Genomic DNA, 130,033 nt, shown 5'->3' with positions numbered 1-130,033 from the left:
CAGGGCTCCAGCCCCATGGTGGGACCATCGCCTGCCCAGGACACCCGCACATCCACTCAAAAATTAACTTTTTTTCCCTTTTTTGTCCACGCGGTGGTGCTAAAACAACACCAGCCCTTTTCTGGCATTTTCTCACTGCCGTGTGTCAGGCAGAGTGTCTGCACTCCTGGGGATGTTCAAGTCACCGCTTAAAAAAACTACCTCTGCAAATCCAATAGCCAGGAAACCTAATTAGCTCCCTGGTTCACTGCTTGATACCCTTCATTTCCAATGGAATAGAGATATGCAACACAAAAGACTCATCATGCCTAATTACATAAGAAGAGGTTATCAAACCCATGGTCTTGATCTTCACTGTTGATTATAATTTAACTAATTTTTGATTCTGTGTTGTTTTGAGAGAAAAAGTGAATGGGGTAACTACCAAAACTGTTTTCAAAAATACTTGACAGAGAAGAATTGATGCTGCTAGGCAAATTTTGTTGGGAAAATATTTTTTTCTGTCAATCAACTGATACAAGAAAGATGGCGAAAAACTCGAAAGTTTAATCTGCAATACACAACTCTCTTCAGGTTCAATTACTTTTAAACTAGTGAGGGAGTGAGCCCAAGCCTCAGCATCCAGCAATCCTCAGCTCATCCCACGTGGAGCGGCACGCAGTGAGAAAGATCAGCATTTGAACAGCCAGAAATGTTTCCTAACCCTAATTCTCAGAGTCAACACTCACAAAATGGCAAGTGGCTCAGTATGGCTGAAGGGGAGGATTCTCTGAAGTTAAAATCAGCGAGAAAAACCTATATATAATGTGATGTGATTGCATTTATTGTATTAATTCTTGTAATGTAACTCTGTGTGGACAATTGCAATAGTATCTCTGAACTCTGGTTTCATGAAAAAACTCCAGGCATCCCCAGCACTCGCCAGCACACAGGCGGTTAAATCCTTACAGACAATGCTGTGCTTTGTTCTCCCTCTTCATACCAGTTTTTACCTTATTAACTTCCTGTGACCAGAAGCAGTGTTGGGGGTTAATGGCCTAATTTATAGCTTATGACCTGCTGATGTGCACGGACCTCTTAACCTTTAAATTCTGTGTGACGAGCCCAGGAACCAGCTCATGCTCCAGGAGTGTGGCCACATGCCAGGGACATAAGAGGGTTGTCCTCTGCACTGGGTGCCATGCCAGATGCGTGTGGGTGACACTGGGTCAGGCAGTGCCTGTGTTCTGCCAGGGCTGGACCTCTTCCAGTTCACGGGCTGCCCAGGAAACACGGATTTACCTGAATCCTGGCTTCTCCTGTGCTGCAAGTCAACAAGACCTTCCAATTTCTCCTTCAGGGACAGAGATGGCTGTTCGTGGCTCCCTTTCAGGGCACAGATGGGGAAAGCATGGCTTTGTGGGCTCTGCAGTGACTGGGTGCAGGAGGTGATGGGGTGAGGGCTTTGGGGGTAAGGGGAAGGCAAAGAAGTGAGTGTCTGGCTGTGTCACTGCCCTCTCTTCACAACAGCCTTCTGTAGAGATGTGTGGTCTGTAGTGCTTATGATGACTGCAGCTACCTTGAGGAACCCCAGGGATGGACTTTCCCTGCCAAATACACTTCTGCTGAAAAAGCAGATGTTCACCACAGAAACACTCTGGCTCTGCAGCAGTGGTGTGCCTCTCTCCTCTGAGTCCTTGGCTCCATGGGCTGGGGAGATCCATCTTCAGTCTGTGAACTCTCACATCCCTTCAGCGTTAAAGATGATTCCCACAAACTTTGACTGTAATCCTGCCAAATTTCCTGCTCCCCCGGAAAGCTAGTTCCCCAGAAACCAATCTGAAACCTCACTGAGGATTCCACTGAAGCCTCTTTGGCAAAAAATCCCACTGTCATGCCGCACGATAGATCATACTCTGGAAAACGCAGCCCTTGGTGGGAACAGCCAGATCATTTTGATTAGCTTGACTACTTGTCTCGTGAAATTTGGCACCACACCACACTTCGTAAGTGTGTCAAAAGTTAAAAGTTTCTGTGAGTCTGAACCTGCCCATAGACTGTTCAGCTTTCTAAAATCCTGATATGTGAAATACATTGTTGTGCTCTTCTGCAGGACCACCCTCCCGATGAGCAGTTTATCACTATGCCCTCTCTTCCCATCTGGCCGTCCAGACGGCAGTCACCTACTGCATTTTACTTGTTGGACATACAGAATGAGGACGAGATGGCAGAAGTGCTGCTAAGGCGTGAGATGTAGCTGCTGTGACTGGTAGGTACCTGGATTTTCACACTCAGAAGTGGCAGTGGGAACAGTGATGCCCTGAGCCACAGAGGGGAGCAGCCCAATCCAAGAAAAGGTGCTCACTGCTTAGAAGAGGCTCTTTGGGACCAGCCTGGGCCTTCTGGGCTGGTGTTTTATGAGCTCAGGCCTGACAAATGGACATCTACAGATAGTTTTTAGTGTCCTGCTAGGAATATGTTATTGTCATAGCTCATTCTGTGTAATTATTTCAGTAAAACAATGACCCTTTCCTGATTATCTTCAAAAAAACCCAAAAAAACCCCCAAGGCAGTGCATTTAAAAAGAACCAAACTAGCTCATAGGTTCTGTTCTCCTGCCCCAGAAGGGAACATTTCAGTTTCATTTCTTCACAGTTCTATCAAATCCTGTCCTTGATGAAACCAAAGTGAAAATGGGCAAAACCAAAAAGACAAAGGTATTTGAAGATCTGCTGTGTTTACCCATAATTTCCTGCTGTAGAATTTCTTGTACCTTCTGCTGCTTCTAGAAACGGCAGCAGAGTGCCCCAGACAGATCACAGGTCTGGTTCGTGGGAACAACTGTTGGATTCCTGCCTTTGATGCATAAACCACACACTGAAAAGCATATAGATCTGGAGCAACCATTGACTCATTTATCATTTTCCCTCGTCCACTGATGTTAGTTACGTTAGCCTCCTATGATGTTACAAAAACCTGAGATTAAAAACAGATTTGTTTTTTGTTATCTGCCCTAACAGCCTTGGAACAGGCTTGCTAGTGATTTTGCACTCTCACCTCCTTAGCAATTAACAGAGGAAAAGCACTTCAGGGTGGTGCATGTAATGTGTTTTAAATGTCTATTTCAGGATTTAATAAAAAACACATCCTAAAAGCACCTCCTTCTTTTCATTTGACTATAAAGACTGACCAGCTCAGATATATATATCTATCCTACAGCTCTTCATTTTACTAGATGACTCTCTCTTGCTAATTGCGTCATTGTAACCTTTGTTCTTCTCTTGCCTGACACTCAAATTCTGCAGCCTTTTTTGGTGGTTCCTAAGAGTTTTGTTGGTCAGCAGCTCTTTTTGTCTTCAGAGCTGCTGTAGCCTGCCTGCCTTCTATAGCTTTCCGTAGTGCCTGTCATAGTGTTATATCACAGAAGACAAACACGTATTGCTTTGCAGAGGCTTGTCTTTTGTTCTATTTATTGAACAGGAGAAAATTATTTACAATTAATTTTGTACCTTATATTTGTCTATGAAAAAGGCATAGTCTTTCTTGCTGGGGCTGGGCAACTGTACTGTAATGTGGGAGGCCTGACAACCTGCAAATGATGTAGCTGACAACTTGTCAACTGAAGAGTACTTGTGTGTATTAACTAAAGGGACAAAACTACATTTGAAAAACAGGATATTGTAGAAATGTGCTCATTTTCTGGGTGCAGAAAGGCTAGAAAGGACCTGACTGGAGGGGGAAAGAAAGATTTGAAAGGACAGAAACAAAAGACCAGCATTCACAATGTATATGTATTTCAATCTACAAAGCCTTGGCCTGTAGGTCTACATCTCTGGATGCAGGACTGAGCAGTGTCATAGGCACATGCAATGTTTCACTTCAAAACAAATTCATTTTTTAAGTACTCTATAGGAGCCAGCAGAAGGGAAATCACTGTGGTAACAGTGAGCGTGCTAAGGTCTGAAGTATGCTGCATCTTTTATAGCGATTGCTGCATATTGGGAAACGCAGCTTCAGAAGTGGTAACCTCATGAACTGCCTAGGCATGAATACCACTATTGTTTCCAAGTAAGAAAAACAGACCCGCAGAAAACAGAGAAACTTCTACAGTGCTGGGCCGATGCCAAACTGTTGTATATTCTTGCAGAGGAAGATAACCTGCTTAATTTTGGATATGTTCTCACGGTAGCTTATTTTATGCTTATAACTGAGTGGCCAAGTGAAGGAGGCAGCGTTCTGGAGACCTATAGCATATGTTTGAAAAAGCTCAGACATAAACCAGGTTCATAGTTAGATATCCATTCAAAACTGTATTAGGAAGAGCTTCGAGATAGGATAAAAGTTAACTGTCTCTAAAATAAAACCAAGGAAGTCATAAGGAAGTGGCAAGAAGGCCAGTATCAAACACCAAGGTGTTGGTACTTTATTCAGGCTCTTGCATTTGTACTTCTCAGTGTGCAGGTAGTGCTAGAAATGATGCTGGGTGCTTAGGGCTTTGAAACATTTGATATTGAGACATGTGGACTTCTTCTGTGCCAGCTCTTACACGATAATTTAATCTCTACTATTACCAGAGCCTGAAGAGAGCACAACACCTCTAATTTCAGAACTGGTGGTTTTGTCTTTTTTTTAAATGTGTGCCTTACCCTCAGAGCAGGATAAAATCCATCTCATGTCTACTTATGACATTAATGTTTTCTAAAGTAATGACTTCTTAAAGCCCCAGAGGCTGGGGCTTCATTTTCCAGATGCTGCACAAGCATATTTTACCAGGTTTTAATTTTTGTTGAAAACACGCTCTCATTGCTTTTGTGTGTTAGCAATGGGGTATTTTGTTTCTTTAATCTCACACAATGGCAGGACAGGAGAATCTTACTTTCTTTTCATGTCCCTTCTCTTCATGTTCTTTGATCCCATCGATCTTTAGGACAGTGCTTTTCCAGCTGAAAATGGTCTCTCTCTGCTGAAATTACTCAACACAGTAAACAAAGGACCCTTTACTCCTCCAAGGCTGCTGTATGCTCTGTCTTGGCAGCACTGTGGGGTAATGAACTCAGCATCTAGCTCCCGCTCCCCCAGCCAGCTGCACTTGCTGGCACTCTGAATTTCTGGCCCAAGAATGTTTCTATTTGGATGCAAACTTCCCTCCCCCCCCCCCCAAAAAAAAAAGCTTTGTTCATAAAATAAGGATTTGAGTGACCTTTTGGATTGTCACAATTAGTAACACTGAACTTCAGAAAATAGGCCCAGATTATTGTATGAGAGGCCCAGGTAGCTTCCATAGCATAAACAGATTCTCTGCTACCTGGGATGTCTGGTACTGACTGGTGCTGGGATAGATGGATTTTAGGTCAATGCAGCCACTGGTTGATGCTAAATTAAGCCCTGTCAGGATGTTCTTTGTTTTCTGAGTCTGAGGTGGTCCTTCTGAATGAGTGCACCAGGAACAGAGCAGTTTTCCTTCCTACTCCACAAAAAGATAAGAAGTGAGTATTCAACATGACATTTAGTGTGTGTGTTTTTAGCCTGATTTTGGCAACTTGTTATGCAGTCATTTTTTGTATAAGAATGTATGTGTCTGTCCACTCTACCCCAATAACTTTTCAATTGTTTGACCAATTTAACAGCAAGTTTGTCAAAATTTGACAGCAAACTCCAGCCTCTGGAAACCCAGTCTTCTAACCTTTTCACTAAACAGCTATTTATATTCACTTAATTAGCACTTGTCTCTGGCTCCCCGCCCCCCTGCCACTGTTACGCGTATCCAATGGGTATTGGTATGTGGGTTAATATTAAATTTGTAGCTGCTAGCCAAAAAACCCTATCTTAACCCCTTATCAAAGGCTCATCACCATTCTTTCTGTTTTCTCTATGTTTTTCCTTCTAATATACTCTCATGAAAATATTAGAAATTTAACATAAAGTCTAAAGGAAACTTTTTTTTTTTTTCCAGCAGTGCCATTAGATTACTTTTCATTTATTTACTCCCATAAGTGCCAAAAAGACAAAGGGTTTTCAATACAACTATGATTCCTCTGATTTCTCAAAATATTCTTAAGAAACACAGTATTGCACAGCAGAACACAAAAAGGAAAAGCCCAGCTTCTCTCAGGCTGCAGTTTTACTACCATTTGGCAGCAGGATTAACCGAAGCAGCCCCTGCTCCTGTCATTGAATCCTGTGTCTGCTCCAAATGTTTGTGCCATCATTGTTCAAGTAGAGCTTATTTATGGTTTGTTCAGTTTGTGCACAGGGTTTTTATTTTTCTTTTTTTTTTTTTTTTTTTGGTTTTGCTATAAACCACAGATCAGCTCCCCATTAGCTACATTGGGAACTCAGGCACACAGCTCAGATTCCTGGTTTTGCTTCCAGAATTAGGGCCTTACTTCGCATGTGGCAACATAAGACTTAAGCATCTTTTTGCACACAGGTTTTTGAAAGTTAGTGAATTCCCATGTGCTTATGTGCCATTTGAAACTGTGACACAGATACTTTGGAAAACTTCACCTTGTATCTGTAACCTCTAAATGGATGATATCTGAGGTAGATGGCCTTTTAAACAGAATATTTCATCACAGCAATGACCCAGTTCCTGGGTGAAGTGTGATGCAGTCACATTTAGTGTGATTCAACAACCACTTGTATCTTCCTGAACCTAATAGTAGTCTTAGAAGTAAACCTCCAGTGTAATCCTCAGGAAATCAAAGTGCCACATCCGATTTTCTTTCAATTGAAGGAGTACTGACATAAAAGATTCCTAAAGAACGTCATTAGCAACAGCTAGTTCAACTAAAGCAAATTAAACACCTTAGGAAGGATCTAAAATTTGCAGAGAGATGATGGGGAATGATCTGTTTCTAGAGAAATTTTCTTAATATGACAGCAGGAAGTAAGGAGTCAAAGTAGACAACCTGCTGTTTAGAAAGACAACTCCTCTGGAAGAACCACAAATGTGGAGCTCTGAATTTACACAAATTGGTGCTGTTGAAGAGCAGCCTTTTGATTTCCTTGATGTATATAGGTGGTCATCTTCCCACCTAAATGTGGCTTATTTTAGTCTAATCGTCTCTGTTTTGGCATTCTTCAAGTTCCTATCTCTTGCTGAATGTAATATTTATTATACTATCAGGAGAACAAAATTATCTTTCTAGAAGGAGAGAGTAAAACTTAGAAAAGTGAGCAGATTCTCAAATCTAAAAAGGGAATTGTGCTCAACATTCAACAAGATTTTCCTGCAATTCATTCCAACTCTTTTTTATCCTCCGAGTGAATAACAACAAAAGAGAGTTTCTGATTGAAAAGCCTCAACTTATTCAGTGTGGCTTTAATATGTTCTTGAGACTGTTTATGGCTTATGGGAGAATTTATCTGAGCATTAAATGTGAGAAAAGAAAACCCACAACTGATTTAGGTAAACTTTAACATTTGTACTTGTGATCCTTTGTGTAGGAGGATGTGCAACACAAAACTGTCTGGGTGCAAAGGGAATGGAAACTTTCCAGATTGTGAGTGTACTGACCTTCAGTAGGGGAGTAGCAAGATGTAGCTCTGGGTTTTGGGGCTTTTTTTCTTGAACATGTGAGGTTATAACAATGAGTCATGGATGCCCTTAATGCCTAAATATGATATTTGTCCCTTGCGAGGTTTTTACCCATTTTTTTGCTAAATACCCAAATGCAACTAAAAAAGTCTCATTTTAAAAAAAATAAAGTAATGGTTAGTGCTGGTCTAGATGTACTGCTGGTCTAAACTGCCCTGTTGCTGTGTTTAGTCAAAACAAAGTGGGCAGTTTGCACCCACCTAGATTATCAAAACAGTTTGTCTGATCTCATGTTTATAGGATGTCAGAACTACTCTGCTCTTGGATTATTTGTAAATAAAATAGATTGTGAAACTTTATCTACAGTTAGTATTTTCTGTCTCAGACTGGCTTTTCCTGAGTTTTCCTTAATATCTATTTTTTTCCGATTTCTCTCATCATTATCCTCCTCTTATGTCCTGAAGGAGTTGATGAGCCACATCTTCCAAAGCAAATTTGGTCAGTAGTGTTTTGTGGAATGTTAGCTGCCATCTTAGATCAGTTTAACAGACAAAACCTACCTCTTTACTGCCAGAAAGGGGTTGGTGCTCACAATGAAGCTAACCTTCCAAAGTTCAAAATAAGTAGATCATGTTCCATGGAAGCATTTAGTACCTTTGGGAAGCTGAAAAATGCAGGCACTAGCTAGTAATAACTGTGTTTATTTTTTAATACTGATTTTATAGATTTGTGGAAGAGTGGGTACAGGAGTTTCCTTCCATCTCTCACTTCACTAGCTGAGTTGCATGGCTCCTTGATGAAGCCTTGTGAGGAGTTGGAGAAATGCCTTGTTTCTCACTCCTAAAAGCATCTTGGAATTAAGATAATTTCTGTTATTTCTATATATCAACAGTCAGACAGGATATAGATACAGTTGAAGTAATACATTTAATGTTTGAGGGAGTACTTTTTCTTCACCTAACTGAATGCTTGTCCCTAAGACAAAGAAGCAACTACAGGTTACATTCTTGGCTAGGATTAAAGATCAGAGCAGTATTACTGAAACTGCAGATTATGCAGTATTTTATCCTCAGTAGTGCTGACATGATGAATTTGCTAATTTGAGCTGGTTGTATCTCCAGAAAACATCTAAGATAAAAATCACGGTTAGTATTTGTGCATGTCAGGTTGTTAAGGTTGTGCGTGTGTAATTGGTAAGGTTGAAATCCTAGAGAGATGGTCTGGCAGTCACTTATGGTGGGGAGAAACTGGGTAACAGTATTCTTCCTGTAATTTATGGGAGAGAAGAGCAGTAGCAATGGAAAGGCAAGTTAACAGTGCCTTTTCTCCCTCTCTCCCCTTCATAGATGTTAGGGGTATGTTACAGAGGCGCCATTAAAGCCAGATGTTTTAATGCTGTGGAAGATGGTAAACTGGAAAAGGCATCAGAGAAGGATGACAGCATGGGGAGACTGTCATGCATGAGGCTTCTCAGAGAAAACTTCTGGACGTACGGTTACATCAGGTACTTCAAGTGCCATCTGTGCTCCTTGATGTTGGCATCGATAATGCACTCATGCAGAAGGGTCACTGCATTCCACCTCCAGAGATTTGCTGTATCACCTTTGCTGTTTCAGTTAACATTGCCATTAGGTTGATTTTCATAAACACTGGTAATGTGGCAGCCGTGCTTTTATTAGCGCTTTAACCTCTGTGATTAGCTGGGACTCCTTAAGAAAGCAGTTTCCTTTGGTTGAGGACAGCTTTATCTGAAAGCAGCCTACTTCCCCCCTCTCCAGAGCTAAGAGTCTGCAAAGCAGAGCGCCTTGGTTCAGTTTATCAGTCCTACTATTTTTAGGTCAAGACTGTGATCTTGGAAGCTTGCTGCAGCAGGGAAAAGGGCTGGAATAAGGATCAGTCCCACAGCCTGAGAACCAAAGCCAAAGCCTGCATTTAGCTTGGGTAGGACTTAAGCACCACTGCTGTCCTCTCTCTGCCTCTGGAGAGTTACCTCGGTCCCAGGTTCAAGCCAGACTGAGGATGCTGATGATAACGCACTGTTCCTCAGGAATTTCAGTCCTAAGAAAAAGCATTTAGTTATGTTACTCATTCATGTATCTGGGGAAAGGACTATCAATCATTGCAGCTAAGTAGGTGGGGAAATTTCCCTCATCTCTTTCTCTGAATAGCAAAGGAATTGCTGGGAATGGAGAACTGGGGGAACTGCTACTATACTCGAAGAGACAAAGCAAGCAGAAAGAGCCTGGTAGCTCAGGGCAGCTACACCTATTTTTCTGCTAATACAAGCATTTTAGCCTGCTTTTTTGTTCCTCCCCCTCCCTTCCTCCTCGTTGCGACATGAGGCTTGCCAAGCAGAAAGGGAGGGCCTGAAACTGCTCGCCTTGAGGCCTGGGAGGGGAGGAAAGAGCAGTTTATATTGCCAGATTGGAAGGAGGCCGAAGGGTACAGAGGGGCAAAGGGCAGATATGTGGCTGGGGGTGGTGTGGCACAAGGGAGGGAGGGATGCAGGCTGCAGAGAGTTAAGGAGGAACACTGGATTAATTAGCCTTGGGAGAATATATGGTAAAAAATCAAGAATCTGTTACAATAGATTCAGTGTAACTTCATTCGGGGAGTCCTGCTTGAAGTCCCCAAACTGGGAGCATCCCCAGCTTCCTCTGTGAAAGTAAATCAGTTGCAATAAAAGCCACACACATGTACATACACAGAGCTCAGTTCCTTATGTGACATTAAACAGTTCCCTATGTGCAATAAAACTCTAAATCCAACATCCCCATCACTCCTCAGGTATGGTATTTGGAGAGCTGACTCAGTTTTTGAACCTGTAGCCTTATCTTCTCCACGTCAGCAGCTTCCTTAAAATGACACATCAGTAACCTGACAACCATTTTAAACTTCTAAAAGGAGTTTTTAACCTGTTTTTTTTGTGCAGCTGCTGAAACAGCAAACGTTTCTGTAATTATGTGAAGTTAAATGGTGTTTCAGTAGTAGCTATACTACACTAGCTGTCACTGCAGCTAGATGTTTGAAATTTGACAGATAGTATTGTTATGTATGATAAATGTCATCACATATGACAGGAAATTTGAAACAGTTTTAGAAAATATATGAATGAGTCTATTGCAAATTCATCTTACTGGAACTGTTACAGAAAATTACCCGCTAGTGTCATAATGCTCTGTTCAGTTACACTTCCTTGATTTTTACTCTTCAGTTCTCAGTTGTGTAGACACCCCACTACAGTTCTGTCATCACAAAATGGGGCTTTTTAAAATCTTGTATCTGCTGTTTCTTTGTAGGAAATGACAGACCATGACTGTGCTGGGAGATTTTGAGCTTCGGTCAGTGTTCTGGTACCTGCTGTGGAAGTTTTTCAGATTTCTGTATGTTACTGTCTTAAACCCCCCCAGTGGAAATTTATATTCTGTCTTCCTCCCGTTCTTCCCCTGTGACTTTCAGTGACTGAAGTCTTTCATCGGTCATGTTTCCCGTCTTGCCGCCTGCAGAGCTGCCTCGAGTAGGAAATGCCGCTAAGCGAATGTTTTAGGCTGGTGCCGAGGCGCAAGGGTAAAGCTGCGGGGTCTGCAGCAAGTCCCGTCCTTGCCACCCCTTGAGACCGCAAAACCGTACGAGGGGGCTGTGCCTGCAGCCGGCGGCTGTGGGGGGAGCGCTGCTCCGGCAGAGCCCGGCTGCGGGCCGAGGCCCCCGGCGAGGCCGGCCTGTCCCCGGGCGCTGCCCTTCCCGGCGGCGGGGCGCACAGGCCGCCCGCGGGAAATCCCCGCGCTGGGCCTCGCCGGGCCGCACCGGCCGCGGGGGAAGCACGCTCTGCTGGCGGGTTTCCCCGGCCGAGAGGAAAGTACCTAACGTCCCTGCTGGCGCCGCGGGGCCGCGGCCGCCCTCCCCCGCTCCCGGCGGCTACGCGAACGGGCGAGAGGGCGGCGAAGCCGAACAGAGAGGCGGGCGGGCCGGCGCCCCCACGGCTGAAGGGCGCGCACAGCCCAGCGGGCCCTGCCCCGCCGGCGGCCGCCACGCCGCGGCGCTCGCCAGGGAAGGGGCCGGCACCGACAACGCGGCGGCTGCCCGGGCGGGGAAGGGCGGGCGGGGCAGGCGGGGCACGTCAGCCCACGCAGGCGCCCGGGGGCCGCCGGAGTTTTCCCGGCGCGGTGCCTCCCCTCGGAGCGTCTCGGCGGAGGCGGTGCCGGCCGGGGGCGCCTCTCCCCCCGCGGCCCCCCGCCAGGCACCGTATATAGGCTGGGGCGCGCACCAGGCCCGCCCGCTGCGGGGGGCCCGGCCGAAGACCGTGAGTACCGGGAGGGGCGGGGTGCGGCGGCGGTTCGGCCTGGGGCCTGCTCTGCCCCAGGCCGCGGTCTGTGGCGCGGCAGCGCTCCCGGGGGCAGCCCAGCCTCAGGGAGCGGGGCCTGGGCTCTGCGGGAGGCCCGGGGCGGTGCCCAGCAGCCCGCGGTCGCGGTGGTAGCGTGAGGGTGGAGGAACGGCGAGCGAGGCCCCCGGGGAGGGCCGGCGGCGGGGGGGGGAAATCTGACAGGGTCCCGCGGGGGGTGTCGCGGAGGGTGTGCGGCCGCGCACAGACCCCGCCGGGTGGGTTCCGGCGCTCAAGGTCTGTAGACTTAGCGAAGGGTCTTAGAAGGTAAACTTGTTTTGCCTGGTTTATGACACAAGAGCAGAAGAATATTAAACTGAGTTTTGAGGTTACTGTACTTTCAATATCACTGCTCTGGACTTAAATAACTTCTCAAGTGTCGCTGCAGGATAATGGAAGGAAAAAAACAGTGCGAATCAGAGCAGTTGGGTGACTGGAAATGAAGGATGCTCAGGGCTATAGTGGAGGATAATATTAGGAGAGCATTCGGTAGAAAATGTCCACAGGATCTCAGGTTTAAGTGATCTGAAATGTTTTAGGATTATCAGGGTTTCAGTTAGCTCTGATATTTCTAGCATTCACTCTGGGTTATCTTGACTTTCTTCAGTACGGAAACTGGCTTAACCTTGGAGTAGTGTCGTTCGTGTATGTTGATAGCTTGGTCCTACCGTCTGTGTTGAAGGAGTGGATTGACGTAAGGCATTTGTAACTCATTTCCTCAGTGATTATTAAGAAGATAGTAATAGTAATAGTGTGACCATATTAAGAACAAATCTACTAAGAGCTATTGAGATGAGTAGGAAATGCTTTGCTGTTTTCCAGTAGGTGATTTTTCTAGGGCTGTGTCATCATGACAAGCGGTTCTGTTTTGACTCTTCCCTGGAAGAACTTTTTAGGAACTGATACTGTAAAACAGACTTCTACATGTGTATACATGAATAAATATAAAATGATACACTAAAAAGCTTATGAACTTTGTCTCTTACCTGAAATTTTTGGTGAAGTTCAGTTTTACTGATGTGCTGTGCTTCAACTATCGTTAGATTTACCTAAATAAGAAATTCCAGTACTCCTAATTTAAGTCACTGTAATAAAACTGGTTCTTCATTGTTTGAAAATCTGCAGGCTTAAACCAGTTTAAATGGGTGCAACTTCTTTAGTACAAGATCTTACCTTTAGTTATACAGTTTGTGATCAAGCAGCCTGATTAATCCGTCTGCCAAAAAAGTTATGCTTGTGGATTAAAGTTTTGCAAATGTGTCAGTAACAAGGAAGTGTGTAAAATACACTCCATATGACAGTATATGAAGTTGACTCCCTGCAACTTTCTAGCTAACATTACAGAAAAGCTTACATTGAGATTTCAGTGTTTCTATTTGTGTAGTTTCTGTTTGTACAGACATTACATGCACCTCATTTTGTATATTCTGAAACACTTCTCTCTTTCTTCCTTACAGGTTTTGTTCTGCCCGAAAGAATTAAATGGCTGAAACTATAGATACTTCCAATTTCTTCTTGCGAACAGTCAATATCAATATGGAGGCGTAGGCACCTTAGAAGGGACTTCAGTCTGAACTCTGGGAGGTAGTTCTGTGCACAAATAAAGAAACTAAGGCTTCAAAATTTTTTTTTTTAATCTGAGGATTCTGTTTGTTTCTGTATGCCATAAACATGGCATACAGAAAAAACTTAAGTCAACAGTATAAAGCATTAGAATGTCCTGACACAAGCCAAATAATTTATGTTAAATGTGATAACTCTATACTTGTAACTAAGGCACCAGGTTAAAACTGAAATGCTCTGTTCAGTCTGTGCTGACAATGTTATAGACAGAAAAGCCTGGGGCTATTCCAGGCTTGTTAATTAAGACAGTTCATCCTTGTTAGGGACAGTGTATAAGACTTGTTTATCTCATAGCTGAATATTCAATATATGTGAAGTTGAGTACAAACTAACTTCTTTGGTCTTAACAATTACTACAACAATATGCAGAAGTTGAGGGGTTTTTTGGAAGTCTAGTAGTAGCAAATGTACCAGATGAGTTCAGGGGCTCTTTTTTTGTATGCCTTTTCAGCTTGATAAACCATTATTTTCAGCCTCCCAATGAGGTTTAAAACCTAAAATCTTTACATGTGTATAAGCTCCATATTTATCAGCTGTCTAGGGTGAAATAGTTCTTAAATCACTTAACATATGTTCTGGTTAAAAATTATGTCATTTTAGTTGCCCCCCATTTTAGTTTCTTTATTGACAAAGGATTTTGATAAACCCGTTTGAGGTTGTTCCCCCTGCCCCTGCCTGGATCCCACCTCCACTAGCCTGACAGATTGATACTGCTCTCCCAGATACACATTACAAGGAAAGCATGTGATGCCTATATGATTCAAGGGAAGGTCCTTTTTGATGTGCTTGCTTTAATTGTCAAAATGGGGTGGGGCAGCTTTTGCACTGAAAGCAGTTGTGTAAACTGAAGTACAAGAGCTTCCCTAGTGTTTTAAGGCTGTTAATCATGAGGTTAATTCTATTCACATATGCATTCAAAATTGCACATTGAAGTATTTCATTTTCAGGTTCCTACCTTTGTACAGGCAGGGGTTATTCCAAATTGCCTTTAATGCACACAACTACCTCCCAGAGGAAGACTTGTCCCATTCTTCCAAAAGTAGTCCATTATGAACATAATGGAAAATAGCCCTTTCTTGGCTAGCGTCATGAAGCAGAGTGCTTTGTGTGGTGAACTGAAGTATGACTTATCCTGTGAACTCTACCGAATGTCGACGTTTTCTACTTTCCCCATGAACGTGCCGGTGTCGGAACGGAGTCTTGCCCGGGCTGGGTTTTATTACACTGGCGTGCAAGATAAAGTTAAGTGCTTCAGTTGTGGCTTAACACTGGACAGCTGGCAGCCAGGAGATAATGCTATGGAAAAACATAAACAGCAGTATCCTAGCTGCAGTTTTGTTCAAAACATGCTTTCAGCTAACAACCTCGGACTGTGTTCTCGTTCTGCCTTTTCACCTCTGGTTGCAAACAGTCTCTCACCATCTCTACATTCCATAACACTTTCTCCAAGTTTAGAACAAGTTGGATATTTCAGTGGCTCTTTTTCCAGTTTTCCTCAAGACCCAATAACTACTAGAGCAGTTGAAGACCTTTCATTCTTGAGACCTAAACTTCACAATCCGTCTATGAGTACAGAAGATGCTAGACTACGCACTTTTCACTCATGGCCACTGACGTTTCTCTCACCCACTGATCTGGCAAAGGCTGGACTTTATTACTTGGGGACAGCAGACAAAGTTGCTTGTTTCACCTGTGGTGGTCAGCTGAGTAACTGGGAACCAAAAGATAATGCTATGTCAGAGCATCGGAGACACTTTCCTAACTGCCCTTTTGTGGAGAACCTTACCCGAGACCTGCCAAGTTTCAATGTGTCAAATGTGAGCATGCAAACTCATGAGGCACGTGTTAAAACATTCATAAATTGGCCAACTAGAATTCCGGTTCAGCCTGAACAGCTTGCGGATGCTGGCTTTTACTACGTAGGTAAGAAAAAATGATGTCTCCAATTTTATTTGTATTGCTATGTCAGCACTTACTTCAAATTGTGTGAATGTTTGCTAGATATTTTGCCTTGTTTTTTTAAAGGCCGCAATGATGATGTCAAGTGTTTTTGCTGTGATGGTGGGTTAAGGTGCTGGGAATCTGGAGATGATCCATGGATTGAGCATGCAAAGTGGTTTCCAAGGTAACTGGCAAAGTCTTTTACCATAATTTGTTCACATCCTTAGATATTTTTTGGCAGATATATGCTGCACTTAATAGTTTTGTTTAACTTTACCATATGATGTGCAGACTCACTCTTTCATTTGGATGTATTTCATGTACCTCTATTTAAAAGCTCTGAAGTGCTATGGTAGCCTTAAATAAAACATTTCTTCATTAAGCATGATATTCGATGCTTTCCACTTCATAATTAAAAGCTGTGTGTATCCCTAAATCACTATTGGCAAGTGAGGCTGCATTGTAAATGAGCATACTTGGCTAAAAGGGAAGTAGTCAGAAAGCAGACTGAGGAGAGCACAAGTAGAGAAATGAATCAGAAGGAACATCCAGCTCCCTTGGTCTAGTTCCGTGCCCATGACGAATGCTCTTGAACCAGTTTTTCAGCTCACGTGGTTTAGTTTCTTAGGTGTGGAAAGGCTTGTGAAAAAGGTTTCAGCGGCTGTTTAATATGTCACTATTGGAAAAATGACAGAAACAACTTTTTAATGTCTGCCATAATTAAGTGGCAATTGCATACCTGATTGATACCTGTGGAAATCTCTACCTACATTAGTGACAGAAAAGCTGCACTTAGTTTCAGGAAGGCTAATAATAATTCTTCACATCTTAGATCTCCAACTAGCCTTTCATGGGCAATTTACCAGTTACTGTTGGACTAAATGATGTACGTAGAATTAGCTGACACCTTTCTTTCCTTCAGTGTTATGCCTGTCAGTAAATGTACTTAAGAGATACAACTCGGCAGTAGTGAAGCAGATCTGGCTTTGATAGTGGTGTTAAATTTTGTGAACTTGAGTGATTTGAGTAGGAGAGAAGAATGGTGAGATGTGAGATAGAAACAGTTTATCACTGCACTTTGTAGTGACGCTGACACAGTATCATTTCTCATGACATGCCATTTTGATTAGAAGTGGTAGCAGAATGTAAAGCTGCTGCGTATATATATACATAAGCCTACTGACTGCTGAACATCATGGAAAAGCTTTATCAAAGTGTCACCGGGCTTCCAAGTAAGAGAACTCTTTCCCTTCTGAGGAAAAGAAACATGTATTTAAGTTATGCTGTGTTACTGTAAACTCTTTCATTCTTCTGTATTTTTTTTTTCCTTTGGCAAGTAGAAAGTATAATTCAGTACACTTTTGTCAATGTTTCAGGTGTGAGTATCTGCTTCGTGTAAAAGGAGGAGAGTTTGTAAGTCAAATTCAGGCCAGGTTCCCCCATCTTCTTGAACAGGTAAATTTTACTGTTCTGTAACTTTGGTTTTCCCTTGTTGAAGAGTGCTATGGGTTTTGTGGGAGTCTGGTCCATCCTTCTGCCTTATTTCTGCATATATTTCTACTTGGTTTCTAACATGATAAATGCTCTTCATGACCACAAAGATGAAACCAGTGCTGAACCATGGCTAATGGGCTTGGACAGGTAGAGTTTAACCTGTACAAATTACTTATGGAAAATGTTATGAGGCAGTGAGCTCCTTTGTGTCAGGAGAGGGAAATTCTGGTGATGTAAGTTTCAGTGAATAATGCAGATCAGTAGTTGTTGTTTCAGAAATCAGGCATGGACAGCCTGAATTATTTCTGTGCATAACTCTTCTGGCAAGGGTAAGCCAAACTTCCCTTCACGGAAGTCGTCAGCACTAACTTTATATTGATTATATAGCTGCAAAGATTTGCAGACTTGTGTAACCAAGTACTTAACAGGTACCATTTAGATAAAAAGCTTATCATAGTTAATGAGAGATGAATGTGTTAGGAAGGTGTGTAGGGGAAAAAGCAATGCTTTGGTACTAATGTGGTTCTGTTGTGTTCCACAGCTCTTGTCAACCTCTGATACGCCTGTAGATGAAAACATTGATCCCCCAAGTATGTATATTAAAGCATGTTTTTAAATTTCCTTATAATTTTGTGAACTTAATAATTGGCTATCCAAAGCTAACTTGCTTAACAATTCTTAGATTTTCTTGGAAACAATTTTGTAAGGATTTTCTAACTAATGATGAAAGGTAGCTTCAATGGTATATGGACAAACTTCAAGGAAGAACCTTTAAGAGACTTTAATTTTCCTTATTTTTATACTAGCAGCTCATATTAAGATTTTTGGTTTTGAATGCTTGGCATCTGCTATATTTGTGGTTTTTAGTTTCAGTGGTTTGGTTAAACAGAACAAAACAATTTGACATTTGTTAAATTGACCCATGGTATTGAACTTGGTGGAACAGTTGCTGGAGGGAGTCATGACTGTGCAGTTATGCAACTCCATTTTTAGGCACATAGCTAGGTAAATGCTTTGAATTGAGCAGTGGTGGTCAAGGAGAAGGTAGGACAAGCTGATAAAGTGAAGTCTTTCTGTGCTGGACTCTAGTTACGGTGGAAATAAACCCCTCCCAGAGGGCGAGTGGGTTATGCTATCATAGCCCCTGCTGGTTGAGGACAATGAGTCAGAATCCCACATGTCTGGTGCTTAGTAAGTTGAATGGAAAATTCTGATCAAGAGCTGGAACAGAGCAATTGTTTGTACTATAAACTTGAAATTTTCATTTCTTTCCTGCCCCCCAAGATATTTTTCAAGGCTGAACTTAGAAATGACTTAGTGTAAAAAAGCTGCTGACACACAATGGAATTATCTCTGCGGTTTCTCTGGATTATCCTAGACTTCAGTGTAGGCCTGACACGGGTTGAAGTTTATCACAGATTCAAGCCAATTGCATCTAAGTAACTGGCTTCCACTTTTAACTACTTAAGAAGAGATTGTTTAAGCATCAAAACTTTTTAATGCTAGGTATTCATGTATATAAGCATGTGTGTAGGCAATGTTGATGTGTCTGACTTCTGGGTTGTATAGGTATTTTATTCTTTATATTATACATGGTGATCTTCCTCTTTGATCAGTTATTCATTTTGAACCTGGAGAGAGTCATTCAGAAGATGCAATCATGATGAACACGCCTGTGGTTAAAGCTGCCTTGGAGATGGGATTCAGTAGAAGGCTCATAAAGCAAACAGTGCAAAGTAAAATCTTGGCCACTGGAGAAAACTACAAGACTGTTAATGATCTTGTGTCTGATCTGCTGACTGCTGAAGATGAGAAGAGGGAAGAAGAGAAAGAGAGACGATTTGAAGAAGTGGCATCAGGTATGCATAAGTTGAGTAAAAGTGAAAGCAGAAGTGGTTTGTATTGCATATTGTTTTTATTCACTAAGTGATTTAGTTTAATTGCTATTAGGATCAGCTTCTGTAAAAGCATTGTCAGGATATCTGTATGGAACTAGCAGTCTGGAAATTGTTTCATTCCTTTTCAGGAGGGTGGTTCATACAGGTGCCAAGGGTTCAGAATCACATGATTCTCTGCATAGGAACAAAGCCATACCTTTTAAAATTTGTGTGCCTTTATTTTGCTGTTATTAAAATAAATGGAACCAAAACACTTTACTTGGCACCCTCTAGTAATTTTTTCCAAATTTGCCTACTCTTTAAGCTATGTGAATCAGTGAGCCATCATATCCACCTCCTAGAAGAGGCCATGAACGTTTACAAATTTAGATGCTGTAAGGTGGCCAAAGGTCTGTTTTTCTATGTCTGACTAAACCATGTAGGTCAGCTATTTAACAGTGTTTATTTGACGTGTCTTTACCATTTCTTGTTGTTTTAACAGTGTGTAAGTTTTGAAGCCTAAAAAAATCCTACTCTTTTTGAGTCAGTGAAGCAGTAATGAAACTTCTCAATTATAAATTAAGACTGCTTCTTTCCTACTTGCGTGTTCTATCAAAAAAATATAGACAGATTCAGCCGTTAAATCTTAATGGAAATTATTATTTTGTTGTTGTTTGTGATAGACTATCTTTAAAAAAATAATCTCCTGAGTCTGGTTGTGCTGTACTTCTGGTTTTCTTGCACATAATTTTGTTGGACACCTCTTAGAAAAGCTTGATTCTATGTACATCTCAGACGTGATTTTGCCGCTGATTAGAATTAACCTGTTGGTTGACGGTGAGTTAGCGCTGGTGTTATGCAGAGGTGCTGTTTTTTCTTCACGATTCTGCAGAGAATGTTAAGTTTTACCAGTGTAAAGTTAGACAAGATCCCCTCAGATAGTTTAACCTGGAAATGGGAGCAGGAGATTTCATTGGTGAAAAGTCTTCAGCTCGGAAGCTGCTTGCGTGTGGTTTTCTTAAGTCTGTTCTTTATGTGAATATCACAAAAATTCACTGAGGTATCTATTAATGATGTGTAGTAAGCGAACATTTCAAGTAGAGTTTAAAGAATGTATTAATTCTTGTTAAGCAGAAATGCAACTTGGAATGGTGTATTCCTAACAAACACCTGATCCCCTTTGCATTCCAGATGATTTGTCCTTAATCCGGAAGAATCGAATGGCTTTATTCCAACGTTTAACATGTGTACTTCCAATCCTCGGGAGTTTACTATCAGCCAAAGTGATAACGGAACTTGAACATGATGTTATTAAGCAAAAGACTCAGACACCATTGCAAGCAAGGGAACTGATAGATACAGTTTTAGTGAAAGGAAATGAAGCAGCCAGCATATTCAGAAACTGTCTACGAGACTGTGACCCTGTACTGTACAAAGATTTATTTGGTATGTCTGTCTCTTTTTTTTTTTTTTTTTTCCCTAAGTATATAAGTTTAGAGAAGTAACGAGTGCTGTCATAGCAACCTAAAGATTAAAAAAAAAAAAATCAGATGCTTTGCATGTAGATTAGTCAAATGATTAGGATTTTTTTTTCCTCTTATTTTAGTGGAGAAGAACATGAAGTATGTTCCCACAGAAGATGTTTCAGGTACCTTAAACTCTACCTTCTTACTTTAAAGGGTACTGTGGGACAAATAGTTAACATCATGAAAAAGAAAATGACCTTGGTTAAGAAATAGGTTCTGTGGTTTGCCCTCTCTGTAATTCTGCTTTGGTAAGATGCATTCACCTGAAAAGTTAAGCACATGCACAGACTTTTGCAAACAAGTCTCAAGTCTGTCTGCTACAAGCTATATCCTGTGCCTTACATGTGCTTTTGCACTGTAGGAGGTAGTTTCTGGAGCTCAACAATTCAAGCATGTGCTGGATTTGATCCTGGTACAAGCTGTCATTCAGGCATTTAGTAAAGACTGGACAGTGAATAGTAGGTTAGCACTTCACAGCAGGTATCATCATTTCTGCTTTTTCAGGGTGGGTTATAGGTGTCCTAAGATCTAGCTTGACCAACAGCTGGGTAGATAAAAACTTGTCAGACATGAGATTGAGTTTGCTCTGGCTCTTAGTCCTGTAGTTTAATATGTTAATAGACTGCAGAGAAGTATACAAGCCTTAATATAACTCACTTCCACCAGCCAGGCTGTGCTCTGTGCTTCTAATATCCAAGCAAGAAAAGTACAGCATTTGCTAAAATGTAAACATTGGTTGGTTTGAAGAACTACAGTTGGCCACCAATTCCCAAGCTGTTTGTTGTCTCACAGAAGTGGAAAGTACAAACTAGTTCTTTGCATACCACTTTCTGAGCTCTGGAAAATGTACTTATTTTCTCACTGCCATCTATATTTAGTGAATACAAGTAGGGACATAAAGGGTGAAATGGAACATGGCTCTATTCTAATTAGAATGCACATATATATTCAGGCTTCTTAAAAAATTAATATTTTTTTCCAGGTTTACCTATGGAAGAACAATTAAGACGACTGCAGGAGGAAAGAACATGTAAAGTTTGCATGGACAAAGAAGTTTCTATTGTTTTTATTCCATGTGGTCACTTAGTGGTGTGCAAAGAATGTGCACCGTCCCTTAGAAAATGCCCTATTTGCAGGGGGACAATAAAGGGTACAGTTCGTACATTTCTTTCATAAAGAGGGAAACTTGCAAAATGTCTTTGCTCCTGTCATCCTCCAGCTGCTGAAGCAGGGGTGTCTTAAGAATGGAAAATTGTGGTACAGAAGATGATTAAGCAACTACCTAACACCGTTGTGTAATAGTAAACTGTATCCTCATTATGAGTGTACTACGTCTTCCTTGCCAAAGCCTATTTCTGTTCATAAAACTAATTCAATACTAAGGTGAGGTTTCTGTAGCTTTCCTCTCTGAGTAAGGAAAGCAGTTTCACTAGTATGCCCTGTGTCACTTTGAATAAAAAAAATTTCTGGTTGAGTTCCTAAAATGGAACTTGGCATAACTCTTGTCATGAGTTTCCTCCATGTGGCTGTGAGGAAATACATTAGGATTGCTGTTAACTTCAGCTACTGTTTTGGTTATGTTTTGGCTTTCTTATGGACTTGAGGAGAAAAGAGGCTAACTGTTGCAGGAACAGCAGGACATTTTTTTTAAGTTCTGTTCATGTGTAGATACTTGTGTAATGTGTATTATTAATAGTTTATACAAAGACTGAATTAAAATACTTCTGCTTCTCAAATGAGTGCTTGTTTACTCTGTTCCCATTGTTGGCTTTTCTCTGTAGACTGTAGTGACTAGAAGGCTGTCTTTTCCTGACAAAAGTTTGGGGTTGTTTGCCTGCAATAGTACAATAAAAGTTAATTCTGTATGTCTTTCATTTTTGAACAGGGAAGTGAGCTTCTATGCTGCTTGGTGATTGCCTCTGGTAAAGTAGGGGGTTCAGATTTTTATCCTTGTTTAAAAAACAACCCCCCCAAAAAAACCCTAACAGCATCTGGTACTTCCTTTTGTCTGATTTTTCAAAGGATAGAAATCCTGGCCGGGAGTGGTCCTCATGACCTTAGAGATGAGACAGAGGGTAGCTGTACAGTAAGATAGCCTTTATGCTAGGGATTAAAATGTAAAAGCTACTTCTCTGTGTTTGGAACTTTATAGTGATTGTGCTATTAAATAGTAGGATCTTCCAGCCCCTTCTGAAGTCTTGGGTCTTGGTTTGTAAGCTGGTAGTTTAGGTAGTCCTGTTTCCTTACTTGTTGACTCTTACCCTTTTCAGCTTTGCATCCCCAGACTTGCCTTGTAGATACCTACAGAGGGAAAGTGTTGATAGGTATTTCACAAGGATTTCATGTCAAACAGTGGAAGAACAGTGCCACCATAACAGCATCAGATCCTGCAGTGGTGGTGTCAGTTTGGCTCTAATTAAGTCAGTCATTTTCAGTCATGTCTTAATGCCTAAGTGTGGACCTCTTAATGTTCAGACCTGCCAGCAATAAGATGTTTTTAACAGTACTTCGGTGTCTTACGCTCTGTAGTGTGAGGTGAAAATACAATTTCTTGAAGTTTCAGGATGCCAGGGTTTGCAAGTTGTGTGCATGTAACTGGCTTCCATCACTTCATATGTGGCTTAAGCTATACATGTGTTATCTCTTCTGGAGGGAGCACCCTGTATGTATGAAAGTAGTAAAGTGTATACATTAAAAAGAACTTGTGTGGGCTGTGTAACCTGTGACTCAGTGACTTACCCTGGGTAATGGTTGCCTAGTGTTTAGAGCAAGGCTTGTATTAAGTGGGGGAGATGTTTGCCACTAGCAAATAAATTTCTATTCATACTTAACAGATGCTGTATGTTTAGCATTTGTATGTATCTTTCCTGTTGTACATCAGAGTTGTAAGTTAATCAAAGTCCCCCTCCAAGTCTGTGAAAGAAACCTCTGGGTCTCCCGCTATAATCACCTGCCATCTTGGGAAATCTGTGCACTGAGTTTGGAATTTAGACTGTGCCTGGAGTTAACAGTATGTTATATTTCTAGCATAATTGCAGCCACAGCGTTGACTCAAAGTTTTGGCTAGCTAAAAAGGGCCAAAACAAGTACTTTTGTTTGTTAATTATGTGATTGAGACTGATTTGTTAGCAGAATCAGGATGTTTCCATCAGTAGTACTGATCTCTAAATTTAGCAAGGACAATTGTGCAAAGGAAGATACAAATACATTCTAGTTACCATCGGTTTGTTTTTGCCCTGTATCTCCAAGAGGTACCTCGTGGGCTGGAGTCCCTTTCAAAATAATGCTGGAGTTACTAATCTTGAAGAAGTCTTGCTTTGCTGTCTAGGGGATTAAGGGAGAGGTGTAAGAATCTGGACTGGTTTGTCTTTAAACATTGATGTTTCAGTCTTCTTCCATAATCCATTCTTCCATAATTTCTGCAGCAGAGTTTAATGCTGTGCACTAGCTGGTACCATCATTGTTTTAATGCTTTGGTACACATTCCTTGCACTACATAGGATTCTTCAGCTGTAGACTGGCTTCCTGTAATTCTTTTAAATACAGACTTTTGTCTAACTTTATTATATGTATATATCTTCCCTTTAATTTTGATGTTAAAAATGTAAATGTTTCAAACACAGCATGTAGTTTTAAACAGCTTTGATACTTCTGACATACTTCTGCTTTTCTGGTTTTGAAATGTTTCTAAAGGCTCTTTTGTGTAGCAACTTAAAAAGTTGTCAAAGATTATGAAAGCTTGTTAAGGAATAAAGTGCATGACTTGAAATTTGATGTTCAGACCCAGAAATTAGGAATATTAGAACCAAGTATACTTTCTACAGATGAGTCTGCAGGGGGAGCTGGAGAGGTCAGTCTCACCTGAAGAATGTGGAATTGTTAATATGTAAGCCTTGTTTCTAAACCGGGAAGAGGATAGGGAAAAACATAGTAGCAGGCAGACATTTTAAGCAATGCATTTTTCTTTAGAACCATATGGGGTTAGAATTTTTCAAATGTTGCAGTTACTATGTATAGTTCCGATGACAGGGTATACAGGGCTTTAAAAACTGAGTGTTTTGGGTGTTCAGTGTCATTTGTGATGCCTGAGGGTATCTTGAGACTTGCAACATACCTGCTCTTGTTCCTGAGTGTTTTGAATGTCCTGGGCAACTTCAAACAGCATTGGCTGCCTGCGTCTAAGCCCCAACCACTTTCTGAGAAGTGGAAGAACTTGATCTAGAAACTACTGGGTAAAATTCTTTGACCTAGTTTTGGCAGGAAGACTAATCTAGGTTATGGCTTTCCACTACTCCCCACTATAGTGACTGTTGTCCCGATCTATAGTGCTGTACATGTGAGCAGTTACACTCCTCTCAGTACTATTCCAAGAAAGCTATAATGAAACTAGTTGTCTGTAGCACACTGCAAACAGAAACCTAGCAAAATGTTAAACCATGGAGAAGACTGTCTGCATAGGGTTATGTTTGGAGAGGATCAAGTGACTTCTGTTCCTTGTGAAGCAGCTGACCATGTTCACACTTTGTTCTGTGTCCACTTCCTTCTTTGAAAGCATTTTCCAGAGTTGTGACTGGGTTAAACATGCCCCCCAGCTTCCTGTGCAGCTCTGCTGATCAAGCAGGCCGAGTTCTTGGAAGTCAGCATTGCAGGTCCATAGCTTGTCTTGAGCTGGCAGTGTGTTGGTGTGGCTTAGGGGGTGTAGAGGGTGGGAACTTCAGTATCATTGGAGCTCAGTGGTGAGACTTGAAGTAAGATGAAGATAGAAGGCAAAATTCACAGCTTGTATAAATGAGCAATTTCTTTATTTGAACGAAGCTTATCATATGTACAAAGGACCTAGCCTGGAGCAGTTGCAGTTTCTGATACTGTTTTGAGATACTGCAAGATACAGTGGTTTCCCAAGTAGCAGCTTTATGTTTTGTGAAGCAAGTGCCATGAAGCTTTATTGTAATTATTTAGCAGTTTCCTGCATGGGGTTTTTTTGTGTGTGTGTGTTCTTTTTTAACTGAATGTGTATCTTCCTCTTCTGTTTGCTTTTGAGCATTGACCAGGAAGCCCAGTGCTCTTCAAATTGAAGACAGCATGCAGTCCTAGTATCCACAAGTGAACCGACCAGTCATTATAACAGAACACTGCTCTTATATGCTGAAATGAGTGACCACATATGAAATATCTAGGAACTCCATTAGCATATTAAAGAAAAATCTTTATATTGCTGTTTTTTTGTGACCGAGTTAGTAGTGGTTGTTTAGTAACTCCCCAGCCCCATGCTTTCAGAACTTGGTTCTTTGCTATATTCCTCGCAAGACATCAGAAAAAGAGAAGCACCTGAAATTGCAAACAGTGTATACATCTGCCTTTAATTCTGCGTTGTGGCAATGGTAGCGTAGTGAGCCTGGTTGATCATGGTTGATGTTGCAGATGGACTGAACTTGCAAATCCAGTTTTCTTTGCTGTTAAGCAGCCCACCTCAGGTATGTGAATCCAGGCAGGAGATGTATTCTGGACACGAAGAGGTATGCTCTGTTCTGTTGAACTACTTAATCTGCAGTTCGTCACTCTTGCTCCGGAGGTTACTAGTGCAGGGAGTAAACTTCCTGAGACAATACTAAATCACCAGTCCTTTGTTTCTGTTTTTAATTGAGCATGTGATCACAACAGTTACTGATGCTCCAGCCCAGCTTCCTCACTGACGGCTGCTGGCATGGGGCCCTGCAAGCCCGAGTCTGGGGTATTGCATGTATCCTGCGCAAGGAAGAGCAGGACTCCAAACAGCAGATCCTGCTGTGCTGTTTTCAAAAAAGAAAGAGGTGGTTTTTTTTTTTTTTCTCTTTGAAGAGATCAAAATATGCTGGAACATAGCAGGAAATTGTTTGCACAATAAGCAATGTCCTAGCAGTAGCCTTCACATTTAGTTTTGGCCTGGTGAAATTCTTTTAGGGAAAAGCTGGAGAACTTGCCAAAGGTTTCTAAGCTTGTGTGTTAGATCCGTACAGCTTAACTTTCTGCTGCTCTGTTCTTTTGGCAGTTGGAGACATGAAATACCCGGTACTTATGAAGTAAAAGGATAGGAGTTAGGGTTGTGATTTGCCCAATGGAAGATAGCTTCAATTCTAAGGGACGAATAAAGTTTTTAGAAAAGACCAAGTCATATATGCAACAGTAAAAAGAAAGCACCCTGTTTGTACAGACAGTCGCTGCTTTTCTTCATGGACCCTGTCAAGGAAACTGAGTTACATATAGTCTTTTGTCTAACACTTTAGAATCACCCTACACCTCAGCACTGGCCAGGTGCAACACCCTGGTTTCCAAACTGCTTTAAATTTGATGTGGAGAAGGTCAGAACAAACAACAGATAAACTCAAAATTTTGAGTTTATCAGAGTGAGAATATATTTCCTCTTGGTATTCTAAAAGGACACGTAAGAGCCTCCAGAACTGGGGAGTCCCTTTTATTCTTTCAATTTTCAGAGTTCCTGAATTGGATGTTTTGAAGTATAGGGGTGACCTGACACTGAAGGGTAAAATTAATCATTGATCCAGTCCTCAAAGTAGTGTTTTCATAGTGAAGCAAACATTACATTCTAATGCAAGCTAAAGCTTAGACACTGCAGGATCAATACCAGGAATTGGCAGTCCATGTGTCTGTGCTGTTTGTGAGAACTGTCAAATGCAGATTCCTAAATTCATTTAACTTTTCTGGTTTTTAAGATTGCTATCTCCGTCATACACCAACTGGGACTTCTTCAGTGTTGTCTAGAGAACATGTTTACATCTGCACAGGTCCATTCTCATTCTGTCTGCTTCCATATCACAGCTAAATTCTTAACCTCTTATCCAGGCAATTCTCAGTCTTTCCACTTTGCTTTTGGCGATATTGTCATTTTGTTGCTTATATCTTTTTCAATAAAGCATGTTAAGAATGCTATGTATGTCTTCAGGGCAAAACCAGAGTGGCATGAGTATGCAAGAGCTTTAACAGTCTCTGAACAAAAAGGAAAGGCATGAAAGTAGATATACAAAGGGATAATATTCAAGTTACTGACTATTATCACAGTAACATGATCTTGCTTTAATAGATTTTTTTTAAAATAAACAAAGACAGCACTGCAGAATTTCTGGACTGCTTTGAAGCCTTTGATGCAGGGTGCCATCAAAACAGGTAAGCTGGAAAGGCTATGATTTGGTACTAGAAAACAGGCTAAAGGAGAGTTGCATAAAAAGGAAAGACCTGTGGGAGGAAGGCAGAATGCTGCAGTCCCCAGATGTGCTCATAGGGTTGCTCTTGATATGTTTGAAGGGCAAAAGTAACACTCATGCTATCTGACCTAAGGGGGCTATGTCTATAGCCACTGGATGACTTCCCAAGCCTGTAGTATTAAGTGAAATAAATTTTAATATGAAGCACAGAAACATGGATTTTAAGGATTAAAAATGAGTATAGGGGTTGTGTGAAAGAGCTGCTGTAATCAACTGAATGCTGGTGGTGGGCTTAAAACATGATACTGTAAATGCAGTTCTGTGATGTGTCACTAGAGGGGTTCCTAATCAAGACAGAACTATGAACTGCATTGCTCAGCCATCAGTACTAGTAAGAAAACAAGCAGTCCTGCTGAGAGGACGAACTATAAACTGTTGAATCATCTTTACAATATTAATAAACTCAGTTAAGGAACAGCTGAAGGACTGACTGTAGCATAAGTATACCTAGAATAGGGGAGGAGCTATTTATGCTAAAAATCCGTTGCATACAATTAATATAAATGGATCATAAACTTATGATTGAATTTAGGATAACTAATCACCAGAGAAGTAAGTGGGAAGAGACTTCCATGAGAAAAGGATTATATTTAGGAAGCATTTCTTTACCAAGAGGGTGGTTGAACACTGGAACAGGCTTCCTAGAGAGGTGGTCAATGCCCCAGGCCTGTCAGTGTTTAAGAGGCATTTGGACAGTGCCCTTAACAACTTGCTTTAACTTGGTCAGCCCTCAATTGGTCAGGCAGTACGACTAGCTGATCATTGTAGGTCCCTTCCAACTATTCTATACTCTATTCCCATTGCCTGGGATAGTACTAGACTTAAGTCTATGAGACAAAAGTCCTTTTTCTGTCTTTTGCTCCTACTTCAGCTTTATACCTCATACTGGTCTAAAATTTGGTAGACTCCTGTGGCAAACCCTTTCAAATACTCCTTCCTTACAGAAACTGTGCCAATCTTTAGTTAACATAATCAGGATTTTTGAATGCTGAATTAGTTTTTCAGTTAATAGAGGCAACCCTCTACACATGTAGAGTACAGCTAAATTCAGGTCTGCTGCTCATTCCAATGCTGCAGGGCAACCTCCAGGACTGAGGCCTAAATGTGTACTTAGTGGTGGTATGATAGAAAAGTTGTCCTCTTCATCCCACTTTATACATGTGTAACTTAATACTGGTGGAAAGCAAATCTAAAGTTAAAGGTAAGATTTATCAATTGCACCTTACTTTGGATGCTAGACAAACACCTGAAAGGAGGTCAAGCTTTTTATTTGTACTGACACCTCTGAAATCTTAAGCATGTAATTTTGCTTTATTGTAGTAAAGAGATAAAAAATACATTACAAATTATTGAGCTGGGCAGAAATGCACTAGGTCTGGTATTTAGCATGTAAAAGTATATATAGTGAACACTTTCTTATTTGGTAGTTATGACTGTGGAAAGGGTTGAGGGAATTATGAAACAATCTAATAAGAATCCCACTGAAATTGATATAGTAGCTCCAAAGATTTCATTTTATTCATCTGTACAACAGAGATGAGACAATCCCAGTAACTGAGTTGCACTTGTCTTAATTTCAACAAAGTAAGGAAGTACAGTTCTATGGAAGAATTGTTTCCAAACTCTTCAAGTTAAAACCAGAAGTTTTCCACCAAACAATGCAGTTAAAAAAATCTCACAAATCTTACTTCAAATCCCTCTTCCCCCTGTACCTCAATCTCAGTTAAAAAATGAAACAGCCTTGCAACTCCCATTTCAGGTGCATGGCTGGTGCTATTAAGACTACTCATTAGCCATGGTTTGCTGCAGTCAGCTGTGCCTTGGACACAACATGTGAAAAAGGTAAAAAAAGCATTCATACAGCCACTTTTAACATTGCATGTCAGAATAAACTATTGCTCAACAAAAGAATTAACCTGTGCCAGAACTGTAGTCTTACTTCCCCTGATGCATCGTACCCCAGCCCCCTGACAGACCGACATCCCGTTCCTGTTGTGACCTTCCTTAGCTGTCACCCCCTCTGTGCCCTAGTGATAGACTAGTGCCAGCAGTAACCAGGATGGGTCAAGCCCCCCCCATCAATCCTCTTCACCAGCGAGAGAGCTACAAGTGGAGCCTGAGCAGGACCGAACAATTATTCAGTGACATAAGCAGATGCAGGCCCGTGTTTCTTGATCCTTGCTCTAGTCTTCCTTACACCAGTGTAAATCAGGAGCCCATCTACTGAAGTCAGCAGGTTTACCTCAGTGGGATACGTAAGCAGCATCAGCCACCCTGCACAGGATCTCCAGTGTATTTGGGCCTTAATCGAAAGGCCTTCTGAAAGATGCCCTGTTGCCTTCAGTGAGCTTTGACCAGACCTCTGTACATGTGTGCAGCAGTACCAAGTTCTAAAAATAGTTGTAAAAATGCAGATTATATTCTTCTAAAACACTATCTTACAGATAGATTCTCTGTGTAACTTGCAATGCTTATCAAATGCTGCTGAAACATTGCATACAGCTTCATAGTAATAAAGCCAGAGTGAAGTGATTGCTACATTCAACTTAAAAGCCGATTTTTAGAAGCAATTTTCATATCATATTTATAAAGATACTTTTTCCCATTTTTATTTTATCTGTAATTGCACATGCTTCATTAGGACATGCTAGAAAAAAGCAGCTATGGATTGCATAGCCTGTTTTCTTATAAGGACCCATTCAGAGAAAAGGGTTGTGGATGGCTATCTCCAGTCTGTCCATGTTTCCTGCTGGCAGTCTCATTGTACAGCCTGTTAAGGAAAGTCTCTGCAGGTCACTGAAGTTTAAAGTACTCATTATCACCTTCTATACAGTTAGCAAACCATGTCCCTTTATAGCCTAATAAAAATTATCTGAATTGTTCAAAATCCCAAATTTCTAAACTAAAGTTCACATCAAACTTCAAAATAAATACAATTTAATACAAAATATTAGGAAAAGAACCATTTTACTTGCAAAAACCTATGCTTTGTCTCAAAGGTATCCTATTTAACCTACTATATCCATTATGGAACACACTGGATTTACGCAATATGTGAGAATTAATTGAACTCAGAATTGCAATGATGCAATCCACTGTGCTAGTAATTAGCTGTTTTAGAGACATGTGTGTACCTTAAAATGACTCAATATGTGTGTTTCTTTAAATTTGGTTACAAATACTGGAAAAAGAAAATACTGTCTCTACAAAGTGTAGAGTTCCTCTTCTTATGAAAGCCAATGTAAAAAGTATCAGCATGTTCAAAGAGCTTCTCAACATTTTGCAGGATCACACCCAGGACAGGTTTAGAGACTGTGATCATCTTTATGAAAGGAACTCTTTCAGAAGTAAGTTACAACAGCTGTGATTGATAGGATGGATTTCCACCACTGTCTTCCCTGAAGTCTCTTTAAATGATGGCATCATGTTCATCACTGTAATAGAAACACAGTAATTAATGTTCCGCAGTACAAGCAACAGTTGACACAAGAAGCAGCCATCCTTCTAGGTTATTTTGTGAACAGAGGCCATGTTGCTGGGAAGGGCTAAGGGCACATTCATCTGGGAGTTATAGTCCTCTCCGAGCCAAACCTGAATTTAACAGAACAATTTCATTTTGTCAACAGTTGTCCAGCTTCATTAGCCTTTTTAATGTTTTGGCTTTCACATTTCACACAAGTACATATTTCTAGATTAGCTGTTGTTCAGGCATTTTTAGCCTATCTATCTTACCTATATCCAATAGTAACAACTAATCAAAGCCAGTTTACAAGCTCAGTAACAGGTTTCCTTTGTTTTAAAAATACTGCTGATCTGAATTCTACAATACCCATTCAAACACTACTGTGGGTAAACATGGGCAGCAGGCACTGGTTGAATTTCATGACCAGCAAGCAGGAGTCAAGATGGAAAGAAAACACAAGGCCTAAACACTAGCATCCCAACAAGTCTAATGACATCACCTCACTTAAAACAAGCTTCTTAACTGAGATGGATGATACTGAGTAGGAAGAAGAAAAGCAACCTGGTTTTAAGAATCCTGTGCTGGGTTTGTGTGGCAGGGTTTTGGTAGCAGGGGAGGGGGCTACAGCAGTAGCACCTGTGAGAACCTTCCTGAAAGCTCCCCTGGCTCCAAGTCAGACCCGCCTCTGCACCAGGGCCGAGCCAGTTAGTGATGGTGGCTGCACCTCTGCGATAAGTATTTAAGAAAGGGAACCTGAAAGGGGGTTGAGGGGGACTTTGAGGAGGAATTATGAGGATGCCTCTTCGAACACTGAGGTCAGTGGAAGGAAGAAGTTGCCTGGAAGAAGTTGGTGGCAGAGAATCTGTTTAAATCAGTGTTTTTCAACTTGTCTGCAGACTGAAGCCCACAGATGACTTCTAAATGGTCTTGAAAAGATAACAGAAAAACAAGCTTACTCTCAATAGGCTTCTGTTTGCTGTGCAGCATCTACACTCCACAGCAGCAGCCTGCAGCTCAAAGGTTGAAAATCACTGGTGTACATAAGTGACTTTAGGTGGGATCCAGCCCATACCTTTCAATATCCATAGCACAGAGTTCCTTATCTAAGACTCTTAGCTGCCCTCACAGTAAGTGAATACAAAAACGCATGGATAGGCTGATTCATCTGACAGATTTACCCCACTCCAGGGTAATACAAATGGTATGAAATGAGTAGTTCAGATGCCAATGCCTATATTCAGTCAAATGAATTCTACCTCTCATTTCATGGACTTGTGGAAAGTACTTAAAGCAGGTTCAGGGCATACAATTTTATGGACAGGTTTCTGAAGTTAAGAACAAGATAACACAGAAAACTAAATATTAGAAATCAACCAGTAGGCCTGCCTATATTGCAAGCTGGGACAAAAGTTTGAGTTCACATATTGACAATAATCAAATACTGTGCTTTTAAAAATGTGAATAATGGCCATATTGCCTTTGAATGTTTTCTGTGACAATAAATAAATTAATCAATTCAACAGCGGTGGCTTAAGAATGTGGAATATAAGATGTCTGGCTTTAAAACTGGCTGCTCAAACTAGACTTGGAGGTACATAAAAGGTGATACAAAACAGAGATGGTAACAGAGTTCCAACAAGACATCATATAGGTAATAGAAAATAGAGCTACTACAAAGAAATTAATGGCAAGGGGGAAGAAAATGTCAGAGTGAATAGACAAATAGAGTCTAGGAGAATGTGTCAGGAAGAACCAGAAGTCTTGCAAATTGCAGCAAACATTTCAAGGAAACGTAATCAAGGAAATGTTAGCTATTCATGGAAGAGCTAAAAAACCAAGATGATTTTATGTAATAGACCAGAGAATAAACCCACACAGAAGAGAGGCATAATGAGGAATAGCTGAAGTGGTGAAAGAATATCGCAGTTAAATCTCTTATTAATATAATGTACATTAAACAAATGTGTGTATCAGAGTTTATACTCCTTGTTTTGTTTGTCTTTGTTCCCCTCAAGAAAGTAGTAAATTGACAAGGGACAATCCCTTGGGAACTTACATGGTTCTGTACTGAATGCCTCTTCTAGCATGATAGGTTTTGCATCCGATGTAGAGAATGACAAGGACTCCAAGTGTCAGCACAATGCCACCTACAAAACTGCCCACATCAAATCTGGAGGTTTTGGCTACGACAGCCTCAGATGTTGATGCAGCTGAAAAGAAGAAAACAAAAGGCACTTTTTACTGAGCTTGCAAAATTCTGTTTTGAGGGACTCCTCAATAATGTGTCCTCCCCACTGACATATAAAGACCCAATTAGAAAAATTAACATAGATCAGCTGGCAAGATACCAGCTAAGCACACTCAAAACATAGAGCTCTGTTTTTAAGTGCCAGATTCTGGTGATGCAGGAGCAGCTGATCCAACTGCTTGCTGTCTCACTGACTACTCCTTCTCCTCTCCACCTCCCTTGCCCCTGCCTTTTTTCACCCTGCTCTCCCCTCCTTCCACACATGCAGCTCCTGCCCTTCTCAGGCCAGTTCTAGTGTTTTTCATATTGTCCATGAGCCAATTTAATTCACTAAGCTGGCCTGAAATGAACCTAAGCAGAAAAGGAAGTTGCTTTTAGTCAGATGAGCATATTGAGTAAAGCCTGCAGAGGGGTCCAACAACCACCAAGTCAGCGTAGTTACGTGGTTGGAGTAAAATGCTTTTGGTGGCAATGAGCTGTTGGATTGCTTTACCTTGTCTCACGGAATTGTACCTTCACTCTTCAGGCGAGATCAGCTCTGCAGCCCAACACAAATATTGACATACATAACATGACCTCAGATAAGCTGTAGCAGTTTCCACGTGAAAACTGGTTTTATCTACTACAAACTCCCACCAAAAGACCCAGTCTGTGCCCATCACTATTTGTACTTGCCACAGGGAGTGTTAACGTGGCCAACTAGAAGTTTTGCTGGTGACAGCTTCATCTACCCGATAACGCTTCACTGATACGTGAGCAGCACCGATCTGTAAGGATGAAGTGGTGTGAACAAGCAGCTAACTGCAAGGAAATACTGAATTCTACACTTACTGTTTTTGTATTAAAGGCTGCTGTCAAATACAGCTTGACAACTTCTACATAAAGTATGACTCATTCATAGCCACACTCTCTCCTCCATTAGGGATAAAATTCATTACATTGCTACAGATGTCACTAACAGAACTCTCTGTTTCTACCAGCAGACATATTTTGAGCCACAGGTCAGCTGTGAAAAAGGAAGTATTAGAGATGAATTCAAGTAAGCTGTAGAAGGGAGCGCTGAACAAATACAGAAGTTGTATTCAAAAGCCAGGCTTTCTCCTAACATTGCTCATCTCCTCGCTGGGTGCCTCCTGGTTCAGACCACTCGCATTTTATTTTTTTTTCCCCTAAATATGTCAGGTCTCTCAGGTTAAGTGAAGCCTTATTTAGGAAAGCGTAGTGCTCAGAGCAACACTATTGTAGCCAACTTAATAATAAAACCCCACCTTACTCTTGTTTTTCAGCATTCAAATACCTTCTTTGTTATACTACTGTACAATTGTAGAATGGTTATTTTTACAACACAGGTCAACATGTATACAAGCCTTCATGAATTTTTGAAATGTGAACTCACCTGTTACAGAAGTGAAAGAAATCTTGGAAGTGGTCATCACTGTAATATTGAGTTGTGATGATGTCACTGATGGAGCTGTGGTGGATCTTGTTGTCTGGCTGGTTTTGGTGGGCTGAGTCATCAAGGTGACAGACATAGTAGCATTGATGGGCTGACTGGTGGTGGTCAGATGAGTAGTACTGGTGGACGTACCTGGGAAATTTTTATTTGTGATATCATGCAGAAAAATACATAAAAATAATAAATGCTGTCTTAATCAGTGAGTATACAGTTTATCATGCCCAAATAGAATGACAGAGTAACAATGAAAGTGCCACTGCATGGATACCCAAGCTTGCATACAGACTCTTCCCCTATGCATTTCCTTTGGAAAGACCTAATTCCTGATTTCTGAGGCTCAAGGTCAGGAATGGTTTAAAGGAAAGGCTGTAAAGAAAATCTGGATAATATCTGGTAACTTTTAGAAGGGTCAATGTTTTTTGGCTAACACTATCCAATTCCATAGCATAGAATCACACCTAACTTACAGTATTTTAAAATGTGATAAAATTCTGGATCAAGAGTAACTTTCCATTTGAAGTGCTCAACTTTTCAGATAAATAACTTTTCTGATAAGAATGGATTTTGCATGAAAACACGCCCCCCCCCCCCCCATTTTAGTAATAATTTAATCTTTAATTTGCTTTTGAATGAAACACTGGCTTTACTAAGGCTGCATGTATATTAAACTTAGCAGAGAGAATTCTGTATGTATGTTAAACTTAAGGTTCAAAAGGTTCTCCACACATGGTAAAAGTTTGACTACAGTCAATCTGCTAGCTTGTATCATTTATTTAGTGGTGAACTGTCTTGCCAAGGTTAAAACAAAGACTGGAATGCTGTTTTGCAAGTTTAATTGACACCTAACATCTTTAACTTTTACTCTGCTTTTACCTAACGCTTCTCCTTCCCTCCTCAGAAAGCACTAACGAACTGTTCAGAATAAAAATATCATGAAGCAAAATTCAAGAATAGATTGACATTTATAGCAAAATTCTTAGAACCTCAGTGAAAGGCAGACAGCTAGAATGATCTTAAGAATAAGTACTTATTTTTCTAAGAAGGAACTAAAAAGAGACATGAGCCTGTTATGCAACTAACATTTCTCTAAGCAGACAATATGAGGCAAATAGCTTTTATGTATGAAGGAATTTTAAGGAGAAAAAGCTCCCTTTGCAGCTGTTTATTTCTGTATTATTTCTATAACCTCACACAAGCTGGGTTCATTTCAAAGACCACAAAAGCTTTTCATTATGAACATTCAAATGTGTAATTATACCCATGTTTTCTTGAAATTGTCTAAAACTAAAACAACTGAAGAACAGGTAGTTTCATCTCAATTCCACAGTAAACTTGATACGGAATTTCTGCTTTTTTTATACAGGATCTAAAATGCTTCTATAGAATAATCTTCCTGTAAATGTGGTTTAAAATGTGATTAGCTACACAGAGAACGGCATCTTTAAGCAGACTTAAGTATTGCTGCTTCCAGTACAGATGTGAACATCAAAAACTTAAGAAAACCAAACAATACGACAATGTAAGCATTCAGAAAGGAACTGGCCTGCACAACACTTTTCTGAGACATTTAACATTAAAACTACTGAAACAGCCCAGTACAGTCCCCATAGTAAATGTTATTTATTTTCCTCTTTGATGTTCTAATTGTATTGTGCCATAACCCTAGAAAACACTTTGAAATGAGCATTCATTGAGATGGAACAGTTGGAGTACTATATTCATGTGCTTACCTTGTTACAATTAGGAAAGTCAGTTCCTCTATGAAGCATGTGTGAAATACATCAGATAAAATTCAGGGCACATTTTAATACTGACAGGTAAACTCCCCAAAGGCACAATGATCTATAAATATCAAATGGTTGCTCATTGTAGGAAATAAGCAAGGAAATGTCTATATGGAAACCATCTACAGTTACATGATATGAAACCACACCTGGTAACTGCATTCCTAATATAAAAGATACCAAAAGGCAAATCTGAATGCACGTGTCAACCAGTCGGTTTTCTCTTTTTTTTTTTTGAGCCATGATTTCTAAGTGTCAAACTGGCTTGTGTTTCTGAGCAATATAATGGCTAATTGTTCCATGTGTAACATTATTAAATGATGTTACTCAAAGATGGTACTTATTCCATAGGCGTTAAAAAATCTGAGCCAGCACAAAAAATATCCAAGGAGATATCATGAGGAATGTCAGCAAATTTGCACGTTATTTTTTCCCCCTCTCTTTCCTGCTAGTAATCCTTTTTTCTTACTTTATCAAGATTACAGCACTTGGTAATGTGACATTAAGAGTAAAATCTGGTTAATCTCCTACAGACTTATCTTTCATGATGCATTTAGCGTCAGTCATTTCAAAACATCAGTGGGAGGCTATCTGAGAATTTGGGAAACTGTCATGAATTGGGCACCAATCTCGTCTTCTGTGTCTTTGAAAAATCCTACCCATACTATTTTGCCAACGGAGTTAAGATTAAAGAACATTCGCTAGCAACATCTGTCCTTTTATCTTTTATTTCCCTAATTACTTTTCCCCCAAGAGACCAGCTGGGCTTCACTGAACATCACACTAAACAAACCTAGACTGCCTTGAGTTAATTTCTATTATTTAAAAAGGATGCATGCCAGTAATATACTTAAGGTTTATGATGCTTTATTTTTAAAAGAGGCAAGTATTTTACTTTGTATGCTACCTGTGTTTAAACATTGAATAGCTACGCTATATCCATCAATCAAACTATATATATAGTGTAAAGACAAGAATTCTTAGCAGCATGCACTACTCCCTTAGTGTTCTAACTCAACAAGAATAAACACAGTAACTCAAACTGCACAAGCACTGTGCTAACATACAAAATAATTATTATTGAAGGTGCTTCCTAAAATACTCTCCTTTGCATGAAAAATGATTGAATGAAACAGACTTTTGCTTCTGTCATGAAAAGCTTCAAAAAAAAAAAAAAAGGCAGAGACTTTAAGCAAAATTAAGTACATATACCCAGCAGTCTTTGTTCTGAAGCGGTCAAGACAGATAATAAAAATGGATGAACACTGTCTTAAAATCTATGAAGTTTCTAACAAAAAAATAAAAGGAAGAAAAAGAGAAGGATGTGAATCATAAAGCATGTGAAGCAAGGCACAGCTGTCTTTTAAGTTTGTACTATGCCTAACAGCAAAGGGCTCAGGTGTCTTTTTACTATTACTATCCAGACAGTAAAGCTGAGGCCTCTGCAATAAACCCATAGTCAGGGTTGAAGCAGAGGGCGGAAGGGTTGGAGCACAGGGCGGGTTAAACACCTGTGGTTAACAATGGCTTTACACAGGGGAAGGCCCTAAGGCGACAAGGGGATTACAAAAATCTCTCCATCTTCCAAATTAGACATGCTTAAACTGGTACACTGCCCACAATGGAATGAGACGCTGCACCGCTTCCTTGCTGTCAAAAGGAAGGTCTTTGCAGAGATTTTTTTTTTTTTTTCCCTAGTGAGTATTTTATTCTTAAATGACTAACAAGCAACTTCAGAGTGTGGTGGCTCAGAGGTTATCTGAAGACTACAGAGATATAAAGCGAGAGTTGTACTGGAAATGGAATGACATAACTGGGACCTTATGATCAGCATAAAACTCCACAAATACACAAAGTATCTTAGGGTAAGCACAGTATTTCTGCCCTGCTTTCACATGGTTTAGCACAAAGGGGACCCACAGAAGATAATTTTTTTAATTTCCTTTTTAATAATCTCACATTAACACAGCCAGCAGTTGGAACACTGCAAATACAAGTGGATGAACTGTTTGTCTCCCAGGTTAAATACCCGCTTTCAAACTCTACTAATTGATCTAATACAGCTATTTCTTCTTTCTACAAAGATGTGTTTTGTAAACACATTCCTTATGTTGGAGCATCATGACTGCAACACTGCTGCCTTGGGAAATCATTCTTACCTACAGTTCTTCTGCCAAGCTGTGAAGGAAAGATGGTAGTGCTAGAACAATGCAAAAGTACCCATGACAGATTGTCCCAGATTTGCCACTTGTGTCCGACTTGAACTCCACTGTTTTGTGCTATGAGCTCTATAAGGACTATTTTCCATGGTATAAGGTACCATTTCCTTTTAGGTAAGACTCATGGGAGTCTTACTCATGAAACTCAAGACCCCAGGACTTTGTTATACCCAAAGCTGTATACCCAAAGTGAAATAACATTAAACAGATATGCACTGTTTGCACAACCACCCACTCATCTTTACTCCATGAAAAATGGAAGATGTTTGCTTAGAGACAAAGAATGAGCATTAAAAAGATCAACTTCTTTCAGTTCTTCCTTGCAGTTTTATTTTAGTTCCTGTTTTTTAATGGCACCGCAGATGTCATTGCTTCTACCGATGAAGCATGCTACCTAAACTTGAGAAACAGTATAGCTTCATGTCAGAGTTGGTTTACACATTACCTCTCAGCCCTAAAATGATAATGCCTCTCTCAAATACCCACTTTTGATTGATATTTCTTTAGAATTTGGTATGATCTGGGGTAGCCCTGGAGCTGGCTTCTAGGTTCATAGTAATGAACAGAAGAACAGATACATACCTACTGCAGATGTTGCTGTAGATTGTGTGGATGATGTAACAGTGAGATTGGATGAACTGTTATTGTCTTCAAGGAAAAAACAAAACAAGAAAAGAAGTATTATTAATTTTCATTTTAACATACTATAATTAAAGCACCCACAACACAATACTCTCCTCACGGTATCTGTGTTTCCAGGCTACAAGTGGGAATAGTGCAGCGCATATTCCATCCCAAAGCAGATGGTTTTATCCTTCTGTAAAATGCTTTGAGATCTCAGTGACACAGCAGTGTCCAAATAGTCTGCATGTGAATTCTCTACATCTCCTCTTTTTGCTCTCTTCAACTTGTGTCATGCTGACTTTCTTGACCTACTTAACCACTGTGGGATTTTTTTTTCTAGTTTTTATTCCTCTAATTCAGTTCCATTTCCTGTCCCTGAATCTTTTTTGCTGCATCTCTGTTACAAACTGGGCTCATGCTAGGAACATACTGTAGTGGTGTCAAGTAGGGACAGACAGATACCCTGTAAAACATCTTTCTGTGAGCTTACGCTCTCTCTGGTCCTAAGAATGTACCTGTTTCCAAAGACTTAAAATATAAACCATGTTTCAGTCTTAATGGTTTCATCCTTCCCTCCCTTCTTTCAATTCTACTTTTCCAGTTCTCTTTTTGTTCCTCGTCCTACTCATGTAACTTCTAGGTTCTCAGGCACCCTCCCACTCTCACTTCTGTCCTCATTGCTGCATCCCTCTTCCATGTTTCTTACAGGTTAATGGTCTCTTCCTTCTGGCAAAGATCTACTGGGCTGTTCGGTAGCTCCTATTCCTGGAAGCATCTCTGCCTATACTTCCCTCCCTTCATTCTGCACTGTTGTCTATACCCATTCTGTGACTATTCTTTTCTCTGAAGTAAACGATCTTTTACAGCATCCTCCCACGTTGCTAGTGCTATGCACCTTCCAGCAGCTCTATCGCTTTTCAGCACGGCTGGAAAACAAAGCGCATAACCTCAGAGATGACAAGAACAGCAACACAGCTACCAGAATCAAGAAGCAGGTCTGTTTCCTTTGAATGGATCCGCTATTCTTACCACTGGGAAAGTCCAGTGTCAGCCAGCTAGCCCCACCATGGCCTACTGTACACACAACCCTTATACTGACATACCTGGGATATTAAGTTGCAGATTTGATTGCCTTTAAGAAACAGTCTATGACTGTACTATTACAAACACATTCCTTCTTGGATATGTTGACTTTTATACCAGTGTAAGCCATGGATATGCCTGGGGCTAAACCTTTCCCACACTGGCCCAATACTGTAACCAGAACACAGCTTTGGGTTTCCCCCAAGTTCTGAGTGCTTACTTCTGCAACCCTGGGAACATGCCTGGATGTAGACTGCATGCTCATACAGGTGAAAAGCAGACACGTACACTGCCTGGAATTTGGGTGTGAGTCAGTGATACAATCAACACAAGATAGAGTGAGTCAATGAGCAGAGTATTGGCTATACATCCCACCTGGCTAACAGCAAATGAGATGAGCAAAAGTAGTACAGGGTAAAAATGACTCAAGGAATATGCCTTTTGCATGGCACGTGCTTAAAGGTGTACAGCTTAACGCAGTCAAAATGAGATTACACTATGAAATAAACGTGTACTTTATCAATGAGCTCAAGCACAATGGACCTAAAATCCATTCTGGCATTAAAAAAATCAAATGAAAGAGTGCCTTGCCTTTTCTCAAGAGCACTGAATTCTAGCCTAGCAGACTTCTTGAGCTGGTGGTTCTCCTTTTAACTGTAAATTAATGTTGGCAGGTACTTCTAGTGCCATACATAAATTTTTCCCATTTTATTTCTCCCCTCTCTGTTGCTCTGGGATACATAAGGATATGAGGATTGAGTTGTGTTCTACTGTTCCTCTTTTATATAACTTTAGTTGTCCCGGAACAGATACGACAATCGGGAGTACCTCCTTCCTGCCCTACAGCTGTTCACAATTCAAGAAAATAAAGGGCAAACTATTACAGGACAGTTTAAGACATACAATAATACATATTGCTTTTCTCAATGCTGCCGAGGAACAGCAACAGAAATGCGAAGAGTATCACATTGCAACTTACGGTATGGAGTCATAGTAAAGGCTGTAGTATTGCTGGAGTTGTTGATCTCTTCATTTCCTACATAAAAACCAAGAATAATATAGTTTTAGGTGCTTTACTACTAAGAAACGAAAAAAAAAGTTAGTACAGCATCTGTCATTTGCTCTGGGCATATAAATGACTAAACTACCATGGACAGGAGTTAGGTATAATGATGATATAAAAGCATGGTACCACAACAGCCTGCTCTTAGCACATTAAAAATGACAACATGTGCACTACCCAACCATCAAATGAACTGGAACTCCTTCCCATCCTCAGTTTTATCTTCCCCATCATCATCATCCCAAGTTCTCTTCTTCCTTGAGATGAAAGGAGACTGAAAGAAGTAAGAGATAGAAAATCAGGCACCTTCCTTCAGTAATAACATACGACCTGTATCACCTACAGCAGAAGGAAAACAACTTCTTGCATAAATCTTCTCTTACAAAGTCTGCAAGGCCTTTGCAGGCAGATGGGCACTTGGAAAGCATGGTAAGACAATAAGCTCCACTACAAAGTTGCATTGCTTAGTTTGGGACTAACAGCATGTTAATGCATCTACTGTGCGTTTGGCAGGTGGGAAGTGGAATAGAGAAGGACCACGCCTCAGGTGAAATATCATCATACCCTAAAGACTAATTGAGGCCTGATTACTCTGTCCTCAGGCCTGGTCTACAAACACATGGTTAAATTTAAAGATAAACCACACAGAATGAAAGTCTGGCATTCGCATGCAAGAGGATCAGTTGTGGATTCTGCCTTTGCCAAGCAGAGCTTAGTTTTGATCACTTATAACAATATTGTGCTAAAGGCAAGCAAATAACCTGAACAAAGTATCACAGAGATAGGGCATTTTCTTAGTAGTTACAAAACTTTAGTGAATATCTCAGAATGGTAAGGTTTGCAAATATAAATGGCAAACCACTCATCTTACCCTTTACAATATCAAGATTGAGGGCAGCACTGAAAGACATGTTAGCCTGTTTAATTAGGGAACTTAGGGAGAACAAATAAAAACAGTACAATGGGACACAGCTAAACTACGCTTTCCCAGGAAGGACTCAATCCTGCATAAAGTGGTCTACATCAGAGCTAGTCCTCCCGCATTTAACAATGATCTGATTGAGGAAGTTAAGCCAACAGAAAACTGACATTAACTCCCTCCCCAACAGCGCACAATGTTTTTTGCTGCCTCAACCAGCAGAATGGACTCCCTGTAGGATTAGATGAGAGAGGGGCAGGAACCAGAGATGGAAGGGAAGACAGAACTGTATTAGTCCTAGTTCAGATCAGCTTGGACTGCACACCTTGAAATACATCAAGGACCTTAACCAGTTTAAAAGATACAACTTTTTTTTTTCCTCCTCAAAAAAAAAAGCCCAAACATTGATAAGTTTCTTAATTTGGATCAGAAGCAGTTGCTCCAGAATAGAAATACATCTTGATATGGGGTACTGTATAAGCATAGGCCACATCGGAACACGTGGCAGTGAATGGGACAGGTGAGAAAATCTTAAAAATGACACTTCCCAAACTGTCCTCTATCCTCAGACTGTGGTTTTGTATTTGAAGCCGTTTGTATCACTGCAGGGACAGCAGAAGACTCCAACCAGGGAGGCAGGAATGACTCCCGGGTTAAGGCAAAGGGAAAAGCAGCACACACTTGTACACAGTGACGGCTCTAACAACAACAGGAGACTCTAATTCAAGACCACAGATTGCAAAGTGCAACAGACCCAAACGAAACAGTGAGGGTTTCCAGCGTTCTCCAGGGAGCAGAAGTGCAAGGGTTAGAAGTCTGCACTGGCCCAGGTGTACATGTGCAGGTGTGAGTACAGGAAGGAAGTGGGGAAAAAGCTGGCAGCCAGCTGCAGCGTGGCAGGTCCTGCACACCAGCAGAGGTAAAGCTCTTTGGGCCACAGGATTAGTTGCAATACTGGGCCTACAAATCTTGAGTAGAGAAACTCTGTGCTGATGCTTGTTCCCACCATGATCCAGAGGAGAGACGGGGGGGAAAAAGAAAAAAACAAACCAGAAGGATCTCCATGTTCATTTTTCATGATGAAACAGAACTGAACCAAGGAAATACCCAACTGAAAACAATGCACCAAAGCACCACATACTGGAAACGGACAGGGAAAGGGGATCAACAACATTTTTGTCAGACAACTTTGTTTTCCTCTGTTTAAGGTCAGACGCAGATGCAGCTAAAAACGTAACTGCTCGTGGCTGTGCAGGGTGCATCTGAAGGCAAGCGTGCTTCCTGTGAAACGCTACAGCACAGTCTGTATGCCGAGCGCTTCCAGGGCCTCTTGTGGTTTTGTTGCCCTAGTTCATACGAAGTCATGAATTGGAGACAATCTGGATAGCAAACTTTCAAAAGTGCAAAATGAGGCCAGTTCTTTCAGCTTTATAGCTGGAATTCAGCTTCCAGAAGTGGCATTCAGATGCAGGAGGTGATGATCTGTGCTTGTGCTAAACACATAGGTAGATGCAGGGTAAGTGATAGGGATGGCTCCAATACTTGTTGAAAACGAACAGGACAAGATTTTTAATGGATGTGATTTTGCCAGATCCTGCAAAAATCAACACCGTGGATAACACCCATGAACCTTTAACATTAAGAATCCGTACTCTCCAGCTCAGGCATGTACCAAATTACTATTCTCTGTAGATGTCAATTTGCCCACTCCCGCATTCATATTTAAGACAAACACATTTCTAAGGACTCGCAGACTTTATGTCTAGTCTAACTAAACCTCATGCTGCAGAAAGATGTAGGTATATAAACTGACATTTGTACTAAGCACAATTTTACACATTCATTTTGGGGACACTTCAACAGTCATGTAAGTTCTGTCTGGGCATCTTTGCTTTTCAAGTTTGATGCATAGCAGGTAAGTAGGAGAGTTTTATGTCCAAGCCATTCCACTTTTGTTGGTTTAGAAAGCAAAAAGTACAGTGGCACTGACAATGCACAGTAACCTCTAAGCAATCCAAATGAGTAACAGTTGAGGTGCTAGAATGGTTAAAGCAGCAACATGAATATAACCATCCCGTAGATAGTCTCCACCATCAGGATACTCATTCTTCTCAGTTGAAATGGATGAAACTCAAATTCTGGAGATTAAAACAAAAACAACCCCCTGACCCCAAATCTATTGTAACATCTGCAAGGAAATTTTGACAAACTGTAAGTGCAAATCCCTGCTATCTGGAAACTTTGTATTTCTTTCCCCTTTGACTCAACAAGGTCTTTTGGTACCTATTTTTGAAGTGGCATTCTTGACCTACCAAGAAGGTAGGTCATCCCGAGACAGAGGTCAGGCAGGATTATCTCAGCAACCTTTTGGACAGGTCCTCATGCCTTAACATTGTGAAATTACCTCAGTCTTGCAAAGGAAAGCGTTACACCATTGCATAGACGCTTAAGGAAACAACACAGACCTAAGTAACTGGTTCTCAACCCTGCTCAATTTGAGACCGAAAAACTACACCTTTTGTTGTCGCCCAAGAATCTATGAGAAGGAGGGACACTGAAATGAAAATGCCATGCCTGTTTTCAGGTCTGGAGGCTGCTGCTCACTTTCTGTACTGCGAGTAGTTTTGTATACAGGTAAGCTCTTGGAAGATGCTGCTATCTTTTCTGAACAGAGCAGGAAGGAGGTGGGGACGCCTTCCTGCCACAGCGTGTGGATTCTCCTTACTTACTCAGATATCAGGAAGCCAGCTGGATTTTACATAAGAGCGAGAAGGATTTTTCCTAACCCATAAGATTTTGGTGATGTTTCTTCCACTGACTTGACTGACACACAGAAATAAACTTTCCAGCAGAGTAAAAGAACAGCATTATATTGAAATAATCAATCTGCCCAAAAATCTTAACTGTAGTGAGGACAAATCTACTGCCACTTTCACTTTTTGCAAATCATAGCATCTGACAGGTTTCACGTGTTCTCTGGTAATGTCCATTAGTGAATCACAAACTTTTGCTGAAACCAACACAAATGTCAGGAGTAGCTTCTGGAAGTTTCTGAGTAAGTGAGCAGAAAAAAAAGACACTTCAATAGATACATTAGACTGCGCTTTAAAAGGGCAGAACTTCTCTCAGCATATTGTAAATGGGAGTCTAGACAACAGATTCACATATAGAGGAAGGACATTTGACTGGCAAAAGTTAGATGAGATCATCCCTGCCCCAGGAGACAGCACTGACTGTACACTGAGTTAAACCAGCATATGCACTCAGGAAGCAGCATGATAAAAGACAGATCAAGCCAATCTTACATCAAATAAAATGATCTATCAGTGTAAAATGGAAGCCCTAAGATCTTAGCAAAGCAATAATTAGGTTATTGGTAACCTCTTCAAAAAAACTTGCTTTTTTTGGAAGGGGATTTAAAAAGCTGTTTATGTTCCTCATTTTACTTTTTTGGTATAAATTTATATTATAGCTTTACCAGATTAAACAACAGCATATTAACACTGCTGGATTGACTGATATTCCTCAACATTATTTGCCAGGTTAATTTTGGTACCTATCTTTTGGCTTCTTTGGAAAATTGTGGGGCACTGCGTGGGGCATTTCAGTCTTCTAAAAAGGCAACTCTGGCAGCTCAGACTTTTGTACCTCTCATTTTATTTGAGTGTATGTCGACAAATAACTCCTGAATCTGGTCTTCTACCACCTGAGTTAAAAAGCACGAGAAAGAAAACAGGATGCTGTGTATTTATTAGAATCGGCCATTAAAAAGCTGCATTGCTGCAGGCGCCTGACAAAACACAGCAAAACACCACCTCTGTCCTAACAGCAAAGCCACGATGACCCCAAAGCTATGAAAAGCCACTCGCCAGAGTTACAGCACGCCGCAGAGACCAGCAGCGGGAAGGGTAAGGAAGGCGTCCCCTTCCAGCCCAGCCCTGCCCGGGGCACCGCGGCCTCCCTGGCTCCTCCGTGACCCGCTCGTCCGGGCACCTACCCCGGGCAGGTCCCTGCTCCGCGCCCGGGAGCGCCTCGGGCCCTGGGGCACATCCTCCGCCGCGCCTCACGCCGCCTCCCCGGCTCCTGCCCGCAGGCCGGCGGCGGAGGGGAGCCGCGGGCGAGCAGCGCCGGGCGCTTGTGCAGCCCTCGGGTGTGTGCGAACCTTCATACGCACGCCCCAAAACCCAAAACGCTCCCGGTTTGTCTTTTTTTAAACATTATTGTTTCTACTTCAAAACCACCCTGGGTATTAAGCCTCTCGCCCCGTTTCTGCTGCCAGTCCGCTCTCGAGAAACCGGCCCTGCGCACGGCGCAACTTCGGCTCTTGTTCGAGACGGTGCAAAGCGGCGGGTCCCGGCGGGCCACCCTCCTCCCCGCACCCCCGAGCGGAGGGGCACTCGGCGGGGCGGCAGCCCGCACTCCCGGCCCCGCTCCCGACCACCAGCGACACGGCGCGGCCCGGGTCCGCCCGGCGGGGGCGTCGCAGCGGCCACCATGCGGACCGGCTGCCACCTCCGCGCCGCCGCCCGATGCGCCCGTTCCCCCGCGGCCGGTACTCACGGGAGCCGGGGGCGAGCAGCAGTAGCGCTGCCGCCTGCAACGCGCAGGAAGCGCCGGTGAGGAGCCGCATGGCCGCCGCGGAACCGCCGGCCCCGGCGCACGCGAGGCCCAGCGCTGCCGGGCGGGGCGGGGCGGGGCGGGGCGGGGCGGGGCCGCCGCGCGCGAGGGGGCGGAGGGCCGGGCCGGGGGTGCGGCCTGCGCGGCGCGGCCCCGCCTCAGCCCGCTACCGCGCGGGGGGGTCTCACTCTCCCGCCGCCCGCCCCACTCTCCGGTCCCGCTCTCCCGGCCCGCTCTCTCTCCCGCCGGCCTTGCAGCGGGCCGGGCGGCAGAGCCCGGCGGCGGCGTCCGCGCTGCACAGCGTGCGGCCGCGGGTGCACCCAGCGAGCAGCGCCGGCGGGTCCGCGAGCACCCGCGGCAAGGGGCCGGGCGCTGGGAGCGCCGCCTGCGAACGGCGCCCGCCATGGCTGATGTGAGCCCGTCCCTTCTCTCAGTACATGTTGATACCTCCCACCGCAGCCTCGGCAGTGAGGATTCCTCCTCCTGGCTGATAACGCCGCTCCGAGCAGCGCCGGGCGGTCAGCATTCTCCGTTTGCAGCTCACCGTGCGCATCTCCGCGAGGTGATGCCGGAGGCGGCCGCTGCCGTTCTGCTCACAGGCTGCTGAAATGGGGCTGCTTTGGGCTGTTAAGTCACCGCGGAGGTGACGGTCACCGGAGCTAATGCCGCGGAGGTATTCCGAAATTTCCCTATGTACTTAGAAAATTGTGAAACCAACTATAAAGGTGACAGGGAAAAGTGAAAGGTAACCAGGTTCAATTCTTTCAACTTTTTCTTCTGTACTCCTAACATACACTTGATGTTAGAAATTTATTTTTCAAAGGGAATTTATGATTATCTTCTTAAGAGTGAAAACAACTTGAAAATTATTTATCAAAGGAAACGACATGCTGCTACAAATTGCTTTCTGATAAGTTAGAGAAAAATACCTTTAATGTGGATAATTGTAGGATCATCACAGGTAGAATATTGAACACATCTGAGTACCTTTATGTTCGCTGCAGCGCAATGATGTTTCCATGTCAAGCGATACATTTGAGGGACCTGGGGGTGTTGATTGACAGCCGGCTGAACATGAGCCAGCAGTGTGCCCAGGTGGCCAAGAAGGCCAATGGCATCCTGGCCTGTATCAGAAATAGCATGGCCAGCAGGGACAGGGAAGTGATCTTGCCCCTGTACTCGGCACTGGTGAGGCCACACCTCGATTACTGTGTTCAGTTTTGGGCCCCTCACTACAAAAAGGACATTGAATTACTTGAGCGTGTCCAGAGAAGGGCAACGAAGCTGGTGCAGGGTCTGGAGCACATGTCGTACGAGGAGCGGCTGAGGGAACTGGGGGTGTTTAGTCTGGAGAAGAGGAGGCTGAGGGGAGACCTCATTGCCCTCTACAACTACCTGAAAGGAGGTTGCAGAGAGCTGGGGATGAGCCTCTTTAACCAAGTAATAAGCGACAGGACAAGAGGGAATGGCCTCAAGTTGCGCCAGGGAAGGTTTAGACTGGATATTAGGAAGCATTTCTTTACAGAACAGGTTGTTAGGTGTTGGAATGGGCTGCCCAGGGACGTGGTGGAGTCCCCATCCCTGAAGGTGTTTAAGAGTCGGGTTGACATAGTGCTGAGGGATATGATGTAGTTGGGAACTGTCAGTGCTAGGTTAATGATTGGACTAGATGATCTTCAAGGTCCTTTCCAACCTAGATGATTCTGTGATTCTGTGATTTGGGCCAGAGAGGGAAAGTGAGTGGCCTGAGAGCGCACTGGCAGGCTGAGAAACTGTACTCAGGTACTGTGTGAAACCTAGTTCCCTTCCCTAATTAACCTTTTACATGCATTTGCTCTGTAAGTCTCAGCAAGTGAGTGGTAAACTAAAATGCTGAGTAAAAACTTTATTTTTTTTTTATACTAGCCTAATTTATTCTAGGCCCCATAGTTTGCATTCAGTGAAAACAGGTGCGTGCGTTATACTTCCAGCATTTTCTTGCGCCTTTGTTCTGCATTGCTTCCTGGGTGGTTCCCATGACTAAGATACCTGAAGACCAATGTGCGTCTTTTTCCTGTGAATTTTCTGAGATGATCCTCCAAAGCTTTTCTTTATGATGGCAGTAGGAGTAATATCTGCAGCTAGCCTAATACCAGCAAAGCTTAGAAATACTAATAATCCATATGTTGCTAAGTATAAGGGCCTCTGTTTGGTTATAGAGGCAAAGCTTCTAGTGAGAAATATTTTTTTTTAATTAAACTAACGTATATTTAGAGGATAATGATATTAATCATGTAAGTCCTTCAACTCTTGCAAAACTCCAGTGAAGATCAGGCTTAGAACAGACTGGAAGCAATTTATTTTGAAACAGCCTAATTGACATTGCTCAACTTGTGTATCTGCAGCAAAAGAGTTAAGATACATGGAACAAGAAGTCATAGGTTTGTGGGAGATAGCTACGTAACTTCTGTAGAAGTGATGAGGTAGCAGGAACTGAGATCTGTTGCAAAATAGTACAGGCTCTTTACTGTGTAAAGGCAGAGGTGTTGGAAGGTCTTGTGTTGATTGCTTTGGCATGATCTTGTTTCATTTGGTGTTTCTTGTTCTGTGGGAGGCAAATTTCTGGCAATCTGGAGGTGGCTAGGAGTTGTTTGAATGCTGAGAAGGAAACATTCTGGGAAAATTTAGTGGAAGTTATCATCTCCTTTTGGTACATAGTGTATTTAATGATATCCCATATAGATTCCCACATAAAGATAGGATTGGTGAGGTTTTTTTTTCTTTTTTTCCTAGTTTTGCACACATTGTTCAGTGTCAGAGAGCATCAAGAATGGAGCTACCCCACAGTGCAGATGAGCTGGGTGCTGAGGGTGACTACCTGAGCTCACCAACTGGGGTGCAGTCCCACAGGACCTGGGCAGGGCAGGGCAGTGATAGTGGCAGGGTCCACCAGCAGCTGTGGAGAAGTCAAGGTGATGAGCCTGATGCAGAGTCCAGCTGGGAGGGAACAGCAGGAGATGGCTCAGAAACAAGGCTATGGCATAGTGCCAATGTCAGTCCAGGGGACCAGGATTAAGGCTACCACCTTTGTCAGTCTGGAGTCCCTCCAGGAAAACCAGTCACTAAATCAGGGAAGCTGGAGACAGGCACAGCTATGATGCAGCTCAGGCAGGGACTGAAGGCTCAAGCTAGAGTTGAAACAGAGCTGCTGGATGAATGAGCAGAGGGCGTGTGGATGGAGGTCCCAGGTGAGGTTGCTCAGGGCTTATTATTACCAGTTAAGGCTTACTAGCGCACTCATGGCCCTGACATTCAGGCAGTTCAGAGGTCTAGTCTGACCTCTTAGAGGAATGTACTTGATTGGTGAAAGTTGTTTTTATGTTGTTGAGGTAGATGTATAATTACTAGGACATTCACATGAGTATTACAAATGAAAGTCCCACATCAGAATCATCAAAATCCATGGATCTTAAACATAAGCATCTCAGATCCATTTTGTCCATGAGCTGTTAAAATGGCTTTGTGGAGATGGTGCAGGTGAAACCAAACAACAGCTCTAGAGCAGGGTTAACTCACAAAGATAATCAATAAAAACCAGAAACACCCAGCTGGAACAAGGAAGACTTTATTCACCTCTGAAATCTGATCCTCAGGAAAGACCTACAAGGGCAAACCTGGGAATGAGAAGTACAAATTCCACTCAGTGTTGAAAACTGTGGACTTGGTATTTGCTCAGTAAAAGTTTTATGACCACTATAGTTTTCCGTTCATCTCAACAACTATTAACCCATTGTTGTTCCACAGAAGTTCACTTCTATAGGCTGTCATCTCTCCTAGTAGAGATACTTGATCAGCTGTCTTTCTCTCTTAAGGTGTTTGAGGAATATTAATTTAGGTTACACCCAGAACAGTCATTCCCAGCCTCTACACTTGGCTTGCTGTTTGCTGTGTATGGATCCAACTTGTAAATGAGTTTTTATTCCCCACCCCAGAATGTCTTATTCCACACATAACAGATGACACCTCACTTTACAAATCATGTAATTTTAGTGTTCTTAGACATGAGAGTTAGAGCAAGACTGCTAGCAAACAGCAAAGTATTTCTAATGAGGAAAAGACAGGAACACGCAACAAGTTTTGCTGAAATACTGGCAAGGGTAGCTTTAATTCACGCTTCTTGACAATGCAAAGTTAACACTTGAACTCAATGGAAGAAGAGATAAGAACCAAGGTTGACCTAACTGGCATTCTCTGTAATTGGGGGTGTTAGCAAATCTGCATTTGTTTGGGTTAATTCATGAATACTTTTTAAAGAGTAAGGAATCAAGTCCTAAATTATATTTGCACTATCAGGATTAGCCATGTTTTGTTAAGCAGCAGTGCCCACATGAAGCATCGGCACACTGTGAATGAATACTGACATTTCCTTGAGCTCAGTGTTGGCCCAGAAGTGAGCAACTGTAATGAAAATCAACTATAATTCAACTATATTTCAGTCAGAAAGATCTATATACACGGTTGTTTGAAAAGCCCTTAACTCTATGAACTTTTTATTCCCGGACAGTTTTAAATTTTCCAATCCATATACCAGATTTTTTACCACTATATTGTACTTGGTGTAAGTTTGAACCTCGTGATGGCTTTTCTGTTCTGCAAACTCTATGATGCCAGCTCCTATAGCAAATTCCGTACTAAAACCGTGTAGTGTTGTATTTCTGTGGATGCTGTGCCTGGCGCATAGTTTTGCCTGCAGGCCCTGAGGCATGCACCCTTTAACCAGGGAGCTGGTAAAGCCTGGAGCCTGCTAGGGAGGGTGCCTGGGCGTCTGCAGTAGGTATATGGTCAGGAATGTGGGAAACCATACCTGCTGAGTCCTTAGCTGCTTTTTCCTGTTTTCTTATCTCTGATGAGTAAGAAACTGACTGCAACAACTGGCTGCTTCTCATATACTGTAGTGGCTACCAGAAGGAGAAAACTTCCAGTCACAATAGACCTGATTTGAATGGGTAATTTAAATGGTAAAAATAGAGTGCCTTCCTCTTATACAACAGTTTTCCACATGGATCAAAACACTTTATGAAAATTAAGTGTAGTGGACTTTTTGACTATTCAGTTTCCAGTGAAAGTGCACAGATACTTTAGCGATGAGTGGGAATTTAAGATGCTCGGCAAGAGAGCTAACTTATTTCTGTTGTGCTGTGACAGAAAGAGGAGGTTGTTGACTGAGTGCAATGCAGCCGCCTTACAGAGGTGACACCACAAATATTCATAATTGTGTCAACCAGGAAATAGTAAAAAAACCCCAACAGACCAACCAACAAAAAACCCCTAATTGGAACTGCAGGAATTTCAGTGATCCAGAAGTGAGTAGTTGATTTTGGAGCCTGGCCAGTTTGATGGGATGAAAAAACAACTGTTCTGACAAAATCCATTACAGGACCTTAAAGGCGCAGCCCTTGGTGCAGCTGGCTACTGGTTTCACACTGACCTGGACAGGGAGATTTATGTATTTGGCATGGACCATGTTGCTTCCTTCAGCATTTGGCAGGTACCACTTGAGTATGAGATTCTGCGTCTGTCCTAGTGCTGATTAAGGCTAAGCCCAACTGGCTTCTGCGATGTGATTCAGACTTGGGTACAGATGTATGTTTAAGCAGACAGAAAGAGAGGGAGCTCATAGTAATAGATATGAACACAGCTGCAGTCTGCTGTATTAAATCAGATCTTGATCTTCAGAAGTAATTCTGAGTACTGGAGAAAACTCTCCCTATTACAGAACATTCTCTGAGATGAGCCTGGAAATAGACTTTTTTAAAAGATGAAAATGCATATTTTCATGCAAATATAATTGCATCAGAGGAATGATTTTCTCACTTACACAACCATACCAGCCAGGGTATTTGGCTCTAGTGGTTGCTTGAGATAATGTTCTGCAATGCATGACATTCCTTAATATTAAAATCTAGAAGTCTTGTCTTCATGAAATCTTGTGTTTAGGAACTCTTCTGTAATTAAAAGAGATTGTTAATAGCGTCCTCATTTTTTAAAGAAGAAAAACCTGAAAAAATAAACACAGTTCTAGAAAGTCACATCTTTATGCCTAATTAGCCGAAGCAATGGAGTTTGTAAAAAACACTCTGTTATCATAAGAGTAGCATTTTAAAATGGAATGTCTAAAATCCAGTCTGAGTTTTGGAGACTTAGGTTAGAGTGCTTTCTATGAAAAAAAGTAAAGAAAAAGACCTTAATCATCGTTAAGTAACTCTCCCTAAGTTGAACCAGAAGGCTAAATGCTGACCACATCTGAAAATCAATGCTTTAGTGAACGAACTGAAAATCAGTCAAAGTTGCTCTTTGCTGAATGGGTTTTATAACTTGAGAAATTCTATTAAGTCCCATTTTCCTGCTCACATGGAAGAGAAAGATCTGTGTGGAAGTTCTCTTTTTTCCTCCCTGAGGTAGAGTCATTTACAATATATTAATCTTTGAAAAAATGGGAAGGATAGGGCAATGTGACACATTTGATTGTACTGAGATATGTTTGCATGGACAGAAAAATTTCCATGTAAACACTTTAAAAAATATGGAATAAAAACCTCAAGAAATGTTACTTTTTTATTTCCAGTAGGTTGGGGTAAATTTTACTCTGTGTTATCTGGATTAAATCCAGGATGACTTTTATAGATGTCATTGGAGGCTTTCTGGATTTATACTGATGTGAATGGGAGATTAATTTGTCTGTCTCTGTTTTGTTCAGATGGTTTCTACTTGGTACTCCCATGAAATAGAATTATTTTCTTTTCTCATTGTAGACTAAGCTCCTGATACAGATATCATAGAATAATGGTTTGGGTTGGAAGGGAGCTTTGAAGGTCATTTAGTGCAACTCCCCTGCCATGTCCGGGGACATCTTCCACTAGACCAGGTTGCTCAGAGTACACTGCTAAATAAACCTTTAAAAACTGTATTTCCAAGCACATCTTCTGAGAACTTTGCCTTATGCCCTCGCAGGTTTACTTTTGTATGATATTTGACAAGGGACTAATATATCCAAAGGCTTTTCCTTCTAATTCCTGGAAGTGGAATTCTGGACCAGAAGTATTTTTGTGTTGAATATTAAGGGATTTTATCCTGCCTTTGGAAGGGATGTATGAAAGAGATGTATGGAAGTAGAGAGATCCCACAAAACAACTTTAAAAATCACATTGGTTTGATGCAATTCAGACAGATGCCAAGAGGAATCCTTTGATAAAGGAGGGCCTGTAGCAGGGAAGCAAATAGTCAAGTGGAGTGACTCTGGAAACAATGGGTGTCTATTGCTAGAAGTGTCCTGATTTTCTTATCAACCTGACAGTTTGCCTTTGCATTATTACAGCATCATCAGATCAAAAGCGCCTGAGCCCTAATTCTGGCTTTGCAGGTTGTGTGACTGCTGCTGTTGCAAGGAGTATTTTGCTCTCTCGTACTGTGGCTGTGGCTGCGGCTGTCAGCACTCAGGGGAGCCTGCTTGTGCTCACCGACTGATTTTTGGCTTCTTCTCTTGTGTTCAAGAAGGAGGAGGATCCTAGTGCTCTCCTTGTTTCTCTTACATGTTCATCCAGGCCCATTATGAACACGCTGTTGTTGCTGTGTTAATTTTTGTGAAACAAATGTTCCAGAAAGTTAAGTATAGAACTGAACATCTGAAGAGATGCTGGTTCCAGAGACACTAATCTGACCTTATAGCAAACCTCCTAGAAAATGAATGCCATCGAGGACATTTACTGAGTAGAAATGACAGGATTAAAACTGAAACAGAAAATAGTTTGAAGTAGAGACAGGAAGAGAGTGCAGAAGACACGTCAATAAAAATGAAGATTTATTTACATTTCTGTATGTGGCATATTCTGGAAAACAAGACTTGTCCTTTTTTCCCCCAGCTGAATATTGTGTTGGTCGTGGTGAGGTTTTCTGCTTTTTTTTTTTTTTGAGCAATCAGACACACAAGTTGAGGAAATAGTAAATATAAGAAGAAAACATTATAATAAATAATAATAAAGTAATACTAAATGATGATGATTATGTTGTTTAATAAGAAGAGTTGAGGCAAGCAGCTTTTGCTGTTGTCAGGGTCCAAAGGAGCTGGATAGTGCAAATGGGTGCCCAAGGCAACTATTTGCTTTGGGATGCTTTTCATTGAATATGGTGAAGTCTCCCTGCTCTGCTTCTGGCCTCTTTTTGTACTGATCCTAATGACATAAATCCTGACCCCAGGCTGATTAGGTCCGGTGCACTTGTTAGCTCAAGCTTAGTAGGAGCTGTAGTATGTGTCATCTCACAAGGTGGCTTGCCCTTCCAATTAAAAAAGGTAAAAAAGAATTTCAGAGTACAATTTGGAAACATGACTAATATTTATCATGACAGATCTTTTTGTAACACTCCTCCTATGTTAAACCAATGTCTTTTCTCAACACTTTGAGTAACATGAGGATGTCACACGGCTTAGCAAAACGTGACTTTTATGCGCTTCCTTTCCATGCATTAACATTTCTGGGAGAGGTGTGGCTTGAAAAATCAGAGCAGAGGGCAAAGAAAGAACATCGTAGATATTAAGTTGCCAGTGAAGGTAAGGCTCTGAGTCTCCTCTAGACAGTGTTCTCTTCCTGTACATTAGTTGCATCATATTACCTGATGAGAAATCTCGATTCAAATAAAAATAAAAAGAATCCTAGAAAGATGGCAAATGAGGTTCCACTACACAGGAATTAAAAGAGCACTTTGCCAGCTCTTGTGACGTAGTCTACCCCAGAGACATCTGAATAAAAAATTGGCTTAAATACTTTGGCAAAACTTAGATTCTGTCATGACTTGGGGAAGTTACCAAGATATTCTTAGGATACCAGTATTATCTTATCTTCATTTGACTCAGATTTATGATTTTCTGAGAATCTGAGAGTTTTAAAAATCTGTAATGAAATGTTGGGGAAAAAATCTTTAGTAGTAAAGTCTGCCCTGGATTTGATGCACTATATGTTAATATTACAATCAATAAATTCAGAATATCAGCCATATGCATCTTTATGTGAATCTGTAGAGAATTCCATGACTAATGGATGTTTTCTAGGAGAAAACAGGTAAGACAGTGAAATGTTTCCCTTTGATGGCCTGAGGTGAAACTTCCCAGAGACAGATCACAGAACATCCCAGCTGTGCACTTGACAACAAATGACCTTGTGGTGAGGTCTGCGTGGAGCCCATGTACCACAGGCTGACCTCTGCCTCCTGCCTCATCCCACTGACCCAAGGACATGGCTTTTGCCTCACACCCCACGTGCATTCACACTGCTCTGGGATTGGCTGTTTTCCATGTTTTGAAAGTGTCATACCCACATGATCTCTGAGCAGCCTCTGACTGGCACTTCACTTCCTTCCCATAAGGAAGGTACAGGTACACTTTCCATATGACTGTATATAAACAAGTCTATATTTTTATCTATAGACATATATAAAGATCTAGACATTCAGTGTAGTAAGGACAATAAGGAAAAGGCTGAGGAGATTTCCCCCAAAAGACCACACAAAGCAGAAGAACCAGCTAATGGTTCATGAAACAAAACATTTTATTTCAAGGTGAGTTTCAGACAGAGAGGGCGGGTGGCCCAGAGCTCCCCTTGTCCATGGCTGTGGGGAGCCTCCAGCTGCCTGTGGGACCATGGCGTGATGCAGACTGGGGCTGTGTGTGCTTCCTTGTCCTTAGGTCAGTGTCCTGTGCCAAGGTCTTTGTTGAAAGCTGAAGAAATCTCTGGCTGAGTGGCTGTGGAGGGAGGGGGCAGGAACACACCATGGTCTCATCCTGTCCCTGTCTGATCCTGTGGCTGCAAAAGGCAGGATAATATCAACAAACAAAGGAAACAGCCGCCCTGGCTCACCATGGGCAACCCCTGCCCAGGGCTCTGCCAGCTTCAGGCCAAGGCTGTCAGTCCTACATCTCCCTGGCAGCCAGAAGACACCCATCCCATGGTGGCGTGGGCCACCACCGGTCAACCACCCACTCTGACAGTGCCACTGCATCACTAGGTGTGTGCCAAGAGCTGGTGTCATTTTTGATTCCTTAACTTTTTTTGGTGTGCTTGTAGAAGGTAGCAAATATCTCCAGCTGTGTTGCTGAGGACTGGAGAGCACCAAGGTCTGGTCCTGTCCCTGTCTGAGCCTGCAGCTGCAAAAGGCAGGATAATATCAACCAACAAAGGGAGCAGCCACCCTGGCTCATAATGGGCAACCCCTGCCCAGGGCTCTGCCAGAGTCTTGATTCCTTAACTTTGTCTCAGCATCCTTGTAGAAGTTAGCAAATCTCTCTGGGTGTGTGGCTGAGATCATGTTCTGGTCCTGTCCTTGTGCCAGGTGCCACGGTCTGGCCCAGTCCTTGTGTGAGCCTCTGGCTCTGGAAGACAAAGGAGGAGCAGCCACTGTCCATCATGCCACAGGCACCCCCTGCCTCCCTGCCCTCTCACCTCAGCCCTTGCTCACCTGCCTGCTCGTCTCCAGTCTGGGCTGTCTCACCGCACAGCCCTTTCTAGATGTTTTCTGGGTGGCCATGTCACCAACCCCCTGCAACAAGGCCACCACCAACATTCTGTCTGTTGTGACATCACTGGGAGGAGCCAGGGCTGATGGAAAGCCCAGCACAGTACAACATTTCTTTTGAAAAACAACTACATGAAAAAACCCACACTTAAAGCACTCAAAAATTCCAAAAGTGAGGAATAAGCCTGTCTTGTTCCACTTTATCTTCAGTCCCATCCTTGTCTCTACCATTCAGGCTTCTCATTTCACTCCCAAACACCTCCCAAACTTAGTAGTCCTTCTGCCAACTCCTCATCTGATCTGCCTCATCTGATCTGAGCTTCCATTTACCTGGTAGCTGCCAGGCATTATCCTCAACTAGCTACCAGCTGATTCTGGTCTTCCCTGGACCAGTCTTTCTCTAAATTTTGTGTATGCTGGCCCAGCTGATATTATTTTGCCTTTGTCCATTGCCAACATCCTTTATTTCAGAACAGCCTATGTACATCAGTCTATCTCCCTGCTTTTCACAGGCCTTGTTCTTCTCCTTTCTGTATTTAAATCAGGTTTCTTCATTTCTTGGGCCCAGAAGAACAAATGCTGAAATAATGGAGAAGAAATGTTCCTTGCTCTCATGCAGTGCAGACTCAGCTCTATGAACTCTAAGGTCATCTGGGCCCAAGGCTTTAATGATAAAACATGAACTGAAACTTTGATTATCACAAGCACTGTTGATAGTTTTGCAAAAAAAGGTCACAATTTTAATTCAGCGAGGGTAAAATTATGATTATGCTTTCTTCTCAGAGGCCAAAGATCTGTCTTGAGTTGCTTTTTTCAGCAAAGCTTAGCCTTTGTCAGGCATGCCTTGTGGAACATTTCCACCCAAAGCTTTGCCAAAGTAATGGGTTCCTGCAGAGGGCATCTTTGAGTAGCTGTCCACCTTAGTAACAGCCAGGGCTGTCAGGTTCTGTATACTAAGCTTGGTGCCTTCCTTTGGCCATAAATGTTGAATTCCCTTTTTTCCTAAGATGGCTTTGAAATGGAACTGAAATCAACACTGAAAGTGATTATCGATACAGTTTCATGGGAGGAGGTTTGATCATCAGCCACCACATTTCACGTGAAGGATTCTGGACAGTGTCAGTGTTTAACCATCAACATGTTTGACAGTTATGTTAGACAGAGAAGCTGTTCTTCAGTGTTGTTTTTCTTGCATGTGAATAACAACATTCATATACACTTCTAAATTTGTGACAAAGAAGCCTTGAACATATGACCGTAACCTGTGTACATATATGGCCCTGAGGAAAATACTTACCTAAAAGAGACTAGAAAAAGAAGAGACACTTGAAAAACTATCCAGACTGAAAACCTCCAACTGATTTAAACGAACTTTATATCAGACATGAAGAGAAACATGTTTTACAAAGACCTGTTAGAAAGACATCAAACTAGTATATAAATTTATCCCAAAATTATTTGGGAGCAATTTTAACTATTTCAAAGTGGTAGAGATTTAAGGCATATATAAAATTTATTCAGATTTGAAGGGAAAGGGATGGAATTCAAATGTTTACTTTTATAGCATCACAGTTGCCTTATCTGATTTAAATAAAATGTTTGCTGAAATAAATTTAAATAAAAACTGCATCAACTGAGGTAATAAGAATAATGAAAATTGCTTGTTTTAAAGACATAATACCATTCATTTTCAAAGCAGCTGTGTATATGATCTTCTGATGTAACATTTAGAGTTTGTTTACAGAAATTACATGGTATACAGAGAAAGATGGAGAGACCCCTAACAGACAGATTATTTGTTGGAGACTACATGTGTTTTTCTATGTAATGCATTTAGAAACATGAGTGACTAAAATTTCTCATCTTTTTAGGAGACATTCTATTTGAAAAGAATAACAAATCCTCAGGTTTTTTGTGCATCCAATAAGTTGTTTGCAGCCCTAATAAGCTTGCTTTGCGGTACTTTTGCTTCTTTTAAAAACATTTGCAAATTAATTAAATATGTAATTGTTTTTATTTTTAAATAGACAAGTTTCTATATCAGTTACAAAGAATTCTTGTCTTCAGACTTCACTAATTTAGAGCCTAGCACTCTGTGACTGTGTTGTAATGAAGATAGTGCTCAGCAGTCTACTTCAGTGAGTCAGGACTGCCAAGTTTTATTCTTTTTTTTTATTTATTTTAATGTTATTGAGTGTCCTGAAATATGATGAGTTTTCTAGTACGATGCATATATGTTCTTGTTTATTCTTATCTCTGTTGATGAAAAACAGTCAAGGCAAGTGAATCAGTCACTGATGTAAAAAACCCAAACCCAACCCTTTCTAAAAGCAAGAAATACTGTTTGTGATTTAGCAGCTGAAAGATCTGTAAATGATGTCTGTTGTATAGCTCCATGCTTTCACTATTAATGGACTTAAAATGCTTTTACCGACTTTAACTGCTACTGTTCCCAGGTAGTAATTATGATTCATACCTTTTAAACAAAGACTAATGAAATGTCTGTAGTTGCTATGAAAATGCAAGAAAACTGGGTCAGTGCTGCAATATGCAGGAAGGTAAGTCTTCATTTTGTAAATGTTTTAGATTCCAAAGGATTCTGCTTCTCTTTCTACTAAAATCTACCTTAATAGTAAGATGAAATATTTATGCTGGAGTTAGTTAGATCAGGTGGTCATTTTGGCGGATTGGGTCACTTTTTGGGTTTGTGAGCTGCAAACTCAGGTGAGGTTTTGATATACTGCTAATTGTGAGCATCACGATACTGGTGCACATGAGCCAACGCTATAACAATGTCGTAATGTAGCTGGAAAGCACATTCTCATAAATCAGTGAAGGTAAAATTGTAGTATCAGACTTTGATCCTGAACTGAAAAAATGTGCTGCAGGACTCAAGAAGGCAAAAACTGGTATCACATAACTGTTTTCTGTTGGTAACTCTTGGTACTTTGAGAAGGCTTTTACAGATATCTGGACTTCTCTCACTGTGGTTGCCTGTACATCCATCTTCTCTTAATTTGATGTTTTTTGTTTAAGTCATTTGCTGACAAAAATTCCTGGGAATCCTCTGGGGTTAAACCACAACAGTCCTTTTTGGCACCCAATGTGGGACTCGAACAATTTGATTGGAATGTGCTAGATCAAATTTATAGCTGTTATTGCTGTTTAGCTGTTAATTGGCAGGCTCCTGCACTTGCCATGGGGCTTGCTTGCCTTGCTGTATGTTAGAGTCTAGCGGTCGTTAGTGGCTGCTTTTTGCTTTCGCTGCTTCGCTGTGCTGCTGTGCTGCTTATCATCTGACTCTGCTGTGCCTGGGAACAGTTTGATAACAGCCATGGCAATGTGCCTGGGCTGGCAGATGGCCAGGGCATCGCTGCTGTCTCTGTGCTGCTGCACTGGACAGCCTGGAACTGCAGCGTGAACTCGAGTTGAGGGGACTGTGGCCTGTGGGAGTCCATGCGGGAGCAGGACACCCCAAAGCATCTGATGCTGTGAATGAGTCCACAGCAGAGCAGGTACACCTCGAAGCATCTGTGGCTGTGGTTATGTCTGTGCTGCAGCACATATGCCTCTGAAGGGATTGTGGCCCAAGGATAAGTCCACACTGGAGAAGGTATGTCTCCAAGCATCTGGGGCTGTGCATGAGTGCACATCACCTTGTGAATTCACACTCAGGTGTAAAAGATTTAGGGATATCTAATTTATACCACATGATACCTGAAATTAAATTTGAAGTAATTACAAAAATGGTATTTTTTCTGTTTTATAGACATAGCCTAGAAGTAAAGTACTGACAGGGAATAACGTTACATTCACTGTTTGTACCTCTCTGATAGCACAGATTAGCAGAAGTAGAAATACCTTTTCTTACATTAAGCATAGGAATTTTGAAAATGGGCTATAATAAAAGGTTTACAGGTTTCAGTGTTTGAATTATAATGGCTGCAAAGACGATGTTTCTCCTTCAACTCTTAAAATTACTGCTTGAAATAAAAATGCATTTAAGCACTTAAAGTTTGGTTTATAAAACTGCTATTTACTTTTATGCAGGTTCTTTGCATAGTTAGGAAAAGGAAACTTTGATCTCAAGAGTGCATAATATGACAAATGGGACTGAAGGTGTGAAAGAACTGTGGTATTCTCAGTATAAATAAGTAGATTGTACTGCAATATATTTTATTTAAAGAAAGATAGTGGCAACATTTTACAAGTGAAGTGCAGAAGTAGAGCTGCCTGGAGGAGTATCAGATTGGCAAAAATGCTCCAGACACAGGATCCTCTTTGAACAGAAACAGTGTGTTTGGTCTGACTTGACAGTTCCAGGATATTCACACAACTTCCTGCTAGGTGACTTTTTAGGTTGTTAAATAAACTAGTGCCAGGGACAGCTTCTGACTGTCATCTAGCTGACCTAGCTGACCTAGGACAGCTTCTTGACTGTCATCTAGATTGCTAGTGATTGTTACACATCAGAACTTTGGTTAAGACGTCTAAGATTTGTCACATTTGTAACTGAGATATAAACAGAAATCTGATTACCACTTATGTAAGCGTTCCCAAATTCTAGCATGTAATTAATTTGGGGAAGAGAGGAGAATATTATTTTATACTGCTACCTCTTCTGTAATAACAAAGAGGCCAAACCATAACTGAGAGCCAATTATTTGAGATACTGTATAAATGTGATGAAAACACAGTTAACAACTGAAAGATTTACAACACAAATTAAAGCTAAGAGGTAACAGAGCAATAAAAATCTCAGGAAGACAGCATGCAAAGGTTAAGATTAGTGCTTTAAGTGGTAGGTATGCTGGATCCCTAAGCACTGTAGCGTGTTTTTGTCAAAACCCAATGTTAAGCCAAAATATGAAGAAAGTGTCCCACATTCAAAGTGTTTCTATGCTGTAGACATTGTACTGTGGCAGCAAATAGCTCAGTGAAAAGTACTGACCATTATTTATCTATCATCTTGAACATGATTTGCAATGTTTGTGAACTCTGAGCTGTTTGAACTAGCCTGCTAGTGATACGATAACAGTATTCTGCTTTATAGCTGTAGCAAACAGAAGTAAGAGAAGTGATTTCTCCCTTGATCATTCTGGCTTCTTATAAAACTAATATTTTCCTTATTATCATAAGATATTCTACTCACTGATGAATAAAAATTGGATCTTTTTACATCAGGACTGGGTAAACATCTAATGGTTTGGAAAATTATCTCAAGGAGAACTCTAAATGGTTGAGTTTTGTTTGCTAAGCTAAGGTACATTTCAAAGAGTATTGTGCTGATATTAGTGCTGTCCCAGCATTTTGACTTTTGCTCAAATCATTACCTAACTTCTCATTCCTGAGAGGTAACAGCTTAAATGTTTTTATGCAAAGAATCAATCCTCATTCCTATTTCTGGCACTGAAGGTAGGAATGAAGAAAATAATATGACTAGAGAGGAAAAGTTATACCACTTCTTCACCACATTATGATTCTTTCCCACTTCTACCACTCTTTCCTTGAAAGGAAATGTGAACATTCAGAACCACTGGAAAATATTAAAGGAAGTTTGAGGCAAAAATATTTCTGGTAAGCTCAAGTACCAACAAAAGCACCATTCCTGTATACTCTTCTAGTGTTAATGTTTTAAAGCAATGTCAGTTCATACTGCATTTTTCCCCAAGTACTAAAAAAATAGAGCAGCATTGGGAGCATTAAAGTAACACTAGGCAGTCTCTTAATGTATTTTGCAGTAATTTTCCCTTTCATCCTTAACTGCTATGAGTTGTTGTTTACATCATGAGAAAGAAAGACTGATTATAATGAAAAAACTGTGAATGTATGTTTTCAGCAGCAGCTTATTTTCTTTTTTTCTGTCTAGCTGTAGGATTTCCAATCTGACACTTAGCAGGGTCAGGATTTCTGAGCTTCCTTGTCTAATACAATGAACGAGATTTTGTATTACCAGCACTCATTAGCTCTAGGATGTGGTACAAAGGCAGGTGTTCAGCCATCCCCAAGAAAGCAGGGCTCCATCACGTGTTAATGGTTACTTGGGAAGATAAATGCCATCACTCTGAATGTCCCCCCCTTCCTTCTTCACCCCCCAGTTTTTGTTGCTGAGCATGACGTCATATGGTGTGGGCTGTCCCTTTGGTCAGTTGGGGTCAGCTGTCCCAGCTATGTCCCCTCCCAACTTCTTGTACACCTGCAGCCTCCTCGCTGGTGGGGTGGAGTGAGAAGCAGAAAAGGCCTTGACTTACTGTAAACACTGCCTAGCAACAACTAAAACATCAGTGTGTCATCAACAATATTCTCATCCTAAATCCAAAATACAGCACTATACCAGCTACTATGAAGAAAATTAACTTTATCCCAGCTGAAACTAGGCCAGACTGGAAGGGTGGAATTCATTTCAACTATTTCTAGACATCAGCAAGCACTGAAGAGATCTACATCTGAGGTCAAGTCAAAGAGAATTGTCTTCCTAGCCAATGGAGAGAAATGGACATTTTTAGGATATTGTGTTTTGATTTCTGCTGGACCTCTGCATTAGGATGAGATTAACTGCTCCTAAAAGTACAAGCAGAGAAAGAATGCATCCATCCTTGGTCGCATTCTTTAAATGCAGCCTTTATTTATTCTAATTTATTATTTTTGTGTTAAAGCCTGTCTCTAGTGATTTCAAAATTTTTGTGTCATTTGGCTGATTCCCTTCAAGGGAAGATGGGGCAGTCCTGATTCAGGTTCTTCCCAATCCCACATCCAATCACAAATGACAAGAACATTGTGTTTGATCTTTTGCAAAGCACATTTTCATAAAGAATAAATTGTTTCTTTATTGGGGAACCATTGATTTCAGAGTAATGGTTGAACTCTGAGTGAATTATTTGTGAGTAGTATGTAATTGAGAATGCTACCATGACACTGTCCTGTAATTGAAAATAAAAGATATTTAACATTAGAGACTTCAATTAATCTTCAGAATTTTTGAACAAACAGCAATTAGTGGAGTGGGCACATGCTCTGGCAATATACTGTGTTCTGTAATTCATGCTCGAACTGGGTAGATTGGTGTTGAATACTAACTTTTTTCGGCACCACCTTACTTTGCTCCTAGATATCTCTGCTTTGAGTGCAAAGCTCCATCTAGAGAAAGCCCATAGTAGTACCACAGATCCCTTTCACCCTGACATGGCCTCTTGGGTAGGATGGTGTTGCTAGATGGTGGGACAGTGATTCTGAAAAGAACTTATAAGTCTTGGTAGATAACTAATTGCACATGATCCTCCAGTGTGAGGCAGTAACTAAAATCTTTAATGCAATCCTTATGTAAATATATGTCTGAGAAAGGAGCAGGAGGATTTGATACGGGTTTTCTGTTTTTTTCAGCCTTACATTTGACATTATAAATGACTGCTGGAATATATCCATTTCCAGGGCCTACAAGTTAAAAAGAGTGTTGATGAATGGGAGAGGACTCAGCAGTTGAGTAGAAAACTGAAACATTTATTAAAAATAGAATTTGTTTAGTTTAGTACAACAAAAGGTGAGCTCTAGAGTGAAGGGAGAGAAACCATCAGCCACATCATCAGCTCCTGGGAAGGACTGGGAACACTGGTGACTCACTGTAATGCTCTCCTCAGACTGATGTTCAGAACTGTAGGATGCAGTGGTGCTGGGGAAGAGTGAGCACAACAGCAGAGAAAGGGTAAATAGTGGGATGTGTACTATTTCAGCTATATCATTATTGAGACTTTTTCTGCAATAGTATTATTTTCTTTCTTTCTTCCCCCCCCCCCCTTTTTTTTTTCCTATACTAATTACATCTGGAATAATAGTGATTCTTTGATTAAACTGCTAAGTTAATAATTCCTGGCTTTGCAGACAAGGTGTTTCCTTTTGTCTACAGCTAGATTTGCAATGTTAGCAAAACTGAGTAAATTTAGATTGATCCTTTGGTATTCAGCAAGATAGTGAGCCACAATTTGCCACCACACCCTTGTGTTTAATAGCTGTTAGGCTACATAAATATATCTAAACCTTCCAAGCTCCATTTATGAATTTGGGTCTCTGCTGTCAGTCAATATCGTATGTTAGTGAATTCCACAACTGAGTTATTTGCTGCATAAAAAAAAAGTACATCCTTCCTAGCTTAAAATCTCCCATAACTTTTAACTGGGAGTACTTTACTTTTTGAGTTACAGGAAATAATGCATATCTCATTATACTCAGTATATCAGCTCTGTCAGATCCCTTCATGTGGCCAAGCTGAAGACCTCTAGTGTTTTCTGGTGTTCTGATGTGGATGGGCTTCCACGTTTTCGTATATCCCTGAGCAGCCTGCTGCTTTTCTCTACGCTTCTTGTTTTATTGCCTGTGAACTTTATTTTTAGGGCTGACAGAAAACAGTTAACAATTTCCACCCCCAAATAATTTTCCTCAGTGTTTTCCAAGAGTGATTATCTGTAGTTCTCTGGCTTGTGGTGGCTCCTGCTGTAACAATAATCAAAACAGATAATATTTTCTCTAGTCCTTTGCTAACATTTTTACTCTTATAGATAAATCCCAAATAATTCCATTGACGTCAATACAGATACTTCAGATTGACATTGCTGAAACTGAAAACATAATTAGACCATTAAGAATATCCTGTTTGAGGCGGGTTTTGTTGAAGATGTAATTTTATAAAAACAGAAAAAAAAAGCATCTTCAAATTAGATGAAATTTCCAGTTAACACTATCAAGGAAAAGTCAAGAGAATGGTACTGTGACAGGCCATACTTCATACTTTTGCAGCTCATCAGCTCTTTCCCATCACATATCTGTGAGCTTTTTACATGTGGCAGCTTTATTATGCATTGCTAAGGCTGGAATTGCTGCTGATGTCATTAAATTTATTCACCAGAGATCTTATTCCCCTGTTAATACCAGGTATTGCTGGCTCTCATCTAGAGTATGTAGCAATTAAGCCCCATTATAGAATTAAAAGCTGAAACAACGGGAGCCTTTGTGCGAGGCCCAGTTCCTGCACAGAGCTGGAGTGGGAGCTCAGCTGCCTGATGGCAGGGTTTTCCCTGGATCTGAATGCATCACAGGCGACAGGCTGCCAAGGGCAGTACCCTTGTTTCTCTTAGAAAGTGCAGCCAGTAAAGGCAAATATATATTTTTATTATTCATCTGAGAAGGAAAAAGAGCCCTGGATGGAACTGTATATAAATGAGAAAGAGAACGGAGAAATATTCAGAAAGCAGTGATATAGACAGTTATTAAATAGCCGAATGAAGGTAAGGTTGGCAAAATAACCTTGTAAAAAAAGTGCAAGAGAGAGCACTTGAGCAGGTTGCAAAGCTTGAAAAAGTGAGTTTGATTTAAGGATATAATTGGTAGAAAGGAAAAAAAAAAAACCTCAAACATAAGGATGACTATACTGGATCCAAAAAGTATAGCTGTGTAACTCAGTGTTTGGTTCACCATAAGGACCACCTAGACAAGAATATAATAATAAGACAAGCATACAGTAGTAATTCCCAAGAAAAACTTATTAGCTTTTAGTAATTTGTAGGTCAGGAAGTCCAGGAGGTAGGAACTCATGACAAATCTTCTAATGATTTTTTTTTTCACCATGAATTTGTCCAGACAGTAGTTGAACCACCTAAACTTTAAGTACTCAGATTATAAAATAAAAGGAATTTCTTCGGGAATGATGGTCCTTTTGGAAGCAAAGGGTTGCGAATATTACAGCATCAGGAGTGGATTCTCATGTGGTGAAATCAGACAAGCTCCACTGAATGTCACCTTTAACACTGTGTGCAGAAATACCTCACTGCAAAACAACAGAGCTCTGGGAGGATGACCTCTATTGTTTATTTCTTTCATCTCAGACATGGAGATACAGAAAATGAAGAATTAGAGGCTGCTATATAAACTTTAGAGCTGGGCTTACTGCCACTTCATGTGTTGGAGGACCATTTTCCTGTAGCTGAGTACTTGAAATAGATATTTCTTACCTTTAGATGTTTTATCTAGTACTTTTGTCCATCCTCGAAACGTCAAATTAGCCATCTCACTTCATTCCTGTCTTTATAATTTTTTACTATTGTTTCTCTTTTTGGAAGGCTGTTCATTGGTGAAATGAATAAATTAAAAGATAAATGAAAGTGTCTTTATGCCAAGTATAACCTGGCTTTCTTTATATAATTAAATGTTTCCATTTCCAGGATTCCAGAAGAAACTAATCCCAAGGACATTTCACAGAGAAGCTCTGGATTAAAGATGGTTCTCCCTCATTGGGTAGGGGAAATGGTAGACTGAAAGAAAGGACTGAGGTCGTGTTTGAATGTGCATTACCCCAACATAACCAAACACTGTTACAATCATCAATGAGAAGAGGACACAATGCAGACACAGTAATTAAAAAATATTTAAAAAGAAAGAGGGATGTTATGTAAAGAGATTAACGTGAAAGCAAAAAGCAGTGGCTTAAAACTAGAAAAGGGGGATTGGTAAATCTCCCCTGCTCACCTCAAAATGGTATGTATTTAAACTGTAGAAATTGCTAGTGCTTTGAGTAAAATGCTGTTTCTGCTGTATTTGGCAAAGGCAGATGAGAAGAGACGAGGACTCTTCCTGCAGTATTTCTGATGGCTCAGGAAACAGCAAGCTTCATCATTTTTTTTAATGTCTTCAGATATAAATTGTTTCAAAACCTTATGAAATAATAAATATTTTAAATCTAGATAATGAAAAAAAGCTAGAGCATAACATTGGGCTTTTATTCAGATGAATAAAATAACTAACCTGTGATTCTGTTTCAATTTATACTAATCAAATCTAATCTCCACATACATCTATATGAAGAGATAAATTTATATAAGACAATTATATTTAAAAGCACTTCTTAAAAGAAAGAAAAGTTAATGAATGGTATAATTAAAATTATCCAAATGTATATTTTGTCTTAAACTTTTCTTAGACAGCAGCTGAAGTAGAATCAATAGTGTAGTGTGAATTAAAACTAATATTTTCCTACAGGTCCTGTGCACCTCTTGTGCACATTTCTATCACGCATATATCGATTTTGCCCTCTCAGAATATCACTCGATGTTTGATGGAGTAGGCTCAGGATACCTGAATGACTGGGTAAATCCCAATAATAGCTTCTCTAGGATAGTAACCATGACTTTTTTAAAACAAGAGTAAAGCTTATCCTCTACACGTGGATGGGTGAAGGACTCATCAGAAATGTTAACACATTTGAGAGTTCATTTGCTGTTCTTTGTACTATCTGGACCAGCAAAGCTGCATTTAAATACATTTTTACTTAAAAGAACAGTAGTACAAGCAAACAGAAATTCAAAGCTCTACCAAAACAAAAGACTATGTGATTACCCATTTCTTCTTCTGTATGGAAGAGGAGGAGCAGATGCTGTTTAATTGATATAATGCGCTAGATGTCCCCAGATACGTACTAGCTAAACCATGTAAAAACTTACACAGAATGCAGTAGAATAAAGTGAAGAAGAAGGGAGAGGCAGCAGCACCCTTGCTAAATTTGCACTTGTCCCTGATTTCCCCTAACGGTAGGATATATAATAGTCACTGCTGTGGGCTTGTGAACGGGTAAAATGCACTTTACAACAGGATGTAAAGACAGTGCAGTTTGCCTAGCTGTACCACTAGATGGAGGCAGATACTGCATAGTCCACATCTAGTAAACAGGGTGAGGTGTGCCAGAGGCAGCCTTTTTCCCCAAAGGAGAGGTCCTGTATGCGAGTGGCAGTGCAGCAGGAGCACAGCAAGAGGTAAGATGCTACTGACAGCTCAACAGTGGTACCTTTGCCCTCTCTGAGGACAAAAATCCTGGCTCCTACTTTATTTCACATGCTGTGGAGATGCTAGATGAGCGCTGCTGCCTCTCAGAGATACCTTCTTCAAGACACAAAGGGTGCCTCACTCCCACCTTGTGCTGGCCCTGCTGCAGGCCAGTCAACTCAATGTGCTTGCCGGAAGCTGTCTCCCAGATGTGTCCCATTGTCAGGACAGTCTTCCTAGGAATACATATCTGGAGTCTTATCCCATTCTTCTCAGTTCATACAGAAATTAATTGTACACTGAGAAACTTTCAGTCAAGTATTTGTTCTCATGCCTTCCTCATTTGTCAGTACAGTGCCTCCTCCAGCATGGTGCATTGATTGTCCCATGTGACCTTAGGAATGGTTGTTTCTGCAGTGTTTCCTCTGATGATGTCTGTCTTCCATGTCTGTTTTCTCTTTAAGAAGCACCAGTGAGTGACTTGAATTCAATAAAGAGTATGGTGTGTTTCTGTTTTGTGCTATGTTCCCTGGCAGGACTTTGGCCAAGAGAACAGGGTACTTTCTGTCAACATTGCATCTTTCCAGGACCCCCCAGGTTGATGCAAGTTGGTTGAGCATCCACAGAGGCTGTGGAGCTCACTAGTCCCATTCTTCGTAGTCTTTAATGCAGTCTAGGATCTGACCCTCTGTTCTAGGACTTCCTGTTTTTCTCATGCCCCAAGACACCTCTGGACAGGTACTAGCGCTAGCTACTTCACTTAGCACTAGCTACTTCATCTTTGAGCTTCATGTGGAGGAAATGGCTAGTAACTGGTAAGACTGTTTTCAAACTTCTGTCTTACCAGAGATGAGAAACTTCTCTGAGGGGTAAGCACTTGAAGGAACCATGCTTCCTACTCTATCCTTACGTATCCTCGACACGCTGTATGTCTGCCAGTGACTTATTTCAGCCATCCTACCATCTGGTGCTGCTTCTTGTAGCAGATATTATTAGGTTAGATGGACTGGACTGAGAGGAATTCTTTATGGAATAAACTGCTGTCCATCTGGTGGGTCTGGAGCTCTAATTCTCTCTCCTCCCCTCTTCAGCTGGTTGTTCCCTCTCCTTATGGTGGAGGTGGCTGTAGGATTGCTCCCTTGCCATTGCTGGAGGCACTTCCAAGGCAATCACAGAGCAATGGGGATCCCATGGATAGTGAAGATCCTTCTTCTGATGCAGTACCTTGAAGGTAAAGTGTGAGCTAGGAAGGGAGTGATTAGAAAAGGTCAGAAGGAAATCAAGAAAAGGTAGTTTCTGGATGTGACAGAGAGGAATTGACCTTCATTCCTTACAACTTGTTTCACATCCCTTCCAGCTCCAGGGAGTCAAGAGGAGCAAACCCCAGAGGTCAGTTGGTACCCAGAAATGTGACTGGGAATTAGGCCTATCTTGGGAAGTGTGTTAATGTTTAGATGCTACCCTAGGAAATGTTTATGTTTGGTGGCTGAGAGAGCAGGACATGAGTCTTCCAAGTATAGGTAGATTAGAATTGCCTTTCCTTTCCACCTGGCCTTTGAATTGCAAAAGATGCCACCACTTTCTTGTGTCCCACATTGCCCATTAGCAGACTTCCTTCTCTCAGGTATCCTGCACTAAATGTGGGGCTGAGCAAAACTTTTTCCTAGTTGTATGTGGATTCAGAGCCCTTGCATCACCAGGCAGCAACTCTTGAACTGGAAGAGGCTTTTGGATAAAGGCTGGGAAATGCTGTGAAGCTTTAGAGAGACTAGACCTTTGTGCACATTGGGCAAATGTGTTGAGAGAGAAGAAGTCTTCTCTCCCCATCAGGGAACATAAAAACCTCCTAATGGAGAAACAACTGGTCCCATAAGAGTTTATCCTGCTAAATATGCAAAAAATCTCCAGTGTTTGTAGGCAAGTGCCTGTGTTCACAGTAAGCTATTCTCATCACATCCTTCTCAACTGCTCCAAGGACCGAGCCCAGTGGAGGCTTTGAAGTTTCTCAGGTGATGCTTCTTTGCTCAGGGAGTCAGAAAGTCATAGCCATTTTCTCCTGGGACTGAAAATCATGGATGCATTTTCCCATGTCATTTCACCTCTTCGGTTATGGCAGGAAGACAGGCATCCCACCCTGCAGGAGAGAGTAGCTCAGACCCCCAGGACAACTGGCCAGCTCCAGCAACCAGGAGGTCATCCTAGTGTTTCCAGGGTTATGCCTGCCTGTGCTTGGTTTTGTTTTCTGACAATGTGGGATTAGTCTTTCAAAGGAAGGAAGAATTCCTGCTTTGTTTTGTTTTGTTTTTAAATTTCAAAATACCTGAGAGATGTTTGAATAACACAGTGGGCAATGGGAATCCTACTCCACTACTTCCCAAATCTGCTTCTCTGGCAAGCAAAGGAGGACACAAAGTTGAAAAGCTGTTCCCTTTGGGAAAGCATCCCATCCCATGCTGAAGGAAGCACTGTGGAGACCTTCTCCTCTAGGTGTGAGGTGCATGAGAAGCACACTGTGATTCTGAGGAAGTAGCAGTAGGTACTGGGAAGGGCCAGGACATGTATGGGAACAGAAAGAAATCCAGAAACGGGGTTTGTAACTCCAGCAGTAAATGCGCACAGGCTCTTTAGGTACCTATACCTCTGTTCAGAAAGATATTTGTCTGTCTGTCTATCACAGATGCAGGAGTTATTTAATCCCCCAGTGAAATGCCAGAAGAAAAGCCAAACATTAGACAACAGAGTATACAAGTTTGGGGGTTTTTTAATTGTTAAGTGAAATTATATAAAGTGCAAATAAATCAGTGTAAAAATTCAGGGAGAGAAAGTGCAGTCCAGGAGTTTACCACTTTAATTAGCTACAGAATTAAAATTGTTTTGGAACACCAGAACAATCGGATGTGAATTCTTTGGTTTTTTTGAAGCACTTTCTTCAAGAGTTTGATGATTTTCTCCCTGTAGGAAAGAAGGACAAAACATAGAGACTGTTTTGTGTACTGGAAATGGACAATGCAGACAACTACGTTTTATTCTTAGTGTTTCTCTAGCATGCCCTGAGGAAGGTGGTGCCTAAAGAAAAGCAAACCTGGCAAAGTTTACCCTGTGGAGTCAATTCTGATTATGCTCCACTCTTACTGCTGAGTAGTTTCTGCCTTCACTGAACTGTCCCATTGGTAAGTGGCACAGTCTCTCATTTCCCTGCCAGTAGCCCCACTCACTGAAACAGTTCATTTGCAGAACAAGGTCCTCAGAATTTGTTCGGCCATATGTAGGTGTGCAGGAAGACAGTACACCAGGCCACTGCTGCTCCTCTGTCACCTCTTGGTTGAAGTGGACACATGCTACAGAAGGACTATAGTGGATGGAATATATAGAAATGTGTTTTTCCCAAGTTTGTTCCCCTTCTTTCTTTTTGGTAATGTGACAAGGCCCTTGCAATCAGGGAGAGAGTGAAACCTGTACCCCAGTATGTTTTATCTTGAAAATCAAATCTCATCATGAATTTACCATATAACTTCCAAATTCCTCGCTTATCATCTGCTGAAAGTCTGAAGGTTGCTGGGTTCACATATGAGTAGACAGGGTACATCAGAGCTTCAGGGACATTTGAATGACCGAGTCCCAAAGAATGGCCAAATTCATGAGCAGCAACAAGGAACAAATTAACTTCTGCAGCACAGAAACATAGAAAAGTATGTTAAAGGTATGGCATTTCTTTTTAGCATACAAATAATTGAAGTAGCAGGAGAATTTATCACTTTCATTCCCCTGGAATGAAACCTCAGTGTTTTGATCAGTTATTACTGAACTTTCTTATGGAACTATAATATTTTAATAAAAACATTACTGATCCCTTGCATACGCATCTAAAGACCCTGAGTCTCTTTCTAACTCTGCTTTTAGTCAACCTTATTCCTACAAGCAAGTCATTTTACCTTTTTGTAATTTATGTAGAAAACAGATGGTCATAGTCCTTGTTTAGCCTGTGAAAAGTGCTTTAAAATATGGATACAATGGGCATTATGTAGCTGTTAATGATAATGAAGCACAAGTACTTAGAAAAGTAGTTGAAAAGAACAGAAATGTTGTTACTGAAATGGCACTGAAGCACGAAGAGTTATGGAAAGCATTTCCTATGGCTGTCTTCTAAAATGTACAATATTTGCCTTTCCTCTTCATACAGACATGTGGGTTTTACCTTTATTGAACTCTGACCACCTTTCATCATCATCAAAATGAGCATCTCCACCAAGTCCTTCTCCAGGTGCAAATGCATGAGCTAGTGTGTTACCTCTTCCATCAAAAGGATATCCATCACCATGCTCTGCATTTGAAAAGAAATAAATATCATCAGATGGCATTGGCTGTAATGTTTAAATTCAGCAGATTAAAGCATGTTGCTTGTTTCTGATAGTTTTGTTCATTACCAATCCTTAAAAAAAAATCCTAGAATAGCAGCAAGGCTTAGGAAACACTCGCCAAATTCATGACTTGAGTTCAAAACCTGTATTTGATAATTCAGGCTGTTTCAGAAAAAGCTGAACATTTTTTATAAGCCTTTGTCAGGAATGTGGTTCTGAGGCAGCAGTCAGGGATTATTTCAGAATTAATACTTAATGCTTGACAACATTATAAGCACTTGAATGTTTTCAGTGTTGGAAAGTGCTGGGCAACATTAGTTGTAGACATTTTCACCTGTACCGATTTTAGTGGAGGACAATGGTTTGGGATATATAACCATGTTCCTGAAGAGCTAAGTTCATTTGTTCCCACCCTTGAGGTACGGTACCTACTTCTGTCACAGTGCATGTGGAATGTTACTGTTTCCCAACTTGAGTGCAAGAGCTGACAGGATGGTATATTTGTACCAGCTCTGGAAATTTCCCCCTACCCCTTAGTGAACCTCTGACTTGATAGAGGAGTATTTGGGGACTCAAATGCCATTCTGTGTCCTTTCCCCCAGACCATGTGGATGGACCTTGGGGCAGGGCTAACACAGGCAGAAGAGACATAGTCCTGGTGTATGACAAAGGATTAAAAACCGTTCCAGCTTGCAAGATCCTTTCTCACTTTGACTAGCACATTAGTCAACTCTTTGTGGCAATATAATATGCTTCCCATCAGTGAAGCATGATCTTGGGACATTTTGGTGTTTATATGCTGTCATCTACTTGTAAGCCAGGTGTCTAATCTTCACGTATATTCAATGGAGATCTTGTAAATATTGTCAATGGATCTAGAGAACAAGTCAGTTAACCTTAAAGTAGGCATTTAGTTTGGCTAGGTTGAGTTAGTTCAGGTGATAGGCACAAGTTAAAGGTATGGCTACATTCATGTATTAGTCTGGATCACAAGTGAGCTTCTGAAGTGACTCGACTGGTCATCTGTGTTTACCATTGCACCTTGGTGCAATCTTGGAGTGCACCAATGGGATTCTTGCTAGAAGAAAATCGACCAGAAGATACTCAGCATGGCCAAACCTTATGCACCCCAGCTGCCAAAGACTGTTTAGTCCAGGGAACCAGACTAGATTTAGACCAAAGTAAACCTGCCTGAAGCTGCTGGAATCCAGCCTGTGGAGTCTGGATCTCCAGAACCAGCTGGTTTGCTCTAGAGATCTGTTCCCGTTAGTTTGCACTATTTGTCAAGGCAGACAGAGCCTTGAAGATCTAAATTTAGGTGTTTCATTCTGGAGCTGATTTATCCCTCCATTTCACAGTTGTAACTATAAAAGGATTTTCTAATGGTTTCATGGGAGTAAAACTGAATCATAACATATAAATTTGGTGGTATGATAAAGAAAAGATAAAATCTATGCAGATTTCAGAATAATTCCAAACTCTTTGTTCTTTCTTAAAGCTCTAGCTATAAAAATAGATGCTTTGAGTCAAATATGGACCATTGTATTTTAAAAATGACAGGTATTCTCACCACGACGTGCAAATGCAATCACAATGTCTGCAGGTCTATTGAATACTCTTTGGAACTGCAGTGGAGTCACATCACTCCATACCATAAAAGCCCTCCTAATTGCATCATCCACTTTCTTTTGGGGTAGATCAGTTGTGTATCTGACAATCCTGGCAGCAAAAGGAAACAGATTAAGGTCATTTAGGGTGTGAAGGAAACCCACATAGTTAAATGCAAAACAACCCCTTTCCCCATAAAACCTGAGTCATCACTAACTTGTAAGTCAAATGTGTCTTTTTCCATCTTGGATTTCCAGGGAATGTGTTGTACTCTGCTATATCAGGGACCCCACATCTGGGCTGTTTCATTATTTCTTCTGTTTCTGCATTTAATTTCCCAGTTACAGTCAGGTGGAAAAACTTCTGCATTTCTTTAATCCTCTCTTCTAAGCTTAGGCTTTTTTCTTTTGTAGGAACTGGATAGAATTTATCAAGATATGCCTGGAAGAAGAAAAGGAAAATAAAAATTAATACATATATCTGTGATCTTTTGGTAATTGCATTTTACATTTGATTGAATTGTTTCATCATCCTTCAGTCATGGCTAGTTTTAGATGTATTTTTAATTCCTATTTCAGTTTACCAAATGTTGTTCTTTTGGTAATATAGATTAGCATATATAAAAAGAATTGCAATAGCAGCGAAACACTGTAGACAAGCAATCCTTTTAAGTAAACACGATTTACTGAGCGTTCAAATCCACAGCCTTCCTGTGTAGTCTACATAAAATTTTTGAGATGTTTTAAAAATGACATGCTCCCATTTATTTAGAAGTTGGAACTTGGTCTCTTTTGTAAGTTAGACTTAGGGTGTGTAAGCTAATCAGCAAGTTTAAATTGTTTTATATCACCTCTGCAAAAACTGTTGTGGTAATGTAAGATAAGATAATAAAAACAGATAGGAAAGAAATGTAGAAGCTGAATCAAAGATCATGTTATTCATAATACAGTTACATGGTCCCCCTGGTAACATACCTTTACTTTCTCTAAGTCTGTGTTGCTCCATGATTCTGGTTTAAATTGTACTGGAAAAGCAAGACTCTCAGGTAGGAGGATGGCAGCACAAAGTAGGAGGTATTGCATAGTGCCCAGCTTGCCAAGGAGCCTTGCTACGCCAGCAAGGGTTTGAGCTTCTGTCTCCCAAGACCACAGCTAAAATGCTTATATAGATCCTGATAGCTCCAAGAGGCAGTTACATATGTGAATCACTTTTTGGTGGTGTTAATGTAATGTCGTCACTATTCTAAGAAGTAAATGAAAGCACGTTAAACAAATTTTTCCTTTGACTTCCCTGTTGATGTCATGTCACGGCTAGTAGCCAGCTTTGGCTCACTCTTTTCACATTATTCCAGTAGTGAAACCACAGGGTCATAGGGAAGTTCACTTTCTGTAACTTCATCAGTACAGTTACTGTATAATCAATTCTTACTGCGCTTTCCCCCAGTTCCTTATACACAAAAGTGTTTTGCAACGGCCTTTTGGTTGATGCAGAGGCACAGATGAGATGGATGGGAGTGCTGTGTCAATGAAACTACTGGCATTTCCTAGGAAGCATGCACAACACTGCCTAAGTAATTTTTCTGATTCAAATTATCTTGTGAGGTGTGCTATGCTGCAGGAAATCCAGTTCAGTGAAGTTAAAGAGGTGTCTGCTATTTTTACAGAGATCAGAAGAGAGCTCTTTAAATATGCCCTCTAGAAATAGGAGGCTGTGGATTCTTTGTCCTTTTCCTCCCAAATGAGGTGGCCTTTCAGGAGAGTCTCTTTATATTGGAGAACTAGATATAAAACATAATTTTCAAGAACGGGTGAAAGTCCTCAGGAAAAAAGTGAAGAGCTTATCCTAAGAAACGTGGAGCTATCTTCTACCTCCAGCTGTACCAATGTAATCTAACGGAGATCCATGAAGCACTGGCAGAGAAAACCAAAGCTGAGCAGGGCAGCCACAACCTCCCTGGTGTCTTGATACCAGCACTGGTCTCAGCTTCACTCCATAACTATCACTGAAAGTGATAGTTTTTGAGGACTGGAAACACCAATCCACAGGCTGGCTTGTGATTTTTTTCAGGCTGTGCAGTTTTGTGACCATATTACCTCTAATCTGAAGGGAAAGGCGCATAAATGGGAAAAGACAATTGCTGTCTCTCACAATAGGACATCTTATATGGGTATAGCTGAACATGTATGGAAGGGTTTGTGGGTTACTAGCTTAAGTCCAATGTACTTCTGACTGACATGACAAGAAAGACTTTGATTTCAGAGAAAGATGATCTCTACCAAAACACTGCTGAGTTATGCAGTAGAGGACTACATTACACAGTGATGTCTGAAACAGTTGCTGAAGCAACAGTGCTTCCACCTCATACTGAAAACAGCCCAGATATCTGCAATGTGATCATTTCTGTACATTTTGCTAGGCTTACAGGAAATCTATCAATGTCCAAACTTTAAAGCTTGATGAAAAAAAGCTGGTTTATTGTTAGGAGCAGGTTCATTTTTTTCTTCCTCAACCACTGACTTTATGTCTGACTGTGGCAGTAAAGTAGGATCTGGACCAGGGTCTGGGTGGCAGGAGATGAGGATGTGTTTAAAGCACTTTGAACTCTATGACTCTACTGTGTGGTACTGATTATTTCCTCATATGCACAAGAGGAATTTGAAAGCCTCCAGAGCCCCATTCCAGTTGACAGACTATTGAGCAACTCACATATATCCTTAACTAGACCATGGGCAAAACTGGAACGGAGAGTTTAAACACAAGAGCTTGCTGAGAAAGGACAGGCGTCATGTTCCATTTTATTTTCTGCTGGAAATTTGTCAAGTCCCCTCCTTTTATTTATATTTTTTTTTTTCAAAAAAGAGGGTTTTGATGAACGTTGGGCTTGAACTGAAATAAAAAACTTTCTGTGAAAAGAATTTTCATTTCTTTGGGCTCAAAATCAGCAGGAATCAATCTAATTCTATTAAGATCAATATCAAAAGGAAACAGATGCTGATTTCTAGATTTAGTTGTGTGAATTTTACAGACTTCTTTCTCTTTGTCTTGATCTTAAATGACAAAAACTGATGTTGGGAAAAATAATTTCCTGCCCAAACATCATAGTCATATAATTTACATTCAGCAGAGAACCTGTGCCTATGCCAGAGAGTATGGGCTGTGTAGAGAAAGTTCAAGGAGATCAGAAGAAATGCTGTTAGAGATATTTAATAATAGAAGTTGCTGTAGTCATACAGTGAAAATAAAAGTGCTCCATGATGGAAAATTGTACGAAGAAGACTCACAATATTGCCACTGAAATGTCTATACTGTGGCATTCTCTGAGGTGAGTAACCCTGCTGTGAACAAGGGTCCTTCATGAAACTATGTCCTATGTGGAGGTCATTGATGGGCATCAGAGCTTTTGTGGTTTAGAGAAAAATACATATATAGAAACTAAGACCTGAGCTTCCTTTGGACAGGAGTGGGATGAAAAAGTGAAGTAGAACTGAATGATTCAGTGGTAAATGATCACTGTTCCTTGGTCATTTGACTTGGACAGGAGGCTCAGCTGGATTCTGCCCAACCCAAATGCAGCCAACAGGGGAGTTAATGCAAGAGCTGCTCAAATGTCTTTGTGAATGTTATGTGTATAGCTGGGATGGAGTTAACTTTCTTCATAGCAGCCTGTATGGTGCTGTGTTTGGATTTGTGGCTAAACCAGTGTTGATAACACACCAGTGTTTTGGGTATTGGTGAACAGTGTTTGCACAGCATCAAGGCTTTCTCTGTTTCACACTCTTGCCCCCACAGTGTATGGAAGAGGCTGAGTGGAAAAGAGGTTGGTCAGCTGGGATAGCTGACCCAAATTCTCCAAAGGGATATTCCATATGAGATAATGTCATGATTAGCAATAAAACTGGGCTAGAAGAAGAAGGTGGAGTGAGGGTTATCTTCCAAGGTAGTCATTGCCTGGAGACTGGCTGGACATCAATCTGCTTGCAGGAGGTGGTGAGCCTCTGGATCACTTCCCCCCTTTCTTTCACTTACTAAACTGTCTGTATCTCAATCTATGAGTTTTCTCTCTCTTGCTATTCTTAATCTCTCACCCATCCCACTATGCACGGGGAGTGAGTGAGCAGCTATGATGTAGGTGATTAGCTGGTGGCTGTGTCTACCTACTACAGTGAATATCAAGCAAATAGAATGGCCAAAAGTTCCTGGGAAATATTTTGTTTGGGTCACTTGTGAATTATGCAGTATTGTATTTAAAGTCCTACCAAACTGGGTAGACCTGGATTCTTATGGTCTCCAGGACACAGGATTTGATTTGTTCCATTACCTGGTTATTCAATTTGACTAACAAAAAATAAAATTCAAACATGGCAAATATTTCTACAGAGTAAAATTATTTGCATTGCAATTTCTTGAGGCTAAGCCCAGTGACTCACAGCCTGCTTTTCCTGGTATTTTTCCACAAAATGAACCTTCATCCTCCTCCTTGTCTCAGCTTCATGTGGCACACTCTATTTGGATGCAAAATGTCTTCTGAGCAACACAAATTTGAAGTCCCCTTATGGTTGTTATGGGCTATTTTTCTTGGCTGGGGGCTAGACTGTGGAGGGTGTCGGGGTCACCATTAGCCGGGGTCCTTATTTCTCCATGCGGGAACAGAAACGACGCAACACCAATGTGATGATCAGGTCGTCCATCTTTTTTTATTATTGTTGTAATATATTCTATTCCTTTTCTGGTTACATTTATACTCTACTAAGTTCCGTACACGCACTCATCTATCTTCTAATAGGCTACAGGTCATCTACACGCGCTGTTCATGCGCCTCTACAAGCATTTGCATTGGTTAATTGCAATTAGCACGTAAAGCCCAAGACTTGCCAAAACTCCCTTATCTCATACCCTGTTTTGCTCAGACTTGTGTGCTTTTGCTGACCACAGGTGTTTCTCACTTATCTGCTATCTTGTGTGTTTTTGCCAGCCTTATTTTGCTGGCCTTATCTTCGTCCTTGCATTCTTCTGTCTGTACTAACTTTCTCCCAGCGCAGCCCAGACTCCTACAGGAGGGAGGCACATCTCCATGGCTTCTGCACTCCATTTCCATAGATTTTACCCCTGAGGGAGCTCTCTTCAAAGGAGTCCCTTGGCACCTTGGCACATCGAGGGGTATGTATCCCTTTTGCAGGCTGTGTAAGGGTAAAAACCTCCAGCCATCCAGCCTGGGCACTGAGGTCCTGCCAGGGCCCCTTGGCACTGCGTCAGCCCATCCCTGGAGAGAGGCAATCCAGTTCTTCTCTCCTGTTTGTCTGGATCAAGGTGTATTGAGCTATTTCCCAGTGAGATCTACCTCACATTTCACTGCTTTAGGGAAAGAAAGGCCCAAGGAAGTGATTAGGTGTTCAGGTTCAACACAGTGTGACAAGAACTAACACATCTAAGTTACTAATACTTAAGCAATCAAACTTAACATATCTCAACTTGTGGATTTACTATCTTCTTACAGTACCTAGAATTGCTTTGCATGTAATTACATTGTACTTAGAACAGTTTAATTGGGACATTGTGTGGGAGAAAGATGTAAATAGAAATAAGTTTTTACAATAATAATCTTGAGCATTAAACCACAAGGGAAATGGCATTCCTGTAAATGTTACGTACCCGTGTTAGTTCTGACATCCTCCATTTTTTAATCCATCTGCTCCTTTGGTCAATGATCAGGAGTCTCTCTTTCCTCCAGCTAACAGACACATGTGGATCTCTCAAAATTTTCCATGTAAGAATTTGCTTATTCAATTTAAATTGAAGTTGTAAGATATAACCTTTAGGTGCACGCAGTCTTTCCTTCCTCCAGCAGCACATGTACAGGTCATGTGGAAGGGAGGGGGCAGGAGGTCAGTCAGCTGTGTTTCACTGCAGTGTGAATCCAAACCTTGCTGGGCAGGAGCAGCGGCATAACCTCCTATAGTCACCTTTAATTTGTGAATTCCCTTTTTGTAGCTGGCTGTCCCCATTCATTTGTAAGTCTGACTCAACACTGTCTTTAAAGGACTGAGTCAAGACACAATCTAAAGTCCTGTGTACATCTTGTCTTGACAAAACAATATCCCTTCATGTAGGAAACCTTTAATTTATTACTTGGACTAAGGCAATCTCAGACTGCCTGTAATCCTGCAGCAAATCTCTGTGATAAGCAGCAGATTCCAATCTAAAACAGACTGAGCACGCAATGGCTTTGCAAGGGCAGGCAGAGTCACTGTGACCTCAGGGGGAGCCATGCTGTGCTCCGTCTGTCCACGCTCAATGTAACCCAAACTAAAGAACAGTCAATGTCTGAAGCTTCTCCTGACTCATCCTGAGGATCTGCACATGTCCATACGTTCTGAGACAGCATGGTAACTTTGGTCTTCAGTGATGACAGAGTCCAGGGTTTGAAAGGCAGGGTAGACACAGCAAGACTTTACCTTCTTGTGCCTTTACCTCTGCTGAGCCTCATGGACTTGTATAGGTCTTTGGAAAAAGTTCTGGGAGTATAAATAACGTTAACCAAAATTTTGCATTTAGTCTGATTTGCAAAACCCTATTTCTATCAAAAAATTAAACAAACAGCCCTGAAACACCAGACAGTAGATAGACTTCATTGTAATCTGACACGCAATAAAGCAATTCCAGAGGAATTACAGATTTACCACCAAGGTTTTATGCTCTGGTATAAAAGGTGTGAGATTGAACTTTACCACAGTCAACAGGAGACCAATGCAGAAGCTTGATTTACCTCATGTATATTAGAGAGAGCTGAGATTCAGCTAGGAGGATTGCAAAAAACTAAAACAAGGCATATGTGAACACATAGGTAAAAAAATTTTTTATACCTTTTTTCCCCCCCTAGAGTTGTCAGGTAGGCTCATGTTATTGTCTCTATTCAAATGATTCCTGATTCGCAGCACTGATTCATGGCTGGAAGCTGACTGCTGGTCAGACAGATCCTCTTTTCTATTCCTCTGTCTGATTTCCAGTAACTGAGTATAAAGACAGTAACATCACCTTGCTGGTGAACTTGATTATACCACTGAGATGTTCTTTCACCAAAAATTTCCTTCCTTGATCAGAGTTGCAGCCTCTGCTTCACACAAAGCAAGTTATGCTGAGTTTTCCAACATGGTGGATTTTGACTTTGGCACCATTAAAAAGCAACACAATCATTAAAAATCTGCACAACCAAATAAGGTCTGCTTGCACTTGGGTGGTGAAGAGTGAGTCACAAAGAAGCCTCGCTAACTTTAGAACAGTTATTCACGTAGCTGCTCACCAGCCTGAGTGGTTGCTTAACCAAACCCCATGTGAGTAACTATTTTTCACTCCATTTCTTTGAAGCTGAAGGATAACACTGGGCTTTATTGCATGTAACCAGATTCCTAAAGTTGTCTGGGTTAGTTGTGGCTTGTACCTGCCTATTGACCACTGTCTGCCATAGGGAGCACTTAGCTGAGCAGTTCAGATGTTGCTGCTTACGCTACAGACACCTGAAGTGTGCTCTTTCTCACCCCACAGACTGCCATCCTTAGTTATAAAAAACCCTTTTATTGTTACAGCATGTTTTAATAGTACTCCTGGCTCCATCTGTGATGCATTTATCTCAGATTTTTCCACAAAACTGCAAAAAATACAATCAGATATAGCTACAAGACCCCTTAATTGTTCTCTTTACTCTGTTATGATGAAAAAATAATTTAAATGTAGTAAATTTGCCATTAAAAAATGTTTGCCTCATGAAAACAGTATAAAAATTCTTGCATCAATGCCTCAAGGAGATCCATAGAGCATGGGAACATCCTCTCACCTTTTTTTTATTTTTTATTTGCCATTTATTTCTTATGGTCTAATATTTATTTTTCTATCCTGTCTGCTTTTCTACATTTCAGTTTGTTTTTTTCTTTCAGAGGGTCTCTTCTCCAAATTATATAATATTTACCAAACTAGTAGAGCTGCTTCCAACCAAACAATATTTGACAAGAGTATGTTACAATAGTGTACAAAGTATATGTAGTAGCTATAGACTTGATGGGGTTGCAACTGATTATAGCAGGAGTTTGACAGTGTCTAATTTGTGAAAAGCTTAATAAATATGTTAATACAGACACTTAAAAAGAACTGTGGTATTCATCTAAAAATTTAATGTCTAAACATCATTTCATTTCCTGTAAATAGAACCTCCTGCCTTTTGTAAGGAAATAACTCAACCTCAGGTAAAGCATTACTTAAGTGAAGCCCTGTCCTTGTTCCCCTCTCCTTATTCTCATTTTTCTTTGTTCCAAGAAAGGAATTTTCCTTTGTTCTCACCCTGCCGAGGAGGCTACAGGCCAGAACCAGGAAGCATGTAAGACATCTAAATCAGGATGTAGGCAGATGTTAGTGTATTGGGTTTACGTGGCAAGGTTTTGGTGGCGGGTGGGCTGCAGGGGCAGCCTCTGTAAGAAGACACCTGGAGCTGCCCCCATGCCAGATACAGCTGGTTCCAGAGGGCTCCAATAGACCTGCCGCTGCCCAAGGCTGAGCCCATCAGTGATCTGGTGGCACTTCTGTGCTAACATATTTAAGGAAGGGTAAAGAACACTGCACAGCAGCTGGGAGAAAGGAGAGAGAAAATGTGAGAGAAACAGCTCTGCAGCCACCAAGGTCAGTGAAGAAGGAGGGGGAGGAGGTGCTCCAGGTGCCAGAGCAGAGATTCCCCTGCAGCCCATGGTGCAGCCCATGGTGAGGCAGCTGTGCCCTGCAGCCCGTGGAGGTCCATGGTGGAGCAGATCTCCACCTGCAGCCCGGGGAGGATCCGACGCTAGAGCAGGTGGACATGCCCTGAAGGAAGCTGTGACCCCACAGAGAGCCCATGCAGGAGCAGGCTCCTGGCAGGACCTGCAGCCCGTGGAGAGAAACCCACGCAGGAGCAGATTTTCTGGCAGGACCTGTGACCCTGTGGGGGACCCACACTGGAGCAGTTTGTTCCTGAAGGACTCCAGCCCATGGAAAGGATCCGTGCGGGAGCAGTTCATGAAGAACTGTAGCCCATGGGAAGGACCCACATTGGAGAAAATCATGAAGGACTCTATCCTGTGGGAGGGAGCCACACTGGAGCAAGGGAAGAGCATGAGAAAGAAGGAGTGGAAGAAGCAAAGTGCTACAAAGTGACTCCAGCTCCCATCCCCCAGTACCACTTGGGGGATGAGAGGGAGGGAGTAGAGGAGTTGAGAATGAAGGAGTGAAATTCAGCCTGGGAAGAAGGGGAAGAAGAGAGGAAGATGTTTTTAGTTTTGTCGTTATTTCTCACTATCCTACTTTGTTATTAACTGGCAATAAATTAAATTAATTTTCCCCAAGTTGAGTTTATTTTTCCCATCATGATAATTGGTAAGCAATCTCCCTGTCCTTATCTTGACCCACAAGTTTTTTCATCTTATTTTCTCCCTCTGTCCTGCTGAGTAGGGGGAGTGAGAGAGAGGCTGGGTGGGCATCTAGCAGCTGGCCAAGGTCAACCCACTAGACTTAGAGGGCTTTCAGGGCAAGAAAATGGAAGGAGGAATTTCACATCTCAATTTTGTCACTGCCAAAAGTCTGCTTAGACTCTTTTCCGGGCACCAAAGTCTATGTCTATATTAAGGAGTAAAATGGTGAAACAGCGGGTGCTGAGGCCTGAGAACCCATCCGGGAGGGAGCTGCTCCAGATTCAGGTCTGCTCCAACAGGTTGAGCGTCCATTAGTGGGGTGGTGTGCTCTTTGGCTCAGTATCCTCTGAAAGGGACACCGATCCCAGTGTGAACCCAAATGCAATGAGTGCAGACGTTTGGGAGACTAGTTTCAGAAACGCTCCTGGTCTGGAGTGAAACACTCCTGGAGGCACACCAAACACCCTGGCCCTTTAAAAGCAACTTAACGTCATTACTTTTTCACAAGAGGTGATTGTCACTGCCAGGTGATCATGCCTGATCACAGGTCGGGAACAATAGGCTTTTGTGTATTTTAATCCTTTACTATCCTTTACATTAATGTGTAACAAAAGAAGGTTGCACATTAAAGGAAGAGTCTCTCCAGTCCTCACTCTGTCCCAAAAGTTTACTGTAATTAAAGTTTGCATTTTTACATAATGCAAGTTTAAATTCTTATGAAAGGAAGAAACTAGCCTAGGGGTTTTTTGCTACAAATAAACAGCCCTTTGCAGTAAGATTTAATTTGTCACAGCATTCTATCAGAACATGACCTGTCCTGGCCTGCTGTTACTCTGACTTGCTCTGGAGGTAGTTGTCATTTATTGCTCTACAAAGCATGGAAGGAGTTTGACTCCATAAAAGATCAGTGACCGTACCATGACAAGGAGAAAAAAAAAGCAAATCCAGTAAGTTTTACACAATTCCAGGTTTTCTGTAGTTTACAATTAGTTTAAATTCATCGCTTGTGTACAGCGAAACCAGAGGTGCTGCACCAGGGATGTGCTCTCTACCTAGGTCACAGCAGGATGTTAGTCTGTATTGCACTCTGGATTATGACAACTTCCCAAATCCTGAGAAAAAAAGGAGTCACTTCAATAATATGTCAAGCAAGGGTGGCTTTTCCTCTGGTTGATAGAGACAATAGTGCCAGATCTTAAAAGAGCAAATGCATCATGCTCTTGGTGACACCAGTATTTGTAGAATTAGCTAAGGGAATATTATGCTACATGAATAACGAGACTTTAATGGTTGGAGATACATAGGAGCAGAAATTGTTGAGAGAAAATATTTTAACATGCCTACACTTAAAGGCAAAAATTTTGTGGTTAAATGTGGAAAGAAAAACTTCCGTAATGATGAATCTGCTTGAAACATGCCAGTTTCCATTTTAGGGATGCAACCTCACGCAGGTTTACTGATTTACCAATTGAAGTGTGTGGTGGCCTCACTTGGTTTAGCTATCATGTGATGTATGTAAGCATCCTTGCAGAGATCAGGAAGCTATCCCCACTTCCCCAGTGAACTGGGAAGCCAACCCATTTGAATATGAGTGTATCTTTTTCAGCAGTTTTCTAGTCAACATCACCCAATGAGACTACACTATATCTTCTCTGTGGGGGGAGGTTTGCTTACTTTAACTGTACTAGCCAAAGCTACATTGCTGCCGCTAACATCTTTTGAACATTAGCAAAGGCAATAAAATTCAGCTTTCATTTCACCATTATGGATGGGAGATGTTTCAGACTAAGGTTAGTAACTAGCTAACAGATGAATCTCTCAGACAGCTAAAGCTGCTCTTGAATGCGTGACTGACATAGCTGGAAATTCAGAAAAAGTCTCTGTGTTTGTAGGAACAGGATCTGAGAGACCTGCACTCTCAAAACCAGGTATCTACTCTGATTTGACAACGAGCATAATTGCTGTCTTGTGGTAAGGCCAGACAAAAGCTGGTGCATTTTGCCAGAATTCTTAGGTTTTTTTTTTTAAATACAACATTCTGAATATTTTAAACTCTTCTCAAATTATGCTTACCTTGCAAGCAGAGCACAGTACAGCATCATTACTATGCTCTAGAGTGGATGAGGATGGACAAGCAATCCACACAGCTCACCTGGGCTAGATCTGCTGTAGCTGCAGACTGATGTACTTAGAGGTGGTGTGGTGTGAACTAGAACTTTAGTCAGCTACTTCACAGCTTCCAGCCTCTTTTCCCAACAGCTGGATTTCTGGAAAAAACAGTTGAGGTTACATTAGCTTTTAAAAATTATAGAGTACATCCCTGTGGGACTGAAAGAAGAGAATCCTACAAGAGTTGATAGCCAGTATGAAATCACTGTAACAGAAAATAAGACATTTGAAGCTATTACTGTTCTGACAGAAGTGGCAGGCAAGAATTTTATAACAAGTGGAAGAGAGAGTGCAGTAGAAAGTAGGAAAGAAAGCAAGGATAGGCTAAGAATGTATATACATGTATAACCCAAACTCTAGCTTTGCTTAAGATACTATCACATTTGGCCCTTCTGTGTGCCCCTGTTTTTCCAAATAATGGCACATTGGTTTGTGGCATTTCTCCCGAGCCTCCCTTAAGCAGGAGAACTAGCACCAATCATAGAGAACTGATCAGACTTAATCTTTATTAGCTGGTACTGCTACTCCACCCTCTGCCACAACACAGGCCATTCAGCTCAAGGTTCATCAGATCTAGACAGCACACTGAACTCTGGCTTATGACACCAGCCTTGTCTTGTCCAGGCAGCACAGCATATCAGTAATCCTGTTCCTATCAATGGTCTTCTACAGATTTTTTTGTTTTTTTGTTCTCATCCTACTAATAACTTGACTAAAAGGCCTACTACAGCAAGCTGATTCCTTCAATTTTTAAATTTTTTTTTCCCCCCTCAAACTCTCTTATCTTAGCATTTCAAGTTTCACACTGGCTGGCAATCTCAGCCTGTAGATGACTAAAGTTGCACAGATGAAAGTGGACTCAATTGCCTTTAAAAGGGCAACCATAGAAGTGGAAGGCATACTGTATATTGACCTAGTTCAGGGTTTCTGAGGTGCTTGAGATGATCAAGTATTATTAAATCCAAAATTATAGTGATAAATGAACTTATGATTGCTGAAGAGAGAACAAAATGACAGACAAACACCATAGCAAACATGTCCTCAAAAAAAGCTGCTGGAGTCATATGAGGTGTGTGGAAGTTTGGTAGGAGTGACTAAACCCTTTGAACTCTGCACAATGAGGAAAGAGATCACAAAACAACAATATACGAAAGATACAATTTTAGCAAAAATGAGACATCTAGTCAACACGAAATGTGTCGATATGGCCTTGAAACAGAGGCTGGCAAAACCTAAAAGTTATCATAAAAACTGGCAATGTTTGCTTCCTCCGTGGGCCTCACATTATCCTGTACAAGCTCAGCCCTGCTGTGTGCCTCTGTTACTGATGACCAGAGCACAGGTATGGTCCCCAGCCAAGGAGCAGTTCAGCAGTTGACCTGGAGGGTGTATGTGGCTCTGTAGGAAGCTGGTGAGGGGATGGGGCTGACTGCCCACCAGCAGCTTGTGCTCAGCTGCAGAGCACACAGTGCTGGGTTTGCAAACCCGCTGCTTCTCCAGCCTTGAGCCTGGTCTTGAGGAGAGCTATCCAAAAGGCAGCATTTCTGCAGCTGTTGACTGCTTCTGGTCTAGCTACTTCTGTAGCTTCTGATTGCTGCATGTGGGCTGTCAGCTTCTCCTGGGCTGTAAAAGACATGAACACCCCTCTGTAAAGATGTTCTGTCTTGTCTTGTGCTGACCTGACCAAAGGAGATCCCTGGAAATTTTCAAGCCCTAAAAGAAGATAAGCAGAGTTCATGACTGGTTTTGTCAAGGCTTGTTAAGTCCAGCTCCAGAAGGGATAACGTTTGGCCCAGTGCAATGAATGAATAATCATTGTGTTTAGGAGGAAGCAAAAAATACCACCCACAAGTGCCCCACGTGAAGAAATTTGCATGAACAGATATTATCTTCTACCAGCAAAAGCACGTTGCTTTGTCTCTAGAAACTATTAATTAAACTGAGTTATTGTTAAGAAGTCAGTGTAGTATCACTCATTTCCCCTCTCAGTGCTTTGGCTTAGTTTGCTGTTGTGAATTTAAGTGCTGCTCTTATATGATGCTAAAGTTCTGCTTTAAGATTTGTGGAAAATGCTTAAAATGAGAAGGTGTGATACTAGACCTACCTATGCTATCAAATCTTAACCAGCCAGACCTAGCCAAGTTCTGTCTGGCCACTTTATTAAAAATTAGAATGATGGGAACTCAGTGAACTTGAATTACCCAGCTTACTCTTCTATATGGAGCAGAGAACAGGGTTTTCATGTCAGCATCCTGCATAGGATAACCCAAGGAAGCTAAAATCCATGGAGGGGAGTATCTGTTTTGTTGAGGTTTTGCCTAGTAAGTTATTTCTTAAGTCCATATTCAAAATAAACAGAAGGGCATATCAGTTACTCATGGAGTAGGTAATAGATTAATATTAGACTAAGGATTCACACATGTAAACAAACAAACAAACAAAAAGGTATTAAAATTATTTTAAATACTGGAGGTAGGAAACAAAGACGACTAGAGACTTTTTTAACAAAGCATTTCATGTGACGTACAGGTATGGTGGATAGAAGCGGTGAAGCCTTCTGGAATTTGCAGGTGCACAGCAGATCCGACTGTGATACACATTTAAGTTGGAAACATATCATATGAGCTCCAAGCAAAACAGGGTGCAGTTTAAAAGGAATTGAAATCATGTGCTGTGGTTGTGGTTAAATATTGCAGTGCCATGCAGGATGAGGAACTAGTTAATAGCTGATCACAAGCTGAATGGGAGTGAAAAAAAATATTTTACTCTTTTGAAAAAGGGAAACATCATCCCGGAAGTAAAACAAATTAAATCATTGTTCTGTTCCAGCAAGTGCTGATATGTCCTTGAGGAAAGTTTTGCATATAGTTTTGAGCACCATGCACCTAGAAAGGTGGGGACCAACTGAAGGGAGCACAGAGATGAGCCACAGGAATGTTATTTAAAACAACTTCTGTGGAAAGGTTCAAGGCAATGGGGCTACTAATTCTAGAGAAGAGAGGGTTGAACAAAGACGTGATACCACCCCACAGCTATATGGGTCATAGTGGCAAAGGGGAAGGAAGTGTCTGCTGTGAATAGATTTAGCTTAGCAGGTAGAAAAAATGCTCTAACACCAGGATAGTTGAGGTTGCAACAGATTGCTCAGTGAGGCTTCAGAATCTCCATTACAGTAAGCTTTTAAGAACAGCAAGTTAAAAGATATCACTCATTTATCTACCACTCTCCTTGGAGAACTGGAGGTGCATTTCTAAGTGCCAGCTGGGCTTCAGGAAGACAGGAGTGAGATAACCAGAATTCCAGTATCTGAGTTTTAGATCTGTGGTACAAAAGCAAGTGAGGGATTTTTCAGGTACTATCTTGTTCGACCAAATATACATTGCACGCATCATTTTCTTGCAGTACCACAGGTGCTAGTATACTGAAAAATCTTATGTGAAATACACACAAGCTCAAAGTTGCATGCATGGAAAGGAGTGCTTGGTATTCAGATTAACAGTGGCAGGCTGACAGTGTCCTTTAGATGTCTCTGAACGTTAACATCCAAGCAGGACTTTTTTCTATTTATAATTGTTTGTATGTTCTTGAGAGTCAGAAAAAGGGCAAATGAAATCTAGAGGAAAAAAATTAATTTTATTTAATTTACTTGCTCATTGTTCCTATGAACTATGTGTAAGACTATGAACATTGCTGAGGTTAAGAAAATAATGGGTGTGCAGGCAATGTGAATGACCGAGGAACATCTTTTTTTCCTTTTCTGTGCTCTGTAGTAATGATTGCAGCATGTTAGTGGTCTCAGCAGGCTCTGCTTGTTATTTCATGACTATACAGCTATTGTAAAATAATGATGATTTTGTTTCAATTATAATGGAAGCAATTTACAGGCAGTATTGATAGCTGACTGATGGAGTCAGTATATTCTGCAAAGCGTACATGTGAAAAAATACTACATTTAAACCTTTTCCTTTGACTCATTACATTTGCCACCCACCTCCTCTTTCAAATCCTGCATTTTCTGCATTTTTAATCCCAGAGAAAACTCTTTGTATTTCTTTACTTTTAAGTACTTTGTGAATTTTATCAAAACTGAATGAAAGTGTGTATATCTTTTTGCTTCAAAGAACTGGATCAAAATCTCATGGAAAGAGCTGATTCAAATAAGCAGTTCTGTAACTATTCCCACACTGTTATTTATTAGCAAATCAACAAAGGGATCTTAATATAATTGTCTTAGTTTTTGTCTTCAAACTCTGTGTAAAACTAAATGGACTCTTTAGTTTGGATACTTCATTCACATATTGCTGGGAACATTCCTGCAATGTTAAAGAGAATCCTGAAGTGATGGGGGCTTGCAGGAAAGATTTATGCACAGATGGCCTGCAAAGTCAGATCCTAGAGGTGTGAAAAACTGTGAAACAGGGATGAAAATCCGATGACAAAACACTGAAAAAAAAAAAAAGGCCAGAGCTCACATATCTTTTTGCAAGCCTGAGACACTTGGACCAAATGCAGAATATGGATTTATTCTTTTAGATCTTGCTAAATTTCAGTACTTTCAGCCTGTAGAGCTGACACATTGCTTATCATACAGTTTATTGAAATATCCCTTCCCAACATTATATAGTAAACATTCTCACCTAAAAGGGAGGTAGAAGGAAATAGTATTGTAAAGGGGAGCGTGAACTTAATTGAAAGGATTTCAGTAAAGTCACTGTGCAAGTAGTCATAACAACAGCTTGTTGTTTGGTGGTTTGTTTTGTTTTGTTTTTGTTTTTGTTTTTGTTTTTTTTTTTTTCTCTGAAGCAAAAATAACTGTATATAAATTCTTCATTCTTCTGCATTCTGGATTTTTGTCCAGTATGTTACATATATTCCAAAATACTTAGATTTGTTCCAGAATGTTATGCAGTGAAAGGTGCTCTTCTTGAGCTAATTTTCCGGAGGACATATATGTTTTTCTCACTAGTTAAGTAGACCTTTATGATTCTTTTTGAAAATGAGGACTAATATTGCTAAAGGACACTCATATATTCCATTTACCTATAATTATAGTATTCACGCCAAGCCTCAGAAAATTATTCATCCAGTTTTAGACTAAGATTAATGTTAGTACCCTATGTATGAGGTATTACAGGGAGGAGAGAGGCTTAGCCATTGACATGGGGACCATTTCAGTGCAACTTGCCATACAAAGGCTGTATTCTACTCAAGGGTGGAATAGAAAGGGTAGAATTCCTCTGAGCTGAAAAATTTCTATACTGTGAACATGTCCAAAATAATGGTCAAATTCATGAGCTATCCTATCCTGCTGAACAGATCATGTCATAAGAAAAGAAAAAAATCCAATAGGCTTAACATCAGATTTGAAAGTATAGTTTAGCTTTCATAAGAAACTTACATTGTTTGCCAGATGAATAATTTCTGCCTTCTGTGATATATTGTAATAAACCAAAAACATGGAATTTAGGATTTTTAGACCAAAAGGTACAGTTGTGTTCATCTATTTCAAATTTCTTCATAGCACAAAGAAAAGAGTTTCTTTAAATTTTGTCCTTGAATTCTGTTATGGTTTTGACTGCAGTTTCCTGGGGTACCGGCCCTGAAGTAATTTTCTTGGGGAAAGTCTAATTTGGCCTGAAATCAGGAACACATCTGGAAAAGGGTTTGACAGAAGGGATATGTTTTAATGGTGAGTACTGCAAACGAAATGTATAGTTTTGGTCAGATGAAGCAGCACTATGGATCGGGAGCTGAAAGACAGCTACTGAGAATATGTGCAATAACCCTAAACTTTCCATGCAGATAAACATGTTCCTGAGCTGAGCTAGGAAACGGAAGGAAGCAGTAAAAATCATTCCTAAAAGGATTCTTGAAAACTGATTGTTCTTCAACCATTTGGCATGTATCACAATAAAAAATCCTTGGTGAAAAAAACCCCACTTTTGACTGAAGGTTGATGTGAATGTGCCTGCTGAGTGGCAAGGCTTGTTAACCACTGCACACAAGTGGGTTTGGATTTTTACACTTCCTGGTTTGCCACATCATCGTTCTGGGAAGGATCTTATGACAATCAGTAGAAAGATTTCCCTGGGAGGAGGTAGATGACTGAGCTGTGGGACATAGTCCATTGTCCAAAATTCCTCTTCGTCTCAGTGAGTATCGTCTCCTATTTCCTCTTCTTCACATCCTTATACATGACCTAGCACAACATGACATCTGTCAAAAGGGAAAAGGCTCCCTTGTTGTAGCAAAATGCATATTGAATTTTAGCTGGCAGTTCTTGTACTCAGGTAAACAGTTCAACCATAAACTACTGTAATTTGAACCCAGGGAATAATAACCCTTCACTGTTCAATTGGTTTCTTTCTAATCCCTTGTACATATTAAGTCAACAGGTCCTATATTCCCAGCTATGGTATTAGCAACATCTAGGGTTGCAGGGAATTAAAATTATATAGGCTAATTAAAGACTTCTTTCCCTCAACATAGAGAACTGCCATGGGTTGCTTTCTAAGGGCAGTGGTAAACGGATTCTCATAAGGTATCTGTCTCCTAGCAAATAGTGCAAGAATGCATCATGATTTAGCATGCTTGTGATATGTCCTTCTCTCATTCTCACTTACCCCTTTATGCCCAATCATATTTACAAAAGGAATCTCTGTTTTTTTCCTCAATGCACGTTTTGATTGCCTTGTGACATTCAAACCAACACAATTGGTTCAAGAGAAGAGAACCTACTAGAAGAGCCAGAAACATGTAATTTAAATATTTCGGTCATCAGACTTCAGTCATCTGAAATCCATCATATCTCATTCATCAGGTTCTCTGTATGGTCAAATAAAAGGGGACAGTCACTTCCAAGAAGCCAGTAATCCTGTTATAAGAGGCACAATAGGTGTGATGAAGGACCCTCTGAATCTCTCGTTCTCTCAGTAGTGGCTATTGATGGAGTCTAGACTGGGCACCAAACTCTTACATATGTAGAATGGAGTGAGATGAGTAAGACTGAGGTTAGGTAAGAATTTCAACCTTTGAAAGGTTTTCTTTCATGCATATTACACATATGTGTTTCTAAACATTGACAACAATTTGTGTGAGTTCCAAGACTTATGTAACATATTTAAATGTCTTCCCATTAAACTACTTCCTTGCGTGAGGATTCCTTTCTATCCTGGTAGAATTCCACTTTTAAGGTCATGTCACACAAAAGCCTATTTACTCTCTTCCCCTGTTGTGGGTGGAAGATGAGTTGTGTATCTGAAGGACTTGAGGGCAAAGCATGCCCTGCCTGGTTCTGCAGATCTCCCTGCTCTGCAGGACGTAGCAGGAGAGAGGACAGCAGCTGGAGGGAGAAGAGAGGCAGTATTCAAGTTGACACACTGGGGACACTGCTTTGGGAGTGGGAACTGCTTGGTTCAATGCTATGCCTATTTGCTGCCTGTCAAAGACTCACAGATTAAATTCATGCTGAATATTAATCACCTTTAAGTATACTATGTACACTTTAAGCATACGTACAATTAAGGACTTGTGTGCACTGCTTTTTCTTAGATCACTTAGATTTGGGCTTTGGTGCAGGTGGCACTTGAAGTTCTTGTGGAGCTTATGCCCTGTATGACTGAAACAAGTTGTCCTTCCTCAGCAGTGCTTTCGTGAGAAGGTGACATAGCAAGAAGATTCTTATCACTTTTCTTAGAAGAAATTCTCTCATTTCAAAATGTCTTTTAGACAGGTGATTTACAAAAACACACAGGAAAAGCAAACACCTTCAGAAACAGTGGTTATTCTGATATCAGTGTTCTCACTTTGCAGTTAAATGGAGTTCAGAGGTGTCACGTCCCTTGAGTTCCTTAGAGATGTTTTGACTGTTTGATTCACCTCTTACTGGTGCAGGTCTGTATCACTGCATATAAGGAAAGTTCCAAAAATATCAGTATCAATATACAAATATTTTATTCTCTAGTCTAGGAAGTTTGCCTTTGTTTATAGTGTCATACAAGTAGTCCTAAGTATATCCAAACCAGTTAAAAATTAACACTGGAAATTCCCTTTGCATGGGGAAAATTGTCTGCAGATATAAGGAAGCTGCAAGTATTTTTCCTTCTTCATCAGATCCTCAAGAGTTACTTTAATCTACTTTCAGTTATTGTTTAAACAGAATGACACAAAATGTCTTCTTTACTTTTTTCCCTTAATATGAATTCATTGTCGCCTGAAGGTAATGATGCATTTCAATGTAAAATTAAGGTGACAAAGATATGGACCACTGCTCAGAGTCTACCCATATCATAGAGAAAAGGTTATACTCTGCTTAATGGACAGGCAAAAAAAAATTGGCGTTTGGCCAAATGCTTTGAAATCTTGCTCCTGTTCTGCAGTGAGAATGAAACTGACTTCTGAAATAGTTTTGCCTTATGGTCTAGTTAGTCTGATCAACGAAGGTTGACCTCAGAAGGATTTTGACTCACTATGTGGCTTGAGGAAATAGCTTTTAAGACTGGCTTTTCAGAAAACTTTTTTTCCCCCTAAAAACGCTCAGCATATGTATCTTATTATTCTATCTGTAGAAGCAAAATAGTCAGATTTATTTCATATACTTTGGATGATAATAATAGCAATGCATTAACTAGCCGAGCAAAAGGGGCCTTGCTTTTGAACTACATCCAGTGGTATTTTATTCAGTTGTTTCTGAAAAAAAGTCTAGGCATGTCACTTTATGGATGTGTGTGAACTGGCACAGGCAGGACGCAGAGACAACTACAAAACCAAGGATAAAATGCAAAAAGTAAATTTATTCTCGATACCTCACAACCTGGGGGATCTCTGCAGCAGCACCTGGGCAGAGGCATGCAAGTGGGGATGCAGGCATTGAGGAGCTTGGTCCTTGATAGCCAGAAAAAAGGAGAAGAAAGAAAAGATCTCGAGCCCTCTGCTTTTTCCTGTATATATCAGGGATTTTCACAGACATACTTTTCCACTGTGCTATGGTCTTTCCCACAGCAGGGCAGGAATCTCAAGGATGTTCAATAAGGTGCCTCTGAGTCTCTCACAGGTCTGTGTTATCTAAACACAGACATTCTATCTACCAAGCACTCAAAGCTAAACAACAATTAGTATGATATATGTGTTTTTAGACACCCGAGCTGCAAGTCCCTTGAGTGTGTTTACAATCCTCCTCACCAATCTTCCGTGGTATTCCCACAGGACGTTTTGAATGATGTCATCATATTATGTCTTCACAATGACAAAGTAAACAGAGACATTGTTAGAGCTTCATCATCTCTCTTTTGAGCAGCACTTCTGAGAGTTAAAACATATATTAAAATATTATGCGTTAAAGGGAACAAATTGTAATGCAGGACCAGAAAGCGATGCTCAGGTTGATTCCCAAGAAAATAGTTTAGGTAGAAGCAAATGCACTGGGGAATGAGAGAGGACCAAGCAGAGAGCTAACTGGGTATACCAGCATGGTGACGGCATGACAGCATCAGACTGCTGCTGTGCTAAAACAGATACATGCTATATAGCCCTCATCTGTACATTGTGAATTTTCCTTTTTCCTCACTTCAATTTACCAATACACAAGTATATTTTGAACATGTATTAGTTAATGTTTCTTTAAGATTTTGAAAGATATGAGGTTATGTGAGTATGATTATGGCAATCACAGTAACAGTGCAGAAGTATGATACCATATTCTATTTGCTGAATAGATTTTCTATTCCTTAAATTAATTTTTCATTGGAGTAAAGTATTTTAGTTATTATCAAAAAGAGGACACCTTTCTGCTGTGTTACCATTCTACATCTCTATAGCAATGGAGTCAGTATTAGTTCTGCAGCTGCTGTGTAAGTATGACAAACAGCAAGCCCTCACATAAGAAACCAAGAGGAGAGAGAGAGCTGCTACCTCTTCACCTCAGGAATTATACATAGAGATTGTCCGTCTTTGCCATTTCTGAAGAAGAATAACAAATGTTTCTTCTTCTACTCTCCCTAAAAACTCAGCAAGGAAGAAATAAGAAAAAAATTATATGCCAATGAACTGTTCATTAAAACCCAGTCCAGAAAATTCAATAGGTATGCACCTGTGTTATATGAAACAGTGAAGCAAGCACTTCCTCCAATTACAACCTAATCATTCAAAGCCCCGCTTCTCTCCTGAGAAATCCCAGGACTTCTGAAGTTAACCAGCATTTAGTGAGGATGCCAGACTTCTGTGGTCGAAAGAAAAAATCTTTGGGTTGAATTTCCCCCTGTGAATCTTAGTCAAGTTCTCAAATAATTTTTTCCAGTCCACTTCCTCAATTTTAGATTTGAGAAGAGTTACACAAATATGCCCAGACTAGAGATTTCTAAATGACCTTGTTATGGAAATGATCTGTGTACAGACTTGCAGTGTACTTAGATTTGACCATTAGATTGCTAATGAATGCGTTCATTCTTCACAAACTTGTTGACGACACAATTGTAAACTATGTTTGTCTCCAAACTCTTTGGATAATCTCAGCTTGTCAAGTGTGTTTGACAGACCACTCATAGTGCATGACTTGTGCTTCCTGACTTGGCAGTGAAACTTTTGAACAACACAGTAATGAAATGATGTTTTGTGTTAAAAGATGTACAAGCATAATTATGTGCAGTGTCTGATAAGAACTTTTCTGAACTCAAAGATAATGATGAGAAATACTCTTTTGTGTTCTCTGCTTCACCGAATATTTCGTAAGAAATCACATTTTATTTGTTTTGTTCTTATGTAGATGTGCATGCTTGTTTGCATGGGAATTTAGGTAGTCTTTTGCACAATGAACAGCAATTAGTCATTGGGTATTTATTGATTGGCATTATGCAAAAGGAGGAATCAAGCAGCTATTTAGGAATGCTAATTATAATTAAAACCTATACCTTTTGACAAATTTATAACAATGAGCTGAAAATTATCATTTTCTCTCTAAACATACAGTTCATTTATGACAAATTATCATGACCTCAACTCAGATCTACAGGGTAACTAATTCTCTGTCTTCTTGTTGAGCCTACTGACAAAGCAACATGGAAATTTCTTTCTTCCCACCATTTATACTATTCAGTGAAATGAGAAACTGAGAGTAACCCCTTGCTTCTGTGTGGTTTCATGTCATACCTCTATTCTTAGCAGCTCATCTTCACTTTCTTCTAGAACCTTATTTCAGTTGTTCATGGACAGAGTGAGACCCTTATAAGATACAAACTCAGACATTGCTAGAATCTTTAAATTTCCCCAACGGTCCCTGTGGGCTATTGTAGTATTCCTCCATATTTATTCTTCAAAATAAATTTTAAAATTTTTATTCTCTACATTCTGACCCCAGCTATTCAACACTATGCCAGTTAAATTTACATGCCTTCATGTTTGGTTTTTTTTTTTTTTTTTTTTTTTTTCCTTTGTGGATACATCATAGAAACAATGGGCAGATGAGCATGAATCAGTTAGATGGGGAAATTCCCCCTGTCTGATTGCTACATCACTGTCTACAAGCTCATGAGTAAAGTAGTCCTCTAATTTTAGCTGGTCACGTGTGCTTTCTCTGTTAACAAGAATGGCAAACAAACACAACTAGGAAATGATTTTCCCTATCCTAAAATAGGCAACAGAAAATGCTTCAGTCACCTGAAACAAACACTAGAAAATGTTAAGTCATGGGTCATGCCTTCCTCCATAATGGGGATTATATCATCCATTTCTGATCCTTAGCTCAGAATTTTTTCCAAGATTGAGACACCTTTCAGCTGCTACTACCGAAACTACACTTTGCGAGAGAAAAGAGGAGTTGGGTACAATTAAGTAGCCAAGAGATTACTTCATGTGTTAGGTGACAGGAAACCTAGAAGAGTTAGCCAGAGAAATGATTAACTGTGAGACCTTTTGGACCTAGAGCATGGGAGACGCACCTACTGCTGGACAGAGTCAACACTCAGATGTTTGTGGACATATTCAGAAGCCAAGCTTTAATTGAGGTGTAGGTTTTACTTAGACATCTACACTTGAGGTATCCAGTTTAAAATAACTAATGAATCTCTTTTTACAGTGAATAGGAAGAGAGAAGCACCTCCTACCTGCCTGCTCAGCTCAGAGTAAGAAAAAGTCTCTCTGCGTCCATTCCCATAGACACCATTAGTTTCCTATAGCCTTTCTCTGACTCCAGAAACCATCAGACAGCAAAATACCAGGATGAAGGATAGAGGAAGGATTCTTTGCAGACAGAATCAGTAGTTCTCCCTAAAATTCTGGGAAACATATCAGCTCTGACACAGTACAGGACCGAGCCAGGCCCACACTCCTACTGCTTAGCCAGTCCTGGTCTGCATGCATGTGATGATGAGAGGCAGAGGTCTTCACTTGCCCACTTTTCGCCAAAATGGCCTCACTTGACCTTCAGAAAATTGCAAATAACTATTGCTTCAGTCCTTTTTCTTTTAGGAAACCCCTTGCATCTTGACAATGGAAACTTGAAGATGTTTGAATCATAGAATAGTTTAGGTTGGATCTTTAAGATCATTGATTCCAACTGTTAACCCAGCACTGCCAAGTCCACCACTAAACCATGTCCCTAAGCACCACGTCCACATGCCTTTCAAATACCTCCAGGGATGGTGACTCCACCACTTCCCAGGGCAACCTGTTCCAATGTTTGACAACCCTTTCAGTGAAGAAATTTTTCCTAATATCCAATCTAAACCTCCTCTGACACAACTTGAGACCATTTCCTATTGTCTCATTGCTTTTTACCTGGGAAAAGAGACCAACACTCACCTCGCTACAACCTGCTTTCAGGTAGTTGTAGAGAGTGATAAGGTCTCCCCTGAGCCTTCTTTTTCTCCAGGCTAAACAACCCCAGTTCCCTCAGCTGCTCCTCATAAGACTCATTCTCTAGACCCTTCACCAGCTTCGTTGCCCTTCTCTGGACACGCTCCAGCCCCTCAATGTCTTTCTTGTAGTGAGGGGCCCAAAACTGAACACCGTTTTCAAGGTGCGGCCTCACCAGTGCTGAATACAGGGGAACAGTCACTTCCCTGTCCCTGCTGGCCAGACTATTTCTGATCATCTTGGCCACCTGGGCACACTTTTGGCTCATATTTAGCCAGCTGTCGACAAACACCCCCATGTCCTTTTCCACCAGGCAGCTTTCCAGCCACTTTTCCCCAAGTCTGTAGCTTGGGGAAGTTTGCAACTTGCTCATCTGATGTTTTTGATCCCATTCCCCTTCACTAGGAACTATTGCCAGATGTCATTTAGAATCATAGAATCACAAAATGGTTTGGGTTGGAAAGGACCTTAAAGATCATCTAGTTCCAACCCCCCTGCCATGGGCAGGGACACCTTCCATAGATCAGGTTGCTCAGAGTGCCATCCAAGCTGGCCTTGAACACTGCCATTGAGGGGACATCCACAACCTTCTTTTACCAACCTTCTTCCAACTCACATCAATCTCTTCCTTTTTTCAGCTCACCATCCATCCCTTCTCCCTGTCTCTTCCTAGGAGTTCTTTAGTAACTGTCACACTAGCCACAGGATCTTTAAACAAATATAGATTCCCCTTTTGTTTCCCATCTTCTGTATTGTGCCTATTCTTATAGCCTAATTATTAAAATTACTAATGGGCAATGGAGTGAATGAAAAGGCACGGTGATTTGTTATGCCTTCAAGTGCAATGTTCTATTGTGGTTAGAACATTTCTCCATGGAAATGACAAATAACTGTAGTAGTCATACTATTAAACTGACCTAGCACACAAATTTTTATTGTTTTGATTCTTTTATAATAATGGAGGAAAGCACATGAAGTTCTTAAATGATGTATTTTATTTCAATCTTTTTTTTTCTCTAACATAGCACTTTGAAAACTTTTGCATTGCTTGATAGTTTCTATGCTACAGGGGTTATAAAACATGTGACAGAATCCTTGTGTTCAGAAAAAAGTACCTTAATATGTTGCATGCAGTTTAAGTTTCTCAATACAGCACGCTGAAGGTCACTCTTAGCAGACAATTGTTTATGATTCAAACAACAGATTAGATTGTTTATTTAAAGTCTCAGATAAGAAGAAATAAAACTACATCCTTCTTTCATCTGTTTTGAAAACAGATTAATTTGAAAACCTTCAGTGGCTGCTGAAAGTCATAGAACAAACTAGGTTAGTTTGCTTTCCTTCTTAAAACTTTCATCACACACAAATGCACTTCAGCACTGAAGAGGCATCCTGTAGCCTTCTCCTGGCTGTAGGATTCTGGGTTCAGGGGAAAGTCCAAGGCAGGAAGGAAATAATTTCTCCCATAAAGCATGCTCAGGTAGAGATTATATTTTATTCCTCACTGCTAATAAGAGTGAACTAGAAAGCCCTGTTTCTGCTGGAATTACAAAATTTGTTCTGTCTGTTTCCCAGAATGAATACAGCACAATGTATACTGTACCCATTTCTGAAGAATACAACACTTTTCTTCCAAACTACTAACAAGATCAAATGTTAGGTTAGTTTTACCTGAGAACTTGGATTGATCAACCATAGGTGATATAAAATTAATGAAATCATGAGCAGATTTGTCCAAACACTAAAGGTATTTGCCAGGGCAAGGCCTGGTGTCTACATTCTTTGCCTTGTACTTTCCGAGCACCTGCTGCTGGCCTATCATGGAGACCTTGAATCTCATCTAGTAAGGTATTATATGTTGCTTGAAATGAGTGGCAGCTTTGATGGAGATTTTCAATGGGGCAAGGATTTCAACCCAAGATGGATTTTATTCCTTATGAAATCTATTAAGAAAGGAGAAAAAAATTTCTTGATTGCACATTTCCTGTTGACTTTGCACAGCATCCAGGAAGTGCAGAGAGTATCTCTCATGTTAATGTTAAATAAAGTGTGTTAGGTTTGCAGCCTGAGGTGCTGTACAGAGGATCTATGGCAGCGAGGATCTTGAGAAGAAACTGCATCTGCTGAATTTGACATTTGTGTCTGTTGAAGGTTATTTTCTTTCCTGTGGAGGGTTTTATTATTCTGGTCACTTCCACCTGTTTTATTTCAACTCCAGTGGGGTTGCATAATATTTACAACATCATAAACAAAAGAAGAATCAAGACAGCTTTTTAAAAGATCCATGTTCTTCACATTTCTTCATGCTTACTTAGCTTTGTGCACTAAAATATTTTCAGGGAAAAAAACAAGACTGCTCCGAGGAAACATTTTTTCCCTGTGTATGAGTGTTTCCAGAACTGAAGTCTAAGAAAGAACACTCCTCTATTTGCGAGTGCAGGTATGTATCAGGAGGGATTTGCTGGGTTTGGCACACTTTATGATTTCCTCAAACTTCATGTTTGCTTTCACAATGAAACCCTTGGGTTCTCAAACATTAGCTTTGCATTAGTATTCCCTCCACCCTTTAAATCATCCTTGTATTTCTGTATTAGACCAAATGATGCTGTTGGCAGCAAGCCCTGTTGGATAACAAAACATGCTTTGATGCACTGAGTACTGTTGTGGTTTAACCCCAGCCAGCAACTAAACCCCACACAGCTGCTCGCTCACTCCCCTCCACATCGGGATGGGGGGGAGAACTGGAAGAGTAAAAGTGAGAAAACTGGTGGGCTGAGATAAAGACAGTTTAATAGGTAAAGTAAAAGCCACGCACACCAGCAAAACAAAACAAGGAATTCATTCACCACTTCCCATTGGCAGGCAGGTGTCCAGCCACTCCCAGGAAAGCAGGGCTCCATCACATGTAACGGTTACTTGGGAAGACAAATGCCATCACTCCGAACTTCTCCCCCTTCCTTCTTCCTCCCCCAGCTTTATATGCTGAGCATGACACCATCATATGATACGGGATATCCCTCTGGTCAGTTGGGGTCAGCTGTTCCAGCTGTGTCCCCTCCCAACTCCTTGTGCACCCCCACCCTCCTCACTGGTGGGGTGGGGTGAGAAGCAGAAAAGACTTTGACACTGTGTAAGCACTGCTCAGCAATAATGAAAACATCAGGGGGTCATCAACATTGTTCTCATCCTAAATCCAAAACACAGCACTACACCAGCTACTATGAAGAAAATTAACTCTATCCCAGGCAAAACCAGCACAATACAGAACTGTAAAATGCATTTCTTATCATTCAGTGTCATTCATTCATTCACTCACATCCTCAAGGGAAAGTGGTGGTCCAGGAATGTTGTATTTTTGGTATGTGGATGCCTCAGATATGCTTTCTTTTTGAATGGGGAAGTCAGAGTAAAACTCATGAGCAGCAACAAAATGCACGTTAACACCTTTAAAGGACAAGGCAGTTAATGAAGAGGAGAAATGGTTTCAAAAGCTGAAGTAAGACTGTGTCACAGGGAAGTAGAACATGGTTACAGTCAGGAGGAAATATGAAGCAACGGCTGGAGAATTTTTGTTTTGGTACAGGGTGTCTCTCTGAACAAAATGGGATCAAGGCTTCTTGTTCTAACTAGGCTCAAGCACCAGAGTTCCCCCCCTGCTATTTTTTTTCTCCCCTGTTTTCACACTACACACCAGAAGACTTCATGTGTCATTCCCATCACAGTGATGCAGGTGCACGTTCAAACACATGAGCCAGTTGCCTCTCTGACCATCAAAAGTCTCCTTAAGCTACAAAGGTATGTATGAAAACAGGCTTTCCTTTATTCTGCATACTAACTATGCTCTTGAATCAGCAGAGTAATCCACCACTCAGTTATCTGAAGTATGTGTTTAGGAAGTACTGAATGTAAAATTCAGTAAGTTTACAGAGCAAGGACAAAAGTATGCCCTTCTCTTAAATATGTTTGAATCATCTTTCTTTCCAAAGTTTATCACTGTAGCGGCTTTTCTTGCACTGTGTGGCAGAAATATCTGTGGGGTAATATCACTCAAGACTCTTAAAGCTGAAGAAATTAAGTGCTGTACAGTATATATATTGATACTCAGTTGAAAATAAGACAAAGAAATTCTTAGAAGAAAAAGAAGTCTAGAAGTTTAGATTACAAAGTGAAAAAGCGAGAAAAATCTTGAAGTTTTGACTGAAGAAAGACATGGCACTGATAATAGTGGTATATAAATACACATTAGTGATAGCTAAAATACACATTGCTGTAATTAAAAAATGTAACTTACGGGTATTTTTAAAAACCCAAGTTTATTGGTAATTAAAAATCATTCATCTACAATGTGTTGCAAAGTATTTAATAACTGCATTGTTTTAACATAACTGTGGCCTAATTCCACAGGTGTTCATCTTATATTAAGCTGGACTTCTATTTCCCTTTACTGTCATCCTTGCTGGAGTCAACTGAGCTAAATCTGCTGAATTTTAATGGAACAGGTTCTTCTCTTTCTGCTCTGGAGCAGTTTTGTGCATCTGTAATGGGACAGCAGCTGCTAATTTCACAATTAAAGTCCAAACACCACTTGTAGACAACAGTGATTTGCATTGTTGCAATGAAGAAAAGACATGATTATTTTCTTCAAGTACTTACCAGAGTTTAAACTAAAGCAAATAGAATTTATAGGATATAGAAAATCATGTGGAAAAAAATAGAAGAGAAATAACAAGTAGGTTTCCAATCACTAGAGGAATGAAGCTCTGTAACAGCTCTCTAGTGAGAAGAGCAGTAAGTGAAGTGGCTTCAAAAGAGGACTTGATAACTTTATGAAGGGGACTATGTGATTGATGTGTTTGCCTGACAGCTCTGAACTCAGTGAATCAGAAGGTCTTTCACAGCCTGGGTCTATAAGTTTAACTGAAAAATGTTTTACAGCCACTTTGCATTCATTTTGCACAATTTAAAGCAAGGGGTTTAGGTAAGTGTAAGGCCAATTTCAGGAGGTAAGGGACCAGCTGTGTCACTAAAATGCTGTAAAGAAAGTAGCACCAGAAGTAAGGGTTGACAAAGAAGAGGTGAAACAGAAGGTTCCTATAGTTCATCTTTAAGCTACAAAATATTCATGAAAATGAAAATATGAAGTACACTAAAGGAGGAATTAATCTAAAAGGTAGTCCTCTAGAAGTCTAGGTTCCCCAGTCTTTTTCTGGAGTGAAGCAAGCCTCTTCAGATGTCGACCGAAACTAGGTACCTAAGAGTACAGCATTTTATGGTGCTTTGCACCAGGGATCCACAGCTGCTCCCAGCAAGTAATTTCTGATTTGAACTGTACAGTCAAAAACCCAGAAGTCTAGCAAGGACCAGAGCCCCTGTGAAGGGGCTGCATGTCCATGAAAGGGCACTCTCATCTTGATTAGCCAGGATTGGCACAGGACATTTCAACAGAAAGCCTCTCTCCCTAACAGAGACTTCAAGTGGACGTTTTGAAGGACATCTATGAAGAGGTCTACCTTGCCAAAAAATTCTTTCTTGACGCTTTCCATGCATAGGAGGGCCTCATCTTTTCAGATCTTCCTTGCTGGGTATGCTCAGATTACACTAGAAATTCTTTGTTTTCAGTATTTATCCTCAGATTTTGTTATAAGGTCCAGCAATAGAAAAATGGGAGATGACAGCAGTGACAAATATGCCTGTCCTGACTTCCTCTGTTCACTGGAATGTGGCAACATAACCTTGGTGACTGAACAAGCCTTGGCTTTCTAATGTGAGTGTGCTGTGCTGCAATACCTGCTCGTGGGCTATCTAAGGAGACAGCAAACATTTAATGAATGGCTAATACCAAGTATCAGTGCCCACTTGGGCACAGTGCAGAGCCTTTCTGAGATACCTAAGTTCAGCTAGATCGCACAGTGCTTTCCTAATTTTCTCTGAGTTATACTTTATACTATGCAAGAATGACAGAAGAGCCATTATTATAAACCACGAGGTATGAGAAACTTCAAAATGAGGAAAATATATACATAATGGATTTATTGTGCAGTATACTGGTTACATAAGCATGGTACAACACACTTCAAATTACTATAAATTTGAATGCATGCCTCAGAGACTCAGCTTACACCATTAACCAAATCTATGTTACTCCAACTTTGTTTTTAGCAATACCTGAGCTGTTGACATGTAGTGTCCAAAGGCAGCACAGGCTTGGCTATCCAGGCTGCACTAACTGTAGCACATTGATACATTCATTGTCAACCAACTCAAATTCATTGTCAAATAAATTTTAAAATACTGATGTCAGTACAAACTAACATCTCCACTTGTTATTAACATTTGTAGGTTCAATGTGGACCACTTGATTCTTCGTTGTAGTAGGTCTTATGCCCAAATAAATAGAATAGAATAGAATAGAATAGAATAGAATAGAATAGAATAGAATAGAATAGAATATTTCAGTTCAAAGGGATCTACAACAATCCTCTAGTCCAACTGCCTGACCAGTTCAGTGCTGACCAAAAGTTAGAGCATGTTACTAAAGGCATTGTCCAAATGCCTCTTAAACACTGTCAGGCCTGGGCACTGACCACCTCTCTAGGGAGCCTGTTTGTGTTTGACCACGCTCTCAGTAAAGAAATGCTTCCTAATGTCCCGTGTAAACCTCCCCTGGCGCAGCTTTGAACCATTCCCATGTGTCCTGTCACTGGATCCCAGGGAGAACTGATTGACATCTCCCTCTCCACTTGCCCTCTGCAGGAAGCTGTAGAGAGCAATGAGGTCACCCCTCAGCCTCCTTCTCTCCAAATTAGACAAACCCAGAGTCCTTAGCTGCTACTCAGAACATACCTTCCAGCCCTTTCACCAGCTTTGTTGTTTTCCTTGGATGTCCTCTTGCTATTGACATACTTAAAAAAGCCTTTCTTGTTGTCTGACACAACACAACTTGTAGTCTGACACAACTAAAGTTTCAACTTTAGTTGAGGTTTGGCTTTTCATGTCTTCTCCCTGCATATGTGAACCATGGCTCTGTAACCTTCCTGGAAAGCCTGATCTTGCTTCCAGAGATCATACAATTTCTTCTTCCTCTTGAGCTACATGAGGAGTTCCCTCTTCAGACAAGGTGGTCTTCTGCCCCACTTGATTAACGACAAAATGGAATTGCCTGTTCCTGTGCTTTTATCAGGTGGTTCTTAAAAACTGACCAACACTTGTGGACTCCTAAGCCCCCAAAAGCAGATTCCCAGGTTACATTGCTGAATAGCTCCATAAGCAGCTTAAGGTTTGCTCTCTTGAAATCCAGGATAGCAACACTGCTGACCTTTTTTCTCATTACACTAAAAATTTTAAACTCAACCATTTTATGATCACTATGGCCATCTACCATCACATATCCCATGAGTTCTTCTCTATCCACAGATAAGTAGTCTAGGAGGGTATCTTTCTTAGTTGGTTCATTGAGTACTTGTGACAAGAAATTATCTTCAACAAACTTCATGAATTTCCCAGTCTTGTTTGTCACAACAGTATGTTATTCCTATAAAGTCTAGTATTTGGGATTTAAAACTTTCCTGTTGGAGGTATAATATGAGACTTTCAAGTAATTATTCAAGACTCAGAAAGGTAATTTTTTACTTGCACAATAAATATGTATGAAACTTTTTCCTAATTGAAACCTCATGGTTTTTGTGTACGGTGGCTTTTTCAGCAGAAAACTGGAGAGTTCAAAACTAGCATGGAGAAAAATGCTAAACTAAATGTAGAATTATATCTTGGGGTTTGAAATCATCTGATGATTGCACAGCTTGGATGTGGAGCTGCTATGTTTCAGAGTCTTTGTTAAAGCAGCTGGACAGGAAATCTCATTGAGCTTCATCACAGAAATAAATCAATGAAAATGCTATTTTTGGAAACAGACATCGTGCTTATGTTAACTTCTTTACTTCCACAGAGGACAGACTGGCAGGATCAGGCCTGTTTGCTGTATATTTAAATACACACCATTCACTTCCAGTGCTGCATCTACTTTGCTACTGATTCCCCTGAACTCTTTATGAATACTTTTTGGATGGTGTTTTCCCATCTTTCTCATCTTTTCATCATAGTGTTGGAAGAAGAAACAATTATAAATGGACCAGTGTTAATGATGTTTTTTTTAAACTTTTGAAAATGTATTTGGAATGGCAAGACTTCACTGCAATCAATAAATGAGATGTAGATACTGCCTTTGATTGACAACTTTAAATATGCGATATGAGAAAATGGGCAGAGACAACTGTTTTCAGCCTATTGGTGGTGTATGAGGAACAATAAGATAATAAACAAGTCCTTCTTAACTCTTTCTCCTGTCTGTTCCTCAGGAAAGCATGCAACACATTTGCTCACTCCCAGTAGCCCTGCTATGGCTAACTAACCTTTACTCCTCACCTATGCAATTGGTTTCAGACAGTTTCACTTGGATCGTGCAGTTTACATACTATAGTCTGCATGGATGCTGTTAGGCATTCTCATACCTTAAAAAAAAGGACTACATAGGCCAGAAAATAAAATGTAGAAAACCTATAGGGAGCCATAGGAAACTGATCTAAAAAGAAAGCTATAGAAACTGCAAGTAAGAAACATCATTAGGTTTAAGATAATGAAAATTTTCTAGGACTGGTAGAAAAGGCTCATGAAAACCAACTCATGATTGATTTTCTCTAAGATTAGTATCCCACCATCAGGTCAATAAAATGGAAAATCAGATTAAAAACTTTGATGCTACTTTTAATATATAAAATACTTCAAGGAAAGTCCATAGCAACTTTTCTAAGTGTTAACTACAGTAGCATGGACATTTGGTTTAGTTCCATCTGTATTTATTTTATTACCCATGCTTATGTCAGAAAATACACATGCTCTGTATTCACAGAGTCAAATGAATTTAATACCTCCTATGAAGATTTTATAGCTTTTCCAAATGTGGTTTCTTTAGAATGAATGTGTTTGCTCAGTGGTTTGAACAGCTGTAATAATATTGCATTCACTCTGCATCCTTATTTAATTTGTTTAGTAAGTATGAGCTGATTCTAAGATAGGTGGGTCAGAATTTTCCAGAAAACTTTTCTCAGAAAAGTCATGGACTTTTTTTCTGAGCAATTGTCTTTCTTCAGTTTTCGGTTACCATTTGTTTTTCCCATTTCATTAGGAAGAGCAAAGAAAGTAAATTCAAATTATTTAGACAGAACAGAAAAAAAGCGGTATGTTAGATAGATAAATAAACAGAATTGTTTAGGAAGGCAAAGATCTGAAAATATTTCATTGTTTTTTCTCTGATTCTCTTATCATTTTACCAGTTTTAAGGTATTTTTATTCTTTATTCTTTTTATTCTTTTCCTTAACTATTTTAAGTATTTCAAAGTGCACTTCTACTTAGAGCTAGAAAATTTTAAGGATGATTCTATTTTAAATGCAGGTTTGATTAGACTGGCTTCTGGGCTGTGCATATTTCTCCCCAGCATCTTCCTGTAGAGAGATCAAGCAGTAGTGAGTGTGGAAAAGGCGCTTATGGTAAGAAGGGATCTATTACATATAACTAACACATTCTCTGCTGATAAAGGGCCTAGGACTTACGATATCTCTGTGACTTCCCTTTCACTCTTCTCCTGGTGCTGTTTGTTTTTTATGGAAGAACTTTAGCTGAACAGTTTGTTTCGGGACTATTTTGTACCTTGTATTATTTGAAAGAATATGGGATAAGTTTTTTGTGGATCTTCTGAACATTGATACCTCTGAAACTGAAGGAGCCAAGATTTGATGTACCATGCCTGTACTTTAACAATGGCATGAGAGTGTATCTCACTCTGCTTATGAAATTGGCAGCCCTGAGGAGGCTGGAGAGATGGCAGAGCAATCTCTGGCTTTAACTCTGTTCAGTGGAGACATCGTCTAAATCACTGTTCAGAGACTGGAGTAAATCACAAGTCCAGACTGAGTATAAGGGGAGTCTTGCTTGAAATAAATACTCTTATATAGACATATACATTGTACACGTCTACATTTTGTCAGACAGCCCACCTTTTCAACACTTTTAGTTTGTCTGCATTTCCTTAGTGAAATATAAAATCTTTGTTTTCCAATAGAGGTAGAGTCCAAAAGGCTCAGACAGTAATGAATGTGTGTGTAATATTCATCTCCCAAAAAGAAGAGCATCTCCTTTTCATTCTTTAGGTAGTCCACTGCATCAGTGTACTACACTTTTTGGAAAACCCTAAGTCAGAGATGGTGTAAGGGGGCTCTGTGTTTGAAATCCTTGACTTACCCACTAACGAGGGCCTGAAAAAGGAAAGGTGTTACATAAAAATTGTCGGTTTCCCAGCAGTGCAGTTGCAGATACAGTTCTCGAATCTGAATTTGAAGGAAAAAGATGCCACTGCTATGATTCAGCACAAAAGAAAATAAAACTGCTATGTGATGCAACTGGTGATGTATTTCCATGGGATCTTGTGCCACCAGTGCAGACCAGGTTGAGCACTAGTCTTCCTATATAGCTTTAGGATCTGACTGATGATATCTAAAGCCCTAAAAGGCCTTGGATCTGATTAAAGATGTTTCACTTTTCTATGCAAATTATCAGAAAATAATTCAAATGCTAAAATGTCTCATTTAATGAGTTGGAAAATTCTTCATCACTTGATGTCTTTAGATAAAGATTAGACCCATTTCTTTAAAAAAGTACTCAAAAGTAAAGCCTCTTAGGTGGAAGATAAGAAATGCTGGAGAAGTTTCTAGTCTCTGTGTTGTGAAAGGTAAAATGAAATGATGGAGTAGATCCTTCTATATGTAAATATATTTAGATCCTTCTATATGTAAATATATTTATAATGGCTCCTTCATTGTTAAACCTTTTGGTACACTAGCCTTCACTTAGTGTTCAGTAATGTTCACTTACCTTCAGTAAGTGTTCTTCTACGGGAATAATTTTCTATATAGAGCTAGAACTTCTGTGCAAGACATGAAGTCCTAGCTCATATATAATTCTTCCTGTGACTATTTAGGAAACCGGCGTGTTGCTATAAATTAGCAAAGTGTGGGCAATATGGCTAAAAAGTAACTTCAGAGAAGGCAGAATTTGGTTTAATTTCCTCTTGTGATTGTTAAAGATAATCTTAACTATTGTATCTTACTTCATCTCCAGCTGACTGATCCATACAGAAGGACATTGAATTGATTATTAGCTTTAGAGATTCTCACTCTCAGTGTTGGATCTGTACTCTAGTGACCCACACTAATGATCTAAGTTATGGACATTTATGTTCATTTTCCAAGAGACCAGTAGGCTTGAGATCTTTTTCTTTGCTAAAAAAAATTGTTCTTTTTTTTTTTTTTTTCTTCCCCCCCCCAGTAATTGACCTTTGAAAGAGTAAAGCAAACCCCTCTCAGGAACTTCATAAACAGGAACAACATTTAACATGAGCTGAGGAAAGGAAGGAATGGTCAGTGAGCCTTTCAGTGTTGTAGATGGCTCTGCTTTGATGAACGACACATGGCAGTGACTTCCTTGCCAGCTTCAAATTTGTGTTGCCTTCAAATGAAGAGATTAGCAAAACCTGTCAGAGGTGTTCCACTGGGCTAGCAACAAGAAGAACACTAATGTAGATCACTCAGGAGTCTTTGTCGTACTGTCAGAAGTAGGTTTTGATGTCAAGTACAGATTAATGTCTCCTGAGTTTAGCTGTCTGCTTTAGAATGAAATAACTCATTCCCCAAAGGTGCTTGAATCTCTATACTGGCACTAAGGGTTAAATTTCATGTAATCACCTGTATAATAGAAATATATGGTTAAAAGAAGAGGATGTCACCTGCTGATGTCATGCCTATTCTTCACCATCTCCTGCTAGGATGGTCTAGCCCAAGACTCTTCATGACAGATTGCCTGGGGCAGCACAAATTTCTGAGCGAGAAAGCATCTTCCTCAATGCTTCAACCTGGAAATGTGATGCAAGTGGAACATACATAAAAGACTGATTTTGCAGGCAGAAAACAGATTTACTCTGTAGACAATCTGTCAAGAAGAGGCCACAGAAAGTCTGCACTGAATTTACTGCAATAAGGATTGCTGCCTTGGTCATAGGAAACCCACAGCTACCTTGATGAAGGCTGTGTGGGATGGGAGGAGGAGCAGAAGAGAGTCAAAGGGCTGAGTGCAACTTGCTGATGTGCAGCAACCACACCCACACAGCACCTCTGCCAGTATGATGGCTGGATCCTCCTCAAAGTTATATAAGTATATGCACACATATATATACGTATATGTCTGTGTGTGTGTGTCTAAAAAGATTCTGTGCAATTGTACTGGGCCAGCTCTCCAAGGTAATCTTGTGTCTGTTCAACCTATCACTAGACCAGTGTGTTTCACATCTGTTTTGAATGAGTAGTGACAGTCTCCAAAGGAAATCCTGCTTTATAATTTCTTCCCTTTTTTATTGTGGTGTTGTGGCTGCCTATAAGCCACTGTTATGTTGCCTCTTGTGAAACGGTTGCAGCAGCTGCAACTCTGATTCAAGTTATTGTCATTCATCTAAATTCTCTTGTCAGACTGCCAGGCATAAAATTAAATGGGAACTAACTAAATGGGCATAAAATTAAAAGGAAGGAGACTAGGTGAGAAGAGCAGAAAGCACTTTGCCTTGTGGGCCTCACTGGAAGCTGCTGCTCTGGCATCTGTGAGCCTGGGGTTCAATGGAGTTTGAGACGGATGGATGCTCAGGCTATGGCAGGTACTAGTAAATTTTGCGGTACTGAAAAACATTCCCAGGCTCTAGATCTCAGTCCTCTGCACTGCTAAATTGCTGGAGTGGCTCTTGAGTGGTTTCCTTTCGGACCAACCCTCTGAATGGTTCCCAGGCACTACTCAGGACATGTCATGGGTCAGTGACGTTTCCCAATAACCAGTCTGGATGTAGCCAACCTGTCTCAGAGATTAAGAGAGTTGAATAGCATGGGCATGAGCTGTTTCATGCCTGTTGGCCTCCATGTCAGAGAATGGTCCTGACTGTATTTTATTTCCTGCCACAGATGCAGCCTTAGGCTTTAGGCTCCATCTGAAATGTCGTCTTATACACTTCAATCTAGTAGCCTCATCATGTCAGTCCTATGACTTCTCTCTGATCTGGTCATATTGGTTATATCTACAGCTGGAGATCAGTCCACAACACTGATTAATGCATTAGTCCAGCTACAATCATGTTACCTCTGGTCAGTCAGGCATTTTTGAAGGCATTACCTCCTCTACAAGCCTCAGAATGAGAGACTGAGTGGTAATAAAAAACTGTTTTAAAAAAATTCTTCCTGTCACAGATCTAGGAGATGACTCACAGACCACAAAGCATATGGCAACCAATTTATGAAATCTGGGGCATTTTTCAGTTCCTGATGAAAAATGAAAATCATATAATTTGCATTTTATTTTAGGAAGTTTTCTTAGTTTTCCAAAGTATTTTGCTGACAATCATTATTTTTGGCAAAGTGCTATTAAGGCACAAGTCTGGTGGAATCCTGCATGACTCCCTACCAGCTCATGGTTAGGCTGTGGTGAAGTGTAGCTGCAGTATATGGGATTTCAATGGACTGTTGCTCAAAAATGGTACAAACATACCGACTGCTTTAAGTCTGCAAAGCCCAAGGGAAACAGTGATTATCACAGCTTTAAGCATAATGCTGATTAATTGTTATCTGAAAGAACTTTAAACTTTTCACAGATTTTCTCAGTCCTCTTGGTCCCTGGTTTTGCAATAGCTGAAGTGGCAGGCCAGCAAAGAGGGAGAAGTTGTTCCAGATCAGCAGAGAATTAGAGTTTGGGATTTCTGCTGTAAACTTGGGCTGAAATGGATCTAAGCCTTTTTCTACTTTGATTGGTGCTATCACAGAAAGGGCATGCACCCATCTTCACCCTCCCCAGCTGCTGGAGCATCTGCTCAGGAGGTAACAAGTCTGAGTCAAACTGTGCCGTTGTTTTCAAAAGACTCTTTGTAAAGGGGAATGATCACCTGTCCCACAGACCACATACCATTCTCTCTCAGAGTAGTTTTTTAGTCAAGATATGGAAATCCTTTGAAGGCAGTCATCTCCCAGAGATAAAGGAATTTATGACTGACTTCAGTACAGTTACGACTTAACCTCTTTGGAAGAAAATAAGTGTCCATCTCCTTTATCAAGGCTGGACAAAAAAGTCTTCAGAAAACATAGTTTTTGTCTATTCCAAAAGCTTATTGCTGACAAAGAAACTCAGGTTTCAGGTATTCCAAAATGAAAAACATTGAAAGCATACAATGAAAAACACAATGAAAAGCATACAAACCAGTGAGAAACTATACAAAACAAAGAAACTGTGCAAAACACCTGGAAACATTTCTTTAGTCGGGACTAGCATATTGAATGAGGGAGGGAGTGTAAATGTCACCCATCTCTGAAGAAGAGAATTTCTTTTTCCAGCACTGTAACAGCATCAAAAGAGGCAGAAATTGCCTGCAATTCTTTTCATTTCATATTAAGTAGATTTTTCTTTAAGAGTTATACAGAATGTACCGTATGATGCTTGGATCCCTTTCACATCATCCTTTGGCTAATAAAATCTAAATGGAGACTGATATTTGTAAGTAGGATACATCAAAGCAGATAGATTGGTGGGATGGTCGAGGCCCAGAGCATATCCATACTCATGGGCAGGAACAGTGAAATAATTCCTAAATAATTACACCCCCCCCCCCCCCCCCCGGTATTTCCATCATAGGCAGATTGTATTTCTTATCACCTGAGGGTTAGAGGTCAGGATTCTGAGTTTACACTGATTTCTCAAAAAGGTAAAATTTTACCATATTTCAGAAGACTAAATTTGGTGAACACTCACAGAAACTTGGAGGAGATAGTGTATCTGTGCAAGTGGTGATGTTTGTGTCCTTGGAAATGCATTCACTTGGGTCAATGATCTATGGCTGGAGTTGGAACTGTCTGGTAAACTGAAGGACTGGAAAAATAATATGGGATTTGACTCCTAAATTATTCAGATAAGACAGTCTATATGGATGCTGAAATTAGGCAGATGAAAGCTGAGCTCTGGAGCAGATTAGAAAAAAGATAATCCAGAGCTCTGAAGAGCCTGAGACTTGGCAGAGAGGTCTGCAGATAGCAGCTTGTCAGATGCCTTGGACATGTTTAAAGTTGGTTGTTGTTTTGACTAGACACCAAGTGACAGAGAAATAGAGGACATTAGTCTTAAGTCTGCCTTGTAAAGAAGCATTTTATAGAGCGTGGTTGGACAAACAGCAGGCATTGAACAGAACCTCCCATGGCAGTAGATTTCAGTGGCGTTATCGAGCAAACCCACCCAAACAGGACTGAGATGACTGAGAGGATGTGCTCTCAAAAAACCCATTATGAAGCAGTGGAATATCCAGAAAAAAAAGGCTTTTGCATATTTTACAGGGTTTTAAGGTTGGACCTCTGACTTCTAACTAAGGGTCAGGTTTGTTTTCCTTATCATCTCCTGAAAGAAAGGTTAGTAAAACCTGGATGTGCTATCAGAGCATCCGGAAGGGAAAAGGATTGAGTAAGACCCAGGTGAATGATAGACAACCTATCAGTTGGGAACAATACCTGGTGATATAAACAAGGAAGCAGGGTCAGGCATGTCATGCTTATCCACACAAGTGTGGCAAACCATCAAGGGTGCAAAGACCAAACACTGACTATCACTGTACTAATAAAATAAATAGGTCTGGCACCACCTGCTCTTATCTAAAATTATCTTTCAAAACAGGGCAGGTACATGCAGATTGCTTCTTCAGAGAAGTCTCTGAACTGTACTGACTCCCGAGTCATGTCCAAATTCTAGTTTGTCCAGGACAAAGCTGTGCCAGAGACCAAGCTAATAATTTAACAGGATAGATTATTATTTATCTGATGCTGCTCAATTTACTCTACTGAAGAAAGGGAACCAGCATGTCCCACAGACATTTCAGGATTTTCCTCCTCAACACTGCAGGCTGATAAATGTTCTAGTGCTGATCTTGCAAAGCTCTTCAGGATGGGTTTAGCACTAAACCAGCAATCACTCAGAGTCATACAGCTTCCTGTCACACAACAGGGAAACTTATCCAGTGGCTCCTTAGCAAAGCACAGCAATAAGCAACCAATTGATTTTCCATATATATATATATATATATATATATATATATATGTTGATCCTCAGTGGCCAGCAGTAAAACCTGTGGATTATGCTATTTTATTAAATTGTTTTCACAGATAACGATGGATCTCCCAGCTCCTGCTACACAATGATAGGTCAGAAATAACTCTTTCAGGATTTATTGAGTTAGTCCAGTTTTGAAAGAGTAAGATTAGATCCTTTTCTTTATATTTGTTTCAATGAGTTTGCTTGGGATTAAGGCTTATCAGTCTGTTCATGTAGTATTTACTTTGCAAACTGACCTCATATTTATCCCCTAATGTAGGATGTCACATTTCACACTTCTACATTTTAAACTGTTCTGACATCCCACTTCATTATGCTGTTTCTTACCAGATAGCTCAGGAATAGACTGGTTTCTGGATGTAAATTTCAAGGATTGTTTCATAGGAAGTCCTTTGTAAACTATTTCCATATTTGTAAACTATTTCCATGTACCATTTGTTCCCATGGTCTACTTCACTGTCAAAATGGTTGTCCCCTCTCAATCCTTCCCTGGGGCAAAAGCATGTCCCAGGGACCCACATGGGCCATCAAAGGGATAAGAGTCACAATGATGTAGCAAATAGTGGCAGAAGAAAGAGAAAGAAACCCCCACCACATAGGATTTCAGAAACTCTATCCTTAATGAATACTGAGGCGCTTCTTTCTTGGATGGAAGAGTAACCTAGCATCAACCTAGGAAGCAGAAAATGAGAGAAGGTGCCGTTTCACAGCTGTGAGCATGAACAGCAACTGAAAGTATCCAGTGAAAAGGAATCATTTAGGCACTTTTGGGAAGAAAATTGAGGATCAGATTTAGAAAAGAGGTCATACTTCCAACAGTGCAAGCACAATGTTTCATGCCCACTTAGAGCATTCAGCTGAAGGGATAAGGCTATGCAGTGTCATGAAATAGTGTTACAGCATGGTTCTGATGCAATTTAAAGTCCCTTTCTTATCCCAAGTAATTAACTCATGATTTCAATGTTTTATGCATTCTGTCCCATGGCTTTCCCTCTATAGTTAGGAGGGGATAAGCCTGACATCAGCTTTGGTTTTAGTATCACTCACTGTGACCAAAATTAATTTTCATCATTTCATTTTACACAAAGTACTAGAAGAGTGTAAAGTTCTCTGAAGCACTTATTTTTTTCTATAAACATGGATAGAGCAACCACATTAAATTGGTGTAATCACAAATTAGAGTTTACCCTGTATGCTGATGAAAGTGGGAACCTTTTTTGTCCTGTACTTCTACACAGAACATTGCCTTTTCCCCATCCCTCCCCTTTCTAGCTCTTGTCCTGGGAAGCTGTGACCATGATGACAGAGGAACAGGATTCACAGTCCAAGGCTGGTCCTTCTGTTGCGTACCAGGATGTGGCCCAGGGCTGTCTTCCTACTCTGATCTTTGCAAAATGTCCCTTAACATGCTATGGAGGGTATTCATCAAGTCCATGACATGACATGACATAGACAATGTGCCAAGTGTCCTTTTCTTTACAGTGTCCAATTTGCCAACTTCCTTGGATGTAAACATAACATGATATTTCATCACCAAGCCCCGTAGTTAGTGCAGTCTAGCTGTGAGCTTGGGGCTGAAGGGCAAGGCAATTGAGCCAGCTGAGCTGTAAATATAGGTAAGTCTATACTGACTGAAGGAACTAGACCTGATTATTTTATCTTTATATGATTTTAATTTGCATTGGGTAAGCTCTGTGTCTCAATTTTCTATTGTTATTTAGTGTTAGCATTGTGGTAATGCTGAAGAGTTCCTGTAAGGAATTAGGTCCATTTTGAAGGATGCTTTAAAAACAGTGTAAAAACCCAGAGGAAGAAGGTGGCCTCAGGAGATTTCCTGTACTCTTGTGTGTTACAACAGTGCAATTCTTCCTAGAAGACCAGTAATTTAACACTGCCAAAAGCTGAAAACCAGTAATTTAACACTGCCAAAAGCTAAAGATCAATAGTTACTTCCCCCCCCCCCCCCCCCCCATTCCCCTTACTCTGGGCAATACTTTCTTCTAATTCATCTGTTAACCAAATTCATCCATTTGTGGGGACTGGTGGATGTGGGGACTAGATCCTTTCATAATCTGACATCTAGCGGCAGCATTGTGTAATAGTAACGAGATAAAAAATAAAGCCAGAGAACGGCAGAAATGTCATACCATGGAAAAATTTTACCCATTAACATATCATGAGAGCATTTCATTTTGTGATAGCCAACCTATGTTTTTAAACGTAGTCTTCTCAATATAATGCAATGCACTTAGTGGTGCAGTTGCTTCTCACCAAAACAGACGAAGAATTGTGCATTTAATCTTGCACTGTGTCCTTTTATAATACAGTCTTCCCTTAATTCTAACTACTAGCAATTTCTGGAAAAATCATAGCGACTCATTACAAAGTCCTCACTGAATTTATAATGGAGATAAAAGATTTTAAGTCCAAGTAGGAGACAACACTGATAAAAATTAAAAAAATTTAATGCTGCTTTTAAATCATCCAAGCGATGCCTACTCATTTCCAAAGCCAGAAAACCCACAACTCATGACCTGTGCATTCATGTATTCTTTTCCCGTGTAGACTCTCCTGGAAAGAGCTGGTAGTTTGCTATGTCAGGAACACTACACCATGGTCTCTGAGTCATGCTCGTAGTGCTGTAGTCCATATTCCTGGTCACCTGAACACCCAGGAATGCTTGCATGTCTCTAAGATTCCTTGTCATGCAGCTGCTGCCATCGCCTTCCTTTTTATGTATAATACTTGTCAAGGTACTTGTAAAAATCCAGAAAAATTCAAGCAAATATTGCTCATAGACATGTCAATGCTTTGATTGACATAAATAGAGTATTTTACACAATTTGTATTGTATGAAATGCTGATTAAAACTAATGTGGCTGGATGTGTGGTGAATAGAAAAGTCTGGTGATGAAAACTGGGCAGTTAGCATAAAGAGAGTATAGTTTATTTATACTGAAATTAGGTCTTATGCTGAATTGAGGTTCAATTCAGAATGAAAGGAAATTGTAATTTTGGAGTTTTGTATTATATCAAACATTCAGGTTTTGACAAGCTTAGTTTATTTGCATGAGCTTTCTCTAAGGCAAATAGAAATTTGGCAAAGAAGTCTAAACAATAACTTTAGTCTGTAGAGTGATTACTATTTTGTAGTTGGTTACTGCTCAGCTTTTCTATTTCAAATACAAGATCTGAAGAGCTAGAAGGGAACTCGTATGTATCTGTAGAACTGTTTAAGAAAAAGGGAAGGAAATAGCAAGGAGGTTACATGGAAAAAGCATGTGACATATTTGAGAATACCTGGACCACAACAATAGGACATCCCTGATGATGAGAAGTCCTGTAGATGTCTGTCTTTAGATGTCTTAAGTCTGATCTTAAATCTGATCTAAAGACTCTCAAGGTATCCCCAAGAATGATTCACCTTATCCTAAGACAGGCATCCTGTGAAAAGCATCTTCATCTAGGATGATCAGATGAATCATCATCTGGAAGAATCTATCTCTTTCAATCATCTGCAAAGGAAGCCTGTGCTTGCGTAATGCCAGAAGTATATTTTTTTCAAAAAAATGTTACCCATTAATTTCTCAACATGTAGGCATCTAGTGCTATTTGAGGTCTCTTAGGGTATCCTGTTTGGCTGCCAGCTGCAGTTCTGGAAAGTTGTGGGTCTTCTCAAGACATTAGGCCCTGCATCATGCCTGCCAGGTATGTGCAGGTAACAGATACCCTGTGGCACTAAATGCTCGTGCTTATGCAACTGAATTAGTTGACCCAGATTTAAGTTAGATGAACCTGCTGTGCATCTCACTGTAGCTGAGGTTTCTTCTACTCAGAGAGCTTGTGCAGTTATGATATTTGAAAAGGAGGGTGGTGGCATGAGGCTGTTTGCTCTGAAGGGCTCTTCTCTCCTCACATTTTACTGAAGTAGCTTCAAAGTGTGACAGGTTGCAAACTTCATCTCTCCTTCCAGGTTTGTAGTGGAAAAAGATTGAGCAAGCATGTGGGATCTCATTGCTCAGTGAGGACAAGGACTGATCTGGTATTTGTTATCAGTAGTGCTGTACAGGTGTGCTGAGAGTGAAAGGATATGCTGAGCATTGCTAATGGCTAAGTCCCAGAAAAAGAACTGCTGCTTGTGTGTACAAATCTAAATCAGTAAATGCACAGCTGAATATAAACATGACGTGAAATCCAGTGAAATTGCTTGGAGCTTGGCCAGCCACAGTGTTCACTGGTATAGTGAGTTCAGTAATTAGAAATTAGTTGTGCCATAATGTACCCTGTGATTTGCACAGGCCCTTGTCTAGCAGTAGCACAGGAAAGATACTGCTATTATTTCTACTACATATTCTAGCAAAAGAGTGAGATAAACTTTACTACTGTGTATGGAGATAAACTTATTACTGTACATGATAATGAAACAAGACCTTAGTCTCTTTATCAGATATCATACAATGCTGGCAATTTCAGTTGCCAGCCAAGCAGTTGTACAAATAAATGGTTTGGTTTTAACACTGGAGGATGACAAATAAACTTAGACTAAGAGAGATGACTGGGGACTGCTCTGTCTTACACACCGATGGCACACAGTTGTGCTGTGTTACAGAGTATTCACACTACCACCATTTTCTTCAGCGTGCAAAAAGAAGCAGCCTGGTATTTCTCTTACAGTGTCAGCTCTGCTTTGGTGACTAGCAGTAGGTGCAGAGACCAGATTTTAAGCAGCCCATGCCTCCCTGAGCGCAGCTCCTGGCTGCCTGTGCTGAAGGAAGGAAAGGCTCCCAGAAGAGGTGGCTGCAGGAGATAACTATGTGCTAGATTTCACTTGGTCTGGCAGAAGCACATCAAAATGAATGCCCTTGATCAGCAAATATATTTCATTTAGGGAGTTAGATAAATCATCGTTGTTACTTGTCCATGAGCATAATGAGTAGATGTGTTCACAAAGCACTGAGTTCTATGCAAATGCAAACAAGAGGATGACTTGCCTGTAAAAGCTCTTTGTAATGAATAATATAGAGGGGATGAATCCATTTCCACTGTGGAACTGGAGTGAATACTCTAAAGAGGAGCTCTAGAACTTTGCTTTAGTGAGCTTTCCTGTCTGCCCAGCCTTCACCAAAGACCAAAACATGGTTTGTTATGGGATCTCACAGTTAGTGGCCTATTTAAAGTATGTAGTCACAGATGACTATTCCCTTTTTTTTCTTCTGTTTTAAGAAAATTTGCAGTGATTTCTTTTTTTGTCTTCACTTTAGCCCCTTAACAGCAAGTGTCTGTCGTGTGTGGTAACTCTAAGGAGTGCTATGAAATTTTGGACTGTTGTATGCTTTATGTGGTTTGTCTATATCTTGTTTCCAGGAATGTTCCATGTTTCATATCCCATGGTTTGTTTCAGACAACATATTTATTTCCTTTATTACAAACATGGAACTAAGAATATAAAAATGTTATTTAAATGACAAATAAAAATGAATGTACCCATATTTTAGCAATAATATTCTATATGTTATCAAGTTATTATTGCATGTGATAGTTGTGCATGTTTTATTCTCTTGTACTTCATCTTGTACTTCTAATAATAAAGCCTTATTACAGTGAAAGTGAGATGGGGAGAGCCCTTCTATAAATGTTTAGATACCCATGCTCATCCCACTGTCACACACCTTCAGGCCCTCATCTGCAGTAATCTTCAGTGCACTCCTTTGTCATCTTCTTACTTTCCAAGCAATGTGGGTTAGGTTTGCAGTGGAAGACAAACAAAAAAATGAATCTAAATCAATTGGGAAGGGACTGGTAATCATTGCAACAAATCAAATCATGAATTGGGGTGGGTATGAACTCTGTGAAGTTCCCCTATCCATGCCCCTTGAAGGAACATGGATATCAGCCTTTCACTGATCATAAGTTATGCTTTGTATGCTTGCCAAGACAAAAATGCTGAGGTTTAATTTTTCAGCCTTACATGATGATTTCTGGGAGGGGAGGAGTTCTGTTTCGCAGTTTTTGAGTTGCATGGATAACAAGTACTAGCTACAAATGTCTAGATTGCACTCTAAAATACTCTAATTACACTGTGGAGAATGTATTCGTTATTGTATCTCAAGCCTGATCACGACTCTGGGAACTCTAATGTTACAGAACTCTTCATAGAAACACTGTGATTTGTCAGTCACATGCTTTCTTTTTCTGATTTCCTTGTGATTAAGCATGGTGGAGGGAGGGCTGCACAGGTGATTTTGAAAAGGAGCTTCCAAATCAACACATATCTGGGTCAAAATCAGGGCAAATCTTCAGTTCAGCCAGGTTTCCCAAAAAGAGTGCAAAGTCGGTGGGAAGGGGGAATAGGTGTCGTGTGACATGAGCCTGGGGCTTGCTGTGCCAGACTGTGGGGACAGGGACGCTTCTGCCTGGTGGTGATGGCAATGCCTCAGTTGCTCCAAGGCAAAGGCAAGGGCCCGATGTTATGTCACAAGCAGCCCTTTTGGCACTTCACAAGTCACAAGTTTTATTTAGATGTGAAACTCCTACATTTAGCTTTTAGAAGCCAAAAAATAAAAGAAGGACTGTGTGAGGAGTAGGGCAGGAGAGCAAGGTACTGTCTGGTTGCAATCTATGAAAGAAGTAGGTTACATCTTGGTCCCAGTAATAACTTCTAGAGAGAGATCTGATAATCTGGGATGAGGGAATAGCCACGGGAACGTGGAAGCTACATGGAGATTCCCAAGTAGGTTCCTTATACAGATTTCTGTGAGCAGCTTATCTTTCCTTTGGCTCTGTTCCCTTCTGTGTAAAACTGAGCAGTCTTTGATTTTCCAGCAGGGTTATAAGAGAGGATTCAGCTAGTACTTCCACACCTGGTTAATGACACAGTGGTTGTTCTTCTGGCTTTAATTTTGGCCAGAGAATAACCTCGCAAAGCACAGCCCTGAAATGAAGCTGTGGGATTTCAGCCACAGGCAACCCATCTGGGGTAGTTACACCACCTGATTGTGCATGCAGAATTCAAGACTCCTTATTTATCCTCACGGTGCAGATTTGTTTTACCTGCTTAGGATCTATATGTTATATTATATGTTTACTCCTGCCAGACATTTTAGGGTCATGTTGCTGCAAAACTGACTTTGATTTTGTAATTTCTAAGTAAATAGAAAGGGTACAAGTGACTGGAGGCACACACACGCTATATCAATTCAGGTGACTGTGGTTACCACCAGCAAACATAATCACAGTTTTGTTGGGGAAAGCTCCCCAGACCAGGTATTCATCTGTTTGCCTTGAATATCACAAACATATTCTAGCATGATTTGAGGTATACACAATTACATTTTTATAACTGCTGCTGAGAGAAACATTACCCGAGGGCTAAATCCATCTTTTTTATAACTCCCTGCTGTTAGCTACACATGGGCAAAGCATTCAGTAGAAGACTTGGGACTGACTTCTGGTGCTAAAACACTTTCTTTTGGCCACATGGTTTGAAGGTGTCCAAAGGACCATTCTTTGGTCTGAGCTCATATCTCTCCATTAGGCGTGTGGGCAGCTGTGGCAGAGCCTCCCAGGGAGATTTCTCCACCAGGAATCTGATTTTTGTGGCCACAAAGTGGTCCACAAACTGGCAATGCATGCATGGCAAGTGAGAGCAATGAGACTCACTTGAAAACCACACTGCTCTGAACCAAAATGTTCATTCAGCCTTTCTACATTCAGCCCTTCTAGGCATGCTTATCCTAGTGTTAAGGTCTATAGTTTACTTGTCCTCTGCCCCAAATAGACGCTCTAAAAGATAAAATCTTTATTCTCACCCTTTGTCAGTATGTTCTCTAAGCTCAGGATCCTTTTTCCATAAGCGTTTTGTTTCACACTCTAAATCTTTAAGGATGGGGTCATCATGGTCAAATTCACCCCAAATTGCAGACACTTATGTTTTCCTGATGGTTAAGCATCTTTAAAGGCTCAGTTCCAGTCAATAGGACACCCAGACTGAAGGGTATAGGTGGAAATTAGGTAATTAGAACTTGGCCTTCACAGTCTAAACAGATTCTTACAGAAATATCATGCGTGCAAAAATATCCCACAGCACATTCAGAAATGAATGAATAACGTCTCTATTTCCCTTTGTACAATTTTCATTTCATTTAGCCTTCTGCTTTTTAATAACACTGATTCCCAAAATGATGACCTCCAATAATATGCACCTGAGGACAACCTTTGCAAAACCAGAAGCAGAGGCAGAAAAGTTTTCAAGGTGGCAGGTTAACTCTGTGGATGAGAGTTGAGGGAACTGCAAGGGGGAGGAAGATGGTGGGGTTCGCTCTTGTTTCAGGCACAGATAATTTTGAATGTGACAGTGTGAACACACATTTCTTCATAAAAGTGCTTGAGGAATGGTCATGCTTTGCGTGAACTTTGTTATGACAGTATGGTTCTATGGTCATAATGAGCACAGATGTCTTCATTAGGACCCTGAATGAGCAAAAGATTTCAAAAGTAGTGTTACTTAAATATATGTTTGTATTTTGTCATGAGCTTGAAGGCTTTGCTGAATCAGCACCTTCTTCTCTAATTAAAACCTGCCCTCCAGCTCATGATGTTCACAGGCTGCACTGTGATCCTGGAAATGAGGAGTTTATCACTCTTAGAAATGAAAAAGACATCTTTTATAATAGCCATTCACCTTCCATACTTTATGCTTGTTAAAATATATGTCCAAGTGACGTTTCTGTACATGTCTGTAAACAAACACTTGTTTAACTTGCAGAATTTTGCTCCAGAACATACCTGTAGCAGTTTGGTCTCCTCCTGAGATCAGTGTAACCTTTCTTTGCTTCCTTAAACAAAGTGTATTTCTTTTGCACTAAGAGTCTGGTTTGTTCACAATAATCCTGTTTGCAGTAGTATGAAGTGAAAAATAGACTGTTCATCTGCTTGGAAAAATATAATAACCTAAGCTAAATTACACCATGATTTAAAGAAAAGACTTCATATATTTATTGTATAAATCATTTCCTCTACAATCTTGGGTGAAAATCAAAAGCAATGCTTATAAAACTAATGATGATAGTCTGAAACATAGCTAGAGGTAAATATGCATATATATTTGTATTATATACATGCACACATTTGAAAAATATTTTCCAGTGCTTTTTATAAGCTATGTATTTTTCATCTTTATTATCAAGTTCTTCTTTTTAATAATGACTTTACCATATATCTGTAAGCTATTTTTTCACTTTAATTTTTACACCTTAATTTTTAATTATTGATTTTTCATCTTAACCCATGTAATCTTCTCAATCTGGGGTAAAACAGCTTTTACCAGTTCCCATAATAGTTGCAGACAATTTAGGGGACTCAGTCCTTCAGGACATAGTTTCTAGCACTCTATCAATGTTTTTCTGTGTGTTTTCTCTTTGGTGATTTTGAATCACCAGCAATATGGTAAACATATTGCTCAGTTTATTTAATTTAAATTACACTATTAATAGATTTAACACATTATTTTTCATTTTCAGATCTAAGTGCTTCTTCTTGAATATATTTATGTCTTTAAAATATCTTTATGCAAACTATTATTCAGAAAATTGTGAGCTGCATAAGCACACAATTAAAATTAAGTACCTGAGGAACCGAGCTGTGGGGAGCTAACCTGGAGGAGATGCTGGGACAACTGTGACCCCTGGGTGACACCTGTGACCCTTGGGTGGCAGCTGGACCCTCTGCTGCCAGGCCGGGGACCCGATGGGCGGGAGTTGGGGAGCGCCAGCTGGTCCCTGCAGGCTGTTGCCATGGGATGCGCATGCTGTGCTCTGCAGCGTAAGGTTCATAACTCCATCCTCTTGCAAGAATCAGCATTTTCTTTGTCAGCCTGTGCTAATCTTCTTGTATCCTCAGCAACCACTCCAGAAATAAACACCACCTTCATCAGTCCAAGCTCAAACAGATGTCCCACAATCACTTAATATATCAAAAGCCTGAGCTACCCGTACCTAGTCTTTAAGAGATCATGTTGGCTTTTTATCTGATGGTTTAAAACTTTGTGTTGCTCAGTTGTGTGGAGGCTTTATTGTCCTAAATTCTACAAGCAACATTTGTTCGTAAAATACACAAAAGGTGTTTCCATGCAGCTGCTGAGATCCCCCTACTCCTTTCACCTCCCCCAGACCTGCAGAGCCCCACTGCACAGACCCACACACACCTGTGGGTGAGGCACTTTTATGGGAGCACACAACCACACACACACATCTGTGTCTATTCACTTATTGAAAGGTAGCAAGACACAGTGCTTAGAAATCATAAAAACACATGAAGCACATGATGCATGAGGAAAAACCCCAGCAGACAAACCCCAACCCTCAAGTTGATTTAATTAATGAATTCAGGCAGACCATGAAAGACCCTGATTCACAGCCAGAACCACAGAACTCACAGCTCAAACCCTTAGGTCTGGTCTACAAAGTATGTGTACAGGGTACACTCAGTAACGTCACTGAGTTGACTGTCATTAAGAGTGCTCACCCTGCAAGGGTCTTTGCCTGTGTTTGTAGCCCTCAGAGAAGTTCTGTCCCCTGTTTTAGTCAGGTACATTGTGCAGCTCATCTGCATTTCTTGCCAACGACCTGTCTCAGTACCTGCAATGGCTATGCTGGGTTTCAGTACTCTGCTTTGGGTATGGTTCTGGAATGTCTGAAGGTTCAGTGTTCAAAAATGTTCAAACTTCATAAGCTGTTCAAAGAGCATGTTGGCTATCAATGCTTAAATACTGGCCTTGCAGCTTCCTTTTCTGATATCAGGATTTGGGCAATTAGCAGCAAGAGGCACAAAGTTATGATCAAATGCAGGGAAGAGCAGTTATGTACATCCAGGTAATGACAAGTTCTTTCTCCATGTGTAAGGTCCCATGCTTGTCTTTTTTCTTTCTTTAAGGTACCAAACCCTTAGAAACATTCAGCATCAGTTTTCTCAAGGCTTTTGGAATATCTGTCTGTCACCCAAGAGCACAGGGGATAGGTTGCTCACCTAAAAGGGTAAGAGGAAGATGTGGGGTTTAAGCTCTGCTCTAGCAAGTATTTGATTATATACAGCTCCTGCCCCACTCTGGTAGCTAAAGCACTCCCATGCCAGTGCTGGGAGACCAGATTCTTGCAGACAGAGAAGCTAGCAGGGCTTTTCAGGACAACCTACCAGGGATCCTGTACTTTGTATGTGTCAACAACACATTCCATTAGGATGCATATTTTCCTCATTTCTTAATCCAGTCTTATTATCACAATCTTATGATCCATTTGAAAAACAGCTGTTAAAAAAACATTAATTGGCCAAGAAACAAATGTCCATTTCTTCTTTGTGATATGAAACAACTAGAAAAACAAGTGTGGATTAGCTTTCTCCTTGGTTTTATGTCATTTCTGCCTTGCCTTGTCTGCCCTTCCAAAATCCTCTGGTCAATGGTAGGCAGAATATGACATTACAAAACCAAAGGGAAATGTGCAGTGGAAAGCAAGAAGGATGTTTAGTAAAACCACCAAGAAAATTATTTTAGCTTGACCACATGGGATCCTGTTTTCTGTGTATCTGTTTGTGTGTCCATCTGGTCTCACAGTAACTGAAAATACTGACCATCTTCAGTCAAGCTGAACTGAGATGCTGTAGTTCCTAGAGGTTTTGTGGAAAATAGCAGCTAGAGAAGAAAAAACCCTATTAATGGGAAGGAGGATAATTCACCCTTTGGCTGGGCTGTGGGGCCAGCAACTGGTCAGCCCATGGGTGACTCCACAGCATTACTTAGTTGGAAACCTCAATGTAGCATGGAGACATGCATTATGAGGAGCTATACGTGGCATAAGAGAGTGCTGGGGAGGTGGTAGTGGGAGCTCTCTAGGACTGTGGGAGGATATGGTGAGGTGCAAGACATAATCCCATGTTAGCCAGGCTCCCGGCAGAGATGGAGGGAAAGGACCACCACTAAACACTCATTACTTACTGGATTTCTGCTGTGACACTCGTATTCTGGTTCTTATTCCTTCAAAAGAAATGACAAGTGAAGAGAGAAAACTGAGTAACCAAGGTTCTATCACTAAACAAAAGTCAAGTCTTTTTGTGTTGGGAGTGTCCTTTCAAGCCTTCTTCCCAACTAAATGAAAAGCAGTACTCATCACTTTATTTAGATTTGCAGGTGACCTGTGAACACACACCCCATGCTGGTTTAACAGAATGACAAAGCTGCTAGTCAGAAAACTTCATTGACAGCATTTCACTGTTAAAGATTAATTTTCCTTAAAACAAGGGATTGGCATAAATTGTGAAACAATGTTTCATTTGAGAAAAGAAGCAGCACAGAGTAGGTATGATGTTTGTTTATGCGTCTGAGGACAGAGGAACTTGCCCATGTATTACAAAGAACTGAATAATCTCCTTGATGACTCAGTGATTAAACCTTCCTTCCAACTAAAATTACAATTGTATTACACATTGATCAGAGTTGTATGTGGAAGAGTAATCTTGCTTCTGAGTATAAACACTTGGGTGTAACTTGGCAGCTTCTGTGATTGTGCTGTTAAATATGCTTTCTACACAGCCATCAGTTGAATTGAGTGCTGGAGAAGAGTTTCAGGAGGTTGGAAATACAGAAATAGGTAAGAAACTGTCTCCATCACGCCTGTCTCCAGCATGTTCTGCTCTTGTCTTGTGGGATATCATTTTCACTCCGCAGGCAGTGTCAGTGCAGGCAGGTGCTGTCAGACAACTTTATCACTGGCTTGTGGTGATATAAAAAACTGCTGATGTATCTTGCCAAAAAGTGAACATCAGAGAGGATTTAAGTAGGATGTCCTTCTATTTTGGGTCACATGAAAACTGAAAGACACCCTTCAAAGGCACTATAAATTTCACCAAACTTTAGCTGTCTGAAAGTTAGCCTCTCTAGGCTAGTTGTCTAGCCTTTCTCTGCAAAGAGATGTTTTCTCCAAGGCCTGAAGATACTGGTTTGCCCCGACACAGTCTTTGGATGAGATGAGATGAGATGAGATGAGATGAGATGAGATGAGATGAGATGAGATGAGATGAGATGAGATGAGATGAGATGAGATGAGATGAGATGAGATGAGATGAGATAAGTATTGTTGGGGAGAACTTCTGCCTCTTCTTTCAGTGCAGGGATCTTCCCTAAGTCATGTAGAGTAGATATGAAGATAGACAGAAAGCTAAAGTTAAGTCAGAGGAATGTCACCCAAATGTCTATTATTTCACCCCACTTTAAATTAAAATTTTGTTAGGGATCTAGAGTGTGATGTTCACCATGATTAGTTTTGTAGATCAGTGAAACAGAATATCTGAGCCTTTGTTTTGATTTCCTGGTGGGAACCAAGCCAGCAGGGTTCTCATAGTGATAGCAGCAACATAATGGTACTCTCACTGTTTACACCAAATCAGGGAGGTAAGGGTCAGGTTGGGATCACTGCATTGTTGTATCTGGTATTGTAAAAGCACATAGCAGAAAGAAACTTTTTACTCAAATATGCAAGAGGATTGTAAACCAGTCAGATATGTGAGAACTAGGGAGCAGGAGGACAAACCAGTACTAATGAGATCATGTTCTCAGATATAGCCAGCCATGCAGGCAGTATGGGCAGCCATTTGGCAGTGTGTTCTGGGGCTGTTTCAAGAATTAAATGTAAATGCAATACTTAGAGATGATACGGGTGTGACTTTATAGATTTTGTCTGATTTTGTGAGGAGTTTGCTCCATGTGTGATGGCAGCATGTAATAAATCTCAGATATACGTGCACTTGAAGCACATGCTTCGTGTTAGCAGAGCAAAGGTTGTGCTCCATGACATGGTAACTGAATCTATTTCTCAAATAGGACAGGTCTGATTTGTGAAGAATGTCATTCATAGATTCACAAAAAATATCCACTGATGAAATGCTAATTGTTACGCTATAAAGACAGATCAAGGTGAG

At 40.7% G+C, this 130,033-nt stretch overlaps 3 protein-coding genes across 4 annotated transcripts; 1 reads left to right on the top strand and 2 right to left on the bottom strand.

Annotated features, from left to right (window-relative positions):
- The first annotated feature begins 11,642 nt into the window (after nt 1-11,642).
- BIRC2 (baculoviral IAP repeat containing 2) lies at nt 11,643-22,094 on the top strand. Of its 2 annotated transcripts, XM_074816190.1 has the most exons (10): nt 11,644-11,819; nt 12,505-12,591; nt 13,355-15,443; nt 15,546-15,645; nt 16,838-16,916; nt 17,497-17,545; nt 18,572-18,814; nt 20,024-20,278; nt 20,439-20,480; nt 21,341-22,094. In XM_074816190.1, exons 3-10 carry the CDS (start codon nt 14,570-14,572, stop codon nt 21,532-21,534), a joined length of 1,836 nt encoding a protein of 611 aa, XP_074672291.1. In that variant the 5' UTR covers nt 11,644-11,819; nt 12,505-12,591; nt 13,355-14,569; the 3' UTR covers nt 21,535-22,094. The 2 variants fall into 2 exon arrangements, with proteins under 2 accessions (XP_074672290.1, XP_074672291.1); XM_074816189.1 differs by lacking the exon at nt 12,505-12,591 and having other exon boundaries at nt 11,643-11,819.
- Nucleotides 22,095-29,110: 7,016 nt separating this feature from the next.
- Nucleotides 29,111-47,171, bottom strand: TMEM123 (transmembrane protein 123). The gene is made up of 7 exons (XM_074816187.1): nt 47,037-47,171; nt 41,740-41,831; nt 41,474-41,530; nt 39,370-39,435; nt 34,725-34,916; nt 33,137-33,290; nt 29,111-31,051 (listed from the first exon to the last, which is right to left on the bottom strand). The coding sequence occupies exons 2-7, from the start codon at nt 41,795-41,797 to the stop codon at nt 31,027-31,029; spliced, it is 552 nt and encodes a 183-aa protein (XP_074672288.1). The 5' UTR covers nt 41,798-41,831; nt 47,037-47,171; the 3' UTR covers nt 29,111-31,026.
- Nucleotides 47,172-72,180: 25,009 nt separating this feature from the next.
- On the bottom strand, nt 72,181-80,003 carry MMP7 (matrix metallopeptidase 7). The gene is made up of 6 exons (XM_074816186.1): nt 76,378-80,003; nt 75,621-75,844; nt 75,366-75,514; nt 73,633-73,758; nt 72,942-73,103; nt 72,181-72,389 (listed from the first exon to the last, which is right to left on the bottom strand). The coding sequence occupies exons 1-6, from the start codon at nt 76,483-76,485 to the stop codon at nt 72,367-72,369; spliced, it is 792 nt and encodes a 263-aa protein (XP_074672287.1). The 5' UTR covers nt 76,486-80,003; the 3' UTR covers nt 72,181-72,366.
- Nucleotides 80,004-130,033: the final 50,030 nt, after the last annotated feature.

This window comes from Strix aluco, chromosome 2 (assembly GCF_031877795.1).
Source record: "Strix aluco isolate bStrAlu1 chromosome 2, bStrAlu1.hap1, whole genome shotgun sequence".
Lineage (NCBI taxonomy): Eukaryota > Metazoa > Chordata > Aves > Strigiformes > Strigidae > Strix > Strix aluco.
This window is presented reverse-complemented; position numbering and strand designations above follow the sequence as displayed.

Excerpts from the sequence above, each read along its gene's own strand:
- BIRC2 (XM_074816189.1), top strand. The coding sequence starts at position 14,570 with ATGAACATAATGGAAAATAGCCCTTTCTTGGCTAGCGTCATGAAGCAG. Across the intron at positions 15,444-15,545 it reads TGCTGGCTTTTACTACGTAG|GCCGCAATGATGATGTCAAG; the intron begins GTAAGAAAAAAT and ends GTTTTTTTAAAG. Across the intron at positions 16,917-17,496 it reads TCCCCCATCTTCTTGAACAG|CTCTTGTCAACCTCTGATAC; the intron begins GTAAATTTTACT and ends TGTGTTCCACAG.
- TMEM123 (XM_074816187.1), bottom strand. The coding sequence starts at position 41,797 with ATGATGATGATGGGGAAGATAAAACTGAGGATGGGAAGGAGTTCCAGT. Across the intron at positions 41,531-41,739 it reads GAGTTCCAGTTCATTTGATG|GAAATGAAGAGATCAACAAC; the intron begins GTTGGGTAGTGC and ends GTTTTTATGTAG. Across the intron at positions 31,052-33,136 it reads GGCATTCAGTACAGAACCAT|TGATGAACATGATGCCATCA; the intron begins GTAAGTTCCCAA and ends TTTCTATTACAG.
- MMP7 (XM_074816186.1), bottom strand. The coding sequence starts at position 76,485 with ATGCAATACCTCCTACTTTGTGCTGCCATCCTCCTACCTGAGAGTCTT. Across the intron at positions 73,759-75,365 it reads GATTGCATTTGCACGTCGTG|AGCATGGTGATGGATATCCT; the intron begins GTGAGAATACCT and ends TTTCAAATGCAG. Across the intron at positions 73,104-73,632 it reads GTGGTCAGAGTTCAATAAAG|AAGTTAATTTGTTCCTTGTT; the intron begins GTAAAACCCACA and ends TCTGTGCTGCAG.